The following is a 124,057-nucleotide window of genomic DNA, read 5'->3' on the forward strand; positions in this document are numbered from 1 at the left end:
AAAAACATAGTATAGTAATACATAAAAACGTCATAGTATAGTAATACATAAAAACATCAGAGTATAGTAAGGCATGAAAAGTCATAAAAATGTCATAGTATAGTAAGGCATAAAAAACGATAAAAACGTCATAGTATAGTGAGGGATAAAAAGTCATAAAACACCATAGTATAGTAAGGCATAAAAAGTGCTAAAAACATCATAGTATAGTAAGGCATAAAAAGTCATAAAAAACGTCATAGTATAGTGAGGCATTAAAACATCATTGTATAGTAAGGCATAAAAAGTGCTAAAAACATCATAGTATAGTAAGGCATAAAAAGTCATAAAAAACGTCATAGTATAGTGAGGCATTAAAACATCATTGTATAGTAAGGCATAAAAAATCATAAAAACTTCATAGTATCGTAAGGCATAAAGAGACAAAAACGTCACAGTATAATAAGGCATAAAAACATCATAGTATAGTAATACATAAAAACGTCATAGTATAGTAAGGCATGAAAAGTCATACAATGTAATAGTATAGTAAGGCATAAAAAGTCACAAAAACATCATAGTATAGTGAGGCATAAAAAGTCATAAAAAACGTCATAGTATAGTTAGGCATTAAAACATCATTGTATAGTAATACATAAAAACGTCATAGTATAGTAAGGCATACAAATTCATAAAAACATCATAGTATAGTGAGGCATAAAAAGTCATAAAAAACGTCATAGTATAGTAAGGCATAAAAACATCATAGTATAGTAATACATAAAAACATCATAGTATAGTAAGGCATAAAAAGTCATAAAACATCATAGTATAGTAATACATAAAAACATCATAGTATAGTAATACATAAAAACATCATAGTATAGTGAGGCATAAAAAGTCTAAAAAACGTCATAGTATAGTGAGGCATTAAAACATAATTGTATAGTAAGATATAAAAGTCATAAAAACATCATAGTATCGTAAGGCATAAAAAGACGTAAAAATGTCATAGTATAGTAAGCCATGAAAAATGATGAAAACATCATAGTATAGTAAGGCATAAAAAGTCATAAAAAACGTCATAGTATAGTGAGGCATAAAAAGTCATAAAAAACGTCAGTATAGTAAGGCATAAAAAGTGATAAAAACATCATGGTATCGTAAGGCATAAAGACATAAAAACGTCATAGTATAGTAAGGCATAAAAACATCATAGTAGAGTGAGGCATAAAAAATGATAAAACATCATAGTATAGTATGGCATGAAAAGTCATAAAAATGTAATAGTATATTAAGGCATTAAAAGTCATAAAAACCTCATACTATAGTAAGGCATACAAGGTCATATTATAGTAAGGTATAAAAATTCAATAGTATAGTAACGCATTAGAGTTTCCCATTATCGTGATGTGTATGTCTTTGGATTGCGGGAGGAAGCCGGAGTACTTGGACAGAACCCTTGTAGGTACAGGAAAAACAAAACATGCAAACTCCACACAGCATGGCCCTAGGCACGCCTTCTGATCACAGTGAGAAGGTTTTGTACCTTTCACATTCACACTTCCCCCTCAATGCCATCACCTCAGCTCTGGAAGAATGCTGAGCTGACCTGGTGGCAGCCTCAAGGCCAATATGGGCTGCAGAGAAATGGGTTTTCTTCCCTTAGCAATGACACTAATGACTGATTAATCTTTTGACAGATCAATGTTAATATTCTTAACATAACACCTTCAAATCAAAGACTTTTCACGTTCACCTTTGTGCTCAGCGTCTCACTAGAACAAGGACAAACTCTTCCTGACTGTGCGTCAGGCCTCCTATAGACGCTGTAATGTACCGTCGCGTCGTGTACATTTGCAATGCTAAGCAGCAGCCAGGTGAGTGGCAGTCGCTGTAGTTGATTTTAATAGGGAGCAGCTATTTTGGTAAGTCCTCCAGCAGGCTTCTTTCTCTGGAGTTAATCACACTGAACAACACGCCACAACGCTGAAGCTCCTCTCTGGGGTCTCCAATGGCTCTCCCTTTTCTTTTTCCCTCCCTCGCTCTCACTGCTGCTCATTGTTTTTATTTATATATACATCTGTATCGCCTTCCCCTCCACTCGTTTACATCTCTCACTCTCTCCCACATTTTTAATTCTTTTCACTTTTCCCTCTTAATCACTCAGAGTCTCACAGGGATGAGGGTGTTGAATGTCATTATATTGGCTGCATGTTAATAAATAGCCATCATCACTCCCAGGCCAGCATTGTAGTTTCACCCAGAAGTGTGTGTGTTTTTAAATATGTTTTACACACACACACCTCCTCCAAATACGTTTGACTAACCGTGCTTGTTTAAAAATCTGCTCGCAGGTTGTTTTATTCCTAGATTTCAAAATTATAATTGGAAAAATAAACAGAGTTAAGAACAGTTTAGCTGTACAGGAAATGCGAAAGTGCAAATATGCGCATGTGTTGGTACTAATTCCTTCATAGCTTGTTCATCATGATAATGGCAGCTGACTTTTTGAATATATTTGTCCTGGCTAGAGGCTTTTTATAAGTTGTAATGAGTTATGGAGGGGGTGTAACGTGTCCTGTGTGATTACGTCTTACTGTCCGGGTACAGCCGTCTGATAGTGAGTGACTGGTTGGTGCTCGATGATCCCAGAAAGTTTTAATTTGTTTTTAACAGAGAGAAACTTGTAGCCGGATATGGGGTAAACACATAGTGGACCTTTTGATGCTGCTTTTCATAGTCTGTTCCAGATAACACAATGTATGATGACAGTATAATATAATAATAATATAATATATATATAAGCAACATAAAAATATTCCTGGAATTCATTTTCTAGTGTTACTGTACCCACAATCCTACTGTACTAATTAATGTAACTGACTCCCAGTACAATCGGTCTGATCACGTCTCTGTTCTCTCGCTCTCATCAGGCGTCTGAGCTGAAGTTTCCCTCCAATTAAACTCAGAGCTCAGGGCTGTTTGGGATGGACCAGTCAATTAATTGATGCTTCCATTGTGATGAACCTACTTTCATATTGTCCTCTCATCATGTCCGTAGTATCATGTCCTAACCCCGTATCAGACCATTGACAAAGACACAGTGTACTGTTGAACTGAACCATGAGCTGCCAAACCCATTTACTGTAATGATCTGACCAAGTGGAAATTAAGCTTCTCTTTTTTTTCTTAACCTACAAAGTTATGGAAATGTTATGATGTATATGTGGAGTTTATGTGTTTTACCAGATAAACTTTAGAAAAACCCATTTGTTTCACATCAGTCACATGACACCAGTCAGCTCCAATGGGCCCAAGCTTCACGTCAAACAGTCTGACACCTCTTGTTTACTAATGAAGATCCATTGATCCAGAGTAGAGCTGACATAGCGGGTGATTGTGTCGAACTCGACATTCATGCTGAAACTTGTTTTTCACACCTAAACTTCCTCTGCAGCCTGTGTAATTGACCTGACCTACAATATTTTGTGTTTTTTTAGGTCAGCATTTCACCCCCCCCCCACCACTCATAAACATCCGTGGAGTTCAAAACAAAAACCTCTAAATCAGGCCAACATGGCTGCGTTACGTAACTCTCCCTCTCACTGTTCAGCTGTCCCATGGTTATGTTAAAAGACTTGAGTCCTTGATTACGTAATGAGTGTTCACCCGGGAGTGCAGCCGTCCCTCCCAAAGGCTAGTATGATGCCACCCAGTTTGTCATGTCGGGACTGAAGCAGTTATTTTGTCATCGAGTTTGAATTTAAAGCGCATTAAAAAGAAAGTTGTTTTTCTATTGTTCGTGCTGTTGTTGCATCTCTCCTCACAGCTAGTCTATGGCTGCAGGGCAACAAACCAGCACACTACTCTTAACTGAGACACAACATGGAGCAGATGTCGGTGCTCAAGCCTTTTTATGTTAAATGAACAGGGTGTGGGATTTTTTTGGTGAGCTCCTTTTTTCTTCTTGACATTATAAATTGTTGCAGTGTGACTCACCAGTGAAGGTATTCACATTACAGTCAAGTTAAGAGTGAGTGAGGGTCTAATGTAGTTTGTTTATGCTTGAAAGTAAAGTAAAGTAAAGTAAAGTAAAGTAAAGTAAAGTAAAGTAAAGTTAAGTTAAGTTAACGGGGCTGTTTGTAAGTTTCCTCTCCTGCGCAGAGAAACCAAAACAAGGAGCTGAAAGACACAAAGATGCTGTGTAGAGGTGAGGGGAACTACAGAGTTGTGTGATTGGCCTGTACATTGAGCACTAAGTGATTCCTCTCATATTACACACAGTCATTTAATCCACTGATAATATAAATTATTGATTAGTGTAGCTTTAAGTCAAGTGCAACAATAGCTTTTCACATTTTTTTCCAAGACACTCAGGTTTTTTGTTTATGACATGCCACAAATTGTCACCTGTGCCTAACAATTAAAATGGAATTGTAATTAGGTACCTGAGTGTAGATCAGAGGACTGCATCTAGTTCAAAGAGCTCAGTGACTGTGTTCTGTGAGCTGTGTGCACGTTCTCCTCTGCGACTGTCTCTCTCTCTCTTTTGCCCACGTACTCTGTTTCCTTCAAACAAACAGGTGTAGAACAAACTCCTGCAATTCTCTCAGTGCCTCCTCCCTCTTTCCTCCGAGATCCCCCCCCCCCCCCGCCGCCGCCGCCATCTCCATCTCCCCCCTGCCCGTGCAAATGTCAGCCTTCACATCCTCTGCTATCAAAGGCTCCGCAGCCGCAGCAGGATCCACCCCAACCTGACTGTTCCTCTCACATCATACAACTTCACACGAAAAGGCAGACGGCGGCACGGCGAGACACAGTTGCTCTTCCTGAAACACAGAATGGTTCAGTTGAACAGACAAACAAACAAAAACAAAAAAAACACAACATGTGCACGTTAAGGGTTGTTTGCTCGATAACGTGGGAACATGATGCACGAAAGCACCAGATCTGATCGGTCTGATTCAATATTTAAACACATACATGAGATGTCGCACCTTCCATTGTTTGTTATGCATGATATTAAAGTCAACGACATCATGAAGACCATGAACCACCAGCGAAGTGAACCGACAGTAGAGATGGTGACACAAGTCACAAGTCAAGATAAAATTGTGAGGATCACTTCTTAACCTTTGACCCTTGAGCAGCTTTAGTCAAGCCTGAGAAAATAACCCCTGATGAAATCAATGCGATGACATCATAGTTACCTGAGGCTGGTGCTTGACCTCACACCAGTGCTGGATCTGTAGAATCATTTACATTCAACTTCAAACAGTAACCCGTCTCTTGTGGGTTTTACATGGAACGTTCACTTACGTCATTGAAAGAAAAATCTTAAAATTACATCTACTCCTTCTTCCCTTTTTATTATTGAAAAAGCCAAAATCAATGAATACGCATATGTTTAAAATATTCTTTCATTTCAAAACATGTGAAAACAGCCTTTTCAGCTCAATTCAGCGCATTTGTAGTTTGTTGTTAAAGTAGCTTCGCAGAAAATATTAAAAAACCTGTGTGACACTAAATATAATCAACATATGAAAAAAATAAATAAAAAAAAGCAAACCTTTGATACCCATGACTCCATTAAAAAAATGTTTTTTAATTAAAATACCATTTTAATTAATTCTTAACGTTCATATTTTGGTGATTGAGGGTTTTTCTGAACACGTGTGATTAAACATCATGCGTGACTGCTGGCTGCAGGGTGGCAGGCTCCTGTCAGTGGGATGTGGAATACAGAGGAGATCTTTAGCCCTCGTGGCGCCGTGGCCCTTTGGAGCTCACTGTAGTTAATTAGTGGCATGGCCTCGGGACTTTTATCTGCTCTGTGTATGGGCGAGAGAGGGGGAGAGAGAAAGAGAGGGGGAGAGAGGTGGGGGGGGTACTGATGCTACACTGGGGAGCTGCTGTGACCTGTGTGTGTGTGTGTGTGTGTGTGTGTGTGTGTGTGTGTGTGTGTGTGTGTGAAGTGAATTTGTAATTGTACTGAGCTGGTTGCATGTTTGCGTGTCGTGCATCAAGTATCTGTGTGTTGGATTCAGTGTGTGTGTGTGTGTGTGTGTGTGTGTGTGTGTGTGTGTGTGTGTGTGTGTGTGTTTGAGAACTACTGATGGCTCATCAGGGTCTTTGAGAGATGATACGGGCTGCCCGAGTGAGGATTGAAAGACTGGGGGGGGGGGGGGGGGGGGCATTAGAGCTCGGTTCAGTCAATGTTGCAAAGAAAAGAAAGAGGAGGAGATGGTGAAGAGGTCACTTCATCCTCACTGTTCACAACAAGAGCTCTCTAATTACCAACACTTCTCCACATAATTCATAATTCATGGTCTATTGAGGCTCCTGCGGGTTTAGAAATTAGTCTCTTTTCATGGAGGATTCCTGCCTGTAGGACTGTGCCACAGGAAGATGGCCGTTTTGGAAAGATGCCCCTGTTGTTTCATTCCACCTTTGTTTGACACATTCTCTGTAGCAGAACCACAGGTGCAGTGTTTTTTTATCCTAACCAGTCTTCTTCCTTGTCAAAACCTGGTGCCTACACTACCCACAATGCAACTCTGACCACAGACAGTTCAGTCAGATTGAGGCTTATTATGATAATAGCAGCTAATGTATTCTAGCTGCTTGGACTGACCTCACACAGCTTCCTCTATAGCCACAAAAGGCTTTATACAACTGTTGTCTATATATACAGTGTATATATATATATATATATATATATTATATATATATATATATATATATGGTCTTACTTTTTTATAATATTATAATAATAATACAAAGCTGAGCTTCCTTCCCCAGCTTGGTAAATTCTGTACTCAGATGTGTCTTTAAAGCTGAACTGATGCTTTGTGAACAAAGCTTGTCATGTGCAACAGAAAGTGTCAGAGGCTGTTTCATTTTCTGAGTCGGAAAAACAGAAACTGTGAAAGTCTCACCAGGAACCAGTAAACAACGTTCTGCAGTTCTGTCGAGCTGAAAAACACAGGTGTAAAACAGTGACAAATAATGCAACACAACTGCAGTGAGTGAGGAAACCATAGAGGTTCAAAACCGTGTGTGTGTGTGTGTGTGTGTGTGTGAGTGAGCCACAAGTTATTATTTACTTCTTTAAGAAGTATTGAAAAATAAACTGACTTGATATTGAAGTATTTGTCCTGTAATGTACACAAGGTCACTTTGAAAAAGTGTTGACCCAGCTCTATAGTGGTGCTGCGATGACTGCATGACTTTATACAGTAAGAATAAGATGCCAACAAATACTCTTCAGAAATGTGTAAATGTCCTGTTTTTGTTTTAGTGCAAGTGTTTTATTTGGTGCTGTAAAAAAAATAAAATAAAACAACTAAAATTTGTATTTGTAGTTTTTCTAAGCAAAACTAAAAATGGGAAACATCCACCACACTTGTTGATATTCAGATGGCTTCTATATGGAAGGTGAAGACAGATGATTTCTGAACAATGACGCCCTCTAGTGGCCTCTCTCTTCATCACCAGGATCACTCAAACAGGTGGAGCAGGTTCGTAATGATTTAATAATAAATCGCAGAAGAAAACTCAGATGTTCTTCTTTGTGAAATAACTGCTGTGTTTGTCAACTTTTATTGTCCAAATTTAAAAAGTTGAATAGTAAATGAACGTATTGAAAGTGAACATATATATGATGTATTATGAGACATGTGTTGTGAATGTGCAAAACAAACACAGACACATTTTAGAGTTTTTATAGTATGTTTATTTTTTTAACTTTTTTTCTTTAAAAAATGACAAGGTCCAAGGATTTTGGAAGCCCCGCCCTCACCCTATGTTCCCCAGCCGGCCAGCTCGACTCTAAAGCAACCAGCAAAGAAAAATAGTCATATGGACAATTGATAATATACACCCCATATACAGCAATACATAGTGGTCTACCATAATGTTACCAATAATAAGCAACCTCCACTGAGGCTTCAATTCAAACTGTCGCCACTGATATGGTTCATTTCAATAGCAACTGTCAACCAATAACGGTTGTTTTTTTGTTTTTGTTTTTGACTAGTGTGGGCGGGGTTCAGGTTACCACGGTGAGGTGACGAGACCACCAACTGCGCTCTTTCTTTTCACACCATCAACCGATCAATCTAGCACATCGTGGCGTTCACTCAGCCCTCACCACACAGCGCTAAGATTGAGCTGTCGGCCCCCCGAACGCCCCCCTTTAAACCAATCAGATTCAGCATAAGTGCAAAGTTTAGGAGGCACTGACACACACTCTGCTAAAACGCCGCTGACGGTCCCTCCTCAAACCGTTTTCCAAGGGTTGAAATGACGTTATTACAGTGACCTACAGTTTTCTGCTGGTTCAATTTAACCTGGTTATAAATGCAGGTGATGGGATTTTACAGTCTCCTGTGTGAATCCCCCATAGAATTAAAATTCAAAGTCCACTTCAGTCCCACCAAATTCAAGTCCTTTCTATGAATTTAATTTCTATGTTTCTTTTTTCACCTCATCCTGCATACAGTAACAGCCAGTGAAAGACAGGGCAAATTGTGTAAGTGTGTGTGTGTGTGTGTGTGTGTGTGTGTGTGTGTTTGCATGTGCCAGTGACCCCTGCAGTGGTAGAGACAGCATAGAGAAGGTTTCTGTATGTGCATGAAATAAAGACAGAGCCTGTACACAGTGTGAGCGAGTGTGTGTGTGTGTGTGTGTGTGTGTGAGTCCGTCTGTGCGCCGAGCTACAGACACGACTCCCAGTGCAGCTGCAGGTCCGTGCTGTCCAGAAAATCAGCTGAGAAGACGCTCGGCGGAGTGTGCGGCGCCAGCGGGGCCAGACTTGTCCCTCCGTCTCCTGCACCAGCTCCTCCTCCTCCCCCTCTTCCGCCTCCGCCGCCCCCGCTCCCTCCGCTGGCGCTCCCCACCATGGAAATATCCAGCCAGTCCATGCTGTCCAAGGTGGCGTCGCCAAAGTCCAACCCTGTGGAATGGGGGGAGAAGCCCAGGTCGGATGTGTCCATGGGGGAGGGAGGGTGGTCCAGGATGCTGGGCGTGCTCAGCATTTGGCTGTGCAGGTCGTCGATCAGCGTCAGGCCGCCGTCGGGCTCCACGCCCAGCAGAGGGGAGCCAGTGGTGCTCTCCAGGAAGTCCTCCAGGCGTCCACTGCCGGTGCAGGGCTCTCCCACGGAGGGCTGAGGGGAGATGAGGGGCTCTGTAGGGGTGGGAGGGGAAAGGTGGAGGGGGGATTGGGGAGAAGATGGGGAGGGCGGGTCAGAGTGGAGAGGGGCGAGGGAAGGGTCCGGGTTGGCCTTGAAGCCAGGGATCTCTGAAGGACAGAAAGAGAAAAAGCTCATCAACAACCGGAGACGACAGACTCAGGACGTCTTTCTCTCCACGTCTCCAAGAGTTCATTACCTCCACTCTTCAGCAGGATGTCAAACAGGTCGTCCATGTGCTGACTATTCACGCCATTCTCCTGCAAACAGAGAGGAACACATTATTCCTCAGCCACCAAGTAAACAAACACGATGCACAATAGACAAACCTGCAGTGGAACCAACTTGAAATACAGAGATAAACTCTGCATTTTGCAGCTCATTTTGTTTCTTTGCTTTATATTTTTTCTTATTTCATCCGATAACCGGCCGAATGTAGATGACATCATATTACAGCTGCAATTTTACAACAATCTAACAATGCGGTGTGCAGCCTGTTGTCCTTTATCTAAACCAGCAGTTCCTAAACCTTTTTAAACCACAGCAGCCTTTCATTAGGAGTTTTTGTCATGGCACACTCTTCCCCACACACATCATATGTCATATGAAAACATATTCAATGAGGCCAATTCTCAATACGTTGCTGTGCACATTGGCAGATAAATATAAAACTGATTAGTTCGACTGACCACCAAGTCACTCTTTCTACCCTGCAGGTGTCTCAAATCTGAGCTAAAGTAAACAGCTCTCTGGGGGCTGCCTAAAGTATTCTGGGAAATGTGGGCAATAACTAAAAGTGAAGTTGTGGAAGACACAAAACATCAAACTGTTGACAGACACACTTCAAAGTTGATGTGCACACAAAATTCAGAGTGAAGAAATAAGATGTAAAATGGAGGGACAGAGAGAAAAGAACAACACTAAAGGAGAGATGGAAAGAAAAGACATGCTAGAGGACATACTTTGGAGCGTTGAGTGGGAAGGGAGGTGTTGGGTTTGGGAGAGGGAGGGGTGAACAGTGTGTGCCGGTCGTAAGGCGGACACACCTCCTCTCTCTGCCAGGATGGAGTGATGAAGTGATGAAATGGAAAAAGGAAAAGAGAAGAAACAAGGAGAAAAGATTAATGAAGTTTACAACATGTGGAGCAGTAGACTGAGCGGGAAATGCCAGGAGCGGAGGAGAAGACGCTGGCGTTACCTTGAGAGATGAGATTAAGCTGCTCTGGCTTTCGCTGTCCGACATGTCGTCGAAGAAAGGCTGCAGATTGGGCGGAGCTGTGGCTGACAGGCTGGGCTGTGGGACACCATTAGTGTCCAGGTGCAGCCCCGCCTTCTGTCCCTGAAGAGAAAAACATGGCAGACACATATGTTGAATACTCAATTGTGATTGGCTAGTGAAGAATTATCTCTGAGTAACAGGCTGCTTCTTCACATTTCATCGGTTCACAGTTTGATTTTGATTAACTGTGTTGGTGGCGACTCCTTGTGGCAGAAGGATGTTACTGCTTAACTTCAAATCAAATGCTTCCATCATATTATTTACACACGGCATTTAAGGTATTTACTTTGTGGAAGACAGGAAAAAAAATTGTGAATTTGATTTAAAAAAAAAAACAAGATAAAAGGGAAGACTGAAAATGTAAAAACTGTAAAATAATTATGGTTCATTTATATATGTGGATGTAAAAATATAAGTCTAAAAATTAGTTTTAAGAACTGAATATGATAAAACTGTCTCAGGTAGGTCATTCAAAACTATAATCTAAAACGTTAGAATTTTAAATCTCAGGATGAATAATGAATATATCTGGTGAGACGTTAAAAGTTAAAAACATAACATGGGAACATACATGTGTACTGTCAAATGAGTGATTAAAAAGCATGTTTTATAGTGACATCCTGAGTCTGGGTCGTACCTTTTTGATTGGCTGGCTCACAGGCTCGGCCTCTGTCTGCTCTTTTGATTGGCTGTCGGTGCTGGGGAGTTTACTTGGAGTCGACTGCAATCTCTGCAAAATAACGACGAGCGGAGGAAGATTCAGGTAAATATTTCATCGCACATTAACCCGGCTCAGTCCATCAGAGAATATACATTTTACCGTACCTGCAGCGTGATGCGTCCATTGGTTTTGGCCAATGAAGACACTCCATTCTGTCCATCTGTGGTGTGACTGGTGAGAGCGATCAGGTAGTGGTTGCCGTTGCTGTCGGCGACCAGCGTGGGTGTGCCGTTGGTCTTGAGGAGGTCTAATGAAATGGCCTGAGTGTGGATCTGAGTGCCGTTCTGTTGGTTGATGAAGACCGGAGTCACCTGGAAATGAAACAGGACGTTTTTCCGTTTTACTATTTTGATATAATTAAGATTCTCGATGACGTTATAACACGATGAAACTTCAACATATGAGCAACGTTAGCTGCACAAATTATTCTACTCTCTCTATATTATAATGACACTTAGCGAGGGCTGACGATGGTGCTGAATGTGGTCAGGGTCTTCACCTGTTGCGTGCCGACAGCTGCCGTCTGCTGTTTCTGCTGCTGCCTCTGCTGAGTCTTCAGCTGTTTCCTCTGCTGGGCTTGGGTCACTGCAGGCTTCTGGCTTGCCGCCGTCTGGTTCTGGATCTGCACCTGGACCTGCTTCAGCTGAACTTGGCTCTTCTGCTGGCTCTGCTGAACTTGCCCTTGGGTCTGTTTGAGCTGGTTCTGCTGCACGAGCTTCTGTTGCGTGAGTTTCTGCTGGGCCAGCTTCTGCTGTGCTAACTTCTGCTGGGCCTGCAGCTGTTTCTGTTGGGTTTGCTGTATGATGAGCTGCTGGAGTTGCTGCTGCTGATGGAGCAGGATTTGAGCTTCTTTCTTCTGCTGTTGTTGTTTTTGAGGGTTTGCTTTAGCCTCCGGCACCCTCTGCAGTTGCACCTGACTCTGCTGCTGTTTGGGTTGTTGTTGTAGTAGCTGCTGTTTCTGCTGTTCAGCTTGTTGGACCTGCAGCCGATGAATCTGCTGCAGCCTGAGCAGAGTCTCTTGAGAGCACTGCATCGGCTGGGCCAGCTTCTTTCCCAGGGCCTCCTCCGTTACTCCCTCCATTTCTTCCTCAGACTCCACCTCCTTCTTCACCTTCACCACAATGCCGTTGGGGAGAGTCGGGGGTTGAATGGCCGAGGCTTTTATTAGAGTTTGAAGTTTAACCTCTGGGGATGTTTTGCTCTTCTCACCTCCTTCCTTCTCTGAGACTAATCCAACCGCCATTTTTCCCTGCTCCAGCTGGGACCTGAGGGTCTCCACTAGCCTCTGCTTCTGCCTCAGCATCCTGGTCAACTCCTCGATCTGTTTGTCTTTCTCCTGGAGCATCTGGTCTTTGTCCATGGAAGACGTGTCCATGGCTACCCTTGGCAGGGGCTCTGGAGTCTGACCCGAGGCAGCTGAAGACCTGGACAGGCTGCATGGGCTGTGGATCTCCTCTTTGACCTTGGAGAGCGGAGAGATGTTTGACGGGTGCTGAGGAGATGGGTGCAGGGTGAGTTGAGTCAAGGGAGAGCTCACCTGAAGGAGAACAGAACAAGAAGAGGATGTTAGGAACTAAGAGGCTAACTTAAAAAAGTAATTTAATCATAAACATGCCATTTGCTTCACATACAGATCTCACCATCTCTCCAAACATGTCTCCATTGCAGCTTGTCTCGTCTGGACTCATCCCTGCCAGCGACCTCTCAGACGGAGTAGGTGACACGGGAGGGCTGGAGCTGGTGCTGCCAAAACGCATGACTCTCCCAGGGACCGCATGAGCCAACGAGGACAACGCTAACTTAAACCCGCCCTCTCCTGACTGGTGGTCAGCGGTGGTAGTCGTGGTTGGAGAGGACGAGTTAGCGCCCTGCTGGCTCTGCTGCAATATGCCATTCTTCAAAACCACTGTGTTGCCGCAATTTTGCTCCTGGTAGTTGCGGAGCCTCTCAATGAGATCGTTCTTGGTGCCTGAGACGGTCAAACCACGTAACTTCAGTTCCTGTTTCAGCTCAGCGACCTGATGACAAACCAAACCACCATTGACTCAAAGTGAAAGAACAAAACAAGTGAGAAGCCTGAGGTTCCCCACCTGGGAGCCGGACCTCTCAAAAAGGTCCCATAACTAATCTGAGGGGTTAAACCCAAGATGTTTTTCTCTATTTGACACTTGGACTCTTCAGATGTTTCAAATCAGTCACAAGACATGAGTTTGTTGGACCCTTAAATAGCATTTCCAGTGGGTGTGATGAGACAGCAATGTCTAACGTTACTAGTAAAAATTTCTTTTACAAAGAAAATAATAATAGTCAGCTGCCAAATTTTGAAGTAAATTTCTTGGACTTTAAAGATCAAAAAGCAGACCGCAAGATTTGTGTCAGTCGGCAACACACTTCCTGATCTCCTTCGATAGATGGCTACAAGTGGCTGAAACGTCTTAAAAATGTATTTAATTAATTTAGTTGTTTGAATTACTTTGAACTCATCCAGGTTGGCTGGCAGAGTGCCGGGTTTGGCTCCTCCCACTGCAGCTTGGCTCTGACGGGCAGTCCCGCTCTGACTGGAGGACGCCATGGTGGTCGTTGTGGGAACGCTGCGGGAGGGGGAGGGGCCAGAGTTGGTTGTGGGGGGCTGCTCGGTTGGAGGCCTGGAGAGGAGACAGAAAACGAGAAAGTATGAATATCCATCTCTCTCTCTACTTCTCTGAACGAACAGGGAATGCTGCTGTGAAATTCTTTTCTTATGATCATTAACACTGTGGTGCTTGACACTCACTTGGGAGGCGCGGGCAGGATGGTGTGGTAGTTGTAGTGCTGCTGTTGCTGGCTGAGGATCTGCAGCTGCAGGAAGAGCTGCTGCTGCTGAAGGAGCTTCGCGTACGACGAGTCCATCTGTGGCGGACGCTCCTTGTCTGCTTTCTGGTCTGGAGGGATGTACTGGTGGTACTTCAGCTTCTTCACCTGTACACAGATGAAGGAGAGAGTTCAAAGGACAATTCCACTCTTTTACACTTTTACACTAGTAGATGTCCTTAATGTGCGATACTCATCGGTCTACATACGTTACTGATATCTGACATTTTTTAAAACTCTGAATAAAACTTTGAGAAAAGGACAGATCATTGGTAATAACATAACTACAACAAAAGAGTAGTTCCAGTTGAAAAGAACAAGTGTGTTTTCTGGTACTGAGGAACCTGCGGTTGCAGAAACTGGTACGTCTTCCTCTTCAATGATGGATTTCTTCATGTATGATTGTTAAATGTGAAAATGTTTAAATTTAGGTTTTACAGGAACCGACATGAAAACAAGAGCTGAACTGCTGTCATGAGGCAGGCTGAAAATGATGAGCTGTCAGCTGCCATTATTCGATGTCTCTTCATACTCTAGTAGTTTGGATGAATATTATTCATCGGAGTCATGAATCCTGTGTCAGTGCCTGTCAAAATGAAAATGAAACAAAGCACATGCTGACCTTGGGTTTGCTGTCCTTTGTTTTCTTAGATCTCTGTGGGGGACGATCTGAACTCGTCTTACCCTGAGACTGTAGACAGAACGTGAGAAATATGGTCATGGAGGAGGAAGTAAGGAAAAGAAGACATGAGGGAGCGTTAGCCGGTAATAGCTGCTCCACAAAAAAAAGAATCAAGGTCACATTTATTCACAAGTCATCAAATCTGCAGGATGTTCAATTTGAAACAACCTAATTCTGCATTATTGTGTATGAAGACAGGAACATAACCAGCGTTTGCGCACCTTGATCTGTCCAGTAGAGGGACGAGAGTTCACCGTCGTTCCATTTGTCAATTTTGGGGGTGGGGAGGCAGGTGACCCATTCACCTGGGGAGGAGGTGGTGGAGGTGGTGGAGGAGGTGGAGGAGGTGGAGGAGATGGCTGAGTAAGGAACTGAGGAAAGAATGACTCTGGTTAATGGCGCAGTCATGTTTATCCGCCACTTGGCAAATTCATTTAATTAGAATTTTTTGTTTTGTTAAATAATAATTTCAACTTGATAATTTCAACTTCAAATGATGTACCTGTGTGGGAGAAATGTCCCCATTCTGGGTGAGTGCATCAGAGGGGGACAGCTGGGGAACGGCACTCAGGGGAGAATCGTGATTGGTCAGCTGATCTGGTGACAGAGCATCACTGCTGTCTTCATCTAAAGACGAGCTCTCTCCCCCGGCTCCCTTCGGAGAATCTGTGACAGAGCAGAAGTGTTTCCAGATTCAGTGAACTGAGTCACGGTGGCGTCTCTTTGGTGATTTCTCATGAACTTCTCTCTCCAGTGAAAAAGTGAAAATGGATTGTGAGTCTAAGAATTTTCCCAATCCACAGAAGTCAAGCAGTTCATTCCCCCCACAATCTGTAACATGGTCTCTGTGATGAACATTGCAAAACAGCGATGAGTAATTTTAGAGAAGTAATGCCTGACCAAGTTTCAAAACAGTATTATGTGCACATAAAGATGTTGTGTCATTTCTGTGACTTATTAGTCAAAAGTTGTGTGGTTTAGTTTTTATTATCACATCCACTGAGATGATGAAACCCCGAGCTACTAAGCAGTGTGTGTTCACACACTCACCTCTAATATACAGTATTACAAATGTATGTGGATACCCGAATGTTGTAACTAAAGGTGTGTTCAGACTGAATGTGAGGTATAAGGTAATGAAACAATAGAGGTGAACATGTTTTAACTAGAGCACTCATCCCTGAGCTGTACGCTCCAATGAATTCACCAAGCATCCAACAGTTAGGTGTGGCCAAAACCACTTTACATGCAGTCTCAATGCACCTTTAGGAGTTCCATATTTTGTGTGCCAGTCTTTATGAATCCCGCAGGTGCTGTGTAAAAGTGTGTATCTCTGCAGCAGCTCGTTCGAGCGTCATAAATGGACGAGAAAAGAGTTTTCTTGGGAATGTTTTGTTCTTCCTTTATTTGTACTTGCTAAACTCAACTGTCTGTCTCTTTAAACAATTCAGCCTGGATAAATAATGTGTTTGAATGTATATGTGTGTGTGTGTGTACAAACGTTCGACTGTGCTGTTTGTTGGTTGGGCTTTGTGACTGCTCCTGACCGTCCATGTGACTGCATGGTTGTGTGTATCTGTGTGTGCTTGTATTGTGTGATAATGATTGTAAATGTGACTCCGCACCAATGTTCTTATTGGATGTGTGCACTTTCTGCAAGGTTCATGTGACCGTTTAAGACTGTTAATAATTGTGTGCGACTGAATGTTGTGAGGTGTGTGTACCCACCCAGCAGTGAGTGCTGCAGAGGGCAGGTGACAGACAGGATGTTCTTGTGAACCAGTTCGATGGGACCTGGTCTGTGGGAGATCTTGTCGTTGAGGTCGTCGGCCAGTCGTGCTCTCTTCAGCTGCAGTTGCTTGGCCTGCAGGGACGGCTCTGCTGACGTCTCTGTGCAGGAAACAACACAACAACATGCATGCACGCAAATTCATTCATCTAGCGGTTCAGTTTGACCTATAATATAACCAGATGGCAGCTTGTAAGTGCTTCGTACCCGTGGGATATAAATTGACATATATTGTAGTCCATGTTAATATTGTGAAAAAATCCACAGAGACAGGAAGCTGGCTTTCTGGAGATCACAGATACTGTATTTTGGGCCTTTTTTTTTTTTTTTAAAGCACTTCCTGAATTAGAATTCAAGCTCTATTTAAAAACCAGCTGCTACTTGAAAGAGAAAGTATCTATCTGAGACTTTACATTAACCGGGGGACAACAAGTTGAACGGCACCAAGCTGGTATATAAAACAAACACATCACCTCATGGAGACAAACACATGCAGACACAACTGCGGAGCATGGGAAAGGCCTTATTTCAAACTCAAATGTTGCTGTCAAATAATAAGAAATTACAGTTTAACCAAAGTCCAAGAGTAAATACAAAGTAGGAACTACACAATACAAACAAGTTTTGTTTAATATATGATTCCTTTTAAATGAAGTTTCGTGTATTTCACCTGACTGACTTCAACCTTTCACTCCACACTTTTGTTCTCACTAAGAGAATTCTTCTGAATCTAAAGGTTAAAAACTCACCCTCCAGAATGTGCATCCTGACGAGCTCGGAGCGCTCAGGGCGACTCCGGATCTTTCTCTTCAGATAGTCCTCGGTCTGGGGGAAAACACAGGAGACGCACACATCATGGTGGGGCAGCAAATGGAAGACAGAGGATCACAAGCAGAAGGATGAGAGAGAATAAAGGTTGTAGGGAAGATGAGAAAAAAAAAAAATGGACACTTGTTACAATTCAATAAACTGCTACTGATCACATAGTTTTTTTTAGTCGCCATGTTGGTTGCACTGCCGTAGTGTCGCAGCATGACACTCACCAGATATCAAGTATTAAGCAATGTGCCATCACGTGCATTTCTTTTCCTTTTCTTTTTTTTTTGTGTGGGTGAAGTTAATGCAGCTTTGTTTGGGACGGTTCTCATGGCTAATGCTAAAGCATCAAGCTAAAGAGTGTGACACAGATGCAGATAATTAATCACAGTTTTCACTAAGCAAAATTACATGCTGGCATGTTGCATGTCAGTCTGAACCTCACTATTACAAGAAAAAACAACTATGCAACCCTGCTGGTTAATGTGGCTTCATACATACAGGTGTTCTACTTTAATACGGTTTGTGGACCACCCATGGTTTTGATTTAGATCCTGATAAGTGTCTATAATAAAAGTAGAATTCAATTACTTTGTGTTATGCTGTTTGTACAAGTACATATGTTTCACGTATGTTTGTACTGTGCGTAAGACACTCACCCTCGCTCGCTCCAGACTCCTCCGCTGTTCGTGAAAGGCTGCCGGGCTTTTCAGTGCTGCATGGAGAGAGGGATGGGGGGGGTGGGAGGGGTGGAGAGATGGAGATGAGTGCAGCACAGACTCGCACAGACTTGTGTCATGATGCGCCTTTCAGCAAGTGACAACGAGTGAACACATACAGCTATAGAGGAAGACAGATTCAAAGCAGAAGAGGCTGCGTACGAGAAGGTCCAGACTGCTATTTCTGAACCACACACTCATATCACAGCTCAGTGGGTTGACGGGCCTGCGCAGCATGCTGTGTGTGCAGGAATAAAGCAGTCTTTCTGCAGTCGAAGCCTAATTCTATTATCACTAAGAAAATTGAAAGTGCAGTTGTTTTCTGTGGGCTGTTACTATGCTGCTCGGATCCTTGCGGCTTTTACATTGGAGCAGCTGCAGAAAGTGTTCAGTTAGCAGTCGCTGGCGCTTAGGAAAGTTAGGTTTTTACGGGAGCAAACAGTCAGCCATACCTCATGGAACCACATGACTGTAACCGTGACCAAACTCCTACTCAGCAGTTTCATTAGCCAAAATATAACCATACTCCCCTGTGGGAGCTCAGTCAGTCACATTGTTCCATACAGTTTTTCCTACATTTGGATGCATTTTGCAGAGGCACGAATTCCAACACACACAACGGCAAAATCTTTTCACATACCCTGATTATAGTCTTACATATTCTAAAAGCAGCATGGACAGAGGGATGCTTCGTGACAGTTTTATGGATATTTTAAACAGAAAATGCTCCTTAAGTGATGTTGACTTTTCAAGATTTGTAGATTGCAGACAATGCAAACTATTTAAAAGGCCAACTGTCTGCGTTAAGTCTGATAGATGGACTGTGCCTGGAAGTCTGAGGGGCATCAATTCTTGATGCCCAATAGTCTGGAGTTGATATTCAAAAAGGAGCGTGAAGACAGAGGAGAGATTGTGGATTGATGCATCGACCGCCGCATACAAAGATTATCTACATTCATCACTGCTCTAACTGTCAGTAATGTATCTAGTGCGTGGGTGGGGCTGTAAATATCTATGTGATATTTGTGTGTGTGTGTGTGTGTGTATCAGTTGTGGCTTGTATTTGGTTGTTCTCAAAAGCAACAACAGAAGCCCCCAGCCTTTAAATTAGAAACTTTTTCATTTTCAAATGTAAAGGCGAGGCCAAACAGACTCAAACAAAGAGGTTCACTCTGTTTGGGGAAGGATATTCGGAGGACAGTGGCAGTTACAATGATGTAACATAGCAATGGTCTGATTGGTCAACAGCTGGTGAAATCCGTGCCAAGGGTGTGTTTGTGTGTTTGCAAGCGTGGTCTGGCTACAGCGGGGCGTCAACTCTATGTTCCTGTGTGTGTGTGTGTGTGTGTGTGTGTGTGTGTGTGCCACAGATGACTGGGTGGGGGTGGGAGGCATTCCTGTGTCACATCCCCCTGACGTTGAAACAAGAAGACCTACATACCAGTTGTGATATAACCAAACGGTCAAAATCACAACATAACGGCAAAAAACAAACAACCGCTCAGCTGATCCCATCACTAACATCTGCTGGAACTAATGTCTCGTTAGTTAAGTTAGTTCGTCAACATTTCAGACTCATATTGGTTTTTTTATTGGGTCACTGATTCTCTTTATGGATTTAACTTTTCTGTAATGTTTTGTGAAACACATGTTTCTCTTGGGCGATCCTAGAGTTTCTCCTATCACCGAACAGAGGAGCCGCTAACCATGAGAAAAAACAAAAACGCTTTTACTGCTGTCCAAAGCACATAAATTTGAGATCACTTCCCATAACCAACATCATCTAATGTTGTTTTTTTTTTTTTTTGAGAGAGAGAGAGGGGAAAAATTGAGCTTTTCTTAGAATGGTGACATGTAATCGTCAGCTTCTCAGTCTCTCACAGTATTTCCACTTTCACAGCAATATTTACTGCAGCTGCCGCCTTCTGCTGCCTCTGACTCCCTCTGTCATTGCTCGGTCTGTGTGTACACAATATAGCTATAATTGACTTTTTTTTTTTTTTATTCGGTTTCTGCACAAGTACAAAACAGTGATTTAACTGAATGTCTGAACAGCTGGCCCTTATGACTGCCACATCAATCTCTCCTCTATATTTATGCAATTAACAAGGAACAATACAAACAACAACACCTGTGTCGTGTCTCCGGCTATAGTGAAACACAAGAGGTTTATCCTGAAGAACGAGCCGAGCGAGTGGCCATCTTTCTCTTTCTCAAAATGATCTGTTGATTCAAGAGCGCTCTCACAAGCTGGTGCTACTAATGTACAAATGTACAACTTAATTATTTGACAACATCAAACAAACAAGACAGAAAAGTATTAAACACCTTCGGCAAATACATAGTGTTTTCAAATCTGTTTTCATTAGTGGGAACATGACCCGATACCCGATACTACTCTTTGCAAAAGCTCCACTACCCTGACGCTGACCTTTCAATCTATTATGACACAGACGCATCACATGACTGACCTAAAGACACAGGCGCATTGTTATTGCTTGTTCACCCATATATCTATGCATTTAACCTCTCCTAATCCACCGTAATTATTCTCTTTTGTATCCCTCTTGTCCACAATCACCCTGCTTCACATTTACACACTAGATATTGACACAGTGCAACAGCAGCAACTTAGGTCCATCACTGCGGCAGATTGGAGGTCAAGTGCCTTGCCCTAAAATACCCTGAAAGAATGAGAGAAGGAAGGTGGAAAGTTACTCATTCACACCACTTACTGCTGCAAAACCAGTGTGAGTATTTGATACCACAGCAGGAACTCGCCCTTCATCAGTTCTCAGGACTCACTGTCTCCTCTACAGCTGGGAAACGCAACATCACAATACGGTAACGATTTATGTTCATATCACCGTGATACAATTCCACCGCAGAGTCGATAAATGATGATGCACCCTCCTCTCCTCGCTGCTCGTCAGCAGTTCATACAATCTTTATGGTCCAATAATTCAACTGGGCTCTTGAAAGCTGAACAGCCCTTGCTCTACCTTGCTGAGTCTCAAGGCAACAGTCAAAATAAGTGCTCTTTGTTGGAAGCAAACACAGTCTTTGATAACTCTCTTATAAACCCACGGCTTCTATTTTTCTCTCTTTATGTATTAAGTGTCTGTATCTCCACAGAACAGTATCTATAAACTGAAATATTCCTCTAGTACATGCTGAGTCCAGTGCAGCTAATGGTCTGGCATGAGGCCTGTTGCATAAGTAGACAGATTTACTGTAACGACTGAACAGTCAAATATGAGACTCCATGCTGCCCACTAAAACGAGCCCTCGGTCTGAGTGTCCACTCAGGTGCATTATTTCATGCCTAGCACTTTCTGGTTAGTTACTGTAAGTGCATCTACAGTGGACCCTGCTAATTCAGGGTCAGATATTACCATTAGCAAACAGCAAAGCGTGACATGAAACAACTATTCTGTCTCCCTTTCTACGGCCCAAACAGCGACCATGTAAGTTACTCCACCTCCATCCTTTTCTACTCCACAATCACTTGGTCACAGACGATTAACTACCATATATACTGTATGAGGCTGAATGCTGGGTGCTAGTTTTTGGGGTTTTTTTAAATACAAAAGAAAGGAAAATTTTAATAAACACGTCCACGCCTCTAATGATGTGTGGCACACTGAAACAGGAAGTGGATACAGAAGAAGAGGAAGCTGCCCTGTTTGATAACACAAAGTGGTGCAAAGACACCATGAAATATAACACATACAGAATGTACAAATTCATAACACATGCTGATAAGGGAGGTCCTTTTCTGCAAGAAAAATTGAATGTAAAAACAGAGCCTCAAAAATAATATTGTATTTGCTGAAGATATTTTGATATCAAACACAGGAAGACACAATTTACTGACATATCCTGTATAGCAGATGTAGATATCCAGATGTGTGAGGCCCATTCAGCATGTGAGTCAGTGGCTCATACACGGAGCTCAGTGTTGATATCATACAACAACACAATCAGTCTTTGACCTCGACTCAAAGGCACAGACACACTTCCCTAAGTTGTCTGCATGGGTTTCTAAGCTCTTCCAAACACTAAATAAAAATAAAAACTATCTTTAGGTGAGACTGGATCAGTTTGATCTTTTTTCTGTGGTGTGTGTCGAGCATGTGAATCACTGGCATATATATATATATACGTATATTAAAGTGGAACTTACTCCACTGACTGTGCATCATGGAAGTTGCACAACACAATACCGTTTGATTCACTGACAAAACCCCTGAGCATCACAGAGACTTAAGGCAGAGACTTACGTGGCATGATCCCTTGGCTGACCAGTTCCTCTCGTGTTCGTCTCTGCTGGAGTTTGAGCTGGAGGACTGCATGAAGACAGAGGAGGTGAGGGGGACACAGAGGAGAAGAGAGAGTCAGTCACGGCCCGGTGAGAATAAGAAACTGCAGCGATGGAGCTCTTAAAGCTTCCTTATTGTCTCTTATTGCCCACTGATCAGAAGTCCATCTGCCCAGTTCAGATGGATAACCACGCTGGGGAACCTAGATGCATTTGAACCGACATGAAGAGGACCTGCACTCTCTGATACCCAAGTCATCCTCCCATTTCCTCCTTCTTTTGTGCTTTTTTTTGAAGCTACAGAGGAGGCGGGTACAAGGAGGGCGTGAGCAGGGTACTACACACTTCCTGTTTCTGAGCATTTTCTTTTTATTTCTGTGCTGAGTTGTGTTTCGTAGAAAAAATAATCATTCATCAAAGAACCAGTGAGAGACACAAAGCAAGCACAGCAAAACAGATAAAAGAAATCAGCAAAGGATGCAAAGAGAACAATAAGATCGCCACGATCAGAGAGGAGATCATGAAAAAAGGAAAGAAATAGAGCATATGGGCTGATCGCAGCGTCATTTCAAAACAGGAAGTGCTAGTTACATAACACAGAAGCCAGGAGACTGAGTTTTAAGGAACACAGCACTGGGCAAAAAGAGATGGACCATGTTTGACCCGTTTGCACAAACACTGAATTTCAGTTCTTGTGCATCGTGTAGGCCTGTCATTCTCGTCTTTATACCTTTTAAAGTCAAACTAATTTTGCTAATTATCTGAGCTGGAAGCTTATCATTTCTCATTCTAGCCTCATGAACATAACTGAATGTTAGATTTATTTTATAAGGAATTTTTAAAATATGGATGGCAGCAGGATCAAGCAAGTGCATTGTATTTCTTCATTTGGTGCAGTATCAGTTTCCTGCAACACAACTAAGGGAAGTGAGCCGGACCTTTACAGAAATGCACACAACAAAGAATTGTCTGTGGTGCAGAGGTTTTTCTGAGATCGATAAGCGACTGGTATTTCACTAAACTACCACTGTACTTCTTGGCAACAGGCTGTTCTGCAACATGTGTTGCATGTACTGACAATGCAACACATGTTCTTATCATCATCCAAGTTCACATGGTTCGATAAAATCAGAGGAAGGAAAGAGTATGCTCTTACACCAAATACTATTTTCACCGACACAGACCTTCAGCTCAGCTCCACTCAGCTGAGACTCTTGTTTTATATGCACCAGCTGTCCCTGCTGAAGCGGTGTGTGTGTGTGTGTGTGTGTGTGTGTGTGTGTGTGTGTGTGTGTGTGTGTGTGTGTGTCTGTGTGTGTGTGTGTGCATGCATGTGTGAAGTGGAACACACCACCGAGGCTTCCCAAGCATTTCTGGCCCGGGTTGTGTCTGCTACTTTGAGGACAAGCAGCACCTGTTCATTCCCACTAACAAAGTGACATCATTGGTGCTCGCAGGCTAGCTAACCGGTTAGCGTCCTGCGTAGCTGCCGCTGTGTTAGCCCTCTGTTATGACAAACAATCCAGGCCTGGACAGCAACACTGCGATTCCCATGAATTAACGTCAGAGCCTATGTAAGTAAATGTCATTCTTTAGCTCTAAATCCTTGCTGGCGATCCCAGCTCCTTTCTGTTATAGTTACAAGTGTGCATGCTCTAAATCTTAAGGGATCAGAGCAGCACTAGAGACTCTCCTCTGGAAGCAATAACATGTCAGTTCACATTCAGCAGCGTAAACACAGAGACCTAAACCGAGCTAGAGGAATTCATGTATATGTTGCACCTATGCAGCAGCTGAGAGATGAATTTTCCCTCAGTGCCAAGCACACAAGCAAACACATAGGAGACTCACGTGTTGCCTGGACCGATGCACACACAAACGCAAAAACACACACACAGACATGCTGACCGTGCCGCGGCACAGTGCAGGATAAGATACCAAGAGGTTTATTCTGGGAAAGAGAATCTTACACTTTCCCTCTATCCCCAGCCTCACGTCTCAGCGCTCCATCCTTCCACACCAAGGACACTCCAGTTAACTTATTCATTCTCTCCCGCACTCGCTTTCTCATTCCTCTCTTTAGTCTTCATCTCCGACACTAAGTGAATTGGCTGTTTAGTCCAGTGGCCACAGTAGCTTGTAATGGCTTTTATCACCAGTTAAAAAAACGACAAAGTGTCAGTCATCATTGAAGTCATTTTCAATAGCAGAAACCTCACAGTGACACCTCATATGTGCTAGTGATGGTTCTAAGTGTGAAAAGCTGCAGCGGTTGAAAGTGGTTGTTGAAACTGTGAGAACAATGCAGACATAACAATGTAATTGTCAATACATTACATATATTACATACATAACATATAAGTAAAACCAAAAGGGTCACAAATATGGAGGCTGGAATTGCTGGTACTATATAACCTTAGCCATTAAGTTACTGTAGCTCTGCACTGGTGTCACTATCAGTTACATACTATAAACATCACTGTGGAAAGGAAAATTAAATAAATATTTCTGATAAAAATCAATCCCCTCACATGAACAGTGGAATATTTGTAACGTTCAGCAGCAGCAGCGAAAAAGTTCTATGTTTAGGAATATGGTAATGGGTGGAGGAGAAAAGTGATTACGACAGCACATGTAAACATGTTATCTGATCTGCCCTAACATTACTGACAGTAACCCGATTCCACGTGCGCATGTAAATCTTGTCAGTGGTGATGTGAATACTTGTAACTGTAAAAAGCTGAATTGATGATTGAATAAACTGGGATTAAACAAGACACCGTCTTTCTCTTCTGGAGACCAGGACGCACTCCGCAGCTTAAATCAGGTTTGAAGGCCATATCGGTTAATTTGAGAAAAAAGGATGAAAAGGCAGGGCGGTTTTTATTAGGATACTAGGCCACAGCCAAAACTGGCCTCCGCAGTCATACGAAGTTAGAGAGAGGGAACACAGAGAGGCGGAGGAGACGGCAGAGATGGCTGCATTTACGGCTTTTAGATGAAGCAGAGGGAACAACAATCATTGCGTTTCTCATTCGTGCCTGTGACACCTCAAACCACTGAGCCAACCTGCTGCCAGACTGAGTCACAGTGAAAGTCACATAAAATGTAAAGTTAGAGGAACTGCATCCTGTTTTCACACTTCATTTTTCTAATTTTGCGCTCAGTATTGGCCTACATCTAACTTCTTCCCCCCCCCCAATTCTAATGTCTAATTTTTTATCTTTTAGCCCATAACATGTCACATGTCACACAACGACAATGTTATGTAATAGAGAAAAATCAAGCAAATATTGATATGTCACCTGATAAATAACTAAACAAATAACCAATGACGCAGATGACAAATATAACTGATGAAGTTTTTGACAGAATATTAGCATTTGTTATTTGTGTAGTGAGACTTTTCACACATTTTTCTAATCTTGCTCTGCAGTTTCTGCGCTTAACGAGCAGTACATCACGGCAGAGAGGTCACATACATTACCGTCACCTACTACAACAAACGAAAAAGTAAAGTAAGCGGGGGGAAAAGGAGACACTAGGGTTAGATTTAAGGTTAAAGTGGCGTTAGATAGGGAGAAGGAAAAGATCGCAGAGGTGGAGAACAATTTCTTAGTGGCCAACTGGGCTAATCCTGCTGCGCTCATGTGTCATTAGATCTGATTAAACATGTCTGAGTTTGTCATTGTCCCCAAAGACCCCCAGGCCTGGCACAGCTAAGCCTACACACACACACCCCCGCCCATAGCAACACGCATGAAGAAAGAATGCCACAAACCCACACCGGGTGTGGAAGTGGGCACACGAAGACGGAAACATATATGATTACACTGACACATGCCCGGCTACCGAACCCCGCTTACACCAGTCCCACAGATTCTCTTGGCATCGGCGCTGGAAATATTTCTTTTTTGGAGAGCTCGTTAATATTCTCCTGCATGAGCTCATCATTTGCACAGTAGCGCAGTTTGATTGCATCTGTTTGAACAGAGGGATGGAATGCCGCGCCTGACCACGGCAAATGTTTCACACATCGGTCCAGAATGGAAAGAGGCTGGAGGGCAGGAACAATACAAGGTTAAGGGCCACTGCTGCTCTGCTCTGGGAAGGCAGATGACAACAAGAAGGGTTGGGGTGAATACTGATTGATCTTTAAGTTCAAGGAAAACAAGTCAAATTCCCAAAGCTCTCATGGTTTGATGCATTTCACAGCACTCAGGCTTTCTGTAGACGTGATACATGCTCCTCTGACGAATTCAGCAAAGATTAGCAGGTAGCACAAAGCAGAGCCGGAACATTAACTTAATTGACAGCTGTAGTGTCATGTATAAACAGCATTGACAGTGCTACATGTCAGTGGATTTCACAGTAATGTTTTTTTTACACATTACACTTCCTTTTCTCTAAACTTGCTCTATCTTCCATCACTATAACCTCGCAGGAATGTCTCGCTTCATGTGTAGTGAGTCATCTGTGCCTATGTTGGTTATTTTGACTCATTTTACTGTCACACTGAATGTAAATCATTCAACACTATTTAAGCCCCTTTTGCACTGGACAAAAACCCTGCTAACATCTGGCTTTTGTGGTCAATGTGATAGGCTACATATCAACATTCACTCCAGAGTTCAGTGACTGCAGTTGTCACGAGTGTTTCTTGGCTCCAGCTCGGATCGGCAGTGATGTAACACGCCGATTTTCTCCCCTTTTCCATGCTGTGATGTCTTTCAGAGAACAGACGCGGTAAACAGACCTTTCACCTGCCCGGCACGTTGCTGTTAAACCAGAAAAACTGTGGCTACACCTTCCACCGACAGCGTGCTGCACTCTGCGCTGCAAGACTGAGCGCACTTTAAAAATACACACAAAACCACCGACCGAAGCTCCGACACACACCAACCTTGGGACGAGACGCGACGGCTCCATTTTTTATCAGTTTGCACATCAGCTAGAAACACATTCTTTGAATCTGTGAAGATATTCCCTCCCCTGCGTCTGCACCTGTGTCCGTAACTGCATGTGATGCTGTTGCTCCCTGCAGTTGTGTGTCTGTGTCTTCTCAATCTGAACAGAACATATTTGTCTTATAGCAGGTTTAAAAACTTGCTTTTACACCCTCATTTTGGCGTAAAAAAATGGTGTAACAACAAAAAAGTAACTGCTGGCTTCTTCGGAACAAGATGTTTTTGTACGTTTTTGTATGTTTTTGTAATTGGCACATCAGATTCCCCAAATGTGCACTGTCACATCATCATACATGATAAAGCCAACAATACTGTGCACTACTACACGAGTTGTGCCGTTAATTAAAACTTTACGGCCACCAGTAGTGCTATGGAGAAATGTTTTCATGAGTGGGTCCCTGTTTTGTTTGTTATGTGGCACACACGACACATGATAACAGTCCTCCAATGGTTTCACTCTGTTCCACTGATCTACAGGTGGCAGTAACGCCACAAGAAATGCAGCATACGTGTACCAACAAAAACCAGGGAAGAAGACGGCTGCCAGCACGTAAACATGGATGTAAATCATCCAGGTTTCAAATTTTTTTTATGATGAGGGAAATCCGTTTAACACATTTGTTAGCACTGAAGAATGCATGCAATGATCAATTTTTGTGTTGACAAAAAAACTCCAGAGAGCCCCTTTAATCTTGAAACTCAAACGCAATGTGACCCTAACATCACATGCTGTTAATGACTCCTGTACTCATTCACACTTCCTGAATTTAACACTGAGGTCAAGTCTTGTCTATTGAAGAGGCTTATCAGAAAGAACATATAACCACTTTGACTTCCTTCTGCTTTATCTTTAGCAAAACCATTAACTATTTATATGAAGCCATAAAGCGCCGATATGAACCTGCAGAGGCACGAACAAAACACAAATCATATCAGATATCTTGTGTTTTTACTGACAATGTGCGGCTCCAGATCGCCCACCTTCTTTTAAGCTGTGATAGACATGTCTGTCATGTTCCATCTTCAGTCCTGCCTTCTCCATGTCGTCTCCCATTGGAGGAGAGCCCATGGGGGAGGTTTCGAAGGACAGGCAATGGTTGGTGTCCAGCATTATCATTCAGAATGAAAAACTCAGTTATATGGTAAACATTGAACTTTTCAGTCAAAAGCTGTCCTGCTCCAAAGTCCCAAATGTTGGCAGTTTTGGCTGAAGAGGAGAGGGAAGAAGAGTCCTTAATGTGTCAAAACTGCACCAGCTGTCCCTTCAATTAGCTGTCCCGTCTTTCCAGGGGAAGGACGTGAATCAAACGCTTCAGAAGACTCCCATACAAGTAAAAGAAAACCTTCTTTCAAACCAAAGCAAGTAGGAAAAACACTGCTACTGCCTCTCCTCTCCCAGTGCCTCTCTCCTCTGTATGAGAGTAATCGATTGGTCTGTCTCAGCTTCTCTCTCTCTTTCTCTTCTTCTTCCTGCTCTCTCCTTCCCTTGCAGTGGCAGCTTGAGAGTCACGACAGCGCTGCTCTGCGAAAGGTTTCCCAGAGAGATGGGGGGGGGAGAAATCCACAGGACGAGTCGTGGATGAAAAGAACAAGGGAGCCGAGGGGAGGAAACTGAAAAGAGGCCAGTGGAGGAGGAAGAGAGGACAGCAGTGAGCTCAGCAGAGAGAGCGCCCAGAGAGACTGCTGTGATTGCTGCTCCTCCTGAATCTCTCACACTCTCTCACACACACACACACACACACACACACACACACACACACACGCAGGGTGTGTTGCTGATAAAGTTCTCCTGCTCAGCTGTTGCCATTCATTCACTGTTACAGGCTGAGGGGGTCTGCCACATGCGAACCTCCTCCCCTTCGAACACATACACACAAACAACACCATCGATGACACAATTTGTTCTTCTCACTCTGAATACACGGACTTGCTCTCAAAAACGGTGACTCAGTCAATCTATGAACACTTTTTATTGGACAAGGGGAAACGGCAGTAACCGTTTTCAGGGGTGACCTCATCCACCACAATCGACCCTTGTCAAAGATGCTTGAGTAAATCTGATACCGGGATGAATCACACATCTTTGCGAGTGATTGATTGTTACCCAATCGCCACTGCAATTCCTAAATGCGTTTTTTGGAACAGTCTGTCCTTGAGAAAAGGCAGCTTACTCATACAAGGACTCTGAAAATATGTTTTGAGAACAGATGAGACTCTTATTAGGCTGGGGCAGCCTGAGAACGGAATCAAACCAGACGTATTTTAATCCCTAAAACTCTCAATTCTTTCGCAGTCCAGTACCGTCATCAAACTGTCTCTGACTCCTGCAGAATGCTGATGGTAAACGCCATCCCCCATCTCTCCACTGTTTTAAATAGCAAGGCCAGCTGGCCATAAGGGGGCTATATTCAGCTTGGTATCACCTGTGCACTTGCAGGGTACGGTTACTTTGAGCCACACACATCATGGCCTGCAAACACACACACACACAAACTTTAAGTCCCATTTCCTGGACTAAATCAATGTTTTATGAGTCATGACACGAAGGGAGATACATGGCTTTCATACCTTTCTTTTTCACTATACATACAGCACAGAGAGAAGTCGACTTATTAATAAAACAACAGCCTGAGTACAAATATATAAATATCATATATGAAAGTCAGCACGCTATGAGACATCACGGCTGACCACAACAGTGCTCCTGTATCACACACACGACTACGGCGCACCTGAAAACACAGACGACACCTTGAACAAACGGTGGCTGGTATCTACAATAACTGTCTGTCATGAGTGTGTGATTAAAGTCCACCTGCTGATATGATTCACAGTCTGGGCAGGAAACGCAGAGATGACAACACACACTGGGATTAGGATGTTGCTGTGTTGGTTGAGCCAATCTCAGACACACAGACACACAGACACACACAGACACACAGACACACACAGACACACACAGACACACACACACACACACACACACACAACACACACACACACACCCTTGCTTTGCTATATTCTTGGGGACCCATCACTGACACACTGCATTCCTTAGCCCCTCATCCTAACGTGTAACCCTGCCCAAAGCAAGTCTTAATCTTCAAACAGCAATTGAAACTATTTGTATTTTGGTCCCCACAAATGTAGTGGGCTTTTTTTGAACCCCATGAATTCAGTAAAACAAGCTCACACCAACCCACACACACACACACCACAAACTCCTATGGTAATATAAACCCCATGTGAGGACGGCATTTTACAGCTTAGCAGTAAAGTATAAATTCTGTGTTATTTGATAAATGTCATCGTTACCTTGACTGAGGAGATAAAGATGCAGTTTGCATGGGAGCTTTTATGGTTTTAGGGCTTATTGGCTGTATAGTGTGTGGGAAGTACAGTTGATGTTTCTGATGTTTCCAATGACTCGTCTACACTTGAATTAGTAGCTGGGAACTACCTAAAGAACCAGAAGACTTTGTGTGTTGGAACTATTTTGTGCAACTTAGCCATGCTAGCGGTGCTTTGAGCTATATGCTAATGCTAACACGATCACAATTATAATGCTAACATTCTGATGTATAATGTTCACCATGTTCACTATCTTAATTAAGTGTGTTTTCATGCTAAGCTTCGCTAATTAGCACTAAACACAAAGTAAACTCGAGGCTGATGTGAATGTCATTTGTTTTGCAAGTATTTGGTTATAAAACAAAGCACATTGCAAATTTGAATTTTGACATGATGGTGACTTAAGGTGAAATGTCAGGGGTTTACTAAGGTTATTACAACTCATTTTGAAGGGAACATGAACGTCTGAAACAAATAACATGGCAATCCATCTAATACTAGTCAAGATATTTCAGTCTGGACCAAAGCGGTGGGCCGACATTACCATCACTGGAGCCATGCCGTTAGCTTGACTAAAAACAGCATGAAAACATGAGCTATTAAGCATGACATGCTTCATTCCCAGGAGGAAGCTCATGTTTACAACGTATACCAGTAATACTACTATAGGAGGCTTTCGCATGCTGTTTATTTATAGTATTACAGTCACAACCATTCGATTGGGTGGTCATCTTAACCTTTAGCAAGAGAAATTAGCTGTCATAGTTCTGGCTTTGGGAACATTCCAGTGAAGCTATTTGGCCTTGGACATCCTTATCTGTGTCTTTCTTTATCCTTCCCCCGAAAAATAGTTCTGGGAATGAAAAATAAAAACCGAAAACACTTCTTTTTATGCAAGCAGGCAGGATACAATTACTGTATAAAGGTCTTGCTGAAACAGTGACTCAAAGACTTCCTGTGGATGTGTAAATGAATGGAAAAACTCCCCCCAAAGCTTCCAGTGGGTCATTATAACCGGGACCACCGGGGGTATAAACAGCCAAGATTGTTTGCCAGTTGTTTTGGAGAAAAAGACCAATCCGGTTTAAAAAGGCAAGAGGCAAATACAAATGCAACACAAAATATCATTAAAGTGTCATTCTACAAATGATGCTTTTAGCACAAGTTCAAGCGAGAAAGACAACTGTCAACCAGCCTTTTATCTCATCATCACACTGAGGCTCCAGCTCTCCACTAAGAACCAATGATTTCACCAGATTCTGTGCGTGGGCTTTCCTATCATCTAATGATCACTTTAGCTGAAGGATATTTAAACCACCTTACCTATATTATCTCTCTCTGCTGTCATTGCAGTCTATGCCACTCGCAACTCCGCCCCTCCACCACCCCCCGCGCCACCAGTGTCAAGGCCCAGTCTAAGGCTCCCTCAGGGGATCTTAGATTGGCTGCTATTCATAGGGCTCTGTCCCTATATATCTCCTTAAACCAACGGGGTCAATGCAAAAGTCTTTATTAAAAAATTCTGCATTCACGTTAATGTGTGTCCTTCTTGATTGAACTGGTAAGCGAGGGTTAGTTTAAGCTGAAGAGTTAAGAACGTGTCAGAACTGAAAAGTACCGTCTCTGCCAGCTCTAGATGAAAAGCTGAAGACGAGACAGCGTTGTAACATGCAAGTAAATGCCACTGAGTGTGGAGAGTCAATGAGCTGACACCGACAAGGTTTAGTTGTGCACTGTTCAGTATATTATCCCTGTTGGTTTATTACTACTTGCTACTGCTTGCAATCCAAACACCGGGTCGACATCAAACAGCTGCAAAAATACAACATGACCTCCCAGTGGAGCTTTGATATCCTCAAAAAAGGACTGAAGTTGTTGGGATACAGCCTAAATGTTTTTCCAACCTGGTCGTGGAACATTATGAACCTCTTGGCACAGAGCACACATGTCCTTCAGTCACGACCTGCCCAAAACAATTACCCCACCGCATTCCATTAACCTCCCCACAACAATTAGCAGCTTCCGCAAACCTCCCCAGTCATCGCTAACAAACAAGACCAGGCAAGTCTGGTCAAGGTGAACCACATACGAGGATCCGGTGAGGAAAATTCTCAGAAATTAAAGCGCTTGACCGGGAATTTTCCGTCGATAATTGGCAGTAGAACAGGCCTCATGAACACTATCACAAGCTGAAAGGTGTCTGTGATTATCTCTAACCACTCCATGCAACAAAAAAGCTTGGTCATTATGTCACTATCAATTTCTGTTGATCTATTTCAAAGATTTCTATTAATTTCTCCTCTTACTGTTTATGTGTGGCTGCAGCAGAATGCTGTTGGTATGGTAACAATTTATGTCTTTTATGATATGGCCAATGAATTTATGTGTAATGGTCAGAATCTGATCTGAGGCTGTCTAATTGCTCGCTTAAGAGTGGTTTACCATTGATGAGTCACATATTTACACACTCGACAGTCAATAACATTGGCGGAGTAATGGGACACATAAATGAGAAACCAGCATCTCTCCCACAGCAGGCAAGTGGTTTATTCTGAGGTCTAATTCTTGCCAAGTATCCAAAGTTGGCTTTGAATCTTGGCATGTTTACTTATTACATTTTTATCTATATTTCCTAAACTAAATGAGAAAACTCAACTTACTTAACTTTATACTATATTTTATGTAGGCAAAGTTCTGCATTTAACACTGATGCATCAAGCAGTTTGGTAAATGTTGATTAATTAAAAAAGGATTCAAAATGTTCATAGTGCAAAAACTAAGGTATTGGAAAAGGTATTGTTTTGTTTTTATCTGTAGTAACATATTGGCACTACATGCAGGGGAGACTCTCCAGCTGTAGTTCCCAGGATGTCCTGGGTTTTGAACTGGTGACCCTCCAGTCACAAGCAAGTTTAACAACAAGGCGGCTGGATAAAGAACGCACCAAACAGATGAACCAAACAATACCTGCCCTGCTGAGAAAACCAACCAGACTAAGCTTCAATCTACCACAGGTCACACCAGCCATTAACATTCCAGCAGGGAAAACAGAAGGTGTTTTTTCCTTTACTTCCTGGTTTTTCCCCCCACCCACTCTGCTGTGGAATTTACCAGCACTGTTTGCATTTGGCTGCGAGTCAACACTGACATCAAGCCCGGGATTTCTTATTGTTGATCCTTTGACATTTCTGAACTGACAAGAGACACAGCGTTAATGATATCTGAACCAAGGTGCTCACAATGGGGAGACTGGTAGCTGTCAATCATAACAAAAAAAAGGAGGGGGGGGGGTCGTCTGGCACAAATAATCTAAATGCTGCTATAGCAAGCCTGCACTTAATCACTTACTGTATTTGTACTCTTCCAGCACAAACACTCAGTCTGTTTGTACTGGAAGATGTAAACTCACTGCCAGAAGCTTGTGAGCCAGCTCTTCATGTGTTTGCAAATAAAGCAATTGTACAACTTCTTCTGGGATATCGGATGAATAATCCCTCACTGACCAATGCACTCCAGCTTCACTCCCAAGGGAAACTGTATTTTATTCTCTTCTCAGCTTTATAGAGCACTTTCCTAAACCCACACCACAAAGTCCTTAACACAAGGCAGCAAAATAAAACATGCAGGTCGTATAAGGCCACACTACAGACAAGCAATGAGAAAAACAATTATAGTGTCTTAGTGCAAATAGACCAAAGGAAATATCACCAGGAAGAGGGTGATCAGTAAAAATCAATAAAGCCAAAAACTAAAAAGTTGCCAATAAAAGCAAAAGCAGTCAAAAATTTTTTAAAGCATGTAAAATGATGTCTGTGTCTTTAAAAGATAAAATAGATCCAATTTTGGATATATTTCTCAAGAAGTAAAGGCAAGACTGCACAAGTTTTGTTGAGTGCTGCTCAAGATTTAAGCTCAAACCAAACACCAAAACTCTCTCCAACAGGTTTGATGAGTTCCAGCAGGACGCCAGGACAGAACAGAAAATAGGTGCAGGTTAGAGATTAAGGTAATCACTAAAGGAAACTATACTTTATTGTAACTTTGATTGTATTGTATTTTACATTAGGTGTGATAACATTATAATCACAAAAATAACTGCTGAGATCTCTGGAAGGAGCAGAATCAAAAATATGGAGCAGAAGCTACATATATTTTTTTTTTAATAATATACCACTTTATTTGGGAATAAAACCCAAAGTCAGTGCTGCTAATAATCAGTCATTGAAGGTCTGTTATTACAAATATCTGCTGCTTCATCACTTTTTTTCAAAGTCTTGTAAAAATGTGATGTTTCCCAAAACAATAAATATCCAATGTCACGTTGATGAAAGCTAATAGCGAACAGTTTAAGAGAAAACTATGACTTTAAGAAGCACAGAAGACTATAGGAATATAAAGCCATGTGAATGCAAGTGAGTTTTGTTATGAGCAAAGTGCCCTTTAAAAGTCAGAGATACATGGTGAAAGGTTCTTTGTTGACCAACCTGCAGCAGCACACATCACTGTGTCATATCTTGTCAATAAAAAGTAAAGCAACTGAGGTCTAATTGTACACTGATGAAGGACAGAGAAGCACCTATAAGAGCGCATGTGTTGAGTGAAAAATAGAGCCATAGGCCAGCTGGCAGCTGTTAGCATCTGGTAACATGAAGCCTCACTGTAAGACAGAGGAGGAGGGGAGGTGAGGTTGTACTCAGCAAATAAGATTTTCAGAGAGTAAGAGAGGCTGAGAGAGAGAGAGAGAGAGAGAGAGAGAGAGAGAGAGAGGGGGGAAAGACAGAGTACAGAGTACCAGAGCTGGAGTGGGGGTGTTCCCTGCTCAGTGATGACGGCTTTGTAACATACTGTTACATAACTTGAACATCTGAAAATCATTTTTATTGTAACGAACCGCCTAACCTCCTGCCCCACTTATAGAGGAAACACGGCCGTCTTTTCTCCTTTTACGAGTGGTTTCCATTTCAGTCCTGCAACAACAGACTAGAAGCAATGAAAGACAGCGGGAGCCGAAGAGAAATAAAAAGGAAGAGGTTGCCGGACAGAGAGGGTTTACTTGACCTGGATATGAGAAAGTCTTTTCGACGCTGCATGTGTGTGTTCTTGCAGTGTTTTCCTTCAGGTTGATCTTTGGGGTTTTATTGGATTCTTCTTCCTGCCTTCCTCTCCGCTCCCCTTTCTGTTACTGTCTATAACATCTAATAAAAGCCCGGCTGCTAATTTGCTTCAGCGACTAAAATGACAGGGTTTTTATTAGACGCAGACTTTTAATGGGGACACAGGTTTCTATTCTATCTGAGTATTTAAGTGAGATGCTGACACTGAATGAAATATAGAAAGAAAAACTGTTTAAAAATTTTTTTTCTGTTTATACATCAGGTACTTCCTCTCTCTGCTTCCAAGAAAGTCTCATGGTTTGTCATGTGTGGCGTTTGTAAATCAGTTTTTTTTTCCTGATAGAAAATAATTACTTGATCACTGATGCTGTCTTACTGACAGACTGTCTTAGTGAAGACACTGAAGATACAAAAATTGAAAAGTTTGGCTTGCTTTCACCAAGCTACCACATTGCAAGTCAATTCTCACACACTTTCAAGGTCTTTCTGGTCTGCAGGTCTTCTGTCCTGATGAAAGTCTGCACACCAAAACATTGTAAATAAACTTTTCTTACTGCTGCAAGTGTACAAGATAGTGTGGAGTTCTTTGCTCAAGGTCTTTCCGGGTGAAACTCAGTGACTTAGAATTGGCATGTTGAGGGGATAAGACCCAGCACTATCTAAATTAGAGGCAAAGTCATTTTCTCCTGCACATGGCTCAGCGTCTGAGTCACTCTAGCAAAAACAACAGGAGTCCCGTCAGCTCACAGTGACCTCTGCTACATTCGTCAGCTAACGTCCAGTGTGCCACACTTGTTGTTAGGGATCTGAGTCACAGGCTAATAGCTGTTCTATTATTCAGAAACACCAGAGCAAGTTGAGTTGGAGACAAGACGTAAACTAACTGACTCAAGGACACACGTCTTCTGTCTGTGTGGCTGTGTGTTGGAGGAGAAGACTGCTTGTACCTGTGTCACCAAGAGCTTTCAGCTGTGTGTGTGTGTGTGTGTGTGTGTGTGTGTGTGTGTGTGTGTGGGTGTGTATCTGTGAGTACATTCGGAGTACTCGTGTTCGCAGTGGATAACATCAGGTTGATTTTAACAGCAGAGTAGTAGAGCATTTATACTACAAAATCATTCTTTACTAAGAAAACAGGCTGCAGCACTGAGGCTTGTGCGACCGTACAATGCAATTCAAGATTCCTGCTGCGATTTTCAAACAGTGCACCAATCTCATTAACACCAGGCACACTTTGACTGCAGCATGTCGCCTGCGCGTGATGCTGCATAAATTTTCAGTTTTTGTATTATAAATATGCACATGTCAGGGAGCGCTGCAGCTGTGCCCAAAACTACCTAAACATGCAGTATGACATCTACGAACGGAAGTGTCCGAGAGTTAGTGTGCGTATTTAGTGTGCAAGCGGTAGGTAACAGATGTCTGCATTCGAATCAGCTCCATTCTGTATGTTTTAAGACGGCCTCACGCCCTCAAGTGCATGTTATAAGATCCAGTAGGTGTGTGTGCGTCTTTAAAGATCGCTGAGCTACATGAGTGGGCTTGTACCACAGGGTGTGCATTCACCATGTTCCTGTTGCTAAGGGCAGACCTACGAAGCTGATAAAGCTCTTTTCTTTAGCTTCAGGCTACAGATCTGAGTGAGGCTGCTTGGCTATGGTCTCACACTCCTCATTATCTAAAAGGAATTTACTGGATCACAAATCAAGATGTGAGTGCGTTAGAGCTTGTTGAAATACTGTGCTGTCAGGACACACTGTGAAAATGGAAAGCTACCAAAGCCTGTAAGTGCATGTCCAGGTCCTGACAGTGACATGAGTTGTGAAGTGTGTGTGTGTGTGTGTGGGTGTGGGTGTGTGTGAGTGTGTGTGTGTGTCTCCATGTCTTGGTGAGTCACGCATAGTCTGTGGGTGTGTGCGTGGTGTGCTGGACACATTTAAGATTTAAGCCTCCCCCCAAAACTACCTCACTTGCATAAATATGTTTCTGCCTGTATGCTTATTAGATCAAAAGCTGTTTACATTCACCAAAAACTACGTCATCTGCCCTTCAGTTGTTTAGATTCAGTCCGTTTTGTAATGTTACTGGAAGGCTGAGATTTGTGCTGCAGCTTGATGTGCACAGACAAGCTTTCTTGGTGCTCCAACCATATTTTATTTTACGTTGATTTATTCTTTCTACTGGGAAGTTTCTTTATGTTTTTGAGCTTCTTAGGAACATGGAGATTATCTAATGCCGTGACAGTGTCACTGGCAGACAGATGAGGAGATGCATGCAGCTGGATTGTGTCTGCTGCAGCTGTGTGTTTAGATAAGATCGAAACATAACCCCTCCTTCCTTCCTTCCTTCCTTCCTTCCTTCGTCTTGTTCTACAGTATTTTTTTACAGTCTTATTCTCTAATTCTGCACTTTTCTCTTCTCTCATTTTACGTTTTTGCATTCTCCTCCCTTAACTCCCTTAGCTTATTCTTCCTCTCTCTCTCTCTCTCTCCCTCAATCTATCAGTCTCTCCATCTCATTCTTCCCTCTGCTTTCCCCTCCCACTCTCAGCCAGACTGAGTGCTGTAGGGACTCTGCTGCTGGCAGCCTCCCAATCTGTTACATAAGAGTACCATCAGCCTCCCTGAATCACTGCTGGGCTAGGCCAGCCTCTGCCAGGCTACATATCTAGCTACCGTATTTTAAATACTGCTCAACAGCATAAGAGTCTGGCTGTGTGGGTTCAGATTACATTAGCATTTTAAATGACTGAAAGCGAGCTTATCATTTCTGGCTCTTGTCAGCCAGAACCCATCGCTAACGATACAACATCGCAGTGTAAGCTATTGTCATTATGCAAGGGTGGGGACGAAGAGGGATGTGATCTTTATCTGTTTTTGTTTACAAAGTCCGGGTGATGAAATCAGCCACAACCTCCCTGATGAGATTTCAGCCTGAGTCAGCAACCTTTTCTTGACCACTGTATAAAAATTATATATAATTAAATTATTCAATTTTTTTTTCTTTTTAGTCCAAGTGAAACATGAACACCTCCAATCAAGCTGTAGTTCCTAGGTGGTAACTAACTTTTCTCAGTCCCAGCAGTCAACACAGTTTCTTTATTGTGACAACAAACAAATCACTGTAGTGAAGTCAGACTCCGGAGGCTTCCTGTCTCTGGACTCGACAACCACACTGCAGGTTTTCAATTCAAAACAAACACTACAGCAACCGACTGATCTGGTTGTAGATGCATGAATCAGTGAAAACAGCTGTAGTATGTGGCTGAAACAAAAACATGCAGACGCCACCATTAAATATCACTGTTGATTCTTCCTGAAGACAGTGCTGGCAAGAGCGTCTTGTTGCATTTACCATCTAAAATCTACTGTCTAGTCTCCTCAGTCGGAGACATAGTCTGTGTCATGATCTGGAACAAGCTGTTCTGACCGAAACGAGTAGGTCATTTCCACTTAAATCTGGAGCAGAGACTGTGATGCCTCTAACCCCCCCACCCCCCACCCCCCAACCTCCAGTCTCCCTCAGTGAGCCCTGGCTGTGTTCTCTGTTCCTCCCCCCTCAGCCAAACCTCTCCAGTCTAGATCTTGGCCTGAAGTCAGTCCTGTGGCAGTGGTGGCGTCTTGTCTTTTCTCAGTGGGGGGAGGGGGTGGGGGGTGGTGGGGGGGCCCCTGTCATTGCCTAAGAAGAGCTCACCTCATCAACCACACCTTTTGACCTGCTCCACCTATTCATCTGGTCAGGACGGCTCCTGTTCCCACTCCGCCTGTTCCCTTTCTCCTCGAGACCCTTTAAGTTCAACTCTTAAAAACTACATTTACACACTGCTGTACTCGCTGCATGCTTTATGCGCCTCTGACACAGACTTATGAAAGAAATGCTTTTACAGCATCACACTCGACATCATTATCCAATTTGGTAACATCTGGAGGGCTGCGGTTTATTTCTTCTTTTAATTGAAGTTTTCCTTTGTAGCTGCAATTATCTTCAGTGCGGTCTCAACGAGCTTCCAGTAAAACTGTGATCAAGCTTATCACTGTTTCCAACCCTAAATATCAGCAGGTTTGGTTGATAGTAAAAGGTATGTGTCACAGGAAAAGAATATTTAAAGTTTGTGAGTTTTTTGCAGCTGTGTAGCAGAGCAGCTATTCTCATACAAACAAATACACCAGCTCTTAAGACTGCTGTGTCAATACACCGAACATTTACTGACACATGCAAGAACTCACACCACACCTGCAGTCGGTTAAGTTCAGCTTAAGTTAGACTTCACAGTTAACTTTCAGTCACTGTCATTATTCTTCAAAGACATAAAAGCAGAAAAACAGCGCACTGAAATGGATATTACCTGACTGGATAGTCATATCCCTCTGCACCATGCTGAAGGGGAAGCTTCACCCTCCCGGCAAGTTTAGCGACTCACACTCCCGACACATGCAAAGTTAACAGTGTGGAAAAAAAAACACAACAGCGGTAGAAGGCTGAAGAGAAGTCCAGCAAGAGAAAAGCCACATAAAAACACGTTTTCCTCTCACCGGCAGCTGGTACTCCACAGGTAGCAGCGCACCTCACATTCCCTTTCTCTGGATTGTCTGTCTACGAGTGTGTGCACACCCCGTCAGAGAGGGCGTGTGTAGGTCTGTGTGCCTGTCCCTTATTGCGCCTTGGATAACAACAAGGTCCACCCATGGGTTTCCAGACTCTCTGTGGTAACACCTTTTTTTCCCTCCTGCTCATGTGAACTTTTTTTTTGAGCTCCTCTGAAAAATAAATAATGAAAAAAAAAAACTTTTGGTCTCTCTCTCCCTCTCTCTCTCTCTGTCTCTGTCTCTGTCTCTCAACCAGTTTGGAAGTAAAAACTGAAAAATAGAAAACCAAGCCTCACCTCCTTAAACACAAGTAACACACACCCCCTTTCTTGCTTTCCATTTTCCCTCGCTTTCCTTCTGTTCCGTCTCTGAGAAGTTATGCAATACTGCCATTTCAGACATGACCTCCTCCTCCTCTTCTCTTCCCCTTCCTCCTCCTTCTTCTCCTGCCTTGGCAACCCACACTCCCACACTCAAACTAGCTTCTCCACCTCGAAGTTTTGAATGATCTGAATCACATCATTAAAACAACCGTGATCGCCTTTTGTTTGCTGTGGGACAATTCAGTGGCATGTTTGTGACTGGGAGGACAGGAAATGCAAACTGCTTCTTAAGGCCATTCTCTGGTGTCAGTTATTCTTGAATAAAAGCTGACTCTCTCTCTCTCACACCCACACACTTGCACACCAGTACACAATGACCTAAGCATTTGTCTCTCATCCTCATCCTGAAAAACATGTCACCTCTATATATACACTATATATATATATACACACACACACACACGTGTTTAACAATAAATCTGCAGCACTCGTCTGTTACTGAGGAAGGAAACGTGTGCAGTAAAGAGATTGCATAACGTGTTGTCAGAGATAAAACTTTGATAAGCTTTACTATGTGGGCATTCCGCACTGTTTTATCGCCACAGATGTTCTGTATGCATATAGAAATTCACATGCCATGCATCTCCCCAGTGCTCTGAAAGCATCTTCGTGCTACATTAGCTGCAGGAGTACCTGCAGCAACACGTCTGTTTCTGGCTAGAAGAATGAAGTGTATAGGGAATAGGCCAATAAGAGCAGGGGTTGTTTAAATTTGGGAGTGGTGGCCTGAGGCTGTGTGAGAGAGTGTGTGTCTTTGTGTGTTTCTGTGAGGTAAACACAGTCCTGTGACTACTCGTCACTGGCCCGTTCTTAAACATTTCTTAAATGATGTAAACATTACCTGAAATATTGGTCATGTATATAAATACAGTTTCCTCTGCTTTTATTAATTCTATTGCAGTCTATGGTTACAGCTGTACAGTGCTTCAAGTTCTGTTTCTGCTGTAGATTTTTATTGTATATATATTTATTATGCATTATATATGCACTGTTCAAACCCCCCCCCCCCCCCCAAAAGATGGTAAATCATTCACTGGTCTAACCTTGCTTAACCTTCCTCTCCTGACAAATCAACAGCAGGTCCACCAACCCTGTCTCCATAAAACCGGGTAACCAACGCCTAGCTTGGAACAATGGCCAGGGTGGCTGAGTCTTCCGATATGGCAAGGTGTGTGTTTGTGTGCAAGTAACACTCACGCTGTGCCAGGGCTGACCAACGTGCCGATATCTCGCTTATCTAACAGACTGTGTCTCATTGTGTCTGACTTGGTGGCAGAAACATTCAGACAGTTTGTCATGTTGAAGAGATGAAGTCAAACAAACCAAAGTGCACCTACTTTTCTGTGGGTGTGATTATATTTGTTTTGTTTTTCCTGGATGCTTCCCCCCCGAATCATGTTTAGAGCAGTTTAGTAGAACCACGTCAGGACAGGAGATGGTGTGGCACTAAATAACTGCAGTAAGTCAATTGAAAATGTGAGTGTTAATGTTTTACCTTCCCAGTTGTCGTGTGTTATTTTAGATGTGATGACATAATTTGAAGGAACAGGAAACAACCTAAAAAACAGACTTTATGGATGGCTAGCAGTTGTTGGTTCTTGGAACAAAACATAACAACATGAACCATGGACTAACTTTAATCTGATCTAATGATTGTTGTAGCTGTGAGAAACCCCCATCATAATGTGCCAGAGCTTAAAGCGACACCTTTCAAATTTCTTGTTTTAGCCAACAAGTCGAAAACCAGGAAGTAGTTCATTTATGAGGAACGACAACTTTCAACAACAAGGTAGTTCAAAGTGCTTCATGTCATATATACAAAGGCATACAGTGATATACAAACGAGCACCAAACCCATCTGAGAAGCTAGAATCAGCTAATGTTTGACATTTCTCCCAGAAAAATTACTTCAACAGTTAATTAATTATCAAAATCGTTGCTAGCTAATGTTCTGTTGATCAACTAATGGATTAATTGATTTATAATTTCAGCCCTGTGCGCCAATATTCACCCGTTACTCATTAACATTAGAGAGAGGATGTTATGCTTAACTTCCAAAGACTTGAATCAGATTATTTTATGTCAACAAAAACTCATGTTAGACAAACTCTGTCCATTAGACAAGTGCTTGTGACTTTTATTTGTAGGGTCTGATTCACTTTGGCAGTGTGAACCTTAACAAACCAAATACATAAATGCAGCGAACTCTAGTTCCCCACAGCGATTCAGCCCAAGGGAAGCCGATGCACGTTCCTCTGCACAGAGAGCCAAGTGGTTTAAGCTAACTCCAGACACAAAAAGGCCTACAGAGTCTTAAGCAGCAAATGTGCAGCACACTCTAATCTACTGTAACAGGAGGTCAGCACAGAGGAGCAAGCCAATTAGGTACAGCATCTTCTTTACTCCCTTCTTTCTGGAGACTTCAGTGCACACAGCCTTCTGTACACACACTGTACGTACACACAGACAGACACACACACACACACACACACACACACAAACACACACACACACACACACACCTTAGCACTTAAATCTCTATGTCTCTCTTGCCTTTGAACGCCCTCTGTGGTGAGGTAAGCTCTCCACTGACAAATGAACAAGACATACAGACACATCTGACATTTAACTTCTGTCTCTCAGATAAGTGGTTTTTCCCACTTTCTACTTAGCCTCAACTTACGTAACAAGTTCTACACGCACACTTTTTTTTTTAGTTTGGAGGAATTTATGTTGGAAACAGGCCACCTGCGAAGGATGAGTAGTGCAAAGCCAAAATATTCACTTGAGATGGAAGCAAGATCACGGGCCTGCAAGGTCTGTAAAGTGATGGAACAGTGTTTGCTGCACATTCGCACAGTAGCTCAGACAAAGAACTGTTCCTATAACCGGGGGGGGGGGGGGGGGGGGGGGGATCTATAAGTACAAGCTTGATGTTGTAATCACCCAAATACAGTAGTGAACAAAGCGGACAGTTGTGACAAAATGTAGTTCGTCTGTGATTTCTTAAGTTTGCGTTACAAAATCGGGTCACGAAAGAGCCATGAGTAAGTCGGTAGGCCAAAAGGGCAACATGCACAACACATAGAAAATATCCCCACATGACTGCTACACTGCAGTAAACATACACATGAAAAGTTATGATATGTGGGACACAAGAATAGAGCTTTCACTGATAAGCAAAGTAACCAGGCCGTCTGTCCTACTCCTTACCAAACGATGGCTGTTATGTAATGTATTATTTGTCAAACAAAAAAAGGAATAAGAAACTTTTTGAAAAATTATGTAAAAAAAAAAAACAAGTGCTGTAGACTTGTAGTTTTCAAATGTCAATAGTGTTTTCATATTCATCTGCCTGAGGCTGTGTTGAAGTCAAGAAGAGCTTTGCATCAAAAACACACAGAGAAGTTATTCTGGAAGCCAAAACACCCTACAGTAGTTTATACTATCCTTGTGAAATTAACAGTAGCGTTAAGATCTTAGCTAAATCGTGTGCTTACGTGTATTTCATTGGACATAACAGTTCGTGCCTCAAGTTTGACTCAGTAAAAACCTGAGCCAGGACGAACATTTTTTGCTGAAAAAGACTTCGAGTGCCGGCTTCTCTGACCAATCCATCCAAAACCCATCACACCAAAATGTGACACTAAAGTCCTGGAAAGAAGCATGCATCACCGCCTCACCGTTCTTGCGCTCCTGTAGAGGCAGCAGGTTGGGCGCAGGCTGAAGGGACAGCTCCTGAAGCTCATTGGTCACTGACTCGCTCTGAGGGCTCGGGGCTGAGCCTGGCGTCCCAGCCACTTCCATGCTGCCAGGACTCGGCTCCTCCCCTTTCTGTGGGTGTAACGTTGCCAGGGTGATGGAGAGACCTGTGGCAAATTGTAAAATATTAAGTTTTGTTTTATCTCAATGTCTAATTAAGAACATTAGTGCAGCATGTATTACGTGGCATTATCTGACAGGTAAGCATCTTATAATTTAGCTATGGAGCACATACGATTGCTGACTAATTTTTGTCTTGATGCAAAATGGCAAACATCAAATCATCACAGCATCAACCTTCAACACATTTTACACACATCCTGTGGTACTGTCATTGCGTCTAGTCTTTTCTAGCCGTGTGCCAGTTCACAAGGATGAAATACAAAGATGCAACTATGAAAATGAGCCGTGGCTTTTACTGCTATCTCGAACAGTATGACACCAACACAAGTGAGTCACTTTTGTAGTTGTAGGTGTAGGCGAAGGTATATATTGCTCTTTCCAGTGTAAAGTGTGGTAACATTATACGGTAAATTGTATGAATGTAAGTAAATATACCCTTAGCTCTAATCTCTGAAGCAGCCCCTCCCTTTTTTCCACCAGTGTTACATGTTGAGAAATTTAATACATCGGATTGTCTTTATTGGCCAATCAGAGCTGAGTATTCTACAAAGCAATGGAGTAAAACATAGAGATAAATGGTACCCGGGGCACTTTTACAGGCTGCAACAAGCCAAAAAGTTATTCCCAAAAGAAAACAGAGCACCTTTCTCTCTCTCTCTCTCTCTCTCTGTGTCTCTCTCACAAGCAACTGCAAAACGAGGAAGAATGTGAGGTTGCAGACTGGGGGATTAAATCAGCCATCAGGGAAGAATTTGCATGTTTGAGCTTTTACGATTGTTGCTGTGGCCGCTGCTTTAGAAAGGCAGAACTCTCTTTTTTTTCCCTTTCACTTCTTAACAACCTCAGTGTGATTTCCATATATTTAACCTCTCTGACAAGTTGCCCTCAGAGTTGGAGCTACTTCATAAAGGAAGTTATAAAAAAAAAAAGCATGTGTTTTTGTCTGTGTGATTGTGTTTTGTTCTGTGTCGTCTGGCTGCAAGACAAATTCGCTCCCTCTGGGAAAAAGAGAGGGAATTTTCCAATTTGAAGTGGGGCTTAATGTGGAAAAGGTTGACTTGAGTGAACAACACAAATCAGAGTTTAACTGATTGATAAAGCCAACCCAGAGCAAAAGAGGCCTGGCTTAATAACTGCAAGTTCATGACTTAAAGGAAGACTTCAAAAGTTTGGGAGAAATGCTCCTTCACTTTCTTGCTGAGCGTTGGATGAGGAAAGGTGTATGTGTGTAAATACAAAGCTGCAGCCAGCAGCCAGTTAACTTAGCTTAGCACAAAAACCGGAAACAGCTAACCTGGCTCTGTCCAAAGGTAATCCACCTACCAGCACCTCTAAAGCCCACTGATGATCACGCTGTATCTCTCTCGTTTAATCCGTACAAAAGATAAAAAATAAAAACCTGAATAAATGACAATTTGCTGTTTTACGGATTAAAACAAACAAGATGCAACATACATTTACTTTAAAACACAGACCCAACAAAAGTGTACTTTAAAAAATAGGAAAATCACAGGTATTACTCGTCTTCACTAGTCTATTACTAGTCTAAAAGTCTTCAAGGAAAAAAAACTATTATTACTTTGGAAAACATGAAATTGTTGATCAAAAACATGTCAAGAAATATGACAACCTTTTATATTGAATTATTGCCCAGGCCTATTTCCACCATGTTTACACCAACTTTGACATGTGTTCACAGCACCGCAGTAATGAGGGACTGCAGGGGAGGAACATTAGAGAAAACATTGTGCTTCAGACTGGCAGGTGTATTTGTTATACAAACTGGTTAAGCATGAAACCTAGCTAAGCCTACACACAAACCCGTCTGAGATTAAACTGTCTGAAGGGATATGTTTCCATTGTAACTCGCATCAAATTTATTTACACCTGCTTTATGGAAGATTTTCCTGATTTACTGGAGTACGCCTGGTGTAACTGGTTATCTTCCTTTATGAAACACTCCTCTGGGCCGAGCAGGCCCAGTAACTTGGGCACCCAATCACTAATTGCTGTTTACAAAGGCAGACCTGCTGCTATGCTGTGTGTTGGTCTTTCTCTTGCTCTCTCTGCAAATATGTGTTTTCTAGCTGTGGGGTTCTGATGGGGATTCTATCATTACTGCACAGCGGGGCCGAAAACAATGAGGCAGTGTTGTCTGAGATGTCACTCTTCTCTCTCACAATCAAATGCCGGCGCACACATGTCTGAATAGCGGCACACTAACCACATGATGCTCTAAATGTTCACTTTATGTCGCTGGCCTCAGGCTGTCAGGATGCAAGTCTTATCATGTCAAATTTAAAACATTAAAGACATATGCAATGCTTGTTAGCATATGATACAAATTACATTTTTTAACTACATATTCAGAGTTATCCACAAGCGCCAGTTTCAAGTCGCATCACTGTCACTTTTTAAAACCTTATAAACTGTAACTTTTAACCAAATGAAGGATTTTAGTCACTGGATGTCATCAGAGAAAGAAGCTGAGTGAACAGCCCTTCCTGACGTCCTATGTCTGCCTAACATGAAAATACAGTGTGATGAGGACTTATTAAGCAATGAAGCACTTTATTTATGTGCCTGCTATACACAGTAATGCAAAACATTGAGGAAATCACAGTCCTTTCGCATTTGTTGTTCCATCCTGATTAATGCCAGCGTAACTAACCAATCAGCAACATTCAGCGCTGTAGGCCACACCTTAAAAACTCCTGAACCTTCATAAGGTACTACACTCCCAGCAGGGATCTTTCTCGAGGTAAAACAATCCCCCCCAAGAACTTAATTTAGACACTGGTTCCTCCGCTAGAAATGCAGGTAGGGAAACTGAGTTCCTCAGAAGGTTCATATTCCCCAGGGAAAGTTCCTGCGGTGAAAACACATCTAATAAAGACATTTCAGTCAGTAGCAAACAACTACTGAGGTTCAATACCCAGCCATACTACCCTGTGAGCTTGTTGAAGTTCTCTCATTTTTTCTCCCCCAAGTAGTAATGATAGATTTGTCAATTTGTTGCATGGATTTCAGAGTAGCATTATTTTGTATGGGATGATATATTTAAACCTAAATTAGTATCTGTAATAAAGACATATTAAAATAAATCTTAGTAATCACCATCCTGTTTACTTATTATGCCATCTGATATCCTTCAGTCAAAGAGTTTGCCATTGTTCTGTCATGTCCCGACAGTATCAATGAGCAAATCCTCTGGTATATCTGCTTATCTTACTCGCCTACTGCCAAGAAGAACACTAAGCTAAAGCATACAAAATTGAGTCTTGCGTGTACGACAACCTTGAAAATCACGTTACAAAATGTTAACAGCCAAAGCAAGTGTAGCAAGGAGAGCCACGAGTGTCTCCGCTAAGACTGAGAAACAACAAACCAGGAAATTGATCTAGAAAGGGAAGGACATAATATGGCAGTGAAATCCAGTGGTGCTAAAAACGCAGGTCAGACGGATGCAGTATTACAAAATATTTCTATGGGGGAAATTACACAGTACTTTGACAAACACTCGATAATGCATTACTAGTATCTAGGACACAGTGTATGCTTAATAATGGTGCAAGCTACTGTGTTCTCACGGTGACATGTTACCTCTGATTCATGCAGAACATCACTATGAAATGCATACCTCCTGTCAGCAAGATGCAATGAGATGAGAAAGTATATGTGGGTTTATATTTCTGCAGTGTATACAGCGATGCCTAAATAATCTCACCTAACAGAGCCCTGGACACTACAGTGACCTTGATCTCAGGTGTTGCATAGTTAAACAGATGGCCTCTCAGAGATGCTCACTGCAACTTCAGTTGCTTCATCCTTTTTTTAATAAAAGAGTGCTGCTGTTCGAACATGCAGTGTTTACTGTTCATGTGCAATGCATTAAGCAGAGATACTAAGTACTCCAGCATTCCTCTCCACACGCCCACACTAGCCTGTCAGATATGATCACAGTTACACTGGCACACACAGAGGTACACACCTGCTGACAGCCATGCTTTCTTCACTATCAGACACAGGAAAACCACTACCAAGAATTGCAACACCTTCTCAGATCGCAGCAGCCAAGTAAAGGATGTAGTTCCCTACTACTCTGGCATAAACTAGGCCAGATTAGGAACTAGGCTTGCTGCTTACCTGTTTTACAAAATCCTGAAGGGGCGTTTTCCCATCTCAGAAGGACAGAGCTTCGATCGGTTCTGTTAAAGAAAAGAAAAAAGCAAAACTTCAACAGAGAATAACTGTGTTTTTTATCTATTTCCCTGCCAAACCAGTTTAACTGTTCCAGTCCATTGCTTTGCTCTACTACGGATTATGATGGTGAGCAGCAAAACTATTTGTACAACTGTGACCATGTGAAAAAGGCTCTTGTGTAACGAATAGAGGAGGTTGAACAATAATCATGAGAACTCATAATAAGGTTTAGACGAATCCACGCTGCAGGAGGCCTCTCCACTGATGTCATGGGGCAGCAGCCTACAGCTGTCACTGTCCAAAACAGACAGACTGCTAAGCTATTGTTAGCTTGTCTGGGTGGGAGTTAACCTAAACAGTCTAGACATAAGTGAGACTACAATGTAAAATCGCACACACACACACGACTTAATGAACGCGAAAAGGTTACCAACAACAGATTGACGTACTTATTTCTAGCGCTGACTACACTTATAACCGGTTCGGCTCCCCTCCTCACCACAGACAGCCAGACACCCCAAGTTAGCTAGCTACCGTTAGCATGCTATAACAGCCAGAGCATTGCAGCTAACCCGCTAGCTAGCTTGTTCAGCGCAGTCACGTCTGTCTGTCAAGCTGGGGTTTCGTGTCAAACAAACACAAAACAAACTAGTTGCTCTGAAGCTATCTATTTAATGTGTGTATTTTTTTTTTTTTTTCGCTTACTTATCATGGTCGCCACTTGTGTGTTGTGTCTGTAAGGATAAACGGCTTTGGCATCACACTGCCACTTCCGAATCACAAAGGAAACTTTAACCGGAAAACCCTCCTCTGCGTGGGACGCAAAAGCCACTTCCTTCACATCACCTTCCTCACCAGTTCCCCGCCGCTCCTTCTTCAGCGGGAGACAGTACAGCGGAGTCCTGTCCGTCAAATGTCAGACATAATGCTGTCTCCAATACAATATGTATGTTTTTTTTAACTTGAGGAAACGGAGAGAGTAAATAAGAGGTGGAGGTATGCAGTACTTAAAGCTGGAGATACCGCCTCTTGTACGATCTTTGTCTCCACCTAGTGTTGAACTACATGTACTGCGAGAGCTACAGGTTTGTAAATCACTGTTGACAACCCAAGTTCATTATTTATCATTTTTCTACAACGATAAATAATGATAAATATGCATTTACTGGTTATCACGTCAGATTACTGACTCAGTTGCACTTTCATTACTTTACATACAGGTGTGTTGTTACTTTGACAAGGTATCCAGGTGAGCAGCACCTCAGTTGTGTTCTGACCTTTTACAGTTGAATGTTACAATGCATTGGTCTTCTGTAGTGTGGTTTACTGTTTATGCTTTCCAACATTAAAGTGTTAACTTACTGCATTTGTAATGATTTATTTTGGATGTGATTGACATGTGTAATATTTATTGTCTCGAATAAAAATTCTGTGGTAGATGCACAGAATAAAAAAGTGCATTTAGATTTTGTCTTATAAATACACACATGACTACAGTGTGAAGTTAGACCACTTTACATTATATTTAATTCCTTGTTCAATACACCCTTTTCATTGATATTTGAAATATTTAAAAAGCTTTAATTTAATGATCCAGATTTTCCTTATAATTTCTTAGGAAGTTTTTTAGGAACTTAAACCTCATTTTCGACTTTGTTAGTCGTGTTGTGTTTGCTGACTTGAAATGGCATTGTATACATTCTTGTAAACAAATAAACAGTTTCAGGTACAAGGTCTGACTACTTTATTTAGTTCAATCTTTTAATAAATCTAACAACTTTAATACCTAGTTTAATTTTTAGTAACATAAGCTAGACATACTGAAAAAAACTTTTGATGTTATTAAAGTAAATTAAAAAAAATGACATAGGACAATAAATCAAATATGATTAAAAAAAAATGTTAGTGTATTTGGGTGGTTTGTATACATTTGGTGCATAATAGTACTTCGATATAATACAAAAGAAATATGAACTAAAACGTCACCTTAATTTAAGTGGGAGAACTCAGTTGAATGTGTGATTTAAATAATAATGAATAAATAATTCACACAGAGAATGATGGAACATTCCACAGACTCACTATGACGCTGAGAGAATGATAGAATTATATGTCACAGCTGAACAACCAGACTTTATAGCTGCAGATTTCAGCCTCGATATCAGTCTGTTTGCACCTCTCCAGTGTTTAAATGTACGTCTGATTCGGAATAACAAGTACTTTAAGTTGTTTTTTTAATCTCTTGACATTGACCTGGATTTTCACTCATTCTCGGTTTTTCCGAGCATAAAAGTAAGAAGTAAGTTACCAGCAGAGCTGCAGACCTCACACTTCATATGTAAGTTTGATCAATTATAAGTGAATGCTTATTAATACAAAGAGGGAAGACAAGTGCATGTGCTGACAGAACAACAGCATCAATGTATAATATATATATGATATATAAAAGTGTATAACTGCATCAGTATGTGTCACTGATGATTGTTCCTCTGTCTTTCTACCATTTTCCAGTCATGGTGCGAAGAAGTCATCGTCTGATAGAAGCAGGGTATTATACAGAGTGGGGAAGTCCAGGTATTTCCTACAGGGAGATTTTATACAGGTAAGTCGTTGCGGTGTTTGTGTGTTTTCTGCATGTAAACCTGCTGTGTGTGTGTACGACGCTCTCAATCGTCACAAACACCAGTCTTTTCTAACTTCTACTGTATCTTTTAGGATCTTCAGCAGACGGAGAGGCCGTCGCCGTCTTCACCGCAATGCACACTCTTTGAACAACATGACGGAGCACAATCAGGATCATATTGGGAATGACGCCACAGAGACACATAATACCAAGACCCATGAGACATCTGTTACTGGGACACAGACCAGAAGAAACATCAGTAAGGACTGCCTCTCACCTGTAACCAAGGCACTTTATATGAGAAAGACCAGTTTCAGATATGTTTTTACTTTGTTATCAAGCTCTAAACACCCTGTTTGTCCTTCTCTGTGGTCACAACAGTGAGTAACTTATCTGCGAAGAATGTCAGCTGCTTTTTCCTCAGCCTCCTTTTGGCTTTTGGTGAGTGCTTTAACAATTCCTGCTACAAACAGTCATTTCTAGAACATGAGTAAAACCTAGAACTGAGAGGTTCGTTGTTAATGAAACTAAAGTTTTTAACCTTCTTCTTTTGTGTCTATCAGAAATAACAGACATGCATGTTCAACTAAAAAAAACCCTAGAGGAAGTGCAATCACTTAGACAGCAGATAAACATGCCTGTTCATCTGGCAGACACAATACCTAACTTTGCCTTAGAATCGCAAGGTAAGAAATCTTTACCATCTTCATCTGTGTCATCATGATTCATACGTGTGATTTATAATAGAATATATTCGGTTGATTTCTAATTCTGTACGTTTTCCCTCGGTTGTGTCTGCAGGTGCCACAGTTTTGCACGATTTATCTACAGATACATATTGGCCTCTAAAACACATAGGACTAATGTGGGATAGAATTTTTCACTGGGACTATTCGACCAAAAGACAGCGACAAGTGATTCAGGTAGGAGTTACACAGCCACAGTCATAAAATGCTACATTAACAGTGATTGATTTACCGTGTATTGTAATTGCTCTTTTGCAACTTCTTGTATTTAATATAAAATTATTAAAGTTTATGAACTGTTGACACTGAAACGTTTGATTTCCTGCCCCTCAGGGACACACATCATTACATCCTGGACAATGCTGGTGCTTTTCTGGGGACAATGGACATTTATTCATCTCACTGTCCCACCCGATCTCCATCACTCATGTGACACTTGGCCACATAACAAAAAGCCAGTCGCCTTATGGCTACATCGCAAGCGCACCGAGGGAGTTCTCTATCTACGTAAGTTACACATTTTCTCTCTTCATCCTGAAGACGTCCTCGTATTATTGCTCCCACAGTGCAACTCAAATCAACTGATCTCTGTGTCTCTTCATCTTTCAGGGAATGAGGACCGTGGATGAGGAAGGGTCCTATTTGGGAACACTGGCTTATGATCAAGACGGTGCAGCATTTCAGACCTTCAAACTGCCAGTAAGTATGACATGTGTGATACAGTACAGCTCTCATGCACATACGTTTCTTTTAATCGGTCACATTCAAACACATTGCAAAAGTAGAGAATGGCTTTAACTGTGCTCTACTGAGAACAAAACCTCTTCCCACCATTTTCATGGCAGAAAACTGCTTCAGCTGAACTAACTATAGGATAGACGTAGAGCTGCTATTAATAACAGATGCAAAGCATGTAAACACCATGTGGTCCACACAGATGCCAGGAGCACCTGCTCGTCTTTATCAATGTTCTCCCTCCTGTTTCCTTCCAGAATCCAGACAGTGGTGTCTTCAGATATGTGAAGCTACAGATTGAGAACAACTGGGGAAACGTTGACAACACCTGCCTCTACAGCTTCAGGGTTCATGGTGAACTCCCTGTATAACTGTAATTCTTTTCTCTGAGTGTTTTGTTTTTCTCAATAAATGCATTTATCATTTATCCATCTTGCTAAAGCACAAACTGGTCAACAAGTCTAGTAACAAGTCTTTCTACGGTAACGTCAACACATACTTTCCTTTTTTTTAAATTTAGATTAATGAACTAGAGGTGTTTTTTGGCCAAAATAATATACATTGTAAATAATTTTGAGCAATTAACAACAGGGGATGGATTCACATCTTAACAAGGTATCAGACTTGAGAATAAGAAAAGGTATATTCCCTATAGTGTGTTTATCTGCAATGGCTCAGCACTTCAGCTAGCTGTTTGCTGTTTAAAATTTTTTATGTTTAAAAGTTTTTTGCTCTGTAGCATTTTGACCTATTATTTCCTCCATTTCCTTTCACAAGATACGCTGCAGGGTATATACAGCAGCCTTTTCAACCCCATTAATCCATGATTAATTTACACGTTACAATAAATTTACTCTTGCCTCACCTATCTTCAACCACTAAAGATGAACTTCTTGTCATGTGTTAATCCTCATTGAATAGCATTACAAACTGGGAACTTGAAAGATGTGGGCGTTTCCCCGGCAGGTAGCGTCCAATGAAATCACGCTTTAGTTATATTATGGAAATGTAGGATGCAGTCATTTTAGAGCTTCACTAATAGTGACAAAAAAGTCTGGATATCAACAACTGTTTCTTGTTTTTAATCGGTCTCTCTCTTGAGCACCCTAGCTTTATAGACGTGTGATATTAAATAAAAAATAATTAAAGTGTTGACACCATAATTGTATGACAGAAAATTCTGCATTTCCTTATCAAAATATTATCTAAAATGCAAAAATGTGCCGTTCAATGTGCGAGTCCATGTAAAATAATATACAATTTGTACCGTGCAATAGACTTTATATTAAATTACTTTGAAATTACAGTATTTTTTTTATTTATTTTTTTTAACAAAGCGCCTTTTTGTTTTTGAGGGCCTGCTTCTTAAATAAACTGACAAAGTGTTCAGTCAATAACGGTGAAAAAACAGAACAAGAACTGGCTCGAGGGAGTGACCGCTCAAACCGCATGAAACCACATCCCTCACTAACCACCGAATATATTTTTATTTCCCCCGATCTTCCCTTACTATACTGCATCCATGGTGTTGTCTGCTAGTCACAAGGTTTCGTGAACTTTTCCCGTGTTCCCACAACCTCCCTACTACGCCTCGCCGGCTACGGCAAGCGAAGAGGGTCCGTTCTGTTTAAGGCTTTCCGGTTTCCCAGTGTCAACATTTGGACTGAGACGGAGCGCTGCTGCGGAGCAACGACGATGTCGGAGCAGGAGTCTCTGAGGTGCTCCAGTGCCAGAAACCGTGGAGGCGTCCAGAGGGTCGAAGGAAAACTGCGAGCCAGTGTAGAAAAAGGGGATTACTATGAAGCACATCAAATGTACAGGACTTTATTTTTTAGGTAAGATATCGTTTCGCGATCGTAGATGCAGTTGTATATAGTCATTTGGCTTTGGGGCCTGCCTGTTCCAGATCATTCTGCTGTCAACCTTGCTGCTCTACCTGCCCGTTTGTGATTGGTTGAATTTCACCACGGACCCACCCACTGATGTTGTTCCGTCTGTTTGTTTGGACAGCTGTGCTGTCGATCTACGGCTACCTACGGATAGTTGGTTAGCTACGTGTTAGCAACATAGCTAGCAGCTAATGATAGCCGAAGCAGTTAGCTTGGCTGCTAACGCAAGACAGCCAGACAGGCTTGAGTTTGTGTGCAATCGGTAAAGATATTTCACGTGCTAAATAACCGAATATAGGGGATTATCGTTTTGCCAACCGCCGTTGTCTAATAAACATGTTTGCTGAAGCTGTCCAGCTGTGTTAGCATTTAGCTAGATAGCCACACTGCACCACCGCAGTCTGGGCTGTGATGGCTAGACATGTTTTTGCTTAATACATTTGTTTTCTCGTAATTTATAACTGGCAATGCTTATATGATCACAGGTCAGATTTGTAGAATCTAGGATGAGCCTAGTCATGGTTGGTCTATTTTCCAGTGTATGTGTTTCACTGAGGAACATTCACACCCTTAATGGTGTAAATCTGCTCCAAGGGACCTGGACGCTGTTGGGGTAATGAACAGATTAGTTGTGCTGCCAAACTGGCTGGATATATACCTCCAGTATAGTTTATTAGACAAGATGATTTGCTCTAATCCAATCCAATTAAAGACAAACCTTCTCCATACCACTGAGGGATCACTAGTCATGACTAAAAGTCATAATTGCAGTATCTACTCCTGAAATCCTGCCACACATGCAAAATACTGCAGCTGGCCTGTGGGCTTAAAGAAAGTTATTATATTCATTGTTCCCTTGTTGTGTATGTCAAGCAAAACCAGCGTGCATGTATCTAATAGTCTCAAAAGATGCAAACAGCTCGTGGCGGTCTCGACAAGCAGATAGTTTAACCTAATATGTAATGCTAACACTTCTGTCTTCCATCAGGTACATGTCACAGGCAAAACATGCTGAGGCCAGGGAGCTGATGTACAATGGCGCTCTACTCTTCTTCAGCTATAACCAGGTATATGCAACACTTGATTTCTGTTAGCCTTTATATAGTTACTGATAGAAATCAGAATTTTGTGTACTTGTAGCCAGGAATTTCTGTTTTGCAACCTAAGAAGCAGTTGGGTTGTGAATTCATAATAGATTGATTGAAAAGGCACCGTATTCCTGAAAATACAAATATAGATTACAAAATATATAATTTGTTCTGTTTCACCTGCAGCAAAACAGTGCAGCAGACCTGTCCATGCTGGTGCTAGAAGTGTTGGAGAAATCTGAGACAAAAGTTGAAGATGAAATATTAGGTGAGTAGCAACCTTGAGCCTTTAAATTACACCAATTCATCTACAGTCCTATCTGAGCTCTGCAGGCGGTTTCTTCCTCTTCATGGCTTGGGTTTTTGCTCTGATATGTATCGTCAGCTGTGAGACCTTTTTATATAGACAGGTGTGTACCTTTCCAAATCATGTCAAATCAATTGAAATGACCACGGATGGACTCCAGTCAAGGTGTAGAAACCTCTCAAAGATGATCAAGAGAAATGGGAGGAACCTGAACTAAATTTCAAGCATCATAGCAAAGTGTCTAAATACATGTCAATGTGATATTTTAGATTTTCCTTTTTAATACATTTGCAAAAGTTTATAAAATTCTGTTTTCACTTTGTCATTATCGGGTATTGAGTGTGAATTGATGAAGGAATTATTTTTTAATTATGGCACAAAGCCGCAACTTAACAAAATGTGAAACAATTGAAAGGGTCTGAACACTTTTCGAATGCACTGTATAAAGCCAATACAGTTCCACTTTTGATTGGCCTTGATCCTGTACTGACCTGCTGGATCAATTTGTGACATTTCCTCTTTACATAATCACTGATAAATGCTGCCGCCTTAGATTATCATGACAGTCATTCAGTCCAGCTTCCTGGAGGACGGCACTGCGGGACTTTTCACATAAGAATCCTCTGATGTTGTCGGGGTTGACTGTGTGTTTGTTGAGCAGAAAGCCTGGCTAAGCTGTTCAGCCTGATGGACCAGAACTCCCCGGAGAGAGTAGCGTTTGTTTCCAGAGCCTTGAAATGGTCCACAGGAGGGTCCGGCAAGTTGGGTCACCCAAAACTACACCAGCTGCTAGCTGTCACCTTGTGGAAAGGTAATCAGTTAATCATTCAATTTTATAATGTGTAGGGGATAATAACAAATGCTTACCACAAAGGATAGTTGAGAACCTGTAACCGTTAAACCAGTATTAAGTCAGTCATAACAAGCCTAATATGTGAATCCACACAACAGCAGCACCATGATGCTTGTTGACACACATCAGCTTAGGCCACCGTCCACTCTCTCAGCAAGTGGCTGGTGTTTGTGCTTCTTTCTACCACACCAGCTGCCGTGAGCACAAGTGAATGTCATAATAGCCACAATATTGACATTTGTGTGTTCAGAGCAAAACTACAGTGAGTCCCGTTACCACTTCCTGCACTCGTCTGATGGGGAAGGCTGCGCACAGATGCTGGTGGAGTATTCAGCGTCACGAGGCTTCCGCAGTGAGGTCGACATGTTTGTGGCGCAGGCCGTCCTACAGTAAGTGTCACTCCTGCACTCTTATAACATACTGCCCGTCTTTTTATATATCGTCACAGTGTAGAAATTGAAAAGTCAGTGTCTCAAATGTCAAACCTCTAATCTGTAAATGAGTGCAGCAGTTGTCTGTAATGTCCAGTAACTGTAAATGTAAATGTGATCCAAGCCGCTTATTAGATTTACGGTATAGACTTTGAATTCAGGATCTTTGTGTGCAGGGGAGAAAGTGGCACTGATACATCGTCTTTCAACATGCCAGCCTGCAGACATATCCATTTCCTGTTTGTCAGCAGTTTGATTAAAGTGTCTTTGAAAATCTGTGTTTATTTTCTCTCTGCTTTCCTTCATCCTTTGTGTGTGTGTGTCACACTTTCTGTCATGTTTTCTTTCCCATCCTTATCTCCTTTTTGTTCTTACTGTCTGTACTATTTTCTATTTCTGCGCTTTCCTTCTCTCAACTCCCAACCCCTCCAGGTTCCTCTGCTTAAAGAACAAAAATAGCGCTTCTGTGGTGTTCAGCACATACACAGAGAAACACCCGTCCATAGAGAAGGGCCCTCCCTTCGTCCAGCCTCTACTAAACTTTATCTGGTTTCTGCTGCTGGCAGTGGATGGGTGAGGAAAAATGTTTTATTTAATGCTCGAAAATTTTGAAAAAAAACAAAACAGTAGTATCTAAAATTGTCTTAACTGTTGAACTTGTTCCTCTAATGCTTGACATAAGTAAATCAGTAAATGATTTGTGTTTACTAAATAGATTGAAGATAATAATATGCAGTATTTAAAACTTTTCTTCACTTTGTTGCTTCAGGGGTAAATTAACAGTTTTCACAGTGTTATGTGAACAATATCAACCTTCCCTGAAGAGGGACCCCATGTATAATGAGGTGAGTCATTTCTTTACCATGTCACCTATCCATCTTGTATTAAATGAGCTAGTGTAATATGACTGAAGTATTATGTCTGCATACTGCAACCTAATTTGGAAATGTTAAACACATTTTAAGAAATTCAGAAAATCCAAATGAATGCACATTTTCATCCATGTGAATATTTCAATAAGGAGAGATCAAATCGAGGTAAAGCATCTTCATTAAACGTAGGCCCATATGTCGATAGATGGGATCCCCTCGAGTACAGATGCTGGTGGTGGTGTAGTAGAGCCAGCTGGGTTGTTGATGGAGGACAAGTGTCCTTGGACATCATGGAGGTTGTGCAATAGTAGCCTGAAAGACGGGCGGACTTGCAGTGACATTTAAAGAACGGCATACAGTAATCGATTGGCTCGAGGAGCGCAGGCAGAAAGGTCATAGGTCAGATATGGCGATGTCGGGATTGTGAACGGAGAAAGTGGAAGTGAGAGAGATCAGAAGTATATGGCCAATATTAACCCATAGAGGCAAAATGCAAAATGAGGGAAGAGATCTCCCTCATTGAACTCTCACCGAAGCCTTGTCAGGCTGGTTCATCAAGATAAACAACTAATGGCACAAACTCTCCGTCAGTGCCATTAAAACTACTGCAGAAGAAGAGGCCGCAACAAGACATGGTAAAAAAAAATGGTGAAAAACATGATGGAAATACGACAGCTATGTTTGTTTCATGTATTAATTTAAGGAACTTTACATTCAGTCTCTTTAGTTGAGCTGAAGCTTTACTGAAAGGCATAAAATCAGGTGGAGGGAAACCCACCTAGTGTCCTGTTTGAAATATTGTCTAATATCTTCTCATGAAATATTTCCATGTAAACATATTCCACGTCTTGGACTGTAATTCTGTAACCGTGTCTCTTTGTGCTCTTCTTCCTTTGAACATCTTCCCGGATCCTCAGTATCTCGACAGAATAGGACAGCTTTTCTTTGGCGTTCCACCCAAACAGTCCCCATCATATGGCGGACTGCTAGGTGAGTGGAAGGCTTTGCTCATCTGAACAGATGTTACGGATTATTTGCACCTAAATTACTGATCACCTGTGTTTGTGCTCCTTTTCAACTGTAAAGGTTTACATAGATAAACCGTTGGAAGGTTTTGATTTGAACGTTTTCCGTGAGAATGACGGTCACTATGTTTCATCGTGCAGGAAACCTGCTGAACAGCCTGATGGGGGCTGGCGAGGAGGATGACGGGGCTGAAGAAGCCCAGGAGGACAGCAGTCCCATAGAGCTGGACTGAGCCTGCAGCCCAGGACAAGGAGAACAAATGAACACACAAAAAATAAAAAAAGAGGAAGACCACCCCGCCTCCCTTCGTCACCTCGACAACAGGGATGGGGCGAGGCTCTGGTCGATGTTTTCAGAGGCGCGCTGTTTCCAGAAACCCCATCCCACCTACCCAGTCCAAAATCAGAATATGAATCAGGCCACCAAAACACCCCCGTCAGCACTGCCTGGACTGACTGCGCCAAACTGCAAACTCTTCCTGTGTTGAATTATTATTATTATTATTATTATTATTATTATTATTATTATTATTAAGACTAAACTATTTTATTTTAATCATTATTTTGTTAGTTTGGGACTCTTGCTCTGTGGTTAGGGTTTATAATTTTTAAACAGCAGATCCCACTGTCCTCTCCTTGTGAAAACCTTGCTCCGAAAGAGATGGGAGTCTCCCAGCGGAGAGGATAGGATGCCGAGTGAAACCCCTTTGCGTATTGTTCATTACATCATTATGAGGGTTTAGGCAACTCACTACAAATATCCATCTGTTTTCTTTATCATACAGCCACACGGAGTTCGATCAGAGCCGTGGCTGTTGCAGTTGTTGGCATTTATCAACAACTTGTTCCGTTAAGAGTCTCTTCTGTCAGTGGTAAATTAAATTGTACTTGTAGCCAAGGTCACATTTCAGTTTCTCATCTCTAGTTTGTCCATCGTCTGTTTGGGCAAAAGAAAAAGACATCAGAGATCTGTGTAACTTATTATCAGAGGTCATCTTGCAACTTGAATTTCAACCAAACAAATCTTTTCTGCTCAGTGTCTCCTCTATGGATCATAGTGGTGGCTGTCATTTTTTCTTTTTTTTATCCAAGTGAATTGCTACAAACATCGAGCTGTCTGTACACAAATAGCTCCAGCGTAGAGGTCTCACTTTTTAAACGTGCACTTGCTGAACTGCTGCTGAGCTTGTTTGCGCCATCTCCGAGAGAAACTGTGCCGGAAGATCCACTGTCGGCCTTGTTACAGATGCCAGAGGTCCCTTAAAAACTCTGGCAGTGAGATGTTTGAAGCACTTAGGCTCTTTTTAAAGTGATCTGGAGATGAGAGGAGCAAAAATGAGACACTGTGAAAACCCGTCTGTTGGAGTGAATCTTGCTTTGCATGTTATAAAATGCTGATATTTAAGCCTGCTGCTTACATGACTATTTCTGGCTTTGTCTTTTGTCTCCGTTTCTCTTCTCCTTTTTGTTTCTGTTAAACAGTTCCTCTTGGAGTTGGATCAGTCATTAGTTCAGCCTGTGCACGATACATTAGCGGCTGCCCATCAGTGTTAACTTCATCGGCCCTCAGAGAACACACTCACTCCACTTGCTCCCCCTGACAGCTCGTTTTTTCTTTGCTCACATCATTCAGCCTTCAGCTTCGTTTTGTCCTCGTAGTGACATTCGATCAGTCCAGGTCTTGTCAGTTTGCTGTTTTAGGATTTTTTTTTTTTTTTTTTTTTTTAAACCCTAACTGTACTCCAGATAATCTAGAGGGGTCAAATCCCCCCTGTGAAGTCAAAATTTTTATTAAATACTAGGAAACTAGGAATGTCCACAGGTCTTCCAATGTAGAATAGTGTTTATTAACTTCTATGTAATTATCTGTGTGGGACTACGGGAGTCCAGAAGGGCCAACATTAAATAATACATAAAGTAAAATATAAATATGACTAATTCAATACATGATTTAAAACAAATATTTTGGAAGTGTTATTTCAACATTTTTATTTTCATGAAAAATGTATAAAATAAGTGATGATAAAATAAAGATTGCTGAAATACCATTTCATCATAATGTTTTAATAATGTATTGAATTATTCCACATTTTACTTCTACGTCAGAATGTATTTATTTAATATTGGCTGTGTATGTGTTCCATAGAGGACTGGCTGGCTCAATGTCTTAGTGCTACAGAAGGACAGATAGAATAGTGTTGAGTTGTCGGTGTACATGCTCTGCTGTGATTGCATCTATCTAATGTTGAAGATACAACAAAGAGACCAGTGATGTGGCAGTCAAAGAGTTGGTTAACAGCAGCGGTCATCAGAGACTGAAAAAAAAAAAAAAAACAACCTGCAAACAATTATTTAAATGACTTTTACAGGATTGTATTAAAATGTTTACGTCATGAAAAGTCCCAGTTCAGATTGAGGATTCTCTCTGGTGACCGGCTCCTCCTGCAGGCCTCTTTGTCAAACCACCATCGACCATCCGAAAGGGAAATTCAAGACAAAACTGACTCCAAGGTTCCTCAACGACACGTTTTCCAATGAGATCAACCAACTAAACAATGTCACAGAACATGCTACTCCTACTCATATCACACACGTTTCTTTCTAACGCAGTGTCAGCTGTCAAAGCTTCGCTTCGTTTGACACGTCGGGAAAGACTGAACAAAACCTCTGGAGATTTCTTTTTCTTTTAAACCAACCTGAAAGTCAGTTTTGTCAAAATTCTCCTTTTAATTATCTGGCAGTAAAAAAAAAGGTGTGTGACCAAAGGCCTACTGTGTGTGTGTGTGAGCGTGTGTGTGTGTGTGTGAGTGTGTGTGTCTCAGTGAACATCGTCACAGCTTTTGTATTTGATATTTTTTTTTTCCTTTGAGAACTTAAGGGGAGTGTTTGCCTTTTCAATGATTCACTAATTGAATAAATAAAATACAACTGAGAAGAGTTTGAGAATGTCTTCAAACAAACGCTCTCCTGTCTGTTTTTTTTTCAATGCACCGTGTAGTGGATCAAACAGCTGACAGATGGAGCGTTACTATAAATATAATAACTATAAAGACTGTAATGAAAGACTGAAAAGAAATATTTGCAGTTGATAAGCAACGTTAAAAATACATTCATAAACATGATCGGTGTTTAAATACAAAGCAGAATGAATGTTTATTTTCTACAAATACATGAAGAGGACAACATGTTAAAACTATAATTAAACCGATATTATTACATAATATATATTGTATGTATGGTGATAGATGAAAATAATGAGTCGCCCATCTGTGACGAGACTTAAAGACCAGAACACCTGCAGAGGAATGTCATTTTTCTTCATTGCAAACTGAATCATTTGATCTTTAAATAATTTTTTCTAAAGGTTTTAATTGCAGGCTTTAATCGTCTGTGACAGCTCCCTATGATAGCTGAATCAGTTTCTGTTTTTAGCCTTGAAAATGCTGATCCGATTGATCCGAGCTGGGTGAGAATCTGTAGCATCCAAAGGGATTTTTCTCCATTCACAACCTCAAATGTCCATAAAGTCTCCTCACACTAAATACATTAAGGCATTTTTTTTTCTTCTTCTTTGTGCTTCCTGTCACCTTTTATTTACACAAACCTGACGTGTAGTGCACAAATGTTTTGACAAAGCTGGCAGAGGCTGGTGTTCAGGTGCGGGACTGCAGTGTGAGCCTCTGGACCGTGTCCGACAGGTGAGTCATGCTGGGCTGCTGAGCCTGGTGCTTGATGTACTCCAGGGTGCGAACCTGGAGCAGGAGGAGTGAGACGGGAACACGGTGAGGCCGCGTTCGCACAGGGAGGTGGCTAAAGATGTGAGACTACAACGTTTAACATTTGAATAATTCACGGGTAGAGCCGTTTGAGGAAATGCGTTGGAATATGTTTGAGGCGTGGGTGTGAACTCACTGAGATTCGCGTCTCGCAGTGTCCGTGTTTGTGGCTGAGGTTCCACAGGTTGATGGCCAGCTGGCTCAGCTTGTTGTTCCTCAGGTCACCGTGAGACAACAGGACACCGAACAGGGAGAAGGCCACCGAGCCTTGACGCCGTGTGCTCTGCTGCAAGGAGGCAACCAGAGATGTCAACGCAAGTGCTAGTTAGAACCGGCGATGATTAGACTGTCCCATGTGTACTTGAATGCAGCGTCATAGCAATAAAAATAAATACAAATGACTGAACTTGTAGTTATTGGAAAACTGAGCAGCATGATGAGAAAATAAAGAAGCTTCTTTGTGTCTGTCCCCACCTCGTCCCGACCGAGAGCCTTCAGGTGATCCAGGATCTGTCCGATCAGGGTCTCGCACAGCTTGTTGATTTCAGATAGAAACTTGGGGTCTCCTCCATAAAGTGTCTCATTGGAATCCACTGGGCCCAGGAAAGAGAGGGAAAAGAAATATGCTTTTGATGAACAGATCCGTCATAAAGCGGCGCTCACATTAAAATCCCTCTATGAACCACGACAGCTTACAGAAAGATAAAACAGTACAGCCTCTCATCATGAAGCAGTCGAAGTGTTACAACACTTAAAACTTGCTTATCTAAATTTATACAGGAATTAAATATTGGGTTAATCCATGAAGCAGGATTAGGGAGTTCTGAAAATAAGAGCTCAAAGAAAAATAAGATTAATTGTGTAATCTGGATTTTGTCTTCAAGAAAGAAAATAGAACGTGTGTGCACAGTGTGTGTGTGTGTGTGTGTGTGTGTGTCCATGTACCTTTGGGGACGGAGTACAGGTAGGTTTCCTGACTCATGGCGGCCAGCAGGGGCAGAGCGCTGATGTAGACCCGCACCTTGGCGTCGCTGTTGTCCTCCCAGGTGTAATCTTGGACCATGTTGAGCAGACCACGGACAAGGTAGAGCACGCCGTGCTCCGGATGGTCCTGTAGACGAAAAAACACACACTCACAGATTTGTAAAGCTACAGGGAATATGGTGAGGGATTATGGGTCTAACACGTCTCCTCTAAACCCACGTGAGAACCCATAACTGAGCTTTGAGTGTGGAAGATCTACAGGACGATTTTCTTTATCTTTCTGTACTAGAAGGCTGATTAGAGAGAATTGAGCGTGTTACCGGGACAACCAGAAGCGTGGCCAGGAAGTTGTTGATGAAGTCCATTAGGAAGCTCTCCGAGGACCGAAGTTTCCCCTCCACGCTGATGGAGCGAGGAACCTCTGGGAGAATACTGACCGCCGCCTTCAGGAAGGCGTCCGCTGGAGGAGAGGAAGGACGGAAGGGAGGAAGGGAGGAAGAAACGGAGGTAGGCGAGGAGGGAACAAAGAAGGAAATAAAAGAGAAGGAGAGAAAGGGATGGTCAGTGACAGACACAAAGATAAAATGATAGGAAGAAGGGAATAATATAGAAGAAAGCAAAGAAAGGATGAAAGGAGATTTAACAAAAAAAGAAAACAGGTAGGAAGGAAAAGTTAGGATTTGTTGAAACAAGGAAATCATCCCAGTTTAAAACCTGAAACCAAGCAGCCTGCTCACCCTGGGAGAGACACTGGTTGGCCAAGGCGACCTGGCCAGACAGCAGGTAGAGGCTGAGCCGACTGAAGATGCTGCTGAGGGACGGGATGGTGATGAAGCTGTAGGCAGCGCACGCCTGGAGGAGAGAGAGGCAGAGAGAGACGTGGTTACGCCATGAGGTGTCAACGCCTGGACCCAACACTGGACTCCTCCAAACACAGCGATCGATCAGACGCAGGTCGCCCGCTGCGTGCGTTCACTCACCCTGACGAACGCCGCCGTTTTTCTGGAGTGACTCCCTCTCATCACCCTCCTGGTCTCCATCGCCAGCTGGTTCACAGTCTGCAAAATGACAAGACGAGGTCAGCATGAAGATGATGATGATGGTCTGTGTGTGTGTGTGTGTGTGTGTGTGTGTGTGTGTGTGTGTGTGTGTGTGTGTGTGTGTGTGAGAGAGAGAGAAAGTGTCATGCACTGATTTGACCAGATTCATACTGACGTGAATGAGCTGCACCAGAACTGGCTCCAGGTTGCAGAAGGTGGCTCTGGCCTCCACACAGAAACTCAACTGCTGCTCAAAGTCACGACCGAAGGAAACCTGAACAATGTGAAAACATTTCCTGCTTTTACTTTCAACAACTGTGATATTGAAATCACATTCATGACATTTCACATGGACAGGAAAATATGAAAACGTGACAAGAGAAATCACGGCTTTAACCTCTACAGGATGAGTTGTACAGCACACTGTTGTAAAGTTTAACGCCGATTTAGATTCATACCATCAACTGATCCATAAATAGGCAAAAACTCAACAATTAATTGATTCTGCAAACAAGTACTGTGTGTGTATCCAAAGCATGATAGATCTGCGGTGCTAATTATGAATGTGGGAAGTGTAGTTTATCTTGATTCAGTGCCACATACACAGCAACCAATGTAAGGACTTTAAAACAGGTGTAACGTGTGTTCTCTTCTTCCGGTCCTGGTCGGCATCAACTGAAGCTGATTTATTACATTTTTGGGTCGAACCAGACAGGAGAGCGTTACAGTAATCACGCCTGCTGCACATAAAAGCATGCATCAGTTTTTCTGTAACACTCAGAGAGACACAGAGACACTTTTAAAGTGCCCAGCTGTTTAAAAAAACAAACTTAGCCTTTTAAAAGAGGTCAGAAGATATTGAGAGACTAATGGACAGTTGGGCTGTTTTCAAGGGATTTGTTGACACTCGTCTTTATCCTTTAAACCACAGACATAAGTCGGAGGGTTCTCACCATGCGGATGAAGCCGATGATCAGCAGAGCCAAAGATCTTTTCTCATCCTCCAGAGTGAGAGCGCTGCACGACAGAGCAGAGGAGTTACCAACTGAAGACTGTCGCCGGGCAGATCAGACGAACTGCCGCAAGATTCAATATCTGTCCTTATCAACAATCTACATTAATAAAACTGAAGAAGAAAAGTCGGATATTAACTAAAAAAGAAACTTATAACTATAACAAAAACTATAATGACAGACACTTATGAAAGTAAAGACCGTACTTGACGGAGTCGTGCATGGTCTTGCAGATGTGCAGCATGGCGTTGAGGATGACCGGGTCTCTGGTGAGCTCCACCTGGTGTCTGCGAGACACGTTTGTGAGAAGGAGTTACTTTCTGTCACAAAAGCAAATAAATCTAATTATTTAAACCAAAACGTTTAAGGGGTTCTCTCACTTGATGAAGACCTCCATGATGGATCTGCAGACCTCCACTCTCACACTGTCCTTCTGGAACATGTCGAGGAACGGCAGGAAACGCTCCTGAGAAACAACAAAACAAAAATACTGTGGAGCCGTAGCGGGACGCAGGGAAGTCACCGTTTTTCAGCTTGTCCTGAGTCTTTTCTCATTTCATGTTTTTTGATCTGGCCAATGCTCACCATGGAGAAGAGCACGGAGAAGTCGTGGAAGTAGGTGAGGATCTTCCTGATCACCGACTGCAGCTACATGCAGGACAAAAGAAAACAGAGTCACCGAAGAGGAGATGGCAGTTTTAGCATTAATCGTCCTGTGAACCAATGAGCTGCCAACCTGAGGATAGGCGTCTTCAAACGCTCGGTCAGGGGTCATGTGTTTGATGATGTCGGCCAGAATTGTGTTGACCTCGCGTTTCTAGATAGAGAGTGACAGAGGAAGATTGTCATCCAATTCCAAATGATGAAAATGAAAAACAACGCGTCCTCTCTCCTGCGTTTTACTCACGGTAAAGTGTCGGCAGGTGAACTCCACCCAGATCTCGGCACAGTTGATGTAATCCTGAAAAACCCGTCAACAATCACACACACGGTCATGATCTGGAACATTCTGACTGAAACAAACATCTGTGTGCGGAAGCAGCCTCAGTTTCACACAGTACCTGAGGACTGCGGACTTTGGTGATGACTTTCCAGGCTTCATTCAGGATCGTCAGCCTCTCGGATTCTGGAGGGTCGGCGCAAGCCAGACTGCGACCCAGAGAGCCGAACAGCAGGTGCTGGAGAGGAGGCGACAATCAAACGTCCATTCATATGTGGAGCAGATTCAGCAGATACATCATCACCTCAGCGGTAGAATAAATTTCAGTTTCCTTAACTCCCCACATCATTATATATAAATTTATTGGACGGATCATATTACAGGTGTCCATGTCCTCTGACCTTTGGGAAGCCGGCCTCATCGCAGTCTTTGATCATCCCGATGAAGTCAGTGGCTCTGGCTGCGACAAACTCCGGCCTGAACGCCCTCATAACTGAATTCAGCAGCAAAGCACTATGGGAAAAACAGGAACAGAGGTTGTGCTACATAATATGAGGTGAAAAACTAAAATATCTTAAAGACCAGTAAAAGATTTCATGTAATTTAAACTGAGGGAGAAAGACGGACTTCATTTTTCTCTCCTCTTTATTTATTATGTTGTTAAAAACACTCACTTGTTTCCCAGTTTCTTGCATCTCTCCATCATCTCAGTTAGCAGAGGCTGAAAAGAAAAGAGAAGCAGCATGACTACATCGAAAAAACTACTAACAATGGCCGTTTTTTTTTCTTCGACTTCGTACCTCTGGAGCTCTGTAGGCGATGCACTGCAGGATCCAGCTGATGGCAGGTGAGTAGAGCGTCAGGTACTCGGGTGCCTCCACCCTCTGCACCACCAGCTGGTTCTGGACGCTCTCCCCACCGATTTGGCGGAAGGTGCCGAGCAGGTCGAAGAAGTTGCAGTTCAGGCTGTCTTTCAGGTGGGGGGCCACCTCCATGCCCACCTGGAGGCAGACAGTGAGTTTTATAATGTGTATGTACGGTAACTAACCTACTGACAGATGCAAAAAGTCTCACCCTGCAGAGGTAAGCTCTGGCGTACGCAGCCACCAAAGGGTCTCCGATCCCTCTGATCATCGCCGTCAACCGAGGGAGCGTCTCCTGGATGCCACTTCAGAGAGAGGAAGGACACGATGAGGCAAAAATGACAATAATGTTCTTTATTCATCTTAAAAAAAAACACTTTTAGCTGAAAGGAATATTTTCTAGGCCCATTGTTACAAATTCATCTGAACTTTGTTTAAACTTTTAACTTCAATCAAAATCCCAAATTTTCCACAGAAACCAAACCGTCTGTGAGCTGAAGGAAAATGTGCATGACACGATACAAAACTAACATGTTTACACTAAGGCCTTGAAAATGGTAAATGCAGAATCTAACAGTAATAATATAAATTTAACGTTATGAGGCAGGTTTTTTGGAGATGTGTGGAGATGTAAGGAGAAATCAAGAAATCAGGTTGCAAAGGATGAATAATAAATCCAATAAAGGAAGCGAACAGTGAAAACTTACGATTTATTCAGGAAGCGGTTGCACTTGAGAATGGCAGCCTCCACGTATCTGTCCATGGAGGTTAAAGACTCAAATACATATATGAGGTAAGTGTTGATGATCAGGGTCAATTTAAAAACGTCCAAGATTAGTTTGAATCCTGAGGAAGAGCAGGCTAAATAATTGTAATTGGAAATCCTAACTGGCAAATCAAGATGACATGTCCAATTAGTCCAAGTCAAAACAGGCCTGGGATCAGTCCAGATGACCTGAGACCAGTCCCTGAGAGCAGAGCTAAGCTGCGCAGCCGTGCTGATGTCAGTGGAGGATACAGTCTGGGCAGGAGCTCTCTGATGGAGGCGATCTTGAAGAACCAGTTGAGGCACGTCTCCTTGGCCGTGTCGTTCACATCTTCTACTGTGAAGGAGTCTGAGGAGGGAAGGACGAAACAAATCGATGCAGGGTCACCTCAGACGCTACAGAGATATACTGTGTTTCCCAGAAATACAACAGGATGTAGGTACTCGATCATACCTGGCAAGGGTCGCGGGTCTGAACACATGGTCCAGATTCTATCGTACACCAGCCGACCTACAAACAAGCGAAAAAATACTCAGAAAACTGTTTTGTTTTTTCACAGGAATTAAACTGAGGGAAACGAGGCTCCTTCACGCACCAAAAGTGTCGAGGATATCAGTGATGAGAACAAACTTGCTGGGGTAGAACTGGATCACCGAGGTGTCGGACAGAAGTTTGGAGCACTGGGACACAGATCACAGGTCAGTGCTAATATTCTTAAAGAGAAAGCCAGCAAACACTGTCTTCATAGTAGTATATCTCTCTGTTATTTTCACCCCCCGAGTTACCTGGATGACGATCTTCAGGGCTTTGACCTTCTGGTCGGAGGCCCACGCCTCCTTCAGGGACTGGTTCAGCTCCTCGATGCGGTTGGCATAATCCTGCTGGGAGAGGTTCAGCAGCTCTCTCTGGGAACCCTGAAGACACACACACAAACAATCAGGTCCAAAATAGATCCTTACTCTAACACGGACTCACTCCGCTTAGCTCAAATGATGTTTACTTCAATGGAAAATCTATCGTGCAGCTTATTTAAGCAATAATGTGACAGGGAAAGAAGCAGTTCTAACACTGATAATAACTCATTTGCCCCATTGAGGCGTCTACGTATGCAGCACACATACAGACACCCTGGAGTGTTAATACAAACCTGCGTACACGTAAACACAAACAAAAGCCTTACCTCCTCTAGATCATCCAGTTCCTCCAGGCGAGTGCGGACTTTCTCTGAAACAGCTGATCCTGGGCTGGGAGCTTTTCCTGCAGAGACAACAGATTTATCTTTTAAATATAGTAAATACAAGCAAAGTCTCTCTATTATTTTTTTTTTTTAAAGGTTACATAAAGCAATACTGATGAATTATTTTTGTTTCTACCACCTGTTTGTCTCTGTTTGGCCTCCATCAGCCCCTGAGGGAAATATCTGGCTCTTAAGCTGCTAGCCGCTCCACTGCGCTCACTAGCTAGCCGCTAACTTTGCCTGTCAGCTGTTTCATGCTGAGCGAGTAGCAAACAGTTCAGTTCAGTTCAGTTTCAGTCTTCACTGAAAACAGCTGCCTGCTGCGGCCGATGAGAGCCGCGAGAGTGAATAAAAACAAAAGGCGCAGGCGGTAAAACCAAAACAACGAGCTAAAAGACGCTGGAAAGATGCGCAGAGCTGAGAGAGTCAGGTGATATTTATCCGTGGGTTGGTCGCTCTGAGCAACCCCTTTCACATCCACATAGTTATTTAATCCATTGTTAATATAATGATGATTATAGCAGCTTTAATTATTCTTCAGATTGTTAATACATAGATTGATGTATTTGAAAACAGCGGTGAAATACTGATATAGCCATAAGTTTTATGAAATTGTAATGCTGAATGGAAACACAGGTCTTACCTCTATCAGAGCCCATGAAAAGATTCTGTGAAGACAAAGAAATTTTGATTATATTTCCATCCAGTAAAGCACGATCGTGTGCACACAGGCTGATAAAATGAACTTCCATAGCTTAGTTAATAGTAGTATAGTGCTGGTGTCAGAATGGAGAACGACTCACGATCGAGAGTTTTTCAGTGGTGGTGAACCTGGCCAGGATCTCTCCTCTCTTCGACGACCAGTGCTCAAAGTCTACTCCCACCGCCTCTTCCTCCTTCTCCTTCCTCTTTTTCCCCAGGTCCTGGAAGCAAAACATCTCGGCATTTAGTTTTGAATTGTTGTTAGTGTCTGAGGGTTGGTATAATTTTGTAATGAAGTTTTGTCAGGGTGAAAAAAAAGCTGAAAACGGACCCCTGTGGAAGCGCTGTGTGACATGGCTGGAGTCTCAGTTGCTGAGGCGGCTGCAAACATGGACAAGGGGTCGGTCCCGTCAAGCATGGAGCTTAGGGGGTCGGGGGGCACCGAGGAAGAGGAGGAGGAAGAGGAGGAGGTGCTGCCTTTACGAGCCCCACGGCGGGTCTTTGTATCCGTCACCTAGGTGGAGTGAAGACGGTCAAGGCAGAGCTCATTCAATACAAGTTATGCACAGTTATCGTCACTACTATCTATTTTTCAATGAACATCACAAGTTTACACATTGTGTTCCCACCTACTGGGTAGCTCGTTTCACTTTATTGTGTTTGCTATAAGAATGAAAAGTTAATGCAAACTTAAAACTCTTGAAAATTGTAAAATTGTAATTGTTGCATAGTCATTTAGATCAATGTAATCCAGTTAACGCTAAATTTCTGACCAAATGACAGAGTGTGCTGAAACCATGCTGGAGATGGAGAGTCAGGATAAAGAGAGTTGAGGAGGAGGAGGAGGTTTATGACACTGATACCATTATGGGTTTGAGTGGATGGTAGTCTCCAAACTCAACCGGAGCCGCTTCAGGACGACACCTCTGCAGTTCTGTGTCATAGTTGCGCCCACGGGAACGCCTGGTTACACAACAGACAGTCAGACAGACAGACAGACAGACAGACACCTCAGCATGTGAGCTCACACAGGTTTCTGAACACTCTGATTGAGCAGCTGGAGAGAACATACTGTTTACTTACTTTGCAGTTAATTGATTTGATGTTAACTCTTTCTCTGTGTGTTTTTAAGGCTGCAACTGATGATTATTTTCATTATTTTTTATCATTATTTACTTGATTAAATGACAAATCAATCAGTCAATAAAACACCAGACAACAATGAAAAATGTCCATCACATCACACACATTTGCAACTTTGCAGCTGACATCACCAAATTCCTTGTTTTGATCAACGAATTGTTGCAGCTGTACATGTGAGCTTGACTTAAACAAAAAGATGAAGGTCTGGGATGCATATGACAGAGATACAAGTTGCTATTACTCTAAAGAATGATAGACTGTCAGCATATCTTTAAGCACTGTGGTTTACAGTGTCACATCTGGAAACTGGAACAACTCTGTACTTGAGAGACAAATCCACATTGTATAACTCTGCATGTGTATTTTCTAACAGCTGTCAAGATGTGGGACATCATTTAACAAGTAGAGGCATTTTCTTGTATAAATAAAAAGCCAGCAAATTTTTCTTACTTCACTTATATCGATTCCCTGCTAATAACATCATCACATCCCCATAGTCTCTGCTATACTGCAACTAAGCCATGGGCAAAGCGGGGCGTGTGATTTAAACGCACAGCCATAATAACACTTAATAACGTTGAATTTTACTGGAAATCTTATGTTGAAAAGCTGCTTAAAAAAACGTTGACATGTTATTTCGAGCAATACTTTTTTACTGAAGCTCAGACACAAACATTTGCACTGCAACTACGTTCTCAACTTTCGCACTATATGAATAGATACGTGATTTAATTGACTTAAGTTGACAATAAGGTGATTTTTTTAAAAATAGGAAAACAGAACCTTACCACTGCACCGCGGCCATTTTTCTACAATCATATGACATCTTAGTACTTCCTGGTTATGCCAAATTTGTGGAAAGCGTTATTTTTCTTTTGAAATGGACGGTTTGGTAAATATTAATTGTTATCATGCACAAGACTCCTACAGTTAATATATAATAAGGAACTATTTTATCGTTTGTAACAACAACTGCGTGAGTTGAGAAATGTTTTAATGAACCGTTAAAGCAGAATAAAACTTCAGTGACCAGAATGCATTGCGTGCTTTAAACCGAACCGGTACCAAAGAAAAGGAGTAGAGAAGAGGTGCCACTTGGGCATTCATTTACGGGGATAATAAGAACAGTAAATAACTTCCCGTAGATTAATTTACCCATACTGGAAAGACACTTGACTCACAATACTTTAAAAAAAAAAAAAAAAAAAAAGTAAAATTGTGTAACAGCCAGGTTAGCGGACCGGAGAACGTGATAGTTTTCCTACTGCTGAGTGGATCATCTGCACAATAGACAATCTTCGTGTGAACCGCCGCGCCGCGCCGCGCTGACTGTTTGCTGCAGTCAGTCAGTGGAGACCTTAGCTAACGCGGTCTACCCTGACCATGCCCTGCCCGGTGCCATAGGCTTGTCCGCCCCCTTTCACCTGACCAGGTACAGTATGTCAATGTAACGTTTAGTCCGGCTCGCTCTCATTTATGTGTGGAAAAGGGACCGTTAACACGGGCGGGTTGACGGTGGCTGGAGGCAACAAGCAGTTAGCTAGCTAACGTTAAAGCATGATATGCTGGAGAAAATTGAAGGAATGCGTTTATGTACTTACTGACTGTCAAGATTAGACATTTCTATGAGATGAAAGTATCATTCAGTGCGTCAGTGTGAGCGTTTGTCACATACCTTTATATCTACTCTGCCATAGACTTGTTCATCCATCATTTGGACAAAGGTGTTTGATCCTCTATGGGCTCTTTACAGCCCCATGACAAATTACAGGTACTTAGAAATACTTAGAAATGATGAACTAAGATACTTTTTTACTCAGGACTTGTATATGTATCACATATATGTATGATGTTCTGGGTTTGATGTTCTGGGTTTGACAGGGTCAGAGGCATTATGTGGTCAGTGCTGTCAAAATGTTGAGCAAATGGAGGAATTTTGTGCTTGACTGAGTTGTGGCTTTTAGGAATGGGAAAAGACATTATATAAGACAGTTATATTACTATATTAGGGCTGCATGTAAAAAATAGTTAATCTGCATGTTATTTTTTCTATTAATTGATTAATCATTTTGTCTGTAAAATGACATAAAATAGTGAAAAATACCCACAGAGCTCAAGGTAATGTCTTCATATTCCTTGTTTATCTAACCAATAATATGAAGCAGAGAAAAACTACAAATCCTCTTAGTGGAGAAGCTGGAGACAGATGGTTTCTGGCTCTTTGTTTAAATACTGAAATGAAATGATTAATCCACTATCAAAATAGTTGTAGCTGATTAATTTTCTATCAGTTGACCAACTAATTAATCGTCTAATAAATTAATAATCATTCCAGGTATACATAGTATTATAATTAACCATAACTACAGGCAATACTTGATATAAACATTACACAGCAACAACCCTGTTGAGATGTGATAACTCCACTGGAGCGGTTTTCATCCTTGATGTCTTATTTCAACTAACCTAATATGAGTGCAGTAAGTTTGAACTTGCATCCAGAGGCGGTACTTCACTATTACTTGTCACAAAGGAATTACCAGAGAAAGAAAACACAAGAGAACAGCAGCCGCGGTTCATGTCAAAGTGGTGAGTCAGTGTTACGTTATAGGTATACAAGTCGTGACTTAGCTGCAGTTTATTACTGTGCAGCAGAAGGTAGAGAGATGGAGAGACTGTGAATTATAAAACCATTTTATTACCACGATCCAGCAGCTGAAAAACCTGTATATAGGTCAAGAACCAACTGTGCAGCCCTAACACAATCACTGAAACAGATCAAAACAAGAAGATTCAAGACAGGCCTGGTGCAAATGATTATTTCAAGTCAGCTAATTAACGTTCGGTTAATGAATTAACTGTGTCCACTTCACTTTTTCCAGCGTGACTTATGTCTCCAAACTGCTCTCTGACAATCTGACCAAGAGCCAGAAATCTCAGGTATTCGTCGACAGTTTACAAGATAAATCATCGTAGCATTTGGGAGCTGTAGCCAGCAGATGTTTTTCTAAGATGTAATACCTAATAAATGACTGCAATCAATATACTCCAACTTGACAAATTCATTAATTGACTTGCATTTTTGCATGATTTGTGTTTATACAGTTCCACTGCACCAAGATAAATGATCATGTTGAACAGAAAATCAGCCGCCTAAAAGTAACAGCTGCCAGACACGTCTTCTCCCAGTGCGTCGGAGCCAGTTCAGACTTAGAGGACGAAGTAAAGCTTATTACAGTCAGACACACAGGCAGTGATCTTCCTTTCTTCTAAGACCAGATTTAGGCCAGCGGGTTGCCATAGAGACTGTGGTGCCCTGCTGTGTGCCACTCTCTAATGTTCGCCGCCTCTTCCAGGTACACAGCACAAAGATTAATACTGTGCTTTTATCACTGTGTGTAGTCAGCCAACATCTCTGTCTGCAACGGACAGAGGTGTTGCTGCATGCGTCTTCAGAGGGTGGTTCATTTTTCACATTTCTCTTTCTCCTACATCATGATGTTTATTTCAGCCATTACGTCCGTCCCAGGAAGATGTTTAATTTAACCTTCAATTTCAATCACAAAATGTTGCAAGCAATTTGTATCATCTGGGAAACTGCAGTATGTATATTTTATTAGCATGTTCATTTCTAATATTTTATAGACCAAACGATTTATTCATTAATTGAGATAATAGTCTGAGGATTAACCAATTATGCAAATAATCACTATTTACAACGCAAAGAAGTGACCCATCTATAATTGTGTCCTACCATGAGTAGTGCAGCAGCAATTAGTTAATCAATTCGTAATTCCTAATTGTAATAAATCATTTCAGTAATTATTCAAGCAAAAATACCAACTGTTCTCTGGTGTTCGATTCTTAAATGTGAGGATTTTTTCTGCTTTGCTTTTGTCGTACATGATAGTAATATGAATATCATTCGGTTTTTGACTGGTGGCTTGATAAGTCAGTGAGTTTAAAGACGTCGCTGTGGACTCTGGGAAATTATAATGGCCATTTTTAACCATTTGAATTGGGCTTCCATACATTTATGTAATTACACTAATGTTATAGAATTAATATGGTCATGATTTATTAATGTTGATTTATTAATGACGTATTAATGTATTTATGTCGAGTGTGGAACCCTATCAATTAAGATAGAATTGGAAACCTATCAGTGTCATCATGCTTAACCTTGACAGATGGGACACGTGGTTTTGTGGGGGTGGGTGTGTGTGTGTGTGTGTGTGTGTGGGGGGGGGGGGTTCAGACATTCTCAAATGTCCAACAAAGTGTGTATGCTGAATAAAAACTATAGACCAGAGTTTACAATGGTCACCATGAGAAGTCAAATAGCAGACGATAGAAGAAGAAAAACTGTTTACTGTTACTGTCTACTAAAGGTCCCTGATTAGCATCTCTCATTATTAATGCCATCCTATTTTGGAGAACCTGAACAAGCCTTATCTGTGTAACCAATACTCACTTTCATGAAATGATGCCCCGGGATCAGGTAGCCACTTTATTTCCTTCTTACGACATTCATCCCTTTGCGTTTCCCTCTTATAGAGTTACCACACTGCGACTCCGCGGCAAGTTTCTAGGAGGTCTTTGGCCTGGAGATCTGGATTTGCTGTAAATTATTAACAGAAGAAGTTTATTTCTTGGGGCTGATGGCCGTAGCTCATTACCTGATAGCTCCTGTTCTTGTTTGCTTTGACGGACAAGTGTGGCATGGAGGATGCTGTCACCAAACTTCAACAACTTTAGTGCTTTCTAGGAAAGAGAGGGCTTTCTAGGAGTGGTGCTGTATACTGCTTATTCTCTTGTGTTGGAGCTCACTACTCTTCGTTTCCTTGAGGTGGACAATGGAAACCTCAGTGGCCATCAGGCTGCGCTACGAAGAGCTGCTGTTTTACGCAGCCTGTGTTTGTAACTGTTGGTGTGTGTGTCTGTGTGTTTGTGTGTGTCTGGAGGGCAGAGCGTGTAGGAGAGGAGGTGGCAGTGGCGGCGGTGGCATGCGTATGGGCAGCAGCTGGAGGTGGCAGCTCTCCCGCGCCATGCGACTGGCGCTTCGTTGGTGCCGGCTGTGCCGCCCGCAGAGAGGAGGGCGAGGCGGCGGGGGGAGCAAAGCGTGGATCGGCGGGAGGTGGTCGGAGCTGTGGGGCTACAGCAAGCTGCTGCTCAAGTCACTGTATCACAACAGCCTCAGCAACTCAGACACTCTGCTGGACTGTGTGTTCGAACCCGTCTACTGGATTGTGGATAATGTGACCCGCTGGTTTGGAATGGTGAGCTCGCTGCTTTTCTTTTCTTTTCTGTCTGCACGTCGAACTTCTTTTCTTACCCTCTCTTCTCTTTTCTTCCTCTCTCTCAGGTGTTTGTCTGCTTGGTCATCCTCCTGACGACCTCAGTCGTGGTCATCATCTACCTGTTCATCCTACCCACCATCATCAGCACCTACCCTGTGCACTGGGTCATGTGGCACCTGTGCTGTGGCCACTGGCTTCTCGTCATGGTGGTCTTTCATTACTACAAGGCCACCACCACCTCTCCTGGACACCCGCCCAAGGTACCAAACTCCTCACAGCTCGGAGAAATAAGTATGGACGCAATGTAGACGACTGGTCTGAAACTAGAAATTAGTGACCATCTTCAAACTCTGCGTTCATTTGGATCTCAACTACACCTAAAGAGCTGTTGCACAGTATTTTATTTTCATTTGATGACAACAGAAGAAGAACAAAGGGCACTATATGGCTCTATCCATTGACTGCCTCTCTGGTCTCCGCTCTCACAAGTGCATGAGTGCATTTTACTCGTCTTGTTTCGGTTACAGCCGCAATATATCCTCTTAATCTTAGTGTTTTGTTTTCTGTATCCTAGGACAAAATTCATATTCCCTCAGTGTCCATCTGTAAGAAGTGTATCACTCCAAAACCTCCCAGGACGCACCACTGCAGCATCTGCAACATGTGAGATAATTTGCCAGCGCTGTTCATGAGTTATTTGATCAGTCCAGTTTTATTGTTCTCTGTAAATCCTGTCTGTTATATTGCAGGTGTGTTTTGAAGATGGATCACCACTGTCGTATCCTTTTCAAAGGAAACAGATAAAAACCCAAAGTAGAATGCATGAAAACGACTTTTACTCAAATGTTTTAAGTGTTTTTGTAATTTCGGATTTCATATTGACCTGAACGTGTTTCCAGCCTGGCTGAACAACTGTGTGGGCCATTTCAACCACCGTTACTTCTTCTCCTTCTGCCTCTACATGACCCTGGGCTGCATCTACTGCAGCGTCAGCAGCCGGGACCTGTTTCTGGAGGCGTACAGTGCGATAGAGGTGAGGCTGGATGAACTGTGCCAGTGTGAGTCAGACTCATTTTAACTTTCCTGTTGTGAGAGTTTAGTTTAGCTTAGCTATAACTGGATGTATTTACTATATTCATGAGGTTTGTCTGTGATTAATTATTTTGTAGCTGCTGCCAGACGGTAATAAGACAGAAGTCGATCTCAAATAGCAAAGCAGAAGTGAAAGGGGAGACCTGAAAACAATCTTAGCTTTCTGCTCTCATATTTACCTCTAATCCAGGATGGTCGTATCTCAAGGGCGTTTGCTCGCCAGATGGTCAACAAACAACTCTTGGCTTTAAATACGATCAGGCACGTTAGACTTAATTCATGCATATTGTGAACAATGTGAAGTTAAACGTTTTCAGGCCGGCTCTGACAGCAAAATAACACCATCTTTGACACTACTGTGAATATGTACCTGACTGTATTTTTCCATCCCCTTCAGAGTTATTATCAGACCCCCCCTCCAGACTACACCTTCAAAGAAACCACTGCTCACAAGAGTGTGATCTTCCTCTGGGTGCTGACCAGGTGAGCAACATTTCCCCACGCATATCTTTACGTTTAAAAAATCAAATGAAGGTTGTAATGTGCCCCCCCCCTCCCCCTCCCCCCTCGCAGCTCGGTGGCAGTAGCTCTAGGCGGACTCACCCTGTGGCACGCCATACTCATCAGCAGAGGAGAGACCAGCGTGGAGCGCCACATCAACCACAAAGAGACCAAAAGACTCAGGGAGAAGGGCAAGGTGCATACTCGGATGTATGACGTCCGTCTTTAGGAGTATAGAATAGACACCATGTTACTGCAGGGCTGCTTTTAACACTGGGAAGAACAGAAAAATGATTAACTTTAAATTCTGCAAGCGTTTAGTACAAAATCCACCTTTTGAAAATGTCTGTTAATGTGTTTATTCTGATTCAATGCAGGTGTTCAGAAATCCCTATCATCGTGGCAAAATGAACAACTGGAAGTTACTGTTTGGCGTGGAGAAAAGGAGGTGAGTTCAGATTTAGCGCTTGTAATCGTACTGCAGGTATTTCACTTTCCCCGTGCTTGACAATTGGCAGATACAATGTCACTTTCCGGCAATTAAAACAAATGATATGAAGTCTACTTCTGCTAGCATGCTAGCAAACTAGCGTCTGGCTAATGCAATGTTTAACACTACGACGCAATATAACGCAAGGAAACCTTCACAATCCACAGGGGCACAAGACACCTGCTGTTTGATATTTGTGACTGATATCAAATAACAATAAGAACAACAAGAACATATATGACAAATTAATACCTTTACCTGAGGTTAAGTTCAAGTTCCCTCATCTCCAGTTCCCTCATCTCCAGTTCCCTCTCTGGTCGTAAACGCCTCTTCATCCAGGATGTCACCCAAACTCTGAGCTTTTGGCCTTTTCAATGCTTCCGTTTGCCATCTATATTAGTTTTGGTAAAAGAACGCCCAACAAGCGGCATTCTTGCAATATTTGTAGGGCTGTTTACCACCATAAAACTCAGGTGTTGTCTTGTTTATTTACTAAGTCGTAAGGTTTACACTCCATCTTGACTGTCAAAGACTAAAACAATCTGTGCAAGTTGCTGGAAACAATCTGTATGTTTATGTTTATGTTTATGTGCTAAAATGAGTTATGGACCACCCTCTGTTTTGTCCTTCTGTTCCTTAGTCACTGGTTCACACAGGTCCTGTTACCCTCCAGCCATCTTCCCATTGGTGACGGCATCATGTGGGAATGCACCTTCACCAGGAGAGACCCCATGGCCATCTGACATTCATCCGCTAGTTTTCTTTCTTTCTTTACCATATCAGAAACTTTTATCCTGCGTTTCATACTACAAGCGCCGCGGCTGCTGTTGTCACACTGTTGTGAAAACTCCCATCTGTCGTGATCCAGCCGCTACAAACATTTGACGAGGAAAAAGTTCGCTTTGCAGTGTGAATGTGTACGGAGATAAACCACCAGTGATTCCTCAAAAACTCTTCATCCTCTCGAGACTGCCCACCTGTCGGCAGCCGTGTACAGCCGGTCTAATCGCAAAAGACCTCGCCACCAGCCGCAGCGCTGTTGACTGATCTGGTTTATAAAAGGTGCTGCTGGCCAGCATTGTTGTGAAGCCCAAACAGCCGTCTCCTTTATCTCGACCGTTTTTAAAGACACAACAATGAATTTTTAGTGCATTTCTCGCACCAGCACTACAGCCTCTTTCAACAACTGTGTAAGTGTGTATGATGGAGGAATGGATGGGTGACCAGGCAGTTATCAGGCACTGGAGACCTTCATAAAGTCACTGTTGCATTTTTAAACATCAATACAGCACATTATGAACTGATAAGCTAACGTAACAAGTATAACTACTGTGATTTGTTTAATGACACAAATTTACACCTTTAATATTTGACATATTGATCCCTGAGCGAAAACCACGTCTGCTTATTCAAGAAGTGTTTTAGATTTAATAACTGTGCTCGTGTGTCTTGGGCTGAGGACAAATACAAGTGCTTCTCGATGTGGGAGGTCATGAGATAAAAATACATTTTCAATATTAATTTTTGATTGTTTGATAACTGTCTTATGATTATTTAAAGAATAGTTATTTTCAAACATTTCGTTTTAACGTCTGCATGCTTACACCTGCGATGTTTTGTAGTCGTTGTTTGGAGAGGAGATTGAGAACCACCGGTCTGAACTGATCTGCTGCCAAAGAAGAAAACCACGAGTTTGATTCCTCTTTCCAAATTTCGCACTTTTGCTTGCAACATTTAGGTGAAGAAAAAAAAAAAAACCCTGCACAGCACTCGTGTTATCATGTGTAACATTTCTCTCTTAGACAGAAACTGTTGTGTGCCTTGTTTGGGTGTTCAGCCTTTAAATGGAGACACTTTAAATAAGTGATAAAAGGCACTGTGAATTTCATATTTTTTTAATTCGTTGTAGATATTTCACCCCAACATGGTCATATCCATAATTATGAGTTGGATCTGTAGTTGCCATAGAGACATGACATGTAGGTGTGATATCAATTGTGACCAATTTGGAGCTGTGTTCCAGTTTGATTCATTGTCTTTTTAATAAAACAAGTGTTTGATATTTCTTGGTTTCCACTGTCTGGTGATTAGAAATGAAAATTAGAAACGTTTTGTGTAATTACAAAGAAAAGTTTTAATGACATCTTAAGTTAGACATTTTAAATATTGTCTATTTCCTTGGCATAAGTGATGTGAGGTCCAAAGTCAGCCAACCTTACTGAAATGATTCAACATTAATTATGATAGAGCGTCAATACTTGTTCAAATATTGAGCAGATGTTGGACATACCGTTCACATGACTTACAATCTCAATTCATTAATGAACACTAATGTCAACACAGATTTGTATTATGTAAAATTAATCTTAAAATTTCACCCAGTCAGCGGAGGTGTGACACACCTGGAAAGTGTTTGATTCTCGTCACCTTGCGAGCAACCGAGGGGCAATTGGCACATCCACATTTTTTCCCCCTTGTCTTTACAACTCCACCCGGCTGGTGCAGCAGAGTGACACAAATCAAACACACCAGCTGCTGCTGCTAAGACATTACTGCTCAGTTACACATTCATCCAGATGAGAAGATACAAGGCTATCAGTGCCTGCTGGGTTCAGTGCTTCATTTTGGCTTCAAGTCCACGTGTTTGTTCGCAGTGAAGTGGAGATCTGTGATGTTGCTCAGTGGTCCCAAATCTCTAAACGGTCATTAAGTTTAATAATAAAAAAAACAAATTGTTGCCACCGCAGTTCAGGAGACCACTCATCAACTACAGTCCATGAGCATTGCAGTGTCTTTTCCACTGAATGTATGTACCGTTTACTTTTTCTCTTCATATAGGAGCTGACACATACGAAGTGCGTTCAACAACAGCCATTTTGAATTTTAGATCTTAGATATATTTAACTTTCTTTATATCTAGAATCAGCTGATGAAACTTAAGTTATTTATGAAGAAAACATACTAAACAATCAGTCTGATTTGATCATGATTTCTGGGAGCTCTTGTGAAGGGCATTTATTTTGTGATTCAAAATGCACTGTAAAGTAAATTCTTTCAAATTATACACAACCAAAATGTCCTCACAACTGAATGTGACGTTTTCTGCGATATGTAGAGAAAAAGACAACGATGTACATGAGGTGTGTTACACATTAATATTAATAAACTAGTCATTTTCAGTCTTTTAACTTAGACTACGCTCCACAGTCAGTCCATATTCTCTTACTTGTGCGTTCATGGAGATATAGGTGCTTACAACAAAATCCTTTCAGTAAAAAGGGAGAGAAGATGGAGGATGGAGGGATTCTGGTTGAAAAGGAAGGTAGGAAGGGTAGAGAGGTGCTGGAAGAACCATAGAGTGGATGGGGGAGAGAGAGGGACACACTGGAAAGTTTAACCAAGGAGTGAGAACTCGGATCCTGGGTACCTGGTCCTGGAGACTGAGGCTCCCAAACCATGTCTTCTTCCAAGTCCAGGGGAGGTTGGGTGGGGATAAAATGGGTTGTGTTTGAGGAGTAAAATCACCTTCCCCCAGGACTCCCTAAGAGGAACCTATGAGGAAAATGAAACAGAGACAAGTTCAAGTGTAGCACCAAATACAAAGCAGTAATAGTACAGTTTGAGGTCAATGATAAATGTGATGTAACGTGATTTCAGATTTGTTGAGGACTAAATATCCTCTGATGTGTCTGTCTTCTTACCACTCTGCTCGTGCCTGAACCGCCTCGCTCCTCACCAGCCTCTTCTTGTCGTCCAGGGGCCGGGCCAGAGCTCGCAGCACCCGGGCCCGAAACGGCAAGATCTGAAACAGCGACAAATGTTGAATGACTATTTGCTTTTCTTTTTGTTATTACAATTTTGAATTAATATAATTCCTGGTGAAAGGGATGTTACATGCCGCAAGTTAGTCGTGGTCATTTAACAAACAGGAAGTGACTTATCTGTAGTTTAAGGTGATAGAGCAGCTGAGTCAAGACTCATCAGGACACAGCACTTACTTAACTTTGTTCATGGGCTTCATGTTTAACCGGCAAAAATAATAATTAGTACACAAATATAAAAACTTGAGTAAAAACCCAAATGACGGAAGTGGAGGGAAATTAAGGGCCGGAATGTTTTATTTTGAAATTCTTCAAAGAACCATGTGGGTGAGTGAAGTTCCCTCAGACATTATTTTTCACTTGTGTGTTGGTCAAGAAGAGACTCGAACACTGAGATTTAACAGCTTGACAAAGTCTTGAGTTTTACCTCATGTTCAGGGAAGCGGGAAAGGGCGTGGATGCAATGCAGGGAGGCGATCCTGACGGTCTGCGAGAAACAAGAAGCAAACAAAATAGCGTCAAGAGCTCGGGCTTATTAACAGGTTCATGCTATATAACAGGTCGCTCCATTTGACTGGTTAAGATACAGTATTATTCTGGTTTTGGGTTAGGGTTAGGTTTTTTCAGTTTGCATGTGAGTTGCATACTCTTACATTATTGATTACATTCACCTTTAACACGTGCTCTTCAAAATCATACCAGTCACAACAGTAATATTGAATAGGAAACACTCGGGTATACGGCGTTGCACTCACCATGGTTGGACTAGAGATGAGAGCCAGCAACCTGCTGACCAAAGCCTCCAGCTGCTGTATGAGAGCCGGTGGTGGGTCGATGAGAACGGGTTCCAGACAGGACAGAGTGGACAGCTGAACGCCCTGATCGGGGCACGACAGGGCCTCCAGTAGCAACGACAGGAGCTGGACGGGGACAGCAAATAAAAACTTGGTCATTTTCCAAAAAAAGCCACCGGACAGCGAGTGTCAGCAGAAGTTTAAGTGGCGTTTGAGTAAGAACTGTTTCCTGTTTACTCACCGCTGGTAGTTCAGTGACTTGAACCTGCTTTGGCAGTTTATTGACTATGTTGGACAGAGCCTTCAGGTAGTTGGGCTTCTTCTCTGCAGAAAATACAGACAATGAAGAAAAGTTATAATAAATAAAGTCTAAAAAGTTTAAAATCACGACATAAATCTGTCAGAATCTCCTGGAAGCGCTGTGGCCGTGTACCTTGCGGCGCAGCGTTAAAGCCCTGGACCAACTTTGCTGAATTCTCGCTGAAGAAGCGCTGGCGGTACATGATGCGAACGTCGGCATGGCAACTGCGGTTCAGAACGTCAGCAGAGTCGCTCATCAGCATTGAGAAGCTATCGGCTGCCATCGGCCCCAGATCAGCATCATCGAGCAGAGAAAAGAGCTTCAAGAACACAAGAGTGTAAGATGTTAGCAAGAGCAGGTGTTAAACTTTACATTGACAGAATAAAACTAGATAAATAAATTGTCATAAAGCACAAGGTCAAATAAAGTGTTAAATAAAGGATGTCGCTGAGTGAGTGACAGCATCTACCTTGTCAGTCAGGACAGTGGACAGAGGGTGGTACCGGAGAAGCAAAGCCTTGCCCACCTGGAGACAAAAACAATCTCACTGCATTTGCTGCTTCTAAATTTACTGATTGATGGCTTATAATAAAAAATAAGTAAAACAGCGCGATTCTTACCCAGATCAGGAGGGTGAATGCCTGAGTGCGTACAGGTGAAGATGTGGAGTGCAACTCTTTACACACTTTCTTCATCATGCTCTGAATCAGGCTGTGAAGAGAATCACCTGCAGAAAAAAAACAAACCGTCACCCAGAGCTTCTATTTGACAAGATGAAGCTCTTAGTTTAGCCACAAAAACCTTGTGATTCCTGAGTTTGAAGTTACAAACTGACCCTCCGATCGCTTGTTGACCAGCCCAGCAAAGCACTTGGCGGCAGAGGTGTATGACAGCGGGTGGCTGCAGGTGCAGCTCATCTCCTCCAGCTGTGACAGCAGCTGGTCGATCTGGGGCACCTCCACCTTGACGGCACACGGAACACGGTCATATACAGCTTCAGAAACTCCGACAGTGGTTTTGCAGACTTTCAATAAAAGCAGAACTAGGTGATGAAGATGAGACTCACACTGCGAGGTAACGAACACACGCAGCCAATGAGCAGACAAACCATCTGAGACTGGCTCCACGAGTCCCCCTGCTGCTTCTGGGGAAACATTACATTCTTCCACAATCACAATTTTCAGGAAACAGTGAGACCAGGTGCAAGTCCTTAAATCAATAACCCCTAAATTAGTGCTGGGAAATATAAATGATATGAGGTGTATGGATAATAATTCTGCAATACACTCACATTTTTATGATACTGTCTTCAATAACAATGATGTATTGTTTAATTTAATTATCATTATATTACACAGTGAGGCAGCGATGAGGAATTTGTTGTATTAGCCAAATATAAAGAGACAATATTTAAAGCAAAGAAGAAACAAAAACACACTCATACACACACATTCCCGTACATACAGACCTTGAGCAGCTGGATTTGTGAAGGGAAGGAGTTGTCAGGCAAAAAGGAGACGTCACCGTCCAGGAAGAGAGAGACAGCCCGTGACGCTGTCTGTCCCGCCAACCTGAGGACATGAAACACCCCGAGAGGAAACCACACAAACCTCATGAAAAAATGCTTTTACAGCACAACAGAACAGAAAAATCAAAGTGATTTGATTGAAGACAGAAAAGTGAGAAACAGACAGGAAACGGTCACATATTCAGGTTTTCTATTTACAAGCTTGAAAAAAGGATTTGAGAACTGATTTAAAACTTAAAACAGCAACAAAAAAAGGTGATAAAAGCAGCTTGTTCCCAACTGGCTACGGTGTCACAAGGTTTGAAAAAGCAAAAGATAAAACTGTTATATCATTAATCCTGTTGTAAACCTACGATATATAACACTTATCTCTACATGACATCCTTGACAGACTACTTAAACAGTGCAGAGTGACACTGTCTAGATGTGTGTTGATCTAAAATCTGACACTGTTTTATTGGATTTCTTTGTGGTGAAGATTTTCTAACACTCTGAACTACAAAGATGTGATGTTTCCTAGTGTGCCTTCGGTTTGGGCTCAGTAAGATGGGACAATGTCAGCATGGTTACATAAGAAAAGACAAAGACAGCAAACCAAAAATGGCAGAGAGATAGTACTGACGTTGGCTGTAGCCTGGAGCAGGCGGTGCTGATGACGGGGACCATAGCAGTCAGGACCACCTCCTCTACCAGAGGACTACGACCAGAGGACCCCTCACCTGCAACACATGAACCAGTGGGATGTTGGCGAGAAACAAAGACAGTATGAGGTCACCTATTAAACATAAACCAGGAACTATCAAAATGATCGAATGATATTTGAGGCTGGGGGTGAAGGATGAAGGATGAAGGTGAAACCCGTTCAGGGACTGCGGCTCACCCTGCAGTGCTGCTTGGAGTGCCAATGAGAGCAGGCGCGGGATGATGATTTCATGGAAGCATCGTCCTGTCTCCTCAGTGTCTTGAACCCGCTCTGCTATCCTCTGGAGGCTGCGGCACGCCAGCACCACCTCCTCCACCGAGAAACAGACGCTACCTGAAAACAACAAGAAACGAAACGACTGTGTCAGTCACATGTCTTAATTTATTGAGCCTCTACAGGACAATTCATGTGGATTTAAAGCTCAACAAATGCAATAACATGCATTCATTTAGGGCTGAAGGAGATGCCAAATTTGACAGGGTACCATCACTGTATCATACTTCCTGTCTTGCTTGACCATCAAATTTCAGGAGAGCAACTGATAGATAAACAAAACCATTCTTATTTGATCATGGATGAACCAGTTGTGGCTTTTAAAAAGTCTAATATTCTGACGAGTTCCTTGTCACAGGTCATGATGTTGCTCTACAATATTAAAACCAGAGGAGCATCTTACCTTTGTGAGCCGAGCCGAGGACCTCCAGGAGGACAGGCGTGCTCTCCCACACAACACTGGGTTGGGTGGACACCGCCGCCAGAGCAGACAGACACCGCTGACGCACTGCATGATGGGAATGCTGCTCAGAAGCTTCTCTGTTGCTGTCTTGATCCATGGGCTCTGAGCAGAGGAGAGAGAAGAGGAAAAGTCTGGGTCAGATATTTCATTATAATGATCAAACGTATTGATGCCAAAGCTGAGACTCATACTGATGCAATCAACTGTTTTATTTGTAATATTTATACCTGAATTAGTGATTTGAAGAGATTTCTTATCATTTGATGTAATAGTTTTAGTAGAGGCTTTTCACTTACCAGCAAACAACTCCGTCTTTAGTCTCGGGATGAGTTTAGTGATAAAGACTGCTGGGTGCAGCTCTGCTAAGGCTCCGGCGCACTTGACCACAGCCAGACTGGATGCACAAAGACACAGGGAGACACGATTCATGTTTAGTTCAACTGCAAGATCTTGATTCTGGATTTTGTGATTTTTAAAGATAAACGGAAAAAGTAGCAGCACAGGAATCAAATGGGTGATAGATGAAGGAGAGACGAAAGTTCAGCTGACCTGACTCCGTCATCATCCTCCGTCAGCAACAGTCTGGTCAGGTGATCTAGAGCCAGCTCAATGTCAGAGTCCAACAGCAGACCTGAGAGAGAGAGAGAGAGAGAGAGAGAGAGAGAGAGAGAATTTGTAACATTTGAGACGGTGCTGAATTTCTGACAGAATCCGACTCCGTTGTGAGCTTCACTTTTGAAATTGATCGTATCTCACCCGGTCGCTGCACCAGTGAGGTGAGCATGGAGGTGGCTGTGATCTGCAGACTGGTGTTAGTCTCTGTCAGAGCTGAAAACACCATGCTGCACAGAGACTCGCGGAAGGCTGAAAACACTCTCTCTTCTGATGTGCAGGGAAGAAACACACAAAGAAACACACAAAGTTAAAATCTGGGGTTTGTTACGACACTTTGAGGAAACTGTCCCGAGTCTCCATGGTGATGTACACGCAGAACCTGAACAGTTACAGTGTTGAATGAGAGAGAGCAGATAAGTCTTTTTGAACTTTATGATAAACTATCACAGCAGAAACAAACACAAACATTAGCATTACAGTACATCTGTAAAACTCATGACTTAATGTTGAGAGACATTAAACTACAGCAAGCTTTTCTCTCTCTGCCATCTCACACAATGCTTGTAAAACCTATGAGTTTCAGATATCCAGATGTTATCAGCGTCCACACTGAGGCAGAGCAATAATTCAGAAATATTGTTGATAAATGTTTCGAGGAAAATTTAATTTTGTGGAAATAAATTACATCTAAAAGGACAAACTCGTTAAAACGTGGAACAAACGTGACAAATGAGAAAGTACAATTTGATTATATGATTATCATCATTATTTAGAACATTTTTATTATTATTTCTTGGCGTCAAAATGCAAAATCATGAATCATGATCCACTCATCATCAATACAGGATGCAGCTGTAAGATGAAGACGTCAAACCCGACCAGCCTGCAGTGGATCTGACGCGCCGAAGTCGAACATGAATGAATGCAGCACTCACCGCTCTCTGAGGCCTGGCTGGTTTTTACTGACTGGATGAATCGCAGCACCACCTCCAGTAACGTCCGTCTATGGGAACACTGGTCAGAGAGGAAGAAGTCAAGTCTCTTTGTTTATTGTAAAGTTGTTGTTTGCTACAACAAGAAAAATAAGCTCAAAAAGATTGTATAGATGTTCAGATTTAAGTAAAAGCTCCACTCTCCCCATCAACAAACAGCCATAAAACCCTGCTCATATTAAAGTAAATAAACATCTGGATGTGTTTTATTTATTTACCTGCGTTCTGCTGCTGTACTGCTCGATGAGCGAGGGCATGACTGCCGCTGTTATGATGTGGCTCGCCCTGTTGGAGGCGCTGCAGGCGGCCTGCAGCAGCTTGGCGCTGGGCCACACCAGCTTCAGGTCCAGCTCAGACAGGTGGTGTTTGCAGTCTGGAACAACATCACACACTCTCGCTTTTAAACAAGATCCCTGGACTTTCACTACAGATGAGATACTGAGGAGTCGGTTTCCTCACAATCTGTTGATTCATTTCTTTGTTTAGCTGCCGACTTGTGGGTGTTTTATTAAAGTTGTCTTAGTAGAGAGGGATTTTCTCTGCCATAAAAAGCAGCTCACCCTATAAAACTCTTTCTGGATTCTGAATTCTGATTGGCCGAAAGGTGTGGATTTAGAAAAAAAAAAGACAAGTTTACCCAAATAACAATGACATATGTGTTTGATTGCACCTATAAATGAATGTGCCAGTATTTATTGATCTGTGGGGAAAGACAGCAAAAGTCAGGCTAAGCTAAAGATTTGGGTTAAAAGGGTTATTTGTGTAACCAACAACAACAACCTACAAATATAATAAATAGCAGAATAACAGCTTTGCATTGGGTGGCTCTTAGCCCCTGTATCATGCATTACAACCGTGGTATAACAGTGTGATATTACACACACTAACTGCACAGACGGTAGAGTTACAGAGGGAGGACAAACAATTTTCATCGGTATATCAAGGCGTATTAACCATGCAAGTGTGAACAGTCATTGTGGTACAGTTTCCTGCCCATCTACACAAGCAGCGCTACACTGCAGAAGACCCTCCCATTACCACAGCGTTGACATATTTCATTTGCTGCATCATTTTTAGTCAGTTGTTAAACAAGTTTTTTCTAGTTTTATTTTACTACAGCTGTATCTCCCTGGTAATTTTGTCTTGTGTTTTGACATGTTTTTATTCACCTCTAGGGTTAATTTCAAATGTTATGTGAGATTTCAGCATTTCACCTTCGAGAACCATATCCAGGAAGGTGCTGAGGGAGTCTTCAGAGTCAGAGTTGAGGACTGAGCGAGACAGACAGGAAGTAAGTGCGGTAAGAGCAGTGAGGCCTGCAGACTCAATCTTCTCACTGGATGTCTGAAACACCTGCAATGACACAATGAGGGGGAGTTCAACTTCAGATACTGTAACCAGTTTCTTTACTCTGGTGTAGATGGTTAAACAGTCTTGGAAAACTTTATTTTGATGCACTACTGTAATTGAAAACGTGTGATTTCACTGCCTGCCGCATACTTAGACACATATACAGACGTACGTGAATCAAAATCACATGTGGTATTTGTATAGTCACAGTAATAACACTTGGTTTTCATATAAATCTGTTTCTAACAAACCTCTCTGCGCAGTGATGCCCACAGTCCCTCGAGGAATTCTGCCAAGTCCTTATGTTCATACTGTGACACACAGGCGGTCTGGAAAATATAAATTGTTAGCCAGGTACAACTTCTCTTAAATTTTATACTCTCAACAAGAAGTTTTAGCTTTAACCCTTTACCAGTACATCACTGCATCAAACTTATTGATAAGTTATATTCATATATATATATATAACCCTCTGCTTTTAGCCTCTCGGCACCTTGTAGTTGTAATAGTTGCCTGTGTTTCTGTTCTTAAGGGAATATCAACTGTAAATCATTCACATTAACCCAGACAGACTTCTTACAGCTGGGAATATGAGATGGGAAAATGCTGAGTTAAATGTTTCTATCTCCAGCTCCACAGGACAGGAAAGATTTTTTAGAAATGAACTCAGGAATCTCACCAGAGTCTGCAGCGAGTCGTGCTTTGCGCTCTGAACGTCTGAGTCCAGCTTCTCAATGATAAGAGGCAACAGAAACTGTAACAGTGCAGTGACAAACAGAACAAAAACACTCTTTAGTGCCTGACAGCCAACTCTTCTCAGGTCATACAGGTTCCATTACAACGGTCCTACCTCAGCAAATTTCGGTGTCCCGGTGAGGACGGCCCGCAGCTCCTCAATTAGTTCCTCTTTGGTGATGCCGTGGGGGTCATTGGCAGGCTGGGGTGGATGAGTGGTGGTTAATAAAACACACAGAAATCATAGATGCACATACACATTTTCACACACGTAATGAATGTTAACAATCAGTGGCCACTGGCAAAGCAAATTCAATGATTTTCATTTTCTTAGACAAATTTCCTTCTATCACAGTAGCTCTAACATTCATGCAAACTTAAAAATAGTCGATGAAACCTGCAAGAATATCAATTACATTCTTCATTTAACATTAATTTACGAATAATACAATGCTCAATTGATTTAAGGTAATTAGTAGTTAATTTTGAAGGCAGGGAACAAATCCGAGAGAAGATGGTAGTACCTTTAAAAACTCCTAAGTGAAAACAGTTTCTGGGTTTTAATGGAGAGCTTTCATTTCTAAATTAATGTTTAAGTGTCTTAATACTGCTTCAGAGATTTCTCCATGTTGACAAAGAAAAAAATACTACAGAATATTATTTAATCTGGGTGAATCAAGCACATTAGTGTAGATGGTTCATTCTTTGCAGCTTCTCATTTTGGTTTCGACTGGTGAAACAAAATGAATTTAAACTTCCAAAAGACAAAATACTGACCTTCATGTGAAAGACCAACTAGGCATTTTAAGATTTTTGTGTGATAACAGAATGTCAGTCATCGGATTACAGAAAATACAACATATCATATCAGCAGTGCTGTGGTTTGCCCCAGAGTCATCAAACGATCACAGAGATGTGATCCTCTGTGACGCAGCGAAGGGAAAGATGCGTGAGCAGATGAGGACGGAGTCGCTGTGTTATTGTTTTCTACAGAGCTCGTCTGAGGTCACAGGAAGTCAGTGATGACATTTCTGTCTGCCACGCTCTGTTCTTTCATCAGTTCTCGGTCCAAAGCAGCTGAGTAAACAGGGACTTACTGGGTTGAAGTCGATGGGGAAATAGCAGGACGTCACTTCAAACAGCTCCTCTGCGAATTTACCTGAGACAGCAAACAGGAAATTAATGGGAGGCCATATAGATAAATACCCAGTTAGCTCAAATTCTGAGAGCTTGGGTTGTGCATTGGACAGTAACGGGGTTAGACAAAGGTCAGGGAGGGACAGAGATAGAAAGGACACAACAGTCAGAGAGGCGCGGTGTTTGCTCTCACCTAGATCGTAGCCTCGGTGGATGATGTTCTTTGCAATCTGGAAGGCTAACAGTAGGTTGCGAGGATCCCTCTCTCCATCCATCGACTGGACAAAGCCAAACACAAAATCTGTCCCCAAACCTTTCAGTTCTGCAGATTAATCAAACAGGAAGACACTAATTTATTCAGTTCTGTTGAATAGCTTACAGAAAGCTGACACAACAATTTTGCAGAGCAGTGACAAATTCCTACAAGGGTGCAGACACCAAGCTGGAGGAATTGCACCACCAAAGACATTTTTAGCTCTTCCTCAATATCTGAGGAAGTTCGGGGCACAGTCTCACCAGCAAACCATCCCACAGAGGATTCATTGTCTGAATTGTTGAACAGAAAAAAACAAGTGAATCAATGGCAAGCAACCAGACTAAAAACCCGCACAGTATGTGTCTCTTACCAGCCTCTCTGGTCTCCATGAGGTTGATGAGCATGTTGTAGACACACGATCTCTCAGCCAGCATCAGAGACTGGAGGAAAAAATAAACAGACCAGAAAAGCTTTTTACCCACAATGCCGAGATTTAAGAACAATTTAGTATAATCCAGTTTACCCACAAAGTTGAATTAATAAAAGAGGAAGTAGAACAGAACACAGAGAAAACAAGAACATCATCATCACAGAAGAAGCTTGGTGAGATATTGCACAGGTGTGTGTTTGTATGTCGGGCCTAAAGAAACAGTTAAACACACGGAGCCGCGTCACAACAAAAGACTTCTTTACATAGATTTTTGTTACATAAAACCAGTTTGCTGATTTAAACATCTTTACTGTAACACAGTGTCGAACCTCACCTGTACATGAACATCCTGGAACAAAGACCTCAGCATAGACACAGCTGAGCCAGGAGGCAACACTGTACATTTTGTCTGGAAAAATCACAAAACACACACATGTTGCTGTCACATCAGGAACTTCTCAAAATGACTCGAAACGAATTAGCTCTCAGTTAATCTTGTGCAGGATGTGTCACTGAAAATCTATCACAGACAGACACTCACCAGAGCTCTGAGCCCCTGTAAGACAGGTGGAGTGATGACGTAATGGTCCTTTAGACGGTTTTCATAGAAAGCAATCAGCACTTCCACTGTTGAGAAGAGGGACAGGGAGACATGCTACTAACATATCACTTTCTGCATGGATAGGTTACTGACATTGAAATTAAAGTTATTTTCCCCCATTGTTTCCATTCACTGCTATTAAATAAGAGTTTTGCATTTTACAAATACCATTATGATACATTTAATTATGACGGTTTGCTGATACCCTTATTTTGATAGGGTATCTATTGGTCTAGAAAAGGATCCAAGACTTTGACAAACTGACAGAAAAGATGTGTACCTTCTGCCTCTGTAAGATTTCCATAGCACTCATGCAAAACCTCAGACAGCAGCTGGACTCCTCTGGCTCGAGTGTGAGGCTGAGAACTCATCAAACTCAGTCTACAGTCAAAAAAATTAAGAAGGAAATGAAGCAGACGGAATATTTAATGAGCACTTCTAATTGATCTTATCCGTTTCTTTTTTATTGACATTTAATTATCATTTTGACATGGTGAAGTGTAGAACAACAACAACAACTATGTCAGAACCTTATAAAGACTTAATTTCAAAGTCCATCATGGAACCCTATTATGGTTTGGTGATATTATCATAATCTTGATATTTTTCAGTGTCATGCATGTGAAATCTCCCACCACCTCCATTCTCTCACAAAACTAGAGAGATTGCATAAGGGAACAAAATGACACTGCAGCGTGGCCAGGCTTTAATGTTTTTATTATTGCTGTGATGTTAGTGAAGGTGTTGACAGCTCACCCCAGTGCTTCCACCAGCTGCAGAACTGTAAACTGTCCATCTTTGACACCTGAAAATACAACCAAGTTTAGTGAACTATCATAAACGCTGTCACGAAAACCAACCACAGACCCACACAGAAAACTGACCTGACAACACATTAATATAACAGAGCTATCTCTGGTAATAAACTACAGATTACACAGCAGCATCGGCGAGGTTCAAAGGTACAGAGTTCATTGACAGGATGCTTTCAACCGGACACAAACACAGCAGCTAGCAAGCAGCATGCGGTTAAACCACAACGAGCTAGTGGTCAAATTCACAGCAACAGTCATGTGACAGCGCAATAAAACACTAGGGATATATTCAGTATGTGCTGGTATGGTGACAAACTGAGCAGACTCTTGTCGCAACTGGTGTTTTTGTGCCATGAGGTCGTAACACCACACAGGATGTTGTGGCGCTAAGTTAGCTAGTTAAGCATCATGCCGTGTTGCGCATCGTCGAAGCGGCAGCTCGGCAGCCCCAACAGCGTTAATTTCACGCTGCACTGTCCTTGGAAAGACGTCAAGGAAAATAAGACGAAGACTTATTTACCAGTTGCTGTATCTTTGGCCTTGCTGTCTTGTAGTCCCGAGACAAATTCCTCCACCAGAGACAACAGCAAGGCACTGTCCGCAGCCATCGTGCCCCTGTACCTCAACTGAAACTGCGCGTGCGCAAAAAGTTAGTGATGAAACGCAAAACTGGGAAATTTTACATAAAGTTTTATAAAACAGTGCCGTTAACAGACAGCACAGTGTCAAATTGAAGCCATGTGGATTGTGTGAATGTTGCTTGAAATTTAAACGTTTGTTAGAGGTAGAAATAAAAACTGCGGCATTTAGGTTTTGGTGCTGCCTTCAGGTGCTGTCCGAATTCTACAACACTGCAAAGAGTACAGCCTAGCGAGAGTGGACTTCTCCGTAATATTCCCGATGTACGTCATCTGCCCTTTCACTGGAGCAGGAAGTGCTTTTGTAATGTTTTTGAACAATTTTAGATGAATTACTACCAGTATCATTAAAAATACTATAAGCGTCAGAGACAACGTCGCTGTGTGTAATAGACTTCCGTTGGTACTGAACTTATTTGCAACGTCGCCCATTCATAGTTGTCTTAACTCCTGACGTAGGGGAACACAACACCTGCATGCGTGCTTACGCTCAGGCGTAAAAAAGTTCGGTGGTGCTAGCTCCGCCGCTAGTCACCTTTCACCAGCAGAGAGGGAAGTAAGGTTTTGGGGGGTTTAAAGACAATGATCTGGAGACAACGTCAAAGAATTGAAGTTGTCCACCGAGGGCTTCGGGAAACTGTAACTACCTACCACATCTGGGATAAACTCATCGTGCGGGGAAAATGGTCACGAGTGCGCGGAAGTTTGTGTTTACTGATGTTGTGGTAGCTAGCTGGCTGGCCCTGTTAGCTTGTTAGCGCAGAAGGTGCGCGCTGCTTGCACTGCTGGACATCAAGATTTCCAACTAACCCAACTTAACAGGAAGTTAAACATCACACATGTTGCTGGTTATATCGTAATATTTAAAACAGATGTTACGGCTGGCTGTTGGTTTGGCTATCAAACTCTTGTAGCGTTAGTGCGGGCCACGAGCTTTGAATCTTGTGGGGTCGTATCAAACACAAGTAGCACAGATACAGAAAGAGAGAAAACGCACATCGAACCCGCAGGTACAGCTCAGCCCTGCGCTATCAAACATCCAAACGATCTCCCTTTTGCCGTTACGGATGACATCAGGCTTGCAACTCCTGACCTGCGACCCATCCTCCCAATCGGACCGAGTTCATCGTCTTTGTCCGTGATGGGCCCCCTGCTCAGCTGGTGAGACGCGTGGAAACGATCTGCAGTCTGACCATGGGAGGATGTGTGGGGAGATACTGGGAAGGCTGGGAGGACACACAGAGCCGAGGCTCGTCCAGGAACGGTGGACGAGGAGGTAAGACCTCTGTGTGTGTGTGTGTGTGTGTGTGTGTGTGTGTGTGTGTGTGTGTGTGTGTGTGTGTGTGTGTGTGTGTGTGTGCGTGCGCGCTCCTGTAAATCATATGAATTTTTGGACTGTTGTTCTTGCAACACCAGTGCCTCCACGTTTTTTTTCCTAACTGGTGGCACTGCAAAATTCATCCTGCTTTGTCTGTGTGAATCCCTGCTGTGACAAAAATGGCATCTGACATTTGACAGCTGTCCAATTCTGCTTAATTGCATGTACACCCAATATAAGTGCACAGTAAATGCACAAAAAAACTACTGTAGGTGGTTGAGACTCACTCTATCCAGATGTATTCCACTCCTGAATCTCAAGTGACCACTTGTTCATTGGTTTCACTTTTGTTTTTCTGGAAACTCCATGCACCTGAAGTAAACAGGACTCTGTAGTAAAGGACACCTTTCCATTCACAATGCACTGCATATCTTCTCACATAAAAGTGCACAACGGCATGCTTGGACCAATGTGTGCACAAAGGTTTAGCTCATGCGTGTTGATTAGATTGTGATCATATTGTACAGTTTCAAATAGTGAAGTGCCTGCGATAATATCTTGCCCAACTGCAAATAAAGGGGAAGGATGTTGACAGGTACCAGTTTGCATTTTGGGTAGGCAGTCAGGTTGCTGGAGACACATTCTTGGATATGAATGCAGTGCAGTTACAGTTCACCTGAATGCTACGCAGCTTACATGTTAAGACCAGTGTGTTTGCCCCCTCAATACTCCAGTCTGATGCTTTTTCTTGGGAGACAGTTCCTTTCTTGTTTTGCCACTGCACAGTATGTGGTGTCCCTTGTGCTATTTAAGTTGAGCACTATGTAGACTGTGCCATCTCAGGCCCCATTCCTAAGAGCGATTACAGCCAAATTCACCTACACTACACCCACATTTGCCTGACATCGCAACTATAACAAGGCTGACAATTTTCTCACCCAGCAATTTCAAGACTCACTCTTAATCCCACACCAGCAGGCCTCCTGGGGCAGCTGCTATTCTAACACTGGTAATATGGTAGCCCTGTCAACATGCAGTTAAGGATCAAGCAGGATATTGTGGTTACTGTAACTCCCAGCAAAGTAGAGGAGGTTACATCGATTCCCCAAGTTGCTGATGTGCCGATTATTCACATCAGGGACTTGAGTTCATGTCCATTACCTTCCCGCAAGATAACATTCTTCCAAAGATAAACACTGGCAAACTGCCACATTTTGTTCTTTTACACTTGTCTTTGATAGTGACGGATGGAATTTGGATTGCTGCTTCAGCACTTAGCAAGAGTAAATGTTATATTTACAACCAGACTAAACTCAATGACGCAGGCGCCGCACAGCTGAATTGGCAGACAGTCTGAATTTCTGCATAGTTTCGACCCCAGACAACAATGTCAGTGATATTAAGCATGACCTTTTATGACAGATGGGGCGACACATGAAAATGTTTACTGTTTATTGGATGAATAAAGGCTTTGCAGGCTTATGAAAGTTGTTATGAATTCACCTAGGATGTGAAAAGACCATCAGATGCCTGTGAAGCTGTGGTAAAATCTGTGCTTCAGTAGTCAATCCAGCAATTGACCAACATGTTATTTTACTTAAAAACCAAATGGTGAAAAGACTCGTCAATGTGAGACTTATTTGAATTTCAGTATCTGGCACAATACCGTTCCCTTGATAGTGACTGTTTAGGAATCTTCGTGTCTGTTATTCATTTGGATGCAGGTTCTGTCCCCTTTGTTTCTTACTGACGGAAAGATTTTCAATTAGTCTCTTTCCAGCTGGAATCGTCTCCAGTTTACATCAGAACGACAGGATGTTTTCAAGATGGATTCCAGCTTTGGATCAGAGAGCAAAGGAGACTTTTTTTGACCCCAAGCCCCTTGGATATAACCCAGAAAGAAAATCTTATATAGATTTCTACAGGCCGATTATGACCTTTTTTAAATAAGTTTTCTGTCTTCGTTACTTGCCGAAGTGGCAGACGGAGAGATTATTTAAAGTCAAAGCCATCACAGCTGAGATTCCCCGGGTTTTGGCGGTGGTTCATGGTAATTTCCCACCCTGATTGGTATCAACAGACACTCCCTACTAGACCAGGCTGTGATCAAAAAGAACAAGTCATATCATGTCCTGCTGCGTCATTGACTGGCTCCTCTAACAGGACTGATTCTACTCTGCTTGACACACCCTCACACAGACAGCCGTGTGAGAGGGAGAGGCCAGGTACAACAGAACAATAATGTGGTATCTCTCCATTTGTCACAGCATGGGTTGATTAATTTCAGTCCTCGCCACACAGTGAAGATTTTGTCCTCATTTTCTTTGGATGAAACAGCTCTGTGGTTTTTGAATTCGAATGTAATGCAGGTTTCTGCCCCTTCATCGCGTCCCCTGAGAGATTAACAGAGGCCTTATTTGCACCCTCAAGACTGAGATACACTCTGGTAGAACAAGCTTGGACGACATGTCCACCGTGTCCGAAAAGTTGAGATGTTTCCACTTTCAGAGCAGGAACCTTTCTGAACGTCGCATGATAAGCTGGTGACCAGAGGGATTATGAGGCAGAACTGGTTGTTGTTGACATAAATAAACGGATACAGAAAATAAAATTAACATTATCAGGCTGCCAAAATAAAAAATAAAAACATAAATGACTCAATAAATAAGTATGCCACTAAATGCACCAAAAATAATGTTGAAAATAAATACAGGTATTAATTAAGTAATAAAATGTGACATGAACTGATATTTCTCTTTTAATTTGCTTCTGTTTATTTATTTACCTTTTGTATTAATTTGCCTATTTATTATTTTCATAATTGAATTCCCATTTTATTCATTTATTTATTTATTTACATATATATTTGGTGAAGTAGTGCAGGTAGTGTCTGTGTATCGACAGCAGATAATTCTTGTCACTTTAGCTTGAAACATTACTACTAATCAAAGTGGATGATAATGAATTTTCTGTCAGTTCTCTCTTAACCATTGACCCTGGTAATAAATGCACCAAATCTCAAAGCACTGTCGGAGATGTTCTGAGGAAATCGATGACGAGAGGCTGACTTTATCTTTAGCTGCAAAAAGACAAATGCACATGTTGTGGTGATAAAACGACCAGCTGTGAGGATATTGCCTGTGGGAATGTGGGTTTGTGTATGTTCTTGTGTGTCCAGAGGAAATGCAGTCATACATGCATTCAGTCTCGGTGTCCGGTTAAAGAGCGCACTTCCCATCTGTCCTCTCCCGTGTTCCCGTCCACTGATGTCTGCTGTTAAAAGAGCAACACAGAAAAACACCCCACATTAATTATTTGCCTCACGTCAGGGGAATGCGAGAGGCTGTTTTAAAAATGTCTTTACAGGGCCAAAGCAACGTTATGTGTTATGTTTTTTTTTCCCCAGAAACAGGTTATCCTTTAACAGCCACTGTGAGCCTCAGACAGCATCCACAAACCTCTCATATGAACCTTTATACCTTGTTTATGGTTCATTTCACACTTCATCACGTGTCTGTCAGGGCATTGCTTCATGTCTCTGTTTTGTCGTGCCATTCAATGAATCACTTCCCTTTTGTTACTGCCCGCATTTCATACACACTGTCCACCACGCCACACTTACTTCCATAAACCGTTGCTATTTCTTTAATTTGTATTTCTACCTCTGGGGAGCTTTTAAACATGGTGCAGGCATTCTTATTCCATATTTTCTTTTAGTCTAGCTCATATTTTACTATCTACAAGGAATCCACAATGAAAACACAAAGACACCGGACAGAAACAATACAAATCTTTAAAGAAAATAAAAAATCTGAGGTATTTTACAGCATGAGAGTCTTTTAGCTTCCTCACATCTGCTTGCGCCAACTGTGCAGCATGTGCACTCTTTACAGAATCTCCTCTGTAGATATCGGAGAACGTGTCGGTCAGAGATAACCAGTCAGTCAGCCCTCCCTTTAGGAGAGGCGAGGGGTAGCTCACAATACAACACTGTATTATTTTGACAACTTTAAATGTCGACCATCAACCTCAACGTCCTAACATATACTTAGTCGCTCTTTAAACTACGCCAGCTGACTTCCTTCTCTGCTCCCGTCATAATTACTACGACCACAAGAGGTCGCCTGACAATAAAATGTAACCATGGGTCTTGGTTAGCTGCTTGCACAGACGTTTTTACAGCCGCACAGTCTCTGTAGGTGCCGGTGCAGCCACAATGTATGTATTGTAGGAAAATACAGTTGAAACAGTTAGTGGTGTAGCCAGTGTTAAACCTCAAGTGTTAAAATTTCCTGTTTTTCCTTTTTATTGTGTTGGTGAAGTGGTTTTTCTTGGGTTTTAGGATTTATTTATTAATTTATGAATTAATTCACTTATTCTTTGTTTTGTTTTTTTGGGCCAAAACATTGTTATCTGGGAACGGTTGGGCATTTCTTACTGTTTTAGGACATTTTACAAACCAAACAATCATTGATAGATCAACAAAATAATCTTTAGATCAATCGATAATGAAAATAATCATTAGTTGTAGCCCTACAAGAAACAATCCCATTCAATTTTCCCATTTCTGTAAGACCTAGTAGCAAATTAGCCAGTGGAACTCTTTATATAACATTATATAAAGTATATATATTAGTATGAATAAATGCACTTCAGAAACATATAGACACTATACAAATATAGCCAACAAGAGGTGAAGCTTGTTTGAAAAGAGGATGCACGTATGGATAGTTTATTGTGTATTCTTGCATCAGGAGCTGAGATAACATACATTGCCTATGACCTACAGTTGAACATGTCTTTCGTTGTAATGTCTGGGAATACGGACCAAATCGTGTCGTCTTCAGACCCTCTCGCAGCACATGTCCACTACCACTTGAGTGATAGTGAGGAAGCCCTTTAGCTTCGGTCAGGATTCACACCGCTCCGAGTGCTAATCCTACACCACACCACGTCCTCCAAATTACTCCTCCTAAGCCGCCTGCACTATAAATAATTAGTTCGAAAGAAAGGCAACCCCTTGGACGTGTGCTGTCTCATCTGTACTCTTCTCCATTTTCCATCACTCCACTCCTCGGTGACTGGCACCTCTGCCTCGGGCATTTGTAGATGTAAGCTTAAGCCTGTTCACTTCCTACTGACGGTTTCTGTCTGACAACATAAGCTGAAGTGTCTGACAGTTGGCACTCAATTAAAAAAAAAACGTCGACTTTTGTAGCACAGAATTGCACCACAGCCTGTTCGGTTAAAAGAAAATGTTTATGCCAGCAACAACATAAAACTATTATGATAAATCATGGGGAGATGCATCGTCAGCAGGTAACCATAGCTGGCTGAACTGCTGGTGCATTTTTAAAATGAGGTCAGATGTGTTACTTTCCGGATGCTAGCCTATTGTCTGCGTAGACAGGTGAGTGTGTGACCCTCAGGTGTGGCTTCTACTCAAATAAGTGCTCTCCTCACCGAGGTGTGTTTTGTGTTAATACTAAGTGGTGGGAAACACGGTCATATTACATACACAGATATAGGCTAAAGATGCTTCATGCATATTGCAAACTCTGAATGACCTCCTAATTTTAGATTCGGATGACATAGTGAGGTGTGGAGGGGCGTTCTCTGTCTCTGGTGACAGCTAGCATTTCTCTCTGACGGCAGCTCTGTTTAGCGCTGCCAAGTGATGAAAGCACGGGATGTGAATTATATGGGAACATCATGTGGTTTGTTAATCAATCTGCGTATTCTGTGGTGTTTGAGTTTTACTCAAATCTCTCCACTCCATCCTAATTGTACACGTTGACAACAAATAAAACAATAGTAAATACAACACTTAAAGGTGCCGATAGAGCAGTGGAGCAAAGAGTGGGTCCCTCGTGCATTACACATGTTTGTTACACCTAAAGGAAACACACAGTGCACAGAAACATAACGTTATATGTTCACCTGTGTTGGTGCTTTCAGGCGCCTGTTACTTACAATGGAACTTTGTGTTTTCCCTTTAACAAACGATGTATATAAAAATCAATGCACATCTCCTGTTATTGGTCAAATGCAAATACTTTAGCATCACTGGACAAACACGCAGGCTTGCATTTATAAGTGTTGGATATTTTTTTAATGCTTTTTACACCCTGTATGTCTCTGTGTTTGTCAGTTTTTGTCACTATCTATTATTTGCAGCGTCATTGTGGTATTCAAACCACTATTTCCATGCATTACACGCTATCTTGTATGTTGCTGTTCGCTGCTTCCTGTTTTTGCTTCATCCCCTGTCAGGCAAATTGCTAAAATTGTTTCATTGCACTTTGCTTAACACAATTTTAGTGCCTCCAATCAGCAGTGATCATATTAGATCAACAGAAATATCAAACGCTATTTCCTCTGGAAAAATACTGACAAATGGCAGTTCACAGGCCGTCGCAAATTTGAAGGAAAAAGTGTGGTGTCTCTACCTGTAACAGTCCTCTGTGGCTTTTCCTTTCCATCGCAGGACGTAACGAGCCTCTGAAGAAAGATCGACCCAAGTGGAAGAGCGACTACCCGATGACGGAGGGCCAGCTACGGAGCAAGCGGGACGAGTTCTGGGACACGGCGCCGGCCTTCGAGGGCCGTAAGGAGATCTGGGACGCTCTGAAAGCCGCCGCCGTGGCACTGGAGTGCAACGACCACGAGCTGGCCCAGGCTATAGTGGACGGAGCCAGTATCACACTGCCACATGGTAAGAACACAAAATACACATTCACAAAAACCAAATAGTTCGTACTCATGTCTGGGGGGAAAAGACAGTGATGGACTCAAATCCACTGATATACATCAATCACTGGCTGATCCACAGTGAACAGAACTTATGTATAGATGTGCACAGAATAACTTGACCGTAAGTTTAAATAACAGCTTGCACTCGTTCCCTCTCCAGGTACTCTCACAGAGTGTTATGATGAACTCGGGAACCGCTACCAGCTGCCCGTCTACTGCCTGGCTCCACCTGTCAACCTCATCTCAGAACGCAGCGATGAGGACCCCAGCGACAGCCCCGAGCCCCCCGCAGCACCCAAAAAGGAATTCCAGCTCAAGGTACCGAACACACTTATCGGGTTGTTTTTAAATTTCAGCAACTTACACCCGACCGCTGACACGTTTCATATGTTATCAGATGTGTTAATGTCTTAATTCATAGAACCCCAGTTGTGCAAGTTCCTGTCTTGGTTTATCCTTGACAGACAAATTTTTACCTGTGTTCCCCGTGTAGGTACGACTGTCCACAGGTAAGGACCTGCGCCTCAGCGCCAGCATGGCTGACACCATAGGGCAGCTTAAGAAGCAGCTGCAGGCCCAGGAGGACATCGACGCCACCCATCAGCGCTGGTTCTTCTCCGGCAAGTTGCTCACAGACAAGACGCGGCTGCAAGACACTAAGATCCAGAAGGACTTTGTCATCCAAGTCATCGTCAACCCGCAGGCCCTCCGAGCCCCGAAGCCATCGCCCACCTCATCTGAATAGCTAAGAACAAAGAGGACAAGTGGAGAGGTGGTGCAGTGGGTGGCAGACACTAAAGGACCAGAGGTGCCTCCTAATGCTGGATTGAAATAAAACTGTGGAGGTACAAAACTACATGAGGGAGAAACTCTACAGTGCTGCTTTCTTTCATCTACCACGTGTTGTATTTTGTTTTGTTTTTTTTTTTTGGGGGGGGTGGGACGGGGTATTTTGGGTTGGTCTTAACGTCAATCCAGTCACCACACTAACTCTGGAGATCCTCTTCCCCTTGTCTCTCTGAACCATTTGGAATGAAAGCAGAACTCGTGCTGATGAGCAGCCTTTTCAACCGCAGACAGACGCTGCACATCACGCTGCACATGCGCTGCCGTTTTTCTCTGCACTGATGGTAACTAAGTGCCAATGGAAGAAATGCAGAAGTGTCTGTGTTGGTTCTAGAGCACATTTCTACTAGGACTGCACTGCAATCCTCTACTCCTCCACAGATACAGGAAGGGAAGGCGAACATTTCTTGTTTCCCTTTTCTTTTCTTTTTCTTTCTTTTTTTTTTTTTTCTTTTATTGAGGAAATAATGTAATCTGAGCTTTTTTGCACATTTGAAGATTATTACTATACTTTTGTGGTAGTTTGTGTGCCTTCTACATGAAACAAAAAAAGGGTCAATGTCCTGAAAGATGCTAGTTTTACCACTAGATTAAGCCTTCTGTATTTTTTTAGATTCAGGAACTCTTAGATTGACCCAAGCTATAACTGCTGCCTTTTTTCTTTTTGTTTTTTTGTTAGTTTTTTTTTTTTTTTTTTTTTAAATGATTTCACGAATCTTGCTGAAAAAACATGGTGTGTGGGTGCTGGCGTGTGTGTTTGGGCAAAAGGAATATGTATTTTAGCCATATGATACATTTCAGTTTGACATAGCTCATAGACACAAGACTGTTTCCCTGGTCTACAAGTCATAGCTTTGCAATCAATCATATCATACTGTCTAAGGAATTACAAATTCCCATGCAAAAAAAATGATGGTCTTAAATTGGTCTTATTGATCACTTAATGACCCCCGGACCACTAGGGGGCAGCGACACAGCCCTGATATAATCACTTCAGTTGCTTGGGGCACCTGATGAATGTAAATCCAGTATTCATTCACCTTTTTTATCCTCGATATGGTTTAGGAAATTATAATATTTGTCACTTTTGTTCTCTAGATGTTTGACCTTCTTCACCAGCATACAGATGTCTTAGAGTGAGCTGGTTTGCCAGAAATGGCTGCCAACAAGTTTTATATGCGGGGGGTTGGTGAGAGCCGTTAGGACTTGACCATATGGAGCAGTGAACCGAAACAATGAGCAGAAAAAGCTGCGGATTTGAGCGTCAGTTCTCAGCAGATCCAGCAGTACAAACTTTACATTACAGGAGTTATTTGTTTGTTTGTTTTTTTGTTTTTCCATTTAAAAAATATATATATATATTTAAAGGGCCACTTCACTGATTTTAGATATGAAGATCAGTTTACATTACATGGTTAGTACTACTTTGCCTTCAAAACCAAAAGAGGTGTGGAATTTCAAAGATGTGGGCGTTTAACATTTATTGGAAAGGGTTGAAACAAATTTATCATTTTATTTATGTTATAACTTCTTTTCTTCAATTGACAGCATACTTTGAATCCTGTACCACCACATACACATTAGACTTTACTTTTGTTTTAACCTCTGTCTAGGTCGGTAAACACATTTAGAGTCTTTGCACAAGCCATTCTGCCTGACAGTTAAAAATGTTTCTAACGAAGCAGTAAGCTACTGCCTTTTTTTCCTTTTATATAGTTGTACAGAGACAAACAATGTCAGTGTGTGCGCCGTGACTCTGACTGATTGTTGTTGTACAGCAAAGATTATTGTTTTGAAAGGAAAAGCTTTGTCCAGGTTTGTCCCCAGCCACAGTGGCTGCCAGAACACAGAAACATGTCGGCCTCGAACACGACTGCCCTGAAATGATGCCGGCAGCTCATGGCGGACGTTGCCATTTGTCCTGACAGTCTGATTGGTACGAACGCATTAAAATACAGTGGCTATATTCACACTGCAGCTGAAAGTGCACGGTTTAGATATATCATGAGTGCTGTGCTGTGAACATCACAAATATCCACTCCAGACATTTATCGTACATTTGACTTACATGGCAAGTCACAAGGTCATATGACGCGACAGAGAGAGAGAGATGGCAGTAATTGGTATTTTAGGAGCCCTCTGAGTTTGGTCCATATTAATGGAGGCAAAGAAATGCCATAATGATTTCAATTTTAAAGGAGCTATTTGAAAGTTTTGGTATTGCTACATAGCTAGCGTTAGCATTAACAGCTGTTTACTTACCAGTCCAGTAGAAACGTTTCATGTTCAGTATCGAATACTATTCCTTCACTCACTAAGAGCTGTCTCCAGCGCTGAAAAGCCGATGTTAACTCTTCTTCTGTTTCTATTTCTATCACTTCTTTCCTTCCACTGAAGCTAGCTTGCTAACCAGCTAGCCCGACAAGACAGCGTATTCCGCGGTGGAGAAAACGTACAAATAACCCCTTTTTTAAATTGTGAAATTTAATCACTGCGGAATACTTTTGTTGTTGGATGTTGAAAATTAAATACCACTGAATTTATAGGACTGAAATATTTTAATTTGAAAACAATAACTGAATTTATATGGTTTGAATTATCCTCTGAATTAATTTTACTTTATTCAAACGACTTAAACTTCATTGTTTTTCATTGTTACACACATTTACACACATGGAAACTTCAAGTATCCAGGGTGACTGGCAGAATGTAACCTGGTAGGACGGAGGTCTGATGGCTAATAGATTATATTCGGATGGTTCGTTTGTTTGGTGCCTAGATTTCCTCGAGCGACTTGAGTTTCTGACTTTACTTGAATTTCTCTGACTTACTCCGCTTTTGTCCATCGCCGTCACTTCCAGGTCATGTCGGTGTTAAATGCGTGTTATAGCTCAGAATAGATCAAGGCCTGCTTTGTGAACGTAGCCGGCGTTGTACCGCTGATGGACGCACAAGTCTGCGGCTCGATGAGCGTTGTTTTCATTCACTGCTCCTGTTGCACAGTTCTCCAGCAGTTTGATCACTGAGGAAGTGAAATAGTTCGAAACCTAACTGAGCCACACCCAAACACATCAAGAAAAATGTTTGTTTTCTAACATCTTTTCTATACAGTTTCAACTTTAAAGCTCATCACAATCACCCTGTTTTTTTTGTTTTTTTATTTACAGGACCTTTTTTTGTTTTTGTTCTTTGCTTCCCTTTACCAATGGTTCTTTTGGGGATTTCTTGATCATTTTATGCAAACTTGAATAAGCATCATTTTTCTCTGTATGTGCAATACAATAGACATAGACCTCATATCTTCTTTTTGGTTCTGATAGATTTCATAGAGCACCAGCTATGAGTATTGTTAAAGTCATGTCAAGCGACAGGTACAAGCCTGCTACAATCTGACGCCTGTGTCGACTGTTTCAAATGTTCACGTTTGTCACTTTGAAATGTATTTCTAGTCTGATGCCTTGACCGTTCAGATGGGCTTTCATCTTTCACAGACAAAATATCTAAACATTAAAAATGCCTACACAACTTTTCTTCCCCAGTGTCCATTGAGCATTCTGCCCTGCACGTCTCAGCTGTGCAGGTCAGGGTGTCATTGAGCCTCAGGTTGGGGAAAAGCTCTGCTGACGACTTTATCGATGGCGTCTTACAGCATCCTCGCTGAAGTGAGCCGTGGGTGGGTTTTTTTTTTTATTTTTTGTGTCATCTTGCGTCTCTGACTGTCATCTCTCCCTGTGCTTCACTGGCATTCGCCCTCTTTTTAAACTCAATGAAGTAACGTTGAGCAGAGGTTATCGTATCAGGTTAAACTTAAAGGTACATCTTAATGAATTGTAAAAGGGCTTAAGGAACTTTTAAGGTGTCCCTCAGGTTGCAAACTAAAGAGAACTCCAGAAGGAAGCCCCTCGTACCGTGCTGTAAAAATTACCAAAACCAATCCCCGTCCCACCAACAATTCAATACAGTGACTCTTATGAAGTCACACTCACAGCTAAGGAGAGCTCTCTGTTTTAAGGGAAGGCCCCATGAAAAATGTGCTATGAAATGGATGAGATCTTGTTTTTTTTTTTTGTTTGTTTTTTTAACTGATGGTTGCATGTGTGGAAACCTACCATGATAAATCATTGGAAGAAAAATGTAGCAAAGTCTAATCTTCAAATTAGTATTTGAAGTAAATGCATATGTTTCCTCCATTCCCCGACACTTGTGTTTAGTTGTAGTGCAGAAAGTTGAGTGTGTCTCACAGCAGCAGACAGTTTGACTAGTAGGAAAAGCAAAGGTGTTATTAATAACATTAACAATGGCTCTGTGTCCCAGTGAGCCAACATGTGAAAACCCAGAACCCTGAGACTGAAGCAGCTAAATGGAATCCAGCCATCGTTCATTTTATTATTTATACCTGTGCTTTAACCTTAGACAGCCCTGCTTTTGACAGGCTGACAGGCACCGCAGAATTAACAGCGTGAGCAGAGTTTGTACATTCCCACATAGTCCTATGGTCTCTAATCAAGCAAAGTGGAAACACCTGTGAGCCGACCCTCAGGGTGCACGGGGCTTCCGGTCTCGTTAAAATGCTCTTCTCCACCCCTCAACGTGGGACGGAGGCTTCTACGTTGGCCTTCTGTGTGAAATGATCAAAACTCATTGAGTTGAGAAAGCTTCATGGTTTACAGCGCTAGTCCAGTTCCCCTCCGCAAATCAGACTCATTGTCAGACACTGACATCACACCTTCTGCAGAGGGTCTGTGAATTTGACCTCAGTTGTGATTTTTTTCTTTTTTCTTTTTTAAGTAAAGTTTAATCCCACTGACACTGAGTCACATCTCTCATTTTAGTGAAGACACTTTAGAAAAATTCTGTTCAATCTGCAAGAAGTCGAGTACCAAAAACGTTCAGGTGTAGAGGAGAGGAGAGGTGGTAGAAGTAGTGCTCAAGTCAACCCAGTGCAAATTTCAGATATTTGGAGATTTTTAACATAAGGTCCACTTGCTAGCTTTTTCCAGACCTTTCAACCACATCTCGTGGTCTTCCTCAGTGGAGTTTGCTTAGTAAACGTAACAAAACTCGGCAATCGCCCCAAACTTCTCTTCTGAGAAACACCTCGAGATGTGTGAAAGCCCCAGAAAAACTTTGTAAGCACAGTTTTCCACAGTCAGGAGCAGTGTAAATGGACTTGGATCATAACACCAATCAAGATGCAACACTTATTGTTTTGCACTCATTCGAATGTATGTAAACTTTTACATCGCATATAAGACCTGACTTAGACAAAAATATAATGATGTCTGCATGACGTCGTGCACATGTATGTTAATGATACACAGATGAAATTGAATTGCATATGAAGTTGTTTATTAAGCTGGTTATACAGTAAAAAGCCATAGTAGGCCGGAAATATTTATTTTTCACTTGTAACAGCAAATAACATCACGATCCTCTCCTTTAAAAACTCAAATTCCCAAAAGACACTGCAGTTAGATAAATCTTATTGTATTAACACATTAACAGCTAAACCACTTAAATAATTTTTTTTTCAAATTATCTATACCACCTAAGTATGTGTTTAAAAAATAAAAAAATAAAAAAATCTGTATATTTAGTCAAAGACAGAAATCAAGTCATTATATGGACATTTCTTGATGATGAATGACACCCACAATTTATTTTACTACTTGGTGTGTTCATTTATATGCTGAAATCATTTTAAATCATGTTTTTAAACTGTTGAATAAAATCAAACTATTGTAAAAATGAAGATTGTTTTCTGCTTTTCTTCCTTGGAATGAATTAAATCAGACGTGATTGAGTTAAGCCCAGCTTGTTGATCACATGCTGCAGCAAAGTCTTGATTTATCGTCACCACAAGATGGAGCTCTGCTCCTCTGCAAATACTCCAGTGAACCTTGGCTTCTTCGACAGGGGGAATGAACATGAGTAGACTGAACACACACACATAGCCTTGTTTGTTTTAGCCAACATATTCAGGCATAAATCAGATGATTTACAGTGTGTTCCTTGAAAGCAGTGTTTCCCAACCTGGAAGGTTTGAAAAAGCACCATGGAAAAGTTCTGTTTCAAAAAACAAAGTTTGTGCTTTAGCATTTCTTGGAGGAGGGAATGAACTCAGAAAAGTTGCTTTTTGGCTCACTCCTGCTTAACCCTCCTTATGTTTCCTTCATGTAATGATTTCCTACATTTCCCAAAATACCTTTCGACACCCCTGAAATGAGGGTGTGGACAGTTGCAATCAAAGGTAGCTTTATGGGCATATAAATGGTTTGGAAGTGTTTAGCTGTGGGCTACTGTACACGTGTGTACAAGTTACTCATGCACAGAATTCAACAATCCTCAACAACATTTCCCAGCAGCCACCTGTCAGTCACACAGGATGGGTGGGAAGGTGGGAGGATGGTCTTTATGGAGTTTTCTTTTGATTAAGTTTGAGGTTCTGTAGGTGGGACTCTTTTCTTCAGCTGTTGAATTGTGATGAGAATCAACAGTTGCGGTAATCACCAATTTTTTCCCTCTGTTTATACCAAACACACTGTAACTGTAAAATCTGTAATTTCCTGTCTGAAAGGCAGGAAAAGGCTGCTAGACACCAACTATAAGTGAAGCAGAAAATTGATCAACTGTGCTCAGGTTCAAGTCCATACTTTGTCTTGTAAATCACCAATGAAGTCTCTTTCATACTGGCACTTCCTGTGAAAATACTGCCCATTATTACTGTCATGCTGCACATCTTGTTGCAGCTAACATCACCCTCCTTGTACATGGAGAGGGAACTTTTTAAGCCTTGCAACTCTGACTCGTTTTCTCTTTCAGTCTCTGCAAATACAGTCAACACGGGGTCTCCGGAGGGCTGTGGTGCACCGGGCCTGGAAAAAGCCCCTATTGACGGTGGAATTTCACAGAGAGCGCTGTTTGTGGTCACTCGCCCAGTCAGCCTTATTCTAAGCTCTGTTACCCCCACCGACAGTCCCGGGATGACCCTGACGCCACAGCAGAGAGTTTGGAGGGTTTGGACAGAAGCATATGTCTAAGGGGTCATAACAATGTCCAAGGCTTATGATTTTAATTTGACTTTGGATCTCATTCAGTCTGTTTTATGAAACTCCCACATCGTAATGTGTGTGTCTGATTTTCTTTCCCTCTGCCTCTTTCCTGTGAGCAACAAAACCACTGGAGTGGACACCATAAAGTTTAACACTAATCCTCCCCAATGAACTACAAAATCATGATTGAAATTTTATATGATAACTTTAACATACATTGCTTGAAAGTACCAACTGACAGTGAAGCCAAGACTTATCCCCTTTTTAAATCTATGTAAAGTATATTATTTAAATGATCTATTTTCATATCTATATGCATACTGGTTTGAATACGTTTGTTTTGGGACTGACAGCAGGTTAGTTTAAACAAAGACAAAACAAACCTGAGTTTGTCAAACTGAATCACAAAGTCAAGCTACAGCCACACCGTACATTTGCCCGGGTGAAAGTCTGTTCTCAGTATGATGGAAAGTCTGCCCCACAGGATGTGGTCAATCAAAAATGAGAGAAAAATAAAAAAATTGTTCAGATAAAAACCTGGACTCTCCAGCAAATTTCATCTACACCCCCACCAGACATGAGCTGTATGTTGTTTCATTGTCGGAAATTCCCAATTTATAGGCTGTAATTACAACTTCAGTGGGTTCCACTCCCGCTGACCATCAAACTTACCCGCACAAAACAGTAAAGCTAATGGTCAGCAGTGTTTTCTAGTTAGTGCAAACAATATGAGAAGGGTCCAACTGTAGACTTATTGCTGCTGGGGGACCCAAGGTTTGCTAACCCACAGACAGGCTCATAATACGACCTCTACATCTTCAATGCAGATTGTAGGTTACAGTGAGTCACTGTCAGAAAGTGGCGGGCCAGGGCTAGCTGGTTAGCTAACGTCAGTAGAAGTAAAAATAATGGAGACAAGAGTTAACATAGAGGTAAATAAAATGGAATGAAGTTTGATACTGAACCTACAACATTTCAACAGTTGTTAATGTTAACGCTGGCTATGTAGCAATAGCAAAAATGACAAAGAGCTCCTTTACGTCTTATAGGATGTTTGCAACTAATGCTAGTTTTTTAATGTTAGCAAGTCCAATTAAATACTAATATTAAATGTTCACCTAATGTGCTGTTGATTAGCTTGTTGTGTAGGGTAATATTGTGCTTTTTTCCCCCAAAGTTACAGTGGTTACCCTCTAATCCCAAGTGAAAAAATAGTTTTTTTTTGAGAATCTTTTGTATTTTATGTACAGCTTTTGAGGACAGTATGCGTTTATTATCACACATTATCACAAAAATATTTCCCTCCAGTAATCTCTTGCACATTGTTTTAGCAGTCATGTTAGCTTCTCCAACAGTCCAAGATCACATGCACTTTACAAACTGTCTGCCAGGTTAAACGTGTATTTATTTAGCTAAGCTTAGCATTAGTATTTCTTACACAAACACACTACAAGAAAGGATATTTAGCTTAGAAGAGAGAAAAAATTTCGCTAACGGAAGCTATGCATCTGAATTATGAGGACACTCCTCATTCTTGTTCCACTGGATATCTCCCCAGATGTGCAGTCTGCAGCTGGACCTTCATGGACACACAAGTGCGTTTTAATAGATTGTAAAAAAAAAAAAAGACAAAAAAAAAAAGGTGGTAGTGCTATGAAGTGTAATATTTATAGCACCGGCAATTTATATCACCGACAACAGATAGCTGTGGCTCGGAAAGGGTGGAAAGTCCTGAGAAATCTTGACAGTCTCCAACTTGGAGCACTTACTTACATTTTTCCTAGTAGTAGTAGTGGAATTTCCTATTATCCAGCATCCCAGAAAAGCACCAAGTGAAAAATAAAGTTACTTCACAGAAAGTAATGCATGATTTCTAAGTGATGAAACGTTTGTGGTGCTAATTTTGCAACCCTGTTTGAGTTCAAAGTCACAGCTCTAATTTCTACTCATTTTCAGCCTTCACTCACTCTTTTCCATCAACAAAGATTTTCCAACTTTTAACACTTTCCCTCATCACAATATTTTTCAAAGTAAATATTTTTGACACTAACTATGTGCCTTGAGTAAAATCTATGCTTCATTTTTGACATTTAGTAAATCTTGACTTCATTTTTGTTTTTCCTAATCTTTTGGCCTGATTCAAATGATAATGTAATTCCACACTAACATTTTAATTTTCCACATATGTATGTGTTATTAGAGCAAAAATGAAAATGAAAATGCAATAAACCAATTTGCATTTTTTGCACATGTACATGAATACTATCAGGCATATACTGTACATACATGTACACATACAGTTACACATGTGTGGGGCAGCAGCCTAAATAAGCCACTGGGTATCGCAGTTGCGATGTTTATTCTCAGGTGAATCGTGGTTTTGGTGTTGTTTGGCCGCTGTGGGACACCGTAGTTTTGAGGTGCGTTCCGCGCGGGATGCCATCTTGGTTTAATGTTTTCTTTTTCTCTCACGGTGACTGGCAAAGTCATTCACATGGCCTCAGTCCATCTGACCAGGTGTGTCACAAAATCAGACCAAAGGCAAAAGGTCAGTTTGCATTTGAGGCCTAGCAGAGCATTAAAAGGGCAGATATCAAACATCCTCTCGAGTTACAAGCTCGTTTGACTTGTTTTCTCATTTATCCTCTCCCCTGCAGCTCCTGGAGCAGCTGTTTAAAAGAACCCACAATTATTTCTAATGCTGATCCCTTTCAGTGCAATGTGTCCTTGATGTTAGTGAACCTACAGTAATCTGCTGAGCTAACTTACAGGAACTGGAGGTCATTCATGAGTCATCAGGATGTTTATGAGAGGAGTGTGTGTGCTCTCTGTGGGATAAATACAGGGGATTGTTATGCACAGCAGACTTTTGTCCAGAATAACAGCGGACTCTAACCAGAATAGATGAAGAAGTAAAATCCTCTCAGGACAGAGCCCGTGTGGCTGGTGTGTATGTGTGCACGCGTTTGTGTTGGTCTGCACACATAAGTGTGCTCGTAAGGCTAGTTATGGTGGCTTTAAAGATAATCCCTGAACTCCTGCTCTTACTGGACTCTCATCCACTTACCTAACGCTCACCTGGCGCGCACCTAAACCTTTCCTAATACTATGGTGTGTATGTGAGTCACCTAATACCTTCTACTGTAAATTGTAACTGAACCTGGTCACCCCATGGCCTGACAGACCACGTCACAGCGCCCAGTAGGAGCAGAGGCAATAGAAGGTGTTACGAGACGAGTGTGTTTGTGTGTGTGTGTGTGTGTGTGTGTGTGTTTGGGGGGGGGGGGCTTGACAGGTTAAAGGTTTGACCCTGATATGTTGACAATGTAGAGCAAAGAACAGGCTTGAAACAACCATTTTCAGCCATACCGTCAGACATTGTACAACAATAGGGAAAATGAGAAATGAAAATCATGTCCAGCTGTTTGCTGCAAGATCGATTGAAGATGTTTCATAATCATTTTATTATATAACAAAATTGACACCAGTTTTCACTGTAAATGCCAAGCTACCATCAGGATTATGATACTTTCAACCCTGAGATCATGTTTATTATGACATCAGTTTGTAATTTTTTATGTTGTTGCCATTTTTTCCTTGTAAAACTGAAGAGTTTTATGGGCAGCTTGAATAGGGAAAATCATAGGAAAAGTATGCATGCCTGTTTTGTGGGGTTATGAATCAACAAGAGTCTGATCCGTCTCTCAGTCACAGAATTTATTATTAATTCATAATGTTTTCCCTTTAATGCTTCTCGAAGGCTGCATCACAGATGGTCAGGTCAGCCCCAGACTGCAGCAACAGGTAATTTAGCTCCTTTTATCCAAGTCTGACATCAAGATGAAATACAGTAGTTTACATTATAGCAGATCAATGAGGCTTTTCTTTGCCTGAATTTGCAGCTTCGCCACAAGCCTCCAGTCCTCTGAATTCAGGGGATGCTTCCCATTTCAAGACTGAATATATTGTACAAGGTCAACAAGGCCGATCTCATCTCACAGACGCCTCTAAACGCTGCAAACATTGCAAATATTTGCAGGTTTAGTCCACAATTCTTCATCAGCTTGTTGCACCACCTCTTCATGAGTTCAAACACACAACACATGTCTAGTGAAGATTTACACATTATTAGATTAAAACTGGTTGCACCACACAAGCTACTTGTTACGTACAGTAGATATAAGTTGTTGTTTAAAAAGTTTTTAGCAAGGTGTAACTTGTGTAGCTAATTAAAGCAGCCAGGAACTGACTAAACAAACATTAGCTTGTAAGTGTGTGTCACATTTGAAGCGTTTAAATGGTGATATTGAGAGCTTGAAAGTAACTAGTATTTACTCAGAACTAGGGAGGGACTTAAAGTTTAAGATGTATTCTCCAAATAACACATGGTCTTAACCCACAACACAACAACAGGAGAGACAGTAAGAAGAGTCTTCAGTGACGCACACATCAGGTATGAGAGCAGGACAGATGGAGGTAGTGCTGTATGTACACCTTTCACATACATGAGCATGGGAACGCATACATGGAGAGCTTATTAACACTGAGACAGAAACCCAATTAACCACATTCTGTCCAGGATCAACGCAGCCTCTTCCAGCTCCATGTCTGAAACTTGTTGGCCTCTAACTCCCCACAAAGCTGGCCAAGTGTGCCAGCCAACCACACAGATACACACACTTCCTCCCCCCACTGCAGGTGCATTGTACAAGACACACTGATTCAATCCCCCAGATTCAAAGTAACCATCTCCTCATTTCCCTGCGGCCAATCAGGAGGCTGCCAGGCAGCTCCGTTGTAATCGGCAGACTACCTCGGGGCTTTTACTGTACCAGACTGTAGCTTAGGAGAATCTCCCGGTGGCCTGCAGGGTATTAGATGCTGATATGAGCTCTATCAAAGGCAGACTTTCCCATAGTGGAGGGAAGAAGTGAGGCAGCGGTCGCCTGAAGGTCAGAGAGATGGATCTCTGACTGGAAGGGCTCATGTTTGAATCAGACTGAAAGTGAAACCCTAGTTAATAAGTTGTTTATTAAAACAACATATTATATATGTATTTTATATTTCTTATTAATTATTAATTCATTTTAAACATGTCTATCTTCCCATTCTGGGAAATTGGTCTCAGACTTTTGGAACTCACTGTGTATAATATCGACATACTGTACATAAACATACATATTTGTATGGGCTAGACATAAATGTCAATAGAGGTTATAGGTTTTACATATGATTTGTGCTTTTATTTTAAATGTACGTACATGTCATATATGGAAATTTAATATGTATACATATATTACATTTAATTCTGCTCCCTAATACCCTGAAAATGACTCTGGGCATCATGCCTAATCGTTGTCTTTTGTCTTTTCCCTGTCCTGTCTCTGCTATAGCTCCGTCCAGGTCCACCCCGATTTCCTCATGAGATGCACCTGGCCTGGGAAGAAATGCTTTAAAAATTGTGGTCCCAACATCAGAAGACCGTTTTTGTTGTGTTCTCTTGTGTCTTTTGTTGTCTTAATTTAGTGTCCTGATCCTTTTGCACATTTATGTTGAATAAACCCTTTGTTATTTTAGAGGTGTCTTATGAGTTTGTTGGGTCAGTGGAGTGTGCTGGGGCTGAACAATTACGGGCTGGTCCGGGATAGCTAAGCTAGTTAGCCATCTTGTTGGTGGCAGGTTGGGGTGCCGTTTAAATAAACCCAATCAATCCAACCAGCGAAGGCAACGATCGTTAGCCAATCAGAGGCAGCGTAGGGCGGGGCACGTGAACTCTCAGTTAGGATTCGGAAGTTTACATCCGGCTGCTGTAGCATCGATAGCTAACCGAAAGATAAAGTCAAAACTGGGGGAAAAACGACCAGCTAGAGAGAGCACAGGTGAAGTCCAGCCTTTCCAGGAGAGCAGCTCCACCTGCACTACATCGTTTCCGTTTGGTTGTAACTTTTCCTCGGAGACGTAGACTGGAGTATCAAGCTAGCACCACCACAATTGAGGAGTCTGCTACTAACAGGTGTCAAGCTAGGACTGATTTGGCGGCATTTGAGGAGCTTTTCCAGCCACACAACTTCAATTTTTCCAACCAGACGTTTTGGGAAAGAAACTTTCAGCCGTGTATTTACACCATCTTGGTTTGCTAACTGTAAGTGTCTTCATTACGTGGCGGAGTGTGGTCAGGTTGTGTGTTTTGGTTGCGTGAAGAGGCAGCAAAGAGGAAACGGTTGATTTGGTGCACCTTCACCTTCCCGAGGAGCTGGACCCAGGCCGTCCTGATCTCCACCTCAAAATGCCGGACGATGTCACGGGAGAGTCTCCTGTCACAGTTCAAGATGTCTAAGATCCATCCACAAACAAGAGCTGTGTTTACAGAAGCTGAAAAACTCATAGTTATGTCTGTTCCCGCTCATCTCTGTGGGCTCATCCGTGAGGACCTTCACCTTGTATCACGTTAAAACATGGCTCCAGCAACACCATGACCCAGAAGAGACTGACTGACCTCTCCCTGATCCATGTCCACACTGATATTTTGAACTCATTGGATATCCATGCTCTTAGGAGAGACTTCATTTCCACAACACCATAGCGCAGTGCCACATTTGGATTATTACAACTACTGGAGCAACTGAGCTGCAGCTCAAGGTAAGACATCTGGTTTATTATAAGCTGCCGCCGAGCAGTTTAATATTCAGTTGTCAAATACTTTTAACAACACACTGATATACCTTTTGTTGAAAAACAATGTGCATATTTGGATATGTTCTTGTGTGCCCTGCGCAATGGGCTTTTGGACATGTGTATTGCAATGTCATGGCATCATTGTGAGCCATTATTGTGCAATATTTACATTACTGAGTCTGAGTTTTATAGACATGGCTACTGTTGTTACTGCTGCTGCTTTCTCTGTCTGTGTTGCAGTAGTACTGTTGTAGGCCTATGTTGTATTTGTATGGGTTTGGGTAAGGTGCTCCTCCCACTACAGCACCCCCAATTTAATACATCTTCCCCCATATAAATCAGTTGGTTGTGACAGAAGAGGGGCAGCAGTTACATTCTTGATTGAAACACACACACACACACACACACACATACACACACTCTTAATATAGCATAATTACAGATGACCTACATAATGCTCTATCCAAGCCGCATGACATGGCAGGATAGTGGAAAAATGACAATTTATGTCACTCGATTTCGTCCTATCAGATTGCACTGGTTTGTGTTTTTCTCTCTCTGTGGTTGGTGATGGCATCTGACTGCCACTGCAGCTGTGAGGGAGAATCCACGAGCATGAAGTTTGACTCTGCTTGTGTTTCGAAGTCATTCAGTTTCGTGATAGTTGCACTAGAAGGCTTACTCATTACTTATGTAAAATGTAGTTTTAATGTTGACGAAGGCTTGGGTCACTTCCTGAGTTATTTGTAATTGGCTTGCTTCCTTGAAATGTAAGAAATATAGTAAGATTACACAGTTAACCCAGGCTTCATGCTGTGTTTGCTCTAGGAACTCTTTGTGGGTCCTACTTCCACAGAACCAGCTCTGGTTCCCATTCTGACATGATGCAGACACAGCATACTGATTTTCAAATTAGAGGTACACGATTGAACACCGGTTGTGTACAGATTGCTTTCCTCCATCTCACCTTTTTTAAAGGAAAAGTTTTGGGAAATAGACTTATTTGCTCTCTTGCTGAGAGAGTTAGTTAAGAAGCTCGAGACCACTCTCACGTCTCTGCACTAAATATGAAGCTATCTTAGCTTAGCATAAATGGTCAGCATAACAGGACACAGCACTTTCATGTGGTAACATGAGGCTGGAACATGTTTACGGTGCAGCACACTGGCTGCCTGAGGAGCGAATGACAGAGCCTGAGTTTATTTCTTATAAACAGCATATTTATACACTCCTCTTATTGCTGTCAGCTAAGCAGGCCCCACCTATGAATAATAAGGTATTATTAATATAATGGTTTGTTTGGTGTTGGTTATGATTGGGCATGATTTTAACAGTGTGTAGGCTTTAATATGATTTTAGATCATTTACTCTCTGTGTGCAATGGTGTATTTTCCATGCAGTCATACCACACCTACACTTTTTCTTTAGTCTGTGGTTGTTTTTCTCAGACTATTGTGTCATTCAAATCCACTTCTCTCGCTCGCTCGCTCTCTCTCTCTCTCTCTCTCTCTCTCCACTAAGCATTACTTTGCACATGCTGTTTAAGCATATAACTCTGCTGGATACTAATGTCAATGTATGATTGTATAATTACATTTCTTCTCTACTGCACAATACATGGTTGCAACCAAAATGCAGTTGTTGAAACGTCATTTAACCCTTAAGTCCCTCATTACATCCCCACTGGAACACAGCAGTCAAATACCCGGTGACATTTCATGACTCAAATGTTTCTCTTCTATTTACTTTCTATGAGAAGTTAAAAGGCACGACAACGAGATATGGGGATTAATGGAAGTTAGGCCTGTGTTATACAGAACCTAGAAAATTTGGAAAAGTAAGTTTGCACATGAGCACATGTGTGGGATGAGAGCCAATCCCACTCAAGACCAAGTTCTGCAGACTGTGGGTGTCCTGGCCGCTCAGTTGGCTAATGTGCCCACCGTGTAACTGTGAGACTCGTATCCGGTCCTTGACTTTGGTCACGTCATGCCCATTCTGTCTCTGGTCCTGTCTCCGGTGTCTTTATAATTTGAGGCGTCTGCAGTTCCTTCCCAAACTCTAAAAACCAGGAGACTGATGGTCTTCTTTAGGTGTGTGTATTGCAACTGGAGACGTCTGAAAGCTCTTTAGGGACTTTACAAAAATGATTAGGGATGGAGCGGAGGGTCAGCAACGAGTGAGAGTTATGTATTTATTATGTGTGTATGGATGTATTCATTTATTTTCTGAAGGGAGGGTAGTCAAATTTTGGGAAAAACACGGGAGGGTCTTTTAAACTTTCTCTAAACCTAGATTTATGTTTTATTTCAGTGTTCCTTTAGCCTTATTTAATTTAAATAATTAACACAATTATTACAATAATTACAATAATTTTCAGACAGTCCCTTAACTACTACAATTATATCAGCATGTTTTCTTAGTTCTCCTACATCACCCATGATAGCTGTAATGAAGCAAATTTGAAGACGATATTCTCCACTTGTATGTTTATAGTTTAGTCCTATGTTTAAGTGAATCACACAATGAGAAAAGCTAAAATCCAAATGTAGGTGCTCACCCACTGTGAAACACTTTCCAGAAACAACTTTTGCCAGAACAATGTGAAAATGTTTTTCTTGGTTTGCATGTGCCTTAGCTTTATATACTGTGTGTTTCCACAGTATCCCATTAAATCTCCCTTTGAACCAGGCCACCCTTATTTTTCTTAATCCCTTCGAACAAGGTCCATATGTGTGTGTGTGTGTGTGTGTGTGTGTGTGTGTGTGTGTGTGTGTGTGTGTTGTGTGTGTGTGTGTGTGTGTGTGTGTGTGTGTGTGTGTGTGTGTGTGTGTGTGTGTGTGTGGGTGGGAGTGTGTGGGAGTCTTGGAGCAAGCTTTGTTTATCTTTCTTGTTCTTCCCACTTCCTGGTCAGGGGGTAGCAAGGTAATAAAGGTTTTAAGGTACAGTCATCCTTACAGGAGACTGTCTGGGTCAAACTGAACTTGGACAACCCCCAGCATTTCCTTACAAAAGCATCTAGTGACTAATCATTAGTCTAAATTTCACAAACATAGATAATACTTTTTTCTTGTGTGTTAGTCAATGCATGATTGCCGTCTTGAAAGAAATCAATACACCTTAAATGTCAATATGACAACTTTGACTATTTCATTTGTTTTTATTAGCTCTCTACATGACATGACACATGAACATGTGCAATAAACCCATCGAAAAAGATGGATTTATTACACTTTATTGACCTTTGTCTGTTTTCTTCATTCAGCTTCGCTCAGCAAAACTGTGTACGCACACTTCAATATTTGTTTATTTATTGCAAGTGATATTGTCATCTCAAAATTGAACGGTGTCCTCGCACATCGCAAATTTTCCTCCTACCATGCAGGACTATTACAAGAGAACAATGGTGTTTTCCCATTGTGGTGCTGTGGAGAACCACTTCAAATAGTTCTCCACAGAATTGTTACGGTACTGTGAAGTGGTGAAAGGTCACAACACGAGGTGGACTCACATGTCACTGTACAGTCAGTAAGGAGCCAAATACATATGAACAGCTTCACTGAGTTGGATGTGAGGGGGAGGAGAAGATGAAGGAGTGGAGGTGGGGAGGGGATTCTGTGCCACACAAGTTGCCCCTGGGCCCCGAGTGGTCGTGTTGGCTTGGCAGGAAGAGGGAGGAAGCGTGGAGGAGGGGGTGTGTGTGTTTATGTGTGTGTGTCGAGAGAGAGGGGAGGGGGGAGGGGGGTGGTGGGGTGGGGTGGGGTGGGGGGGGTCTGTTGAGGGCAGCTCCTGGTGCCACGTTTGCATCACAGAACTGTAAACCTTTCAGAGCTGAGCAAAGCAGAGTTGGCACTGTGGCTGCTTCGCTTTTTCTTTTTTTAACCCTTTTTCTGGTCCTTGCATCCAAAGATTCATGAAATGAGGAAATTGCATGACTTCCAGGCTAATTGGACCCATGGGGACACATTGAACGACGTGTCTGTAACTGTCACGTCACAGTTGTTGCTTTTCATCTTTGTTTTTCACAGTCTAACTCGCACATCGTGCTGTTCAGAGGATTATCTGTGGATCACAGCTGCAGCATCTTTGCATGCAAACATAGTGTGATACAACTGGAAAAAACATTAAAACTTAATTTAATGCATTTTAATCAGATGAAATAAATGACTTGTTTTTCTCTAGATTTTGTCTTTAAACAACTTTTCAACTTGGTGGCATAAACAGGGCCTGATGCATCGGAAGACAGTTTGTTGTTATTCACATAAATCAGCAAGACTCTCCACACAGTCATTCAGAAATTGTAACCAAACATCATTTATTAAAATAAAAACTAAACCAAAACCAAACCTGAAATAAAATTTTTTAAAAATGAAACGCATTAAAAACTGATGGGAACTGTAAAATCATAATAACCCTTGTGTAAACCAACCACTGACACACACACTCAGACACAGTGTTGACAGCTATGTGAGTCAGCAGTAGTCAGGACCTCGGGGTTTTCCAAAGTCCACAACATGATCAGTGTTGGAAAATCACCGAAGAGCAGCAACTGTTTTGGTTCAGAGCTGACAGCCAGGTGGAATGAATTCAGCCTATCTGCAGATGTTTTCAACATGAGATGTTGCAACCTGTGCTTGACCTGTAACACAAATATTGTCAAAAGGATGTTAATATTTGACAAATCCTGTAATTTATATTGTCTAAATGTCAACATGATTATATTCTTTTCTTTTCTTTTTTTTTTTATTCTGTTACTGACATGAGCTCAGTTAGTCCATGATCGTTTGTTAACACAAAAATATTGATTATTGCAGCTTTAAAGTTCAGGAAAGATTGCCTTCATAGTAAAATAAAAACCGATGCTGACTGATGATATAAGAGAGGATGCAAATAGCAGTCTCTGGTGTCACAGGTATTAAAAATTCAACTGTGATTTTTACAAAATAGTTTTTTAGGCCAGGTATTTAGGTCGGGTGAAAAGAAATGATTTCATTCACACTTTGTGGAATGAAGCTCCCACACTTCTAAATGACTAACAGGCAATGTTTGAACTCATTTGACCCTTGTTTTGCCTTGCTGGCTGTCAGCGAGACAAACAGCCATGGTACAACATTACAACAATGATAAGGAACAGAAACACTTTTTTTTTTTTTTTTTTCAAATTGAAATGAGGGACGGGAAGGGCTAAGAATCCACATCATGGAGAATGAAATCACGTTGATGCTAAAAGCATAGCACCATGTGTTAATTTGCCAACGTCAATGGTTTGGCAGGAAGAAAGAAGAAACCCTTATTGCATATGCGTCGTCAAATGAACTGTTCACCTGTCGTTATAGGATTAAAACAACCCGTCACAGTCAGTTGGATGAGCGCAGACGAGAAAGCATTACACGTTTTCCCCATGTAACCTTGCGTAGAGGATCAGAGACGGTGAATATGGTTATATAAACTCAGCTTTAACTGCGAAAAAAAACCACCACTGTGCTTACAGGACAGCTTTCCATCTTTCCAGTCGACTGTTTGCACTCACACCAGTTACCCTGGAGACCAGGGGCATCAAAATACAGGCACAATGACAAATACCAGCGTGTGTGTGTGTGTGTGTGTGTGTGTGTGTGTGTGTGTGTGTGTGTTGGGTCAGTGAGGTTCAGTCTGGGCGGTAATGTGAGACCAAGATGAAACACTCAGCCATCAGCACATTCCTATGGGCCTCAGTTTTCTTCAGCTGGGGGAGAGAATGACAAGAAAGAGAGAGAAAGAAAGAAAGAAAGAAAGAAAGAGAAATATTACAGAGAGAGCAGCAGTAAACATGTCATCCACTGTAAATGATGCAGTTACCTCCTGGGCCATTGAGTAACAATCATAATCGTGCAGCAGGGACTCCTCTAGCTCTCATTAGAACAGTATATGTCTGTATATTGTAGCCTTTATATAATGACACGTTTTATGGAGGCTTTGCGCAAATCCGCCTGCAGCCTCGCCTGCTTCATGACAGTGGTTGACGGAGGAATCTACTTCCCACAAATATTGTCTGAATATCTGAGAACCAGACTAGAGACGGAGGGCTAGGATAAAATGCTTGTTGTGATGTGGCTGCAGAACCCATTTATAATCCAGTGTACCAAGACATTTGTTTGTTCAAATAAATTAGGATTTAGACGACTTTATAAATTTACAGCCTGCCATTCAAACTCCCTGTCAGGTTGAAAAGACCAGACTCGGGGGGGGGGGGTCTCCAGCATTTTGCTTGACATTCTTTAAGCTACAAGATTATAGTCAGAGTGAGCAATCTGTCTGGTGACTGATTTTATTAGCAGATGGAGGTCACTACGACTCAGTAACTGTCTTTTCTTACTCCAAAACAACCCAAACTATAGTTTAAGAAGGATTAGCTCATTTACTAACATGGAAAGTTTCTGTGTTAGCATGCTAGCATTGTGACTTAATCACTGTAAGCAGAAAGTAGTGAACATGCCATGAATACAACTATTGTTGTTCCACTGTGAAACCTTTGAGGCCACAGTGGATACGTTTAAACACTCAGAATACAGACATTCAAATAAAATGGTAGCCAGAAAATGTAGTGCACTATATCGCAAACAGGAAGTAACCGCAGACACAGCCTTATAATCTACATAGTTGCCTCAAAAATGTGCCCAATGGAACAATAAAAGTAGAATCCATGGCATTTACTTTCTGCTTACAATC

General features: G+C 42.0%; 7 protein-coding genes across 10 annotated transcripts; 4 read left to right on the forward strand and 3 right to left on the reverse strand.

The window, feature by feature from the left end:
- Nucleotides 1-8,084: 8,084 nt before the first annotated feature.
- On the reverse strand, nucleotides 8,085-49,683 carry mrtfab (myocardin related transcription factor Ab). Of its 4 annotated transcripts, none has more exons than XM_056365660.1 (20): nucleotides 49,542-49,683; nucleotides 48,780-48,841; nucleotides 44,432-44,617; nucleotides 22,313-22,378; nucleotides 17,970-18,025; nucleotides 17,244-17,319; nucleotides 16,434-16,595; nucleotides 15,208-15,371; nucleotides 14,927-15,076; nucleotides 14,646-14,714; nucleotides 13,947-14,131; nucleotides 13,647-13,818; nucleotides 12,805-13,191; nucleotides 11,673-12,710; nucleotides 11,278-11,484; nucleotides 11,090-11,182; nucleotides 10,372-10,512; nucleotides 10,136-10,228; nucleotides 9,373-9,433; nucleotides 8,085-9,283 (listed from the first exon to the last, which is right to left on the reverse strand). In XM_056365660.1, exons 3-20 carry the CDS (start codon nucleotides 44,553-44,555, stop codon nucleotides 8,700-8,702), a joined length of 3,828 nt encoding a protein of 1,275 aa, XP_056221635.1. In that variant the 5' UTR covers nucleotides 44,556-44,617; nucleotides 48,780-48,841; nucleotides 49,542-49,683; the 3' UTR covers nucleotides 8,085-8,699. The 4 variants fall into 4 exon arrangements, with proteins under 4 accessions (XP_056221635.1, XP_056221636.1, XP_056221634.1 ...); XM_056365661.1 differs by lacking the exon at nucleotides 49,542-49,683 and adding an exon at nucleotides 49,286-49,303 and having other exon boundaries at nucleotides 12,814-13,191; XM_056365659.1 differs by lacking the exons at nucleotides 44,432-44,617; nucleotides 48,780-48,841; nucleotides 49,542-49,683 and adding an exon at nucleotides 28,299-29,021.
- A 1,685-nt stretch (nucleotides 49,684-51,368) lies between these two features.
- Nucleotides 51,369-54,429, forward strand: LOC130162678 (SUN domain-containing protein 3-like). Its single transcript, XM_056366456.1, has 8 exons — nucleotides 51,369-51,438; nucleotides 51,552-51,718; nucleotides 51,841-51,900; nucleotides 52,023-52,145; nucleotides 52,261-52,382; nucleotides 52,539-52,712; nucleotides 52,815-52,904; nucleotides 53,198-54,429. Exons 2-8 carry the CDS (start codon nucleotides 51,613-51,615, stop codon nucleotides 53,309-53,311), a joined length of 789 nt encoding a protein of 262 aa, XP_056222431.1. The 5' UTR covers nucleotides 51,369-51,438; nucleotides 51,552-51,612; the 3' UTR covers nucleotides 53,312-54,429.
- Nucleotides 54,430-54,585: 156 nt separating this feature from the next.
- get4 (guided entry of tail-anchored proteins factor 4) lies at nucleotides 54,586-62,365 on the forward strand. Its single transcript, XM_056365972.1, has 9 exons — nucleotides 54,586-54,775; nucleotides 55,818-55,896; nucleotides 56,104-56,185; nucleotides 56,886-57,035; nucleotides 57,328-57,466; nucleotides 57,941-58,081; nucleotides 58,278-58,353; nucleotides 59,298-59,370; nucleotides 59,547-62,365. The coding sequence occupies exons 1-9, from the start codon at nucleotides 54,636-54,638 to the stop codon at nucleotides 59,636-59,638; spliced, it is 972 nt and encodes a 323-aa protein (XP_056221947.1). The 5' UTR covers nucleotides 54,586-54,635; the 3' UTR covers nucleotides 59,639-62,365.
- A 164-nt stretch (nucleotides 62,366-62,529) lies between these two features.
- vps35l (VPS35 endosomal protein sorting factor like) lies at nucleotides 62,530-72,682 on the reverse strand. Its single transcript, XM_056365971.1, has 30 exons — nucleotides 72,659-72,682; nucleotides 71,591-71,690; nucleotides 71,059-71,241; nucleotides 70,829-70,948; nucleotides 70,669-70,693; nucleotides 69,969-70,045; nucleotides 69,574-69,702; nucleotides 69,384-69,468; nucleotides 69,242-69,298; nucleotides 69,040-69,136; nucleotides 68,729-68,776; nucleotides 68,233-68,326; nucleotides 67,959-68,159; nucleotides 67,833-67,879; nucleotides 67,560-67,671; nucleotides 67,280-67,396; nucleotides 67,126-67,179; nucleotides 66,955-67,035; nucleotides 66,804-66,866; nucleotides 66,599-66,684; nucleotides 66,425-66,505; nucleotides 66,159-66,222; nucleotides 65,381-65,479; nucleotides 65,146-65,223; nucleotides 64,903-65,017; nucleotides 64,486-64,625; nucleotides 64,127-64,292; nucleotides 63,656-63,774; nucleotides 63,318-63,467; nucleotides 62,530-63,157 (listed from the first exon to the last, which is right to left on the reverse strand). The coding sequence occupies exons 1-30, from the start codon at nucleotides 72,673-72,675 to the stop codon at nucleotides 63,059-63,061; spliced, it is 2,904 nt and encodes a 967-aa protein (XP_056221946.1). The 5' UTR covers nucleotides 72,676-72,682; the 3' UTR covers nucleotides 62,530-63,058.
- A 482-nt stretch (nucleotides 72,683-73,164) lies between these two features.
- zdhhc16b (zinc finger DHHC-type palmitoyltransferase 16b) lies at nucleotides 73,165-81,318 on the forward strand. The gene is made up of 10 exons (XM_056365372.1): nucleotides 73,165-73,302; nucleotides 76,840-77,149; nucleotides 77,236-77,430; nucleotides 77,745-77,833; nucleotides 77,920-77,948; nucleotides 78,070-78,203; nucleotides 78,660-78,745; nucleotides 78,836-78,959; nucleotides 79,141-79,211; nucleotides 79,894-81,318. Exons 2-10 carry the CDS (start codon nucleotides 76,877-76,879, stop codon nucleotides 79,994-79,996), a joined length of 1,104 nt encoding a protein of 367 aa, XP_056221347.1. The 5' UTR covers nucleotides 73,165-73,302; nucleotides 76,840-76,876; the 3' UTR covers nucleotides 79,997-81,318.
- A 44-nt stretch (nucleotides 81,319-81,362) lies between these two features.
- On the reverse strand, nucleotides 81,363-94,785 carry mms19 (MMS19 homolog, cytosolic iron-sulfur assembly component). The gene is made up of 31 exons (XM_056365371.1): nucleotides 94,588-94,785; nucleotides 94,009-94,057; nucleotides 93,533-93,633; nucleotides 93,193-93,278; nucleotides 92,986-93,060; nucleotides 92,592-92,661; nucleotides 92,159-92,287; nucleotides 91,926-91,987; nucleotides 90,944-91,030; nucleotides 90,773-90,847; nucleotides 90,345-90,422; nucleotides 89,958-90,096; nucleotides 88,962-89,116; nucleotides 88,687-88,765; nucleotides 87,893-88,018; nucleotides 87,686-87,767; nucleotides 87,433-87,530; nucleotides 87,077-87,238; nucleotides 86,578-86,733; nucleotides 86,320-86,416; nucleotides 85,638-85,740; nucleotides 85,236-85,313; nucleotides 85,005-85,131; nucleotides 84,790-84,896; nucleotides 84,639-84,695; nucleotides 84,302-84,488; nucleotides 84,110-84,192; nucleotides 83,830-83,994; nucleotides 83,502-83,561; nucleotides 82,955-83,055; nucleotides 81,363-82,805 (listed from the first exon to the last, which is right to left on the reverse strand). The coding sequence occupies exons 1-31, from the start codon at nucleotides 94,673-94,675 to the stop codon at nucleotides 82,775-82,777; spliced, it is 3,093 nt and encodes a 1,030-aa protein (XP_056221346.1). The 5' UTR covers nucleotides 94,676-94,785; the 3' UTR covers nucleotides 81,363-82,774.
- Nucleotides 94,786-94,979: 194 nt separating this feature from the next.
- Nucleotides 94,980-104,014, forward strand: ubtd1b (ubiquitin domain containing 1b). The gene is made up of 4 exons (XM_056365373.1): nucleotides 94,980-95,981; nucleotides 102,511-102,738; nucleotides 102,937-103,094; nucleotides 103,270-104,014. The coding sequence occupies exons 1-4, from the start codon at nucleotides 95,900-95,902 to the stop codon at nucleotides 103,519-103,521; spliced, it is 720 nt and encodes a 239-aa protein (XP_056221348.1). The 5' UTR covers nucleotides 94,980-95,899; the 3' UTR covers nucleotides 103,522-104,014.
- Nucleotides 104,015-124,057: the final 20,043 nt, after the last annotated feature.

This window comes from Seriola aureovittata, chromosome 21, assembly GCF_021018895.1.
Source record: "Seriola aureovittata isolate HTS-2021-v1 ecotype China chromosome 21, ASM2101889v1, whole genome shotgun sequence".
Lineage (NCBI taxonomy): Eukaryota > Metazoa > Chordata > Actinopteri > Carangiformes > Carangidae > Seriola > Seriola aureovittata.

Bases quoted from the DNA above. Each gene is read 5' to 3' on its own strand.
- get4 (XM_056365972.1), top strand. From the start codon at position 54,636: ATGTCGGAGCAGGAGTCTCTGAGGTGCTCCAGTGCCAGAAACCGTGGA. The intron at 57,467-57,940 runs GTAAGTGTCACT...CAACCCCTCCAG, and splicing joins GTGGCGCAGGCCGTCCTACA to GTTCCTCTGCTTAAAGAACA. The intron at 58,354-59,297 runs GTGAGTCATTTC...CCGGATCCTCAG, and splicing joins GGGACCCCATGTATAATGAG to TATCTCGACAGAATAGGACA.
- ubtd1b (XM_056365373.1), top strand. From the start codon at position 95,900: ATGGGAGGATGTGTGGGGAGATACTGGGAAGGCTGGGAGGACACACAG. The intron at 95,982-102,510 runs GTAAGACCTCTG...TTTCCATCGCAG, and splicing joins CAGGAACGGTGGACGAGGAG to GACGTAACGAGCCTCTGAAG. The intron at 103,095-103,269 runs GTACCGAACACA...TTCCCCGTGTAG, and splicing joins AAAAGGAATTCCAGCTCAAG to GTACGACTGTCCACAGGTAA.
- LOC130162678 (XM_056366456.1), top strand. From the start codon at position 51,613: ATGACGGAGCACAATCAGGATCATATTGGGAATGACGCCACAGAGACA. The intron at 52,146-52,260 runs GTAAGAAATCTT...TTGTGTCTGCAG, and splicing joins CTTTGCCTTAGAATCGCAAG to GTGCCACAGTTTTGCACGAT. The intron at 52,905-53,197 runs GTAAGTATGACA...GTTTCCTTCCAG, and splicing joins TTCAGACCTTCAAACTGCCA to AATCCAGACAGTGGTGTCTT.
- zdhhc16b (XM_056365372.1), top strand. From the start codon at position 76,877: ATGCGTATGGGCAGCAGCTGGAGGTGGCAGCTCTCCCGCGCCATGCGA. The intron at 78,204-78,659 runs GTGAGGCTGGAT...CATCCCCTTCAG, and splicing joins AGGCGTACAGTGCGATAGAG to AGTTATTATCAGACCCCCCC. The intron at 78,960-79,140 runs GTGCATACTCGG...GATTCAATGCAG, and splicing joins GACTCAGGGAGAAGGGCAAG to GTGTTCAGAAATCCCTATCA.
- vps35l (XM_056365971.1), bottom strand. The intron at 68,160-68,232 runs GTGAGACTTTTT...GTCTGCCTCCAG, and splicing joins CCAGAGCTTACCTCTGCAGG to GTGGGCATGGAGGTGGCCCC. The intron at 67,180-67,279 runs GTACTGTGTGAA...CGGGTTTTTCAG, and splicing joins CCAAAGTCCGCAGTCCTCAG to GATTACATCAACTGTGCCGA.
- mms19 (XM_056365371.1), bottom strand. From the start codon at position 94,675: ATGGCTGCGGACAGTGCCTTGCTGTTGTCTCTGGTGGAGGAATTTGTC. The intron at 90,848-90,943 runs GTAGGACCGTTG...GCACTGTTACAG, and splicing joins GGACACCGAAATTTGCTGAG to TTTCTGTTGCCTCTTATCAT. The intron at 86,734-87,076 runs GTAAGATGCTCC...TGTTGTTTTCAG, and splicing joins CCTCGGCTCGGCTCACAAAG to GTAGCGTCTGTTTCTCGGTG.
- mrtfab (XM_056365659.1), bottom strand. From the start codon at position 28,434: ATGATAATGCTGGACACCAACCATTGCCTGTCCTTCGAAACCTCCCCC. The intron at 18,026-22,312 runs GTAAGTCTCTGC...CTCTCCATGCAG, and splicing joins CAGCCAAGGGATCATGCCAC to CACTGAAAAGCCCGGCAGCC. The intron at 12,711-12,804 runs GTATGTGAAGCA...GTTCTCCTTCAG, and splicing joins TTGGAGAGATGGTGAGATCT to GTGAGCTCTCCCTTGACTCA.